Genomic DNA, 109,744 nt, shown 5'->3' with positions numbered 1-109,744 from the left:
TTTACCTCCTTTGTTTACATGCTTTTGACAGAGTCACTATATTTCAAAGGCATGCCATGATGATAATTTCAGGATAAGTTACACTCCTCCTCCTCTTTATTTGAATGAGGTAGGCAGTCAGTGTTACAGCAATTCAAGAGGTGTATTGATAGGACATGCTGAGCCTCAGGTGTGTACAAATAAAAGTGTAAATCCAAAAAAGAAAAGCTAATATTAAATTTGCACTTTATCAATCTCCTTCGGGCAATTTGTCTTCTGTAATTGAGTTATTATATCTATTTAGTAGCAGTGGGTAGCCACAGCTTCCAGGAACCAACTCAATTACTGAGGACTGAGTGTGATTATGTTTTTAAAATGTTTATCTTCCTGGTTTCAATCAGAAATTCCCACCAGCGCTTGAACGCACCATCTCGAGTAGGCATCAAAGCAATATATGGGTTTCAGTTGTATCACCATTGGCTCAATAATTCATAAATAATGTCTGAAAAATAGATTTGCTATCTGAGACGAGTTTCAAATATTTGCAAAGGAATTTCAAATTGAGTTGGTGTTAAAAAAACAGTGTCTCCCTTGAAAGCAATGTACAAACCTATTCATCTAAAAAAGACTTTGAATGTTTGTACACATTTATTTACATTTATAGTAAATGGGCCAATATGCAAAAACACAGATACGTAGAAAGATCTACTGACTCTGCGGTCTCAGATGTTTGATTTTCGCCTCGGGTACAGAGGGAGACAGTTGAATCTCCCAGGGACAGGTGTACCTCAGGGAGCATGGATCAAATGCTTCACCTGGACCTGCAGCGGTAGGGGGACCGACCCGCATCAATTAAAAGCATCGTAATGATTACGACTAAGATCAAACGGACGACCTGGCACTGCTTGTCAATTCCACAGAGCAGCTACGTCTGCGAGAGCAGCGCTCGACTCTCATTTTGATAATGTTTCATCAATCCGTTTGAAGTTTTTTGGCTGCACTATTGCATGGTTTGCAAAAGCTTTCAGTTTTAGTGATTCAGAGCAATATTTTGCTGTTCTAAGTGTCCTTGAACATTTGCATATCTATTCAAATAACCACAACTGCAGGTTAAGTAGCTTTTGTCCAAGTTTCCAGAGTTCCAAATTTAAAGTGAATGTATCTAAAATAAAGTCTTATCAGGTTAATCTCAAGATGTGTTTTTTACTTAACCTTACCTTTCTATTTAATCTCAGCCGCTGCTTGTTTTTATCTTTTGCATGGCCTTGTTGAATTCAACTATTACACTGTAAAACTTTTTCATGTAAAATTGCAGTAACTTACAGGAGAAACTGCTGCCAGTAAGTTACTGTAAAATGTACAGCATCTCTACTGTATCAATAGAATACAGCAGTTTGCTGTATTCTATTGATACAGCATCTCTACTGTAATAATTCCAAATTACAGTAATTTACTGGCAGCAGTTTCTCCTGTAAGTTACTGTAACATATACAGCATCTCTACTCTCTTACTGAAATACAGTAACTTGTTGTAATCCAAATGTAAAGTAAATTTCTAAATTATTCAAAAAATATATAACATCAGGAAAATTAACAAGCATGACAAATAACAACGTACAATAAACAAGACAAAAGGACATATTCATTATAATATTTTTATTTATTACAATAGCCTGAGTTTGACAAAAAATAGCATCCAAATACGAGATTAATTTACCTGAACAATAGTGTGCTTACCCAATAGCCAACTTAAATATTAAACAAAAAATAATGTCTGGTTGAACATTGTTAAGATAATTAAATACAAATACATACAAAAATAGCCCTTACAAATACAAATAGCAATGTGAAAGAGTGAGACACAGTCATAGATATGAAGTGTGTGTGTGCGTGCGTGTTTGTGTGCGTGTGTGTATGTGCGTGTGTGTGTGCTCCATGGACAGAGATAGGGTAGTGACAAACTCATACAAAGTCCCACTCGAAATCCATGAGCTTCCTCAAGAGGGAGCACACATGGGGCTTCAGGGATGTCACTTTCTTTTGGACCGTTCTCCCGCTCTTCTTGCTAATCACCTTTCTCTGACGTGCCTTTGTCCCTCTCTCAGCTTCTGGAAAGGATGGCAAGGTAGAACAAAAATAAATAAACGTGAGTCAAACCACTTCTAAACTATTGTTAATGGTCACCACATATTGTTAGCATAATCGTTTTTTTCCTACTTTATGTTTGTAATGTATATTAGAGTAGATATATGGAAAAGTGGTGCTATATTTATTGCTAATACTTACTTTTCTTAGGTTTTTTTAAGTGTCACATCTTTGGAATGTGCAAATAACATTATGGGTTTTTGATAACTTGACAATTCTTGTACATAAGTACACGTCTCTATTACAGTCACGGTGTTTCGCCATGTGGTTGTTTTTAGTACTGCAGTTACATTGTTGTTATTATTATTATTATTATTATTATTATTATTATTTGGGAGGGAGCAACATGTAATGTTCACAGCTCCGAGTTAAGGGCGCAGCGGTCAGAGCTACTTATGTCTCAGGGATAGAACTTGACTCATGGTTGTAAAAGAATTACACCGCCAAACTGCATGATGGGTAAATCCCGTCCACTCAGTCGCACAGGAGACTTTTCTGTCTCTTCCTGTGTGACTGAGTGAGTATCCCTGAGACGTAAGTAGCTCAGACTACAATGCCGTCAGCTGTGAACATTATATTTTGTTGCTTGCTGAAGAGCGGGATAAATAAATAACAATAAAATGTCTATTGTTAATGTCCTTGTGCCAGAACATTCTTCACTTAATCTCTACTCCCTCTGACCTAGGTGATCTCTATATACTTGACATGTTAAAGACAAAACTTTGCCAAATGAACGGTTACAACCATAAAAAGCATGTAGAAACATGTGCTAAAGGTAACCTACACGCTAGCAAAGGTGTTCAAAAATATATCTTAAGTTGCAACTGGACTTACCTTGAGGTAGTTAATAGACGTCCTTCTTGCGCTTTTCGTCTGGACTGAAGATCAAAACTTAAAAATAATACATCCACTTGACTTTCCCAAACTGGCGGTGGTGAAAATCAAAAAAATCTATAGATCGTAACATTGTGAGGTGTTGTGTCTCCTCCACCTGCACTAAGGGAATGGTCTCCTGCTGCTGCGAGGAGCACGAACCGAGCAGCGGTGAAAATACAAATAGCTGCGAGTTTTAAATGTTTTATCTTAATATGGTAAAAATTAAAGTGATTCACGTATTAAAACGGAAGACATTATAATTCAAATAGGAAATGACAAGATTGACTGAGGAATTGCAAAACTCCGCTCTGGCTGCTCATTGTTTATGAGAACTTCAAAACAATAGACGTTACTTTCCCATGATTCTCAGCGGTATGCAGTAAATTACTGTGAAAAGAAACACTTGACCGTAGGATCATGGAAGCAAGCGCTATACCTCCCAGAATGCATTGCTTTTACAGCATTATACTGTATTAGCACAATACAGTAGGTTACTGTTAGAATTTCACTCTAAATGTACATCAAAGTCTTACAGTGTAGTCTTATGCGTAGTCCTACGTTTGTGACTGTTCGGTTTATAACTTTTGTATTCTTCTGCTTTCCCACTCCATAGTTTTCTGAGACACTTTGGCATCAACACAGCCCACTGCGGTTGTTGTGTTTCAAGCAAATAAAACGACCGCTGCCTCTGCTCTAAATATTTAGCCATCGCAGCCCTGCAGTTTATGCCCTGTGTCTACTTTAATAAGATGTGACGGGGTCTGGATTTAAACTTCACTCACATTATTACAGTTTTCAAATAGCTCTAAATTTTGCCTTGGACACGAGAGACAGTTTTGGCTCTAAGTACCGCAGTGTTCAGCAGGGAATGTGGTTGTTAAATACCTTAAAATCTGAACAGAGGAGTCCGCACAGGCTTCTCACACACTGCTCAAGACATTTCCGATTCCAGGAGTGCTTTCTGATCTTTCAGTATTCAGTTGGACTCTGACTTTCCCGTCATACATATAGAATGTGGGAGTGGTATTCTCAGCTCGTCTCAGTTTTTTTTAACTCTCCTGATAGCTCTGCTTCCTATGTTCAACATCTCTTTGCAGCACAGGTCTGTCCGCTATATCGTTGTAATTAAAACCAAGAATTAGCAGACCGGAATCAGATGAAAGGCTCATAAAGCACAGCTGAATTCTGGATTCGTATGCCAGAGGCCAGCTCAGTTACGGGCTTAATTCATATTCCCTTTGTTCCTCTCCAATCTCTCAGAGGCCTTGAGGCAGCTGGAGGACTAGTGACAATATAACAGGTATTAAATAGACCATTTTGAGTGTCACCATGTGGGAACTGAAGGTTTCAAAGAGCCGAAAATCTGCTATGAAATTAAAGCAGGGTTCGGTCTGGCCCACATGATGTAGTATATATGTGAAATGTTATGACGCAGACATTTAAAATGCCAACAACAGAGGCCCTTAAATTACATTATATTTCTTGAAGATATTAGTCCACTGTGGCAGTCGTAAAAGAGTAATGTTAACGCCGAATACAGATCAAGACGTGTTGTCCTGAGAATGTGGCGTGAACTGGAGTGCACTACATCATCCGTTTTGCTTTTTGGGGTGGCTCAAATTCTCAAATAGGCTGTTTCAAGTCTGTTTCTGTAAACATGGCAGAAATTATGCCACCTAATCCTGGCAAGTGAAACGATTTTGTTTGTGAAGCCTGTTTGGTATTCCAGTCGTTCCCAACTGAACCATCTGGTGGCGGTCTTTGCTCTCTCCCGGTGGAACATTACTCTTAGTGATCTTGTTGTCCTATCAACTTGCTACCTCATTAAAATGAGTGATGATAATAAATCCCGCAGGTCACGCGCAATGAAATCATATTGATCTGCAAACATGCGCATGCATATCCCTACCATCATGCACACATATCAATCTACTAAAGAAAATGCCCCTGCAGAAGCAGTATGAACCACTCGACTATTAAAATATTTCACTTTGAATCCCTTTTTACTGCATAGCACCTTTGTAGGTGCTCCGTGCATCAACACGATAGACACATACTGAAAGATGGGTTTCCAGAATATAAACCACAGAGGAATGTTTAATCAGCCAAGGTCACTGGATGCTGCCATGCAATGTTGTTGAGGGGAGGCTGTGGGAGAATAGAGAGACCATCTCTCATCTGTATTCTCTTCAGATGGCTTGCGTTAGTCGGATCATGCAGATACAGGATTTTTCTCCAAGAATTAAAACCCAGATGTCAATCTAACAGACACACACATCCTCACCACAGTAAAATATTATTTATGGCTCTGCAGTCAGCATAACTAATGCCTCACACTCAGCAATCACTCACTGTGAACAAAGCAAAAAATAGTCTTCAATTTGAGCTCGTTGGCAATGATCCCATTTCGACCCATGCACCAAAAAGGATCTGCCCCTCTCTGTCTCTGCTCACACACACACACACACACACACACACACACACACACACACACACACACACACACACACACACACACACACACACACACACACACACACACACACACACACACACACTTTATTTCACAATTATTTCACTGAAAGTAAAAAAAGATTTAGCTGTTTCCTTGATTTTAATCTCACTGTGGCCTCTGCTATTTCTGGATGTTAGTGTGAATGTCAAAAACATCCAGTAAAGGGACTTTTACTGCACACTGCATGAATACAGTATAGGTTGAATAAATCCTACACTTTAAAGCTTGAACGTTGAATGCACAGAGCACACACTGAATGCTATTGAATGCTTCATGTAATGTTGGATGTGAAAGGTCTGACTAGTAACTGCAGTTAATTCATAATTTCACACCAAGGTGAAAAATCGACTTCCCACATTCACATCATATGTGCAATATCTAATTGCCCCTTCACTACACAGAAACACTTACAGGGGGATTCTGACAGGTCGCAAATCACACGCTTCTCTCACAATGACCTTTTTTAATGCATTCATCTTCATTTAAAGTAGTTATGATAAATTAATGTGTGCGAGGCATCGCTGAATCTGCACATATATTTGATCAAATTACATGTTCATACGTTTTGTTATGTGGCAGAAATCCCAGATCCATCTTGAAGTGGCAATTGACTGAACTACAGATACGAAGCTGCCGAGAGCCTTTTGCATAGAGAACGGAGGCTTTGATGTCCCCCCATGAATTGTGCCGCAATAACTGTGTCTCAACAGAGGAGATAACATCAACGCATTGCAGGTACAAGCAATGTAACATTATGACAACTGTGTTTCATGCATTATTTGATTATGCTAATGACCCAAACAAATAAGGCAAGACATGAATATAGACACCAAAGAGCAGTTTAATATGTCTGTTCTTCTGCTGTGAGACCAAAGAAGCTACAATAACTGTTCTTGCAATTTCTACCTTACAAAAGATAACTAATATCCAGATTTTTTTACCCGATAATATCCCGACTGCTTTTGAAACTCCTGATGGGAGAGCACGCGCTGCAGTATGAACTAGTCTGCCATTCAAAAGCAGAGAGCAGCGAAGTGTAGAAAAAAAAGGGTTTAATGTTTTTTTTGGGCTTCCTAGCTCATTAGTGACACAGAAAAGGTTGATGTGTTCATTTTAAGTCTTCGTAGGCTTCACTTAAAAAAATATTGCCATATCCTTCATAAGAATTAAATAAGGCAGATACCGCATTTGGTTCCAAACAAAAATGGGTTTCTTTAGTTTTTAACCAGCTTGTGAAAGAAAATAAACTTTTTTTTCATTATTTACTGTTAATGTATCACTGTTTTTTCAAATGTGAATATGTAATTTAACCAAATTAATTCAACTAAACTGTCACTGAGATCTGCTAAACTATTTACGCTTCAGCGAAGACTTTAGCTGGATTAGTTTTTCTTCATAATGATTGGAAATTGGATTCTGGTTTTCAGGCATCGGTCGTACAAATGCAGGCGAGTGACCATCGGCTGTCGAGGCAACATTCTCACTCAAGGTTTAACGATGCAAATGTCCTTCGCTACTGGAGGGAAATACTGACGCGTTTAATCATTTTAATGTACCCAATTAGTTATGTTGAGTAACTAACGACGTAACCAAGTTCATAGCAATAGATAATTATGTAGTAAGTCGACAGATATGAGCTTGCTGTGGATATCTCACCAGCTAGTTTTTGTCTAATTACAGAACTCTTAATTTAGCGTTAGCTCCCTTCATCCCTGTTTTGTTGCTGTTTTAACAGAAAATACAAGTTTTTTAAAAATATAGTAAAACCAGTGGCAGGCCGTCAGGGACTTCTAGCCTTCTCTGGTGGCCTAAACAGAATCACAAAGTTATAGCTACTTTATAATTAACATTTTCTTGTAATTATTTTGTAATTGTTTTGTAATTTTTTATAATTAAAAGTTATAGCTATTTTATAATGTAAATGTTTTTCACAAATACACTACATGTATTATAATTATTTTTCCTTATTAGCTTATTTTCTCCTTGCACAGCTCCTGTCTTCATCTGTTCCTCTGCTTCAGGCCTCTGGTATGCCTCTGTTTGGGAGCTGCTTAACAGCATCTTATCCAATCACATTTCACCTCTCTTTCTCTGTTGAAGAGTAGCCTGATTAACATACATTAGAAAGCTTCTAGAAGTTCTGAACGTCTGATTCGTCACAGCGTGACCATTAACATGCGCTGTGATTGGTCAGTGAAGCTAGAAACTTGAACCTACAACCTAGAATCTCAGGATTTACTGGATTTATTGATGACCGCTTTCCCACAGAGGGTTATGTGCGTCTGGTGAGTGAAATGCTGCTTGTGTTACTGTTTTTTTACATTTGCAGTCGTATTTAATCACAAACAAGAAGCCACAGTGGATGCGGGGTGCGGGTGCGCCGAACAGCTGATCCACTGAAGGCGCATGTACAAAACCCAAGGCCCGCCACTGAGTAAAACAAATGTCGAAATACCAGATATAGTTCTTAACTGAATTTTGACAAATGGATTGGATACTGCTGCATTCTCCCTTGATGTGACAGTATGTTGGATTAAGACTTTAATGCAAAAGAGACGCTCTTATAAATGCTCTTCCTGACATTCTTTGGCATAAACACACCGTTCTTTGGGGAACCCGTGAGTAAGACCTTTTTGAGCCTGTGCCCATATTATTGCCTTCTCCGTCCTGTCATTATAATTCCACACTACGGAAAAGCACTCGCAGCCCGTGCCAGCCACCTATACTTAGGGTGGAATACGTTAAACGCAGACATACCTGAAGTGACACAAACTTGGCGGGGCTGAAATAGTTTCCAGAGAGTTAATTAACCTAAGGGACTGGTACACCAGCCATGCGGGGCTGGTCGGTCACAGCCTGTCCAGAGGATAAATACAACCAGTCATGCTGACATGTCACAGTGCATACATGTCACGTGTGTCCCACCAGCCTCAACACTTTGTTTACAGCTGAGTTCATGGCGTATCTTCGTCAAGGCGCATAGTTACACAAACATACCAGAGGTCTCCCTGCCCATAATTAACTCAAGAGGTTTTGTTTACATAGACTGATGACACAAACTATGTTTTTTGATCATTTATGAGACTCATGACAAATGTATATCATCTTTAAAGGGTCAGTTCACCCAAATGAGAACAAAACAAAATCTTCTTTTATCTAGCCACGTCTTTACCAGGTTTTGAGATTTCTGCCTCTACATTAATATAATAGAACCAAATTTGTTTGTGACATCTTTAAAAAATAATGTTTGATTATTTAAAAGCAACATAGCTTTTTGCAGAAACAGTGTCCCAATTATCTGGATAATCCAAAGACTTTGCTGTGAAAAGTTTTAATTACCAAACATATCTGCATGTCTCGATACCACTGAAGGTCAGAAAATGTGTGATTTATTTTGGTTTGTTTTGGTGGAGTAAACATGTATTCACATCAGTTTAGAGAGTATCTTATGACCTTGTTATCTTGAAACACAGCTGTAACAGAAAATAAATCACCAACAATATATATCATTTAAGTAATTCCTCCAGCTCTTGAATGTGAATATTTACCATTATTTCTACGACAGTAAACTCATTATATTTGCCTGAGAAAACATCTAAAAGGAGCCGTGTGTGAGACGTAGTGGCATGTAGCAGTGAGGTTGTAACCAACTGAAAACCCTCCATCAATCAGACTGTATAGCATTTTTCAAAGAAACACATAGTGCTTCACAGAGTGAACCAACCCTACTCGCATACAAACAATAAATTACTTTCTAAATAATAAAACATTCAATAATAACAGCCCTAAAAAAAAACGCTGACATGAATATTATCAATTTACGGCGAGTAAAGACCAGAGGAAGGATTTTAAATAAATAAATCTCAATTAAAAGCCAGACTGAAAAGGTAGCATACAATAAATAACCACAATGACAAATAAAAAGCTCAGAAACGCAAAAGGCTCTCTAAAAGCCAGTATTTGGTTCTGGGAAATAGTTTTCCCCTCATTTTATAGACCAAATAGTTATCAATGAATTGATAATAGAACTGGCAAATTACTTGTGAATGAAAATATGTGTTGTGTCTCATTGAGATCACTTTATCTCTCGGATGGCAAGCCAGTGAATTATTGCATTACTCTGCAGAGCAGCTTTATTGCAGATAGGTAGTGAAAACCACCCTGACGTTTGAAGTGTTACAGTGGTTTACTGCATGAAGTCCAGATGTCACTCTGCTGTGATTTTATGGAGAGAAAATGTCAAGCTAGGAGGTGGCAGCCCAAAGTAACTATTAAGTCCACAGTGCGACACAGACATTTATGTGGATCACGCTTACGGTTTGGAACATTTCCATGTTTCTCACATCCATCGCACACACAGCTACAAGATTAAAGCTACGTCTCCAAACCCAAAACGTCTCCATGAGTGGCCTGAGAGTGAAACATCTGGCGGATAACACCTCACAGCTCCTGGGGAAAGAAGAGAAAAAAAGTCATCCCATTTGTTGAAAGAGGTCGCACATGTCAGAACAATGTATATGAAGATGGTGAGATGAACCTCGCACTGAAATGAAGGAACGATGACACTCGCATGGCTGTGATTACACAAATAAATAGAAAACAGGTGGAATCTGTGCGCACCCACGAGATGCTCAATTTCGCTCAAGCTAATTTTTTGCAGGCTGTTTCACAACGTTTTGTGAAAAGAATTCTTTGTTTCTTTTGATGAGGCGCAAATAACTCACATGTGCTTTTTTAGCTGCAGAGCCTTCGTGTAGTTTTCCCACTGTGCGCATGTCAGTTTCTCAAACCGGGCTCATCCTCTTAGTTCAAACGCTGAGGATTGAGACCTGAGACCAAAGGCCAGTGGGAAAGTTCAGCACATTGCTCTGATCAATCCATTAAATAGATGCCTGAAGACTTTTGTCCAGTCATTTTGGAGCAATTTGTAGAGCAAACCCAGTCAGTTTGAAAAGGTACATTAGCATGATATTGATGCCAAAAACTATCATGGCTGACACGTTGGATGTCCCAACTTCTTTCCTATATGTGAGCTCTATGAACGTCATACCCCCACGTGTCCCTGTCAAATTGCACCCTGATATTTTGCTTTAGCAGAGCTGAGGTGATTTAAGAAACCCTAACAGAAGAAGACATGCGGTTCGTATTCTCATGGCTGTCTCAGCTTAAATGTCTCCAGATTCTTTATGGAAAGGGATTGTAAGGGGTGATTTGCTGACGTTATTTACACGGAGAAGATTTTGCAGCCTCCCCGTTGGCCAGAACATTTTTTGGCAGTGACCTACATCTGGATTTCTGCGCTAGAGGGTGCCCCACCCCCCTGTCAGCCTCTCGCAGAGCCACAAGCCTGATTTTATTCTGTCTTTCTTCGAGTCACACTGCAAGCTGCACTGCTGTGAATGCAACCCTCCAATGTTCCCTGTGTCACACCTATCAGAGCAGAGTCCAGTCAAGCCCTAAAAAACAACACTTCCTCAGTGGATCTTTGTTACAAATGTGAAGTGAAAGTGAGAAAGAGACCCCCGTTCTGTCGGGCCTTTTTCTTCATGCTGAATGTGGAACAGCATGTGGAGCAACCCAATCTGGTTTTCATCCTCAGTGCCCCACCCTGGCTGAAATACAATGGATTGGGAGCAGGCCTGTGACTTTTAACTCACTCTGCAGATTCTACGCTGTGCCGCCAGTCTGGCCAATCTGCAGCCCAGAAAATTCCCTTGATGTGTCGGCCAAAGCAGCTTTGAATCCAATCATAAGGCCATAGGTTTCCCTTGTAATAGTACATCCATGTTCTTTCACTTAGACACAGGGGAATTGCGTTTATGGTCAGCAATGTGGAAAAAGACAGATTGATTTTAGCCATGAATCTCGACTCCCAAAGTGATGTATGCAAGACACAGATAGTTTAGTAAACCGTCTCAATGGTTAATCAGTGAATTCCCCCACGTCCTTTGGCTGGAAAACGGTTAAAATCTCATTTTCTTTGGGTCAGTTGTTGACTTTTTTTGTCATAATTCCAATATACAGTCAAATATACCGATACCGGCGAGGGTGTGTAATCAAATCTATAATTGTCTTTGTTACTTCCAGTCTGTTATTTGAGCACAGTTTTCCACAATAGAACAAGAATGGACACTTTAATTAAAGAAAGCTGGGATGAATGAGTGACTATGTCAGTCTTTGAAAGCCCAGTTGTTCATCCGTCAAACTTTGAACTGCTGTTTCGACAGACATTCGTGTCTCCACAGTGGGTTTTGAATGATTTTCTTGTTGTAGCCACCGTACAAACAAAGGCACCCCTGTAGATTTATGTCTCATCCCTCTCTCTCATATTGGACTCTGAGGGTTTTAAGGCTGTAATTAAATTCCAATCCCCACTCTCACTTCTCCACCGACTGTCCCCGTCTCTGTGGGAGGTTGAGAAGCTGGGTTTACCGCCTGTTGTGGTTTGTTTGAAAGATCCAGACTCCTCTGGAAACCCCAGCCATTACGATAGAATTCACACATGTGGTGTGGAGCGAGAGAAAGGAAAGGCTTGAGCTCATGCACAGACGCAGGACTGGTGTGACATCCGGTCTGCTCAAGCAGTTGAGACATGTGTGCGTGCTTCACACATGTCTCCGTCACATCCCTCCCTGTGAACTGCAGGATTTGAGCATTCTCACGTCAAAGTCAAGGAATTGCCATTCCAACATGCTGCTATTTCATGCACATGATTGTGCTTTTGGGGTGTTAAGATGCCCATATGAATGACTCCATCATTGTACCTATCAAAGCTATTCCTTCACCAGATGGCCACCCACTGCCAAAGCACAGATTGCTAGCATCGGCCCGTAGCAGGGGCCAACAAACTGGAATCAGCTGCAGCAGCAGGCTGTCAGTTGGGACTCCTGACAGCGATATGAGGGGTTAGACTGAGCAAGTCCAGTCCGGCGGGGACTAGCCAGCGGGAGAGGAAAGGATGAGTTCTGCACCACTGATCCAGAGTGACAGTGATGGACAGGTTCAGAGAGGAGAGCTGATGGCCAAGGTTTTTCTCCTGTCTGGACAGTGTTTGAAAAGATGGACATGACGGTCGCAAGGCTTCGAATTCCAACAGGGCACGTGTGCCTGAGTGTGTGTGCGTGTGTGTGAGTGCACAAGTGTGTGTGAGTGTGTGCGTATAAGTGCCTGTTCCAGAGTGTTGATGCACGTCAAACAGTCAAGCGGAGCAATACATGTGAAAGGTGACACTGAAATCTGTCATCAAAAACTTGTTTATGTTGAATTTTTGGTCAATTTTAGTCGTGTATTGAGCATTGATTTAAAAAATACAGCGGGGCTGCAACTTATTTACATGATCTTTGCACTGATTATTGTTTTAATTTATCAATTCATTCTTTAAGCCTATAACATATCAGAAAAATGCCAATTAAAAATGACTGAAATCCCAGCTGTCTTGTTTAAACAAGTCTAAAACCGTCTAAAACTATAAGATGTTCAATTTACATAAAATAAAGAAATCCTGACGGAAGCAATGTTATCTAACGTTCAGCGTTAAAATACAGAACTCTATGAAGCGATATTCCCATTAATTTATATCTTGTATCTTGTATGCTACTGGGGCCACAATTACTGTAGAAGCACCAGCAACAGAGGGACATATTTGCTCTTTATAGTGTTGGGAATCAGCTCTGTCTTGTTAAAAACCTGAAATATTTGTCACAAAACGCGCTTCTCCACAGCTCGTGCTTCATCGAGAGTCAGGCTCTGACAAGTCATTACGTCAAGAACAAACGCTCCCAAAGGCTGCAATTAATGTTGAACTCATAACGCACAACGATGCCCAAGGGCCCGGATCTAATATCAACGCTGGCATCCCTTGTTGTGTAGTTTACCCCGTTGTCTTCTTTCATGACTCACATACTTGCAGAGTTTTTCTTATTAAGTTGCGTGCATGTGTGTGCATGTTTCACTCACTTGCTCAGTCCTTAATTTGAAGGAAGAGACAGATTAAACGTGCTCACATACTCAAGGACGAGTAATAGGACTACTTTTTTTTAGACACATAAGGACTACTTTATCGAATTGTACAACTCCAGGACGTAGTGGCCATATATCCTCTTTATGATGAAATTAATCTTTTTTGGACTCTGACTTCAAGATTTGCTGCTCCTCCAGGAAATATATGTCCAGTACATCCAGGACAGACCCCTCCTCCTCCTCCTAGAAACATCTTAAGTCCTGTGCTCCCCATTTCTCCTGAATGCCTTCAAGGTCTCCACTATATTTCACAAACCTCGGTCCAAATTTGAATTTTTTTTATTACAATTCAACCGTCAGGAGATTCTTTTAAAAATCAATACTTGACAGGCTCGGTCAAAGGAGTGACACTGCATCTGCCCGACGTGGATGACTGACATTCAGCATTTGGAGTCTGCTGTTTGAGGGACTGCTTCCTCTTTTTGCGTGAGGTGGTCACAGACAGCTCCAGGTTTGGGCTTTAGGGGCTTTGTGGGGTTGTTAAAAAATGTTCCTGTTCACTTTTCCAGCTGCAGCTTTTTAACGGTGCATTAAACTACAGTTACCCCCCAAAAAAGTCACAAGGGAAAACAAGAAATACCGTTTGAAAATCAAGGGAGGGTCAAGAACAATCCAGTTGGACCATTCAATTTTGGAGTTGTTTGCATGTGCAAAGAGAAAAAGCCCGAAGATCTACTTTTAAGGCCATCTTATAAAATTAACATGATTATTTTAACCCCTCTGAAAGAAAAAAAAACGCATCAGCAACACTTTCACTAGAAGATTTTTTTTAAGGATTATTAATATGCCTACAGTGTTTATCAGCAATTTAAAAACATCTCCCATGAAAACACATTTTACATTATTATAACTGTGTCATATTACATGTGTTATATACATTAATAATGACCTGCGTCTGCTTACAAAGTCACAGTGGGTTGTAAACCATTCATTTAATGTTGATATACTGCTCATGAATGCTAAATAGTTGGAGACGTTTTTCATCTCTACAAATCTGGCATCATCATTTTTCTTTTCTTTTTGAATAAAATCTTAACACATTTGGAATATTTACTGTCTAATACTCATTCAATAATTGTGTATGCTGACTGACTGAAGAGAAAAACACACTTTCTAACAACAAGAGTCTGCCATCATGCAAGCTGCTCTGTGGATCTGTGCTTACAGACAGTTGGGCTCTGAGATCAACCGTCTCGTTTGGATTAATTCTCGGGTAAATCCCACACCTGTGTTCACACATCTCTTCTTACGTGACGTCGTTCCAGCCGATCACGCTCGGTGTGGGCTGCGATGTTGATGAAAGTAACTCGCGAGAGCCCGGCTGCTCCGCGCTCATTTAAAAAAGATTGTGCACAAGAGAGAGCTTTGAATGCACCAGGTAGCCATTTATTTATTTCATTAGCTTAGCTCATGGCCTTGACTATTTTCATGCAGAACATGAACAGGCTTCCAGTCGCGCTGTCTCAATTTCATTTTGTAATCGTGGGACATACAACGTGTTTTTGTACAATTACACATTCATGCCTATTTGTTCTCGTGCTTTTGACTTTTTTGGCCTCTGCCACAACAGTTTCCACAGAGCCACGCCAGCAGCAAATACTGTACAAAAATTGTAGTTTTGTACATTATATGTTTTTTCTGTATTTTCCATCTTTTGATTTAGAAGTGTTCGAAGAGGTTAATTCAACTCACACTCATGGGCACATACTGTTCAGGCTTTTCATTCAGAAGAAGACTGACTCAGATTCTCAGCACTATTCTCAACAGTCTGAAGTCAAGACCTTTCTTGATGTATAACAAGTAACGTGATAAAGAAAGGAGCAGAGATTACACAACACGTTGAAGTGGAGGAATTTACTTCATGCATTTACTGAAAATACCTGTTTTGCGCTGCCAACACTTCTTAATCTAAGTACTTAATGTTTGAATATGGGTGAAAAAGTGATCAAGAGCTAAATCACTGCGTTGCCAATATATTAAAATGTTTTAATTTGTCTGTGTAGCCATCTAATGAAATGTTCCTCCTGGGCTACTGTTGGGCAGAGTAGGCTTTAGCCCCTCCTACTTCCTGGTTCCCAATTAGTTTGGGCCACCATATATAAGCCACACCATGAGCTGCCTCTTTCTCGGTAGGTGTGAACTTTAGCTTCTTAAGTTGAGGCATATTTGCCTTGGGTTTCATCCTTTTGTCTTTTACTCTAGGTCCAGCTCCAGAGATTCCCACTTCCCCGTCAAGCTTTCTGGATGGGGGTTGAGCAGTGAGCAGGCTAGAGACGCTGACTAATTTACTTATATTTATGGTTTTGGTTTGCATTGTTTTGTGTTGCTCAGTTTTGTTTTGCATGGTTTCACGTTATTAATTACCCTGTTTAATTGTGAATCTGTATATCTAAGTATATTAGATGTACACTTGTTATTGGTTTTAACCTTTTAGATGTGATGGACGTCCTGTATTTTAATACCCTGCCAAAGTGTTTCTTGTAATAAATGTTATAGTCTTGGGGTAATCCTTGGTCTCATTAAGCCATCCACTGCCACATGGATCCTTTTAAACTGCGAGCTCTTTAGTGGTTTTGACAAGTGTTAAAGGTGCAGTACGAAGTATAATTTGAACCCAATGCGGGGCCGGTGGTCACATCTGCCTCAATGTTTGTAATGATGAAAAATCCTCCAGTATTTTATTTTTTTTCCTCCCCTCGATATTTAGTGTTTAATGATCCCCCAAACTGGTCACTGAACTCCTCCTGCTTCGTGTTCATTTTCATGTCGACGAACAGCAGTCAACACAACAGCCGTGCACAGTTGTTCACTCACCGTCTACTACACACTTTGTTTAAATCCCAGCATCACATGATGCACAAGTTGCATATAAACCAGCAATGCTAAACACATCTGGCTGGGTGTTTGTCGGAGTAACATGGCTTCAAACGGGGTCACTAAACTGGTTGGCCCTCTCCAATGTCTCACCAGAGGTCTTGGATGTGACAGAAGCGAGAACAAGTGTTGCACTGTGCTCACAATAAACTCTAATGTGAAAGCTGTATGGGATTGTGGGGTGAAAACTTAGAGATTGCTTGTGCTGCCTTGAGCTTTTATAGTCTGATCTCTCACGCAAGAGAGAACAGAGCTCCAGCTCAGAGTGACTTTCCACAAAATCTTATTTTTCTGCTGACTACTTCTGAATGCTTTTTCTTTCCACATTGCACACATGGAAAAGGAAGACCTCTGTCTGAACAACACAGAAGCAGATATTTGCACTTGCATTTATTATTTATTTTCTATCATTACAATTCTTACATTTTAAAATCTCTTCTATCCAGGAAATCTACTGAGACTGGGTGAGCATGCTGTTTTTTTTTTTACCATCCCTCTGATTTGTATTCATGCAGTCATTCACAACCAGCAGAAGCTGTGGAGTTGTTGGAGGAAAGATCAAGAGGGTCCAACTGTGAACCTCACGTCTGTGGACCACAAGTCTACGAGCCACTGAGTTGAGAGAAGGGTCCCCACATAATGAGGTGCGGTACTTCCATTAGCAGTTTTTGTCAGGAAAAAAGTAGGAAGCTTACACCTTGCTCACCTTAAAAATACAACCTGGTGGCAACTTAGCATGCAAGTGGCAATAGCCGGTTGGGGAAGTTCATATTTAGGCTACTTGTGCAGTGCCTGTTCTATTCAGATCAGACTTTTTGCACCATGCAACACACAACTTTAAACTGAGCTTCTTTGGGACCTCAGCAATACATGATATGGTTGCGTCATAGACCGGCCGTAAAAAACAGAGGTCCGATTTTACCGTTTGGCAGTTCAATGGAAACCTGATGTTGTTTAGGTATGAAAAGTTTAAAACTATATTACACATTGTACCCCGAAATAACTTACAATTGACTTTTTTATTTTGTATTAACTCCTTCCTGCTTGAGATAAAAAGGCACTGTTTAACTTCATTAACAAACACAAAATCCTTATAGACAACAAGCTAATCTTTCACAGAACAATCACTGATTAGAAGCATTTGATATATTTTAACACACCGTGCTAATGTTAAAATGCTAATATTAGTTGCAAATGTTTGTCATATAAAAGCATGACACCCTTTATGTGGCTTTCTTCAAGGTTTATTCCACTTATATTTTTTAACACAGACAACACCCTCTTGTCCTGAGAGATTTAGATTAACCGTAAAAGTAGCCATTTTGGTTTCATACTTCTGTGGCAGAAAGAGAAGCAACACATCTCACTTCTATGCTCCCTATACTCTGTTCCCATTGGCTCACAGATTCGGGTTCCCCAGAGTTCGATCCCCAGCTGGACCCCACTAGGAAAGATGCCTTCAGGGTTCGCTCATAGTAGGAGGTTGAAACAGCTGAGAAGCTTCTTTCTAAAATGTTGCTCTCCAACTCTATAAAAGTGCCAGGATTCTTTCTGGAGCATATTCAGTGAAGTGATAAGTCAGAAAAATACTGTTTATTCCTTTTTCACATTGTTTAAATAGCTAAAAACTTCCCAAAACAAATGTCACAATGAAACATTTAAGTTATTTTTCTCTAGTTCTTTTCCCCCTTTTGTATATTTGTGGGTGGTTTGGAGCATGTGTGTCCGTCTTAACTCCTAAACCAAATATTTTGATGAAATATGAAACTCTGTATATGTAATCGTAGTAAAGGTCATCTAGCGACTACAAGGAAGCAATAATAAATGTCGCCAGTAGCTCAGATCATCATAGTTTCATATCTCAAGATAAACCTTTCTTCGACTCTCTTTTTTCTTCTTCTTACACTCGACACTTAGATTTTTATAACCACTGGCCCAAGAAAACATTGCTTTGGGCACCTTTTAAATGAAATCTTGAGCATGACATTGATTATCTCAGCTTTATAATTATCTCCTCATGCTGCTGTAACTGTACCACTGTTTTTCACTTCCAGATGAGGCTTGGTACATCCTGGGTGATTATATAAACTGTAAGTAAATTAGCTGCGAATAAAAGCCTTTTAAATAAAGCATTAGCCAAAGACACCCTGCAGTTTATGCTATACATTCTCTCAATCCAACAGTGAAGTTGGTGCCAACACAATAAGTAAGGAGAGCCGCACAGAAAACCACTTCTACAACTCAACAATTAAAACATTGTGCATTTTAAATTTAAAGCAGTATTTTACAAAAAAGAAATCCATCAGCAGTCAGTCCCTCATTTCGATGTTTTCTCTCTTTTCTGTCCCTTGTTTTTTTTGGTGATAAATTGGAAATGCAAAATAGGTACAGATGTGTTTGTATAATGGTGTTTTTTTTCCGTGTAAATAATGGCTATATACAGTTTCAGAGATATATGAAAAACATCTGCGAGAACGAGCTATAATTATCACTCTGAAGCGCCACTGAATAAAACATTTATACTCTTCTATACGATGCAACTTTCAGCCTGGAAAAGATTAATCTCTTTCTTTTCTTTTTTTATCAAAGATTTTTTTTTGTTCTAGCTGTTACTCTTTCTCTGAATTGACATATCAAAAGAGTCTTTGAAGTGGGACATACAGTGAAAATGACCATACTTGATGTTTTGAAGGTATATTGGATATGCTTGAATGCGATGTATTCTCTCATATTCGCCCCCACACTTCCCAGTCCCGTATCTGTAAAATTACAATCATTAGGTTTTGTCTCAAATGGACCAAAAATTGTGGGTGCAATTGCTTAAATAAGGGAAAATTCCTCTTTTTGACTATAGCAGTTGTATGTTTTGTTAGTGTCTCAAGGGAGCGCATTGCTAATATTTTTACAGGGCAACCCAACAAAAATACGGGCCTCTGTTGAGTGTTTACTATATAATGGGTGTGACAGGCTACCTTAGACCAATTCTGAGGTCACCGCTGGTGTTTCCTACGAGGTATGACAGTTTTACAACTGCAGGGGCTCAGACTTGGATCGCTTCTGACGTCTCAGACTGCTGCTGCTCTCCGTCTGTCTCACAATCTCTCCCCCTTCTCTTTCTCTCACTTTCTCCTCTTCGGACTCTCTATCGCCTTTTCTGTCCTTCATTTCCACGCACACGCACACACACACACACACACACACACACACACACACACACACACACACACACACACACACACACACACACACAACAAACAGGCAAAGCATTATATCAAGCCTTATTTAGCCGGACTCAAAGAGGACTCTTGAGCATATTTTAAGCCTAAAGTCTTAATCTCTTATAATAGGCTTCTTTGTGGAAGTCGAGGAGGCAGCCCGTATTTCTTTCTAAACAGCCCTCTGTTGGTGTTGGAGGGGGGGCTAGTTGTGGTGATATCCTAACAAGCATTAAAAACAACAAACTATAATGCCAAAAGGCAAAAAAAATAGCAGTAATGGCACCAGGAGTTTATGCAACAAAAAAAACAACAAAAGAGCGAAATTCTAACAGGGTGGCAGCATTTTTTAGGGCAACATAGCGTGGTTACTATATTGGTATGTGCCGCTTTTCCTCAACACACATGCACACACACTTACATCCACCCTATAACACAGTCTAAGTGCTGTATCTGTTATGCACCAACGCTGTAAAAGTGTGAGGGAGCCTGATTTTGACTTGTTTTGCCGTTTCTGCAGCCGGGAATTCTCTGTCTGCGTAGGAGCGTGAATGCACACGGAGAAGCCGAGTCAGCCGAGGCGGTGCAGTGTTGTTTGGTGGGACGGTGGCTGCAGAGCAGGAGCGATTCATATGTTCTTTATCTTCTCGCTGCAGAGTGAAATGTAGAGGAATGTAAGCTGTACATTTACAGAGGCCCTGAGGAAATAAAATACTCCTTCTGCATTGTGGCTGTGCTAATGTAATTATGCACGGTTCCCGCAATAGCGAAAGAAAAGATTGCTATCCAGGAACACAAATATTTTCTGCAAGAAGGCCTTTTCTTTCTTAGAATAGCTAGCGCAGCGCTCATTCAAAAGGTACCTGTTCAGAACGGGCCTGATGGTTGAGTCTGTGGTGTTGCTGCTGGCAGCCTTCTCGATGACGGCTCACACACACATCACACTCAACACGACGCTTCTTTGGGACCTCAGCAATATGCCTGCCATGACACAGTTGTGTCCGACACCAAGGTCGCAGCTATTCGCTGTCAGAAACACCCGTGAAATACACTCATGGTTCAGGGGAAAACACACCAGGGTCCTACTTTATCGTGAGGTGAGTACGCAGGAAACCTGGGCCTCCAACAGCTATAGATTTATTATGATGTTTAGATATGAAAAGTATTACATTTTGATGCCCACTTTACTGCAAAATAACTTACAAAAGGCCCGCAAAGCACGTACAAATATGCAACTTATCTGTATACTTACTGTGTACTTCTATTTCAGAGGAAAACATTGTAGTACTACATTAACAAAATGTTACTGCTTCAATTGCAGATTCCTATTTGACACTCAAAATACAGTGATTAAATTATGATGCATTATTATTCATCCAACTACGCAGCATTATGTTAGAACTGAAAGCTTTGAACAGCGTGAAGTCATTTTAAGTATTTTGCTGATAATGGCGCTCTTTCATGCTTTACTTGAAGTAAAAATATAAACGCAGGATTATACTGTGGAGATTAATAGTTTGACTTTTTATGGTTAATAGTTTTCATTGAAAAACTAAATTTGAAAGTGAGTAGCCGCTGCCTTCTTCTTCTCCCACTGCCAATACCAACATTCCCAGTAAGTAAAAGGGTGAAAAGTAAAGCAAGATGGCGTTTGCCTGGGGCCCTCAAATCACTGATTTCCAACGGGGAAATATAAGTCGCTTGCTTTGACATAACTGCCGTAAGAAAGCAGGGCATGGAGTTAATTAGCCGAGGTATTCTGCTGGCGGTAACGTTATTTGTGTAATAAGTTAGTTCGGTGAAACACACTCTGGTCTGATTCGGCTTCCAGTTGGCCGTCAGCTCGTGTTGAATGCCACGAAGTGAAGAAGAGTGAAGGGCGCCAGTGAAGGGCGCCAGTGAAGGGCGGTCTGCCGCTCGGTCTGCCGCTAAGAGAGAGCGCTGTTCACTCGTTTATTAAAAATATAATAATATTGAATGTGTTGCATTTCCAAATTGCACAAAAGTTGACAAAGCGTGCCCTTGGGTCCACAGTAATACACCCACAGACAGAGATTCCCTGCTTTATGTTTAAATATGAATATTATGACTATGATTATGTTTTCAGCAAGACAGGTGTTGGAGGTCAAAAAGCTGATTCTTTAAAGATAATATATCCACTGCAGCTTTGGGCAAAGTTTAGGATAACTCTCTACCTCAAGTGCAAACACAAGTTTGAGTATATAGGCTACATTTAGTCAACACACACACACACACACACACACACACTCACACACACACACCCGCACACACACACACACACACACACACGCAGAGAGTACGTTTTGGCCGGGGCTCTCTGATCTGATTTTGAATGCAGCATCTTGTTTGATGTCTTTTTGATGATGGACATGAAATAATGTCCAAATCACCAGAGGCTGGAACATCAAACAGATTCAAATGAAAACACGGTAATGTCTTCTCGGACTGAACCTTATTGCGCCTTTATTTGCCACCGCCTCGTGGAAGCTGGGCTTTGACTGCGCGCAGATAAAAGATGAGTTGATAAATGAGGCACTTTCATCTCCAACAAACTTTGACAACTTTTTCATTCACTGCGCAAACACTGCATGGCTAATATGCTGCATGATAATGTAATCAGATAATCACAGATGGTAACGTCAGCGACTCAATGAAGAGTCAAAGGTGGAGGAAGTATCTTTTGAAGAGGATGAATAGCCGAAAAATCATCACAGCAGGATGAGGAGAGCCCAGCTGTACTGGTTTTTGTATCAAACGGGCGGCAACCTCCGGGTCTGAAAAGTGAAGCCAATTCTGATGTGGCATAAAGGTGCATTCTTTCTAATGGCCATCAGGGGGCGACTCCTCTGGTTGTATATTTATTACCTCAGTAAACATTGAGAACACAAGTTTATGGTCTTAATTTAATACAGATGTATATATATATATATCAGTAACATAACTTGTCTATTTCTAGAAAGTTATTCTTAATTCTGGTCATCAGTGCTACCGGGTTGGATTCTATGCAAAATCTGAAAAAATCGTAAAAGTTAACCAGAAACCTCTGCAGCCCAGATACCAGAGGAGCTTCTAGCAGAGACCAGCCCACCGTGGACAGACCCAGACTCCAGCGGGAGGAGGAGAGGTCAATGCTCAGCAGAAAGCATTTCCTCCCCCCTGCCACGAGCAGAGCTTCTCCTAGTTGCCCCGCTGGGATCCAACATCGACTCACCGCTGCTGGAGGCCCGGGCCGTATTGCTGGGCCCGCTGCAGGGAAGGGAGGCAAAGGAAAACCAGAACCAGGACTGCACGTTGCAGACTGTCAGACGCCTGCAGCAGTAAAATTAAAAGGTTTTCTGAAGGGAATCTGGTGCTTTAAAACACGACCACTTCCATTCCCATGGGCTGCCAAAATCAACACAAAGTGAAAGTTTCTTGTAGTACCTTTAAAGTAAATGATGGTCCCATTGAGAGCAAAATAATTGATAAAGCAGGGCATGCTTCGGGGCGTGGCTAATAGTGTCCGGTCTGACAGTTGTCCGTGTTTGCGTCTAAGAACTATTTTTTCAGTGTGTTTTCAGTCCATTGGCTCGCATTGACATTGTTTGGTTCAACGTCCGGTCGTTCTCAGCTCCCACTCTCTTGTGTCACTTTTGGTTGTCCAAAAAACAAGATGGAGCCGGGACAACATGCTGAACTCCAGGCTTCAAAACCCGCAGTCCACAAACCGAAGGGTGACGCCATGCCCAGTAAAGCGGCGACCACGAAGGGACGAGCCCTCACTGCAGCAGCCCGGGAAGGCTCCACGCCGTCCCACCTCTCACTCCCTTTCCTGACGAAAAAAACCTTAAAGATTAGCCCATTATTGGAGAAAGGACATGATCATCTATATATTGTTCAATTTCAGAATCCAATGTTCTTCAGATAATAGGGCGAGGGAGCGAGTACAGCGCACAGGTGACTTAGTGGTAATGAACCAATATATATGCATCATGCAAAACCGATCCTTATGCTTCACAAAGGGAGCTCAGCACATTCACTCATCACAATTTTGACTGTTATGATAACGTAGATGGGGGAAATTTCAGTGACATCACACCCCCGAAGGGGATATTCTCACGTGAGCCGCCATGTCGATTCTCCAGTGTTTATAATAAAGAAGCTTTCGCAGACAATGCCTGGCCCGTTCTCGGTGGAGCGTGAGCGGGTCATCGACTTTGCATTCAATTTGATTTATATCTGAACAGAAGCCAAGTTTCCGTATAATTTACAGACCAGTGTTCTGTCTGTCCAGCCTTTTTTTTTGGATGGCTCTGTGTAAACCGAGAGGCCGGTGTTCAAACAACAAGGCAGGGAGCCACAGTGGATTCAGAGCTTTTCCTTGGCCTCCTCGTCAAGCCTCCTGACAGCAAACTGGCACCCGGCTCCAGCTAATAAAGTGCACCACCCAGATGGTCCAGCGGCTGCATTACTATACGTGTGTGTGTGTGTGTGTGTGTGTGTGTGTGTGTGTGTGTGTGTGTGTGGTCAGTTGGAGCGGGACACAACTGGAAAAGTCACGGATGAAAGACGTATCGAGCGCTAAATCTGCTAAATCCACGATGCGAGTCTCATCCACTCCGTCTCCTCTTCGGATGATGTGCTCAGGGTTCAGCACATGGAACGATTTAGACACCGATCAAAAACGATTATGGCACATCTTGCTAAACGTGCATAATCACTGTCAAAGTGTATTCTTACCGTGGCAGTTAAAGGATGTGGCTCTTTAGTTATTGTCGAGGGGGAAGAAAAAAAATATCCACACATGCAAAATATTTGAGCCAACTGTCACGACTTTTCAAAACAAAAATGTTTCGGATGTTTAATTAATTTAGTGTTGTCATAATTGATAACAGATGAATCTTTAAATTTATTTCCTGATATTTTTTTCTGTGATTCATCACATGCTGTCAAACTTGGTTTGCAGGCGTAACTCAGCTATTATATCTCAAAACACATATACACCACAGGAGGGGGAACTGACTTCCTTATTTATACCAATATATTATATTTTGACATTTGTCTTTTACTGCTTTTTGTATCATGTCACCTGCTAACAGTCTGTGAAAACTTTTTGATGTCATGAGTTCATTTCTCAGCTGAAGAGACGATTTGACTTTCTTATAAGGTTAAAATCTCATCAAGAAATGACAGAAAGAAACTCTATTTTTAGCATCTTCTGTCATATTGACAGTTCCTTTGACATTTGAAAGCCTTGTTTTAAACAATGATAAAGGGACATTTTATTTTGGCAGCAATGATGACGCTATTGATGAAGCTGTATTTTTTTTTTGACACGCAAGTTAAATGTTTTGAGTGAGTGACCGATTTAGACAGGAGAAATTAAATGTGCTTCTCAGTTTATGTTGAGGCGATTGTCCTGAGAACTACAAAAGCAGCCACGTTTCCATCGACATATGTTTAGGTATCGCATGAGAAAAGTTTTACGGAAAGGGCAAACTTTCAACAAAACTTCCTTAATTGTTCAAATATATATATATATATATATATGTATATATACATATATATATATATACATATATATAAAAAAAGAGTTGATGCTCGAACATTTAACTCACAGGATCAGCTGTTTCCGCTTCGTCTTCTCGAAATATTCCGGGATATTCCCATAACGTATAATATTTTCCAGACAGGAAACATGGTCAATGCTAGCTGAACATGACACTTACAACTTCTTCAATTAAAACAAATTATTCTTCCTCTTCTTCTTTTTCTTCCTCCTCCTCCTCCTCCTCCTCCTCCTCCTGGCATGTTAGTTTAAATGTTTTTTGTCCAAATGTATGACATTGTACAAATTAAACAAAGAATTTGAAAAAAAGAAATACATCTTCTCTTTTTAATGGTGGATTTACAGCCCGCTGAGTCTTTTTAGCGGCAACTGGTCAAACTACACTGTAGTCGAGTTCATTCGCTTCAAACCAGTTAATAGTAAATTCAAATTTGCTTGATAATTTAATTAAAATGCATTGGGGGTGTGCCTTCAATGAAATCCACATGGCCATTGTGTCCAATAATCCCCAATAAAAGAACCAATTATTCCCGTTTGAATGATGTTTGCATTAAAGTATTGGCCTGCTGTATGTTGGTTTTTAAAGACGAGCATCTTCATCAGGAACTGGTGGGTTTGCGCAACATAGTGTTTGTTGGCCAACCCCGGAAAAAACTAGCATCACTCTGGTTCCCTCAACAAAAAGCCAAAGAGACAATTTTCACCTTTGTATTTTGGATTATTTTAGAAAATAAACTGTCAATGAAGGCAGACTACTCAGAGAAATTATGTTTCGTAGTCTGATTTAACCGCTTGTTAGCAACCGACTTTTCTAAGACTTCAAAATTCCAGAGATGGGTATTTACTGATGTATTTTATATCGTAGAACAAAACGTTAAAATCTCTTAAGCTTGTGTTAATCACAGACCTATTTCCAGGCACCTAACCAAAACTCCATAAAAAAAAGGCGAGATGACTGGAAGTATAAAATCGCTGAGTCATTTCTGTGTTTCAGGACTCCTTCCTGCAGCACTGTGTGTCCCAGATAGCGCCACTTTTGGTCTTTTACTTGAGAGTAACATAAATATGGAAAACCCCCTCCATGAAATGGATTTGTTTGAATGCAACAAATGAATAAGCAGACAGACCTCCGAGAACAAGAAAAAAATTTCACATTTATTTGATATCAAACAGGAGTTGAATTAAATATCAGCGGATGATGGACTCTTACAAAAGAAATAAAATGAACCTAATCAGTGCTGCAACAACTTATCACACTTTCCAACCATGTTCCTTTTTTTTTTTCTCTCTCTGAATAGTTCAGTTAATAAATTAATTAGTGTCAAAAGGATGAAATATGTCCGCAAAAACTGCAATATCGCATTGGTGTGAACATAAGTCTTTAAACATGACAATTTCTTTCAAGTAAAATAAATTACACACGTTTTCAAATTTACTCCAAATCTGTGCATGGCCCGATGTTAACAAATATACTACTGGCAAAAAAACTCATCATTCATGAAAGCAAAAGCACTTCACAAGCAGAGACGTGAGCATGATTTCATATGGATCTCTTGAAACTTTTTTTTTGTTTTTTCATATTCAAACATAATACAACGAGTCAAGTGTGAGAGGAAAAAGCACATTTCCACCATTTTGATTAACCTTGTCTGAAGAATCGTATTAACATTGACAGGGCGTAACTACTGAATGGTTGCCGTTTCTGTTTTTTTCTTCTTTTTTTTCTTCTTTTCTTTTCTTTTTTACACTAGTGGTACAGCAAAATATATTTTCTTTAGCTGTTACTTTGACAACAGTTAAATGTGCAATAGAGAAAATATAAGGCCTGAGTCTGAATTAGTGGTTTCTTAACTTTACAGTCCTGACTGTGCAGTGGAGCCACACTAGTTCTAGTTCTGGACTTGATGACTAAAAAGACCCTGGTTTCTGCAAAGTCCCCCAAGAATATGTCCGGAGTTTCAAAGTTCCTTTGCTTGAAGTATTTTTTTTTAATCCCTTATTCTTCGACAGTACAGTACAACAAGAAAAGCCAGACTTGTCTCTGACGCAACGGCCTGTGTGTTATTCTCTGCACCTCTTTCGTCCAACAGCAGAGCTTTCACAGTCCACATTTGTCCGGCCGCAGATGGACGTGTTTTGTGTGTTAATGGGTTTCTGTGTGCAAAAAAGTCATGTCTTCATTCCTTTTCCCACCCAACAACATTTCACTTCCTGTCCTAACAGGAAAGAGGGCATGTGGAGTGCGGAGCCCAGACTCGCCGGCTCTCTTGACATCAACCGAAAGCAGCCAAACAAAAAAAGGGGGCCGGCTCAGAGGCTGGTAATGAGCTGCATTTGTCCGTCGCTGGGCGCCTCTCCTTCCTGTGCGCAGTCCTCATTGTTGGGTGGGATGATGCAGCCGTCGCTGGTGCCTCGGTTTATGTGGTAGTAGGACAGGGGCTGCGGCGCGTCGCCGAGCTCCGGCATGCTTTTATGATACGCGTCCTCGCTCTCGCTTCGGGGCGAGGAGGAGAGCTCCTCCTCCGGGGGGTACGGCGAAGCCGAAGCCGAGGGCGAGGGCGAGTCCCTCAAGTTCGGCATGCTCGTGTAAAGGGAGTCTCTATTGTCGTTGGGCGACTGGGAGCCCATGTCCTCCACTGCGGTAACAGTCTCAGAGCAATGGCCGCCCTGCCCCCCCAGGCGCCTGGGGGCCTTCTGGGCGCTGTAGAGCAGGGAGTGAGTCCTCTGGGGCAGGAGGGGGGCCTCCAGCACCTCCTTGTGGTGCGGGTGCAGGAGCAGCTCCAAGGTGGCGTGGCCCCCTCTTACGCTCCCTCTCTGGGGGGACGCGGCCTCGGCGTGATCCGCCACGATGGCGTCGTCCTCGCTGCCGCTCCCGCCACCACCAGCACCCCCGCATCGGTCCACGGTCAGTCTGGTCTGCGGAGGCAAGGCTCGGTCCGGCTCCCTCGGGTGGTCGCGGCCTTTGGGGGCCCCGCGGGGCCGCAAGTTGTTGTGGACGATCTCAGATATGATCATCTTCTCAAAGGCCACGTCGTCCAGGTGGAGGCCCCCCAGGTCACCCGGGGCTCTAACGCTAACGCTCTCATAGTCGTCGTCTCGCAGGGAGTAGCTGTTGTTGAAATTGCCATTGAGGGGGAGGGTGTCCATGGCGCTGATGTCCCTGCTGTTGCTCAGAGAGTGCTGTCCTGCAACAAAAGCCGAGAAGGGCGCGTGAGATATGATTATTTATTTATATACCCTTTTGTGCAGAACAAAAACAGTGTCCACTACACCATCCACATACAACTTGATACTGCTCAGGACACTGTGCTCTTTGATCTCTGGGTTAATTTCAATTTTATGCAAATATAAAAAAGTTTTAAAATTCAAAAAGGAGAACCCAATCTGCTCTCCATCTTGTCCGTCCTCATTATGGCTGAATATCATTAAAGCAATTCTAAGAGATTATCCTGAACAATATTGGAGAAAAATGAGAACAAAGGATGACTTCAAAAAACTTTAAACAAATATAGCACGGCAACACGCTTACAACGTAGCTGATGAACAAAATCAACAACAACACGGCAGCACACACACAAAAAAAGCAACGGGGAGAAGGTGGGAGTAAAATAAATAAATGAATTCAAGCTGATGAGGAAGTGCTGTGACACAAACAATGAATAAAACATTCCACCTGTTTAAAAAAAAAAAGAAGGCAAGACAAAAGAGTAATGTCGAACACAGATGGCCGCTCTGCACCGGGGCCCACAAGCACAGCAACAACCTCCACACAGCACGACAGACAGGCACGGTGCAATGACTCACTTTGCCAACACTCACATCAAGTGTGTCTGCTCAGGCTATCTGGCCTAAGAACAGCTGATGTGCAAAAAAAAAAAGAAAGTAAAACAGATGCCTTTTTTCTATTGCAGCAGAAACAACGAAATCACTGAAATAAGACCAAAGTGGGAAAAAAGCTTCAACATCCAGCCCCGGATTCAGTCAATCCAACTCAGTTGTGTCCTTGCTGTTGGCTGTAATTTAGCCCACGTGACGCATGGTTCAAATTGTAGGTGGATTTAGGAACGACAGGGAAATTATGTGTTTAGCATTTTGTGAGAGCTTAAAAGGACAAATCAAGGACAACTGAATCCTGGACTCAGCAGGTGAAAGGGTTCAGCAGCAAGCACAGTCTTTTTCTTTCAAAGTCTACAGTAAAAGAAGGAACATTTCCTGATCTTACTTTCTGAAAATTGGAAACAATACACTCACACGCACACACACACACACACACACACACACACACACACACACACACACACACACACACACACACACCTCTAATTCTGTTTTAGTCGCAGGATGACAGCGAAGTTGGGGCTGGATTTTTGATATGAGGATTTTATTTATTGGGTACACCGTGAGCCTGTAAGAGAAAGGCTGACATTCTGCAGAGTGAGGGGGAGGTCGTCAGTGGCAGAAAGAAAAATAAATAAGAAAATAAAAAAAACACAGGGAGTCTGTAGTCTTAGGTTTTAAATGAACGTGTTCAAAAAAAGAAGAAGCATGATAGCAATTGAGGAAGAAAAGCTCTAAAACAACATCAAAGACATTCCCAAAGAAGAGTGAAAAGAGCAAAAAGGCAGAAAAAAAAGGGTGCGGGGGTTGGAAGATTATTAGCCACCTCTCTAAATAGACCCTACTTCCAAATTTGCATTTGTTTGCATGCAGGCGGTGATTATATTGCAGCCAGGTACTCTCTACCGGGAGAAGGGGGGAAATGATGTGAACAGAATTCAAGTGGACGCGGCGACAGCTGCACTCTGGGAAACGTTCCAGCGGAGATTCATCCAAGATGTTCTCCTTACCCATTTTTACTGCATCGGTTGAACATCTGCAGAGTGTTACTTAGTATTAATACACTCATAATAGAGGACACGCTCATCCTTTTCCAGGAGCTAAATGTAATGACTATAGCAGGCAAGATTTTCAAAAAGCTTATGTTAAACTTGACAGTCTCTCAGCGCGTATTTCATACTCGGTCGGTGATCTTCACACCAGGTTTTGACATTTTGTGTGTCATGCTGCTGCCTGGTCTCCTCAAACTACTTTCCATATGTTCAATCATATTTTTTTTTCTGCCCCGTTTGTCACTGCTTCCTGTTGCTCCCGTGTATGTGAACACAGCTAATGCAGAGTTTTGCCTCAGGGGACAGATTGTTTATTTACGCCGACATTCAAAATAACGTGCCACTTTTTTTTATTTTTTTTTATCCGTCTCTGCTGCTCCAATGTCAACATGTAATTACTGCAATGATTAAGCAGGTAAACATTTTAGGGCAATAAAGCTCAAGCTGTCAGAGCGCACACATCCGAGCTGCTCTCGCCTGCTGCCGAGCTCACAGATAGAAGAAGAAGAAGAAGAAGAAGAAGAAGAAGAAGAAGAAGAAGAAGAAGAAGAAGAAGAAGAAGAAGAAGAAGAAGAAAAACGTCTTTGATTTTCTTTGCAGACATTGTTTAGTCCCAACCTTGCTTCATTATCGGCGGGTGTGAAGTACTGTCGTTGTGCTGTGAGCGAACTCGCAGCACAAAATGACTGCAGCAGGTTAAAGCTATACATTCCTGCACATGCTCTCCTTACACACTTTTGCCATACTGCTGCTTTTGTATATTCTCTTTTATCATCAAATGCTTAGGAATATCTGAGGGCTATGATTCTGCCCGCATTGCGTCATGAGCTTCTGTTTTTTCTTCTTCTTTTTCTTCTTCTTCTTTGATTGGGTTTCTTTTGCTTTGCCAGGGAGAAACTAGGTCACCATAAACACTGACATGATTTAAATCGATCTAATTGGAAGTAAACTATAGCACAATCTGAACATGTTGTTGAGATTTCACGCGTGCATAAAGTGTATAACCATAAATGACTCATATTCAACGGGGAGGAATTCCCATATGACTGCTCAGTAGAAGAGATAAGATAGCAGTGACGTGAGTTTATCTCCTTCTGTGCTCACAAAGGACACACTCGCTTAGATAAGAACTACCGGAGATACACAGGCGGTGGAATGAAGAAGAACAAACGGTAAATCTGGGGTAATTATTCTCAACATTTTTGAGGCGTGTTATGTCAGAGCCCCGACCTCAAGAGTTTTCAAGTTTTAGATAAATCTAACACACTTAAAAGGAGAGAGTTAAATGAGACGATTAATACTGCTTTCATTTCTGTTTGTTTACTCTGATGCGACAGCTAGCCGCCAGTTAGCTTAGCGCAAAGACTGGAAACGGGTAGAAACACCTAGCCTGGCCTCTATGATTCTCATTAAATCTTGTTTGTTCAATTCCCGACAAAATAAAAGCGGGGGGAAAAAGGCGGGAAAAATATAATTAGCTATCTTACATGGCTTCATGTGCTTGGCCTGCTTTACTTGCCGAGTGACCGTTGGTTGCCAAGCAACTACTTGGTTGCCGAGCAAACTGGCGAATTTCTGTTTGCATTAAGCAAAACCAGACGTAATGTGTAATTTTTTTTTTTAGATGCAAGTGGGCAGATTTCGTTACCTTTGCATACCGCCAGGCTAGCTGTATCCCCTTGTTTCCTGTCTTTATGCTAAGCTACGCTAACTGGTTGCTGGCTGAAGCCTTGAATTCACCAGACAGACACGAGAGTGGCATCGATCGTCTCATCTTACTCAACCCCAAACCCCCCCGTCCCCCAAACCCCCCCCCCACACACACACACACACACACACACACACACACACACACACACACACACACACACAAATCAATGCAAGAATAAAAGCGGAGGGTGGACGTGCACCTGGGGAGTGAAAGGCGGGTGGAGAGGGGGTGTTGCACACCACCGTTTCGGCCAGGAGGTTGTTATAAGGGTTAGTGTCGTGGGTTCGGAGGAGAGGGTTAGTTAGGAGGTAGTTGCCAGTCATCCCTGAAATAACAGGAATAGAGAGAGAGAGAGAGAGAGAGAGAGAGAGAGCGAGAGCGAGAGAGAGAGAGAGAGAGAGAGAGAGAGGGGTGGGGGGGGGAAACAGTTGAGGAAAACAGAGCTTGAGGTACTGTACTTTATGGTCTGTGGTGCTGCGCTGGATAGCCGTCCACATAAGCAAACACTGACATTCGCTGTCCAAAGTCTGACACCGCAAAAAGATTTACGACCTCCGATCCGTCTGCCTTCTATTATGGACACAAAGCGGCCATAGAAACGTTGGTCAAGGCAAGACGTTATCCAAACAGTCAGCCGATGTGGCTGACAAACAGCATTATCGCGACAAGCGTTGACCAAAGCGTAGCAGCACAATCAGCTGCAGTGTTTATGTGAAACAAATCCATCTAAACAAACTCATCCAGTCGGGGACACTAGACATAACACGTCTAAGTGGCCTGCCATGAATAATACAGCATCCCTATCATCCTGAGCATGCTTGTGTAAATCCTCAAGAATGTAATAACAATAACAATCCTCGGTCATTCGGATGGATCGCTGAGAAACTTTGTCCTGGCATGTGTGTTGAAAAAAAAGAAGGAAAAAAATACAGAGAAGTCTGCGCTGGTACAGTCTGCAGCCTCTTAAAAACCTGCTCTGACCTCCGCCTGACTTTGCTCGTCTCCTCCACCTTTACCTTCATCCTGACAATCACGCAGATGAGTTCGGGAAGGCTGCGATCTGAAGTCAAGACCTCATCCGTAACATGCTGTGCCACGACTAAATATCACACCTCTATCTGTCTGCTGCTCGGCGCCTTTTAAGACGATCCACCCGAGCAGCGAAGTGCAGGGAAAAATAAATGCTGTGAACTTTGGTACACAGGCTGCATTTAAGACTTGTTTAAATGTATTTTTAGCTTAACATAAAGAGAGATGCAACATTAAAATCGGGTGTTATCTTGCTCTGTTTCCCCAGCCATGTACGCTGCATCCATTGAAGTGTTTTTTATTATGAATTCGGAGCGGCATTACAAAGAAAATGCCACATGTCTCTCTTCTGGTGGCGGCACAAGAAACGGTTGCTTACCCTGGTTGAGTGTGGAGGTGCTGTTTATGTCTCCCGAGATGAAGGAGGACTCCGACTGCTTCCTCACAGTGTCGTTCCACATCCGCCTTATGCGGCTCTGGGTGGAGAGAAAAGCAGCCATTGATCAGAACTCGACGTGGTGCCGCAGTTATTCAAAGGCTTCTGGCCCTGCGCATCGAGGAGCTATACGTGGGTTTCGGGACGCTGCTCTTGTGTACAAGACTTAACTCGCACCCCGCTGATGACATGGTCCTGCTCCGGTGAAACAAAAGGCTTTCGCACGCGCTATCGATCCAACCGATACCCAAAAAAAAGGAAACTGTAATCGGCCCACAGCAGCTGCTTTTTCTCAGGAGAGTTGGAGCAGAAGCCGCTAACAAATTTCCAAAATGTAGATAGTTCTCATAGTGGGTAAGTATCAATAGAAGAGATCAGAGACCGGTGTGTGCAATTCAACATAATCTTTTTTCCAGATTTCTCTCGGTTTCTCTCTTTTCAAACAGGGTCATGGAAACAGGTATAGAAAGAGAACGTTAAATAGATTATTGCTGTCTGTCTGCTCGCTACACTGCACTGTATTGTAAAGAAAATCCTTCACATCTCTTCACATATAATCGTGGCAGGTTAACAAAGCCAAACGTCACAATGTGAAGCCTTAAGTGTGACACAAAGTACTGTAGTGATATTTCCATTGAAAGGTTTAAACCCTGTTTCTGTATGAAAGCATCGAGAATCTCGGCTTTAGAGTCTTTACTAAAGGATGACATCCTATACGTTTCTTATTGTCCACAAATCATGTGCAAATACCAGAATCATCAATACTGTCCAACTTCCCCCAGCCTCTCTGTGGCTCTCAGCCAAAAGGCCATTTGTGTCTGAGGACATAAATCTTTGAAGACGGGTTACCAATAAAAACCTTCATCATTAAAAAAAGGCTGAGTGATTTCCTTAAACATCTGGGCACTGTAGTTTTTACCATACACTGCATAAACAGTAGTAAATGGTGCCTTATTGGGGACTATTTTCAGCTGGTGCTCTAGTGAGTATTTACACCACTCAAAATAAACTGAAGTGCCAATGTTCGTTATAGTGAAGGGACAATAAGGGAGTTGTTCCGCTCAGAGAAAGAAGCCACAGTTTATCAGGTTTTGGCTATGAAGACAAATACTTGTTTGTCGGATGGGTTCATTTTGGGGATTTATTTTAATGGGATTTGTTTACAATTAAAAACTAAACATCATCACCAGACTTACTCGTACACATTTGGCTAATGGATTTCCATGACTTTTCCATGACTTTAAACCAAATTATGACCAAACATTTTGTGAAATCTCGGTGTAAACATGAAAAAGTGAGAAACTAACAATGAGAATTCCAAAGCATACAGTAAACCTTAAATGACACAAATGAATGACAATAGTTTGATTAAAAGAATAAACATTTATATACATGCCTGTATGTATGCCTGCTTATATTTTGAGCGTCTTTCTTTTAAAAGCACATTCATTATCTCAAACTCAGCGTAAATGAACGTCATGAACACATGAATATAACACATTTACATGACTTTTCCAAAACCTTTAGGATTTAATTTTTTTCAAGAACTTTTCCAGGCCTGGAAATAACCATTTTAGAATTCCATGACTTTTCCAGGTTTTCCATGACCGTAAGAACCCTGCTTACTGTTTAAAGAAGTAAAAGGGATTCCTCTGACATAAATGCACTTGAATCAGTTTTAATACAACCTTTTGGCACGCTCCTAAACCCCGACCTATCTGATTCCCCCGTGGTGGACACGCACCTGGGTTGCAGATGAGTAGCGGGCCGTGGAGCGGGACGTGGCCGTCTTGGCTGCGCTGTGCGGTCCCTCCGACGGTCGCGCGCCACAGCACTGGGACTGACGGAAACATTTGCTGTACTCTTTGCGGACCTGGAAGAGGAACAAAAAGATTAGGACGGACTGAGCAACTCGACAGCCACACAAACCGCCACGGGACATGCAAATCCCTAATCTTTATCAAATGCCATCCGGCTGACAGCTGTTTAAATGCCGGATCTGTAAGGACGGGGATAATAAACTCTGATAACATATTCATGTGCACTGCGATGCAAGTGGAAAGCAAGAATGTATCCAGAGTTGCAGTGCAGTGATTAGATAGATTTGGAAAGAAATAGGAAGTGCCATGATTGAGTTTTTACGACAGTATGGCTTCAACTGATGATGATTTTCATGAACAGTTAACGACGTTAGTTAATCGATCAATTCATTTTCTAAAGGTTTCCTGAGCCAAAAGGTGATGTGAAATGTCTGAAACCCCCAAAACCTCAATTTACTTTAAGACAAATAAAAGCAAAAAAGTGTTTTTTATGTTTAATACATTTCTGTCAATTGAATATTTTATTAATTGACTCCATTATACTGTAGTTTAATCAGGCAATCATTTTTTGTTAACTCATTATTTGATTGGTCTATGAAATTAGATCATTTCTAAAGTGATGTATTTTTCATCCAAAAACTTTTTAATTAAAGAAAAACACTTTAGAAGCTGGAAGAACCTGTTTGCATTTTTGCTTCAAAAACAACTTTGAAATCAGTTGTTCGACTAATCAATTAAACGACTAACAACATCAGAACTCATACCTTCTTCTGGAGGAGGCAGTGGAAGATGAAGATGAACATCCCTTGCAGAGTGTTGAAGATGGTGAAGAGGTAAGCCATCACAATGGACGATTCATTGAGGAAGAACAAGCCAAAAGTCCACGTGAGCCCCAACAGACAAAGTAGGGCGAAGGCTCCCAACACCCACGACCTGAGCAAGAACCAAAGGGGGGAAATTAATGAGGGAACCTGCAAAGTTGCAGTCGGTTTGATGTTTCTCTGCTCCTGGACAGCAGCTGGTTTAAAAAAAAAAAAAAAGCTTTTTTGCATCATGAATGAATGTGCATTTGGTATTTGACACCAAAGTCAAAAAATATATTCCCTGGTCCTCTTTGGAGTTGTTGGCTTAAAAGCATGCAAACGCAGCAGGTTTTTCCCCTCGGCCGCTTCCAGGAAAGCCGAGAGGAAATAAGATAACGTCACAGTCGATGACGACGGCTATTCCTTATTGATGCGCGAGAGGGAAGTGAGCCGCGCTGACCGAGACACAGCAAGGAGGGAAGAGATGGGACAACGTGTTACTGAGAAACGGGTCACAGGGACATAAGAGTGATGGCCGATTAGACTTGCTGTCCAGCTTTTTGTTGTTTTAAAACAAACAGGAATACATTTGTTGGGGTCTGAATAATCACACAAAAGTGCAACCAATTATTTCGCTTCTTTTTTTTTTATTAGTACGAGTTATCACATTTGACACAGAAACTAATTACATAGCTGATTTGAGGTAGACCCTAATTAGTGACAGTTAATGAGTTCTGACTTCTGGAGATGATGGTGTGAAATCCAGCATCCACAAATGCTTTCTGTGTGCCAAAAACAAACCTTAGTCAATGTTTTTTTTTTTTGGGGGGGTTGTTCTGGACCAAAATCAGCAGCTGCCTAAACAGCAGCGCCCACATAGCATATGCTGGCCTGCTCTCAAACGCATTGTTGAACAAGAACCCAGGCACAGAAATGGACGGGGACCTTTTTATCGAGCAAATGCAGCCCACTTGAAACGGAAAGATGGGGGAGGAGGCTTTTTCCCCATTTTTTTTAGTTTTTTTTAGCATCTTTAAATCTATAAGGCATGTGGTGGAATACGTCTTCCGAAGGAAGCCTGTAAACTATGCCAGCATATAGGAATCTAATAGATACCGAGGAGGTCAATGCAGTTATGAAGAAATAAAAAAAGGCAATATAACCCTGCGTAGTGCAAATAGTGAAATCATAAAAAGGAACTAAAAAAGGCAGCGTCTATACGGGACGAAATAAAAAATCTGGAAGGGGAAAAATATTGGTTCAGTCGGGTATAAGAGAAAAGGAAATCAAATAAATGTGTTGGTCAAATGTGGCTTTTAAAATACCGGAGGGGAAGCAAAAGCAGTAATGGTGCATATTACACACACACACACACACACACACACACACACACACACACACACACACACACACACACACACACACACACACACACACACACACACGCACACACACACACAGCATGCAAACCACAGAGCGGCCACCTAATCTGCCAGAGTTACACCCCTCACCTGATACCCCCCAGCCGGGACGAGTCGGGTTTCATGGAGGTGGAGTGCTTCACCATCTTGAACATCGTCACCACCAGGAAGATGACATTGACCTGTCAAAACAGACGCGGATCAGGGTTAACAGACTGCACTTAGAAAGGCATCCGGTTCCTGTCGCTGACAGCGGGCGGACGGCATACTCAGACCCTTCACTTCAGTTAAAGTACAAGTATCACACTGAATAAATACGTCTGCATTTGAACGTATGCAATCAGAAAAATGTACTTTAGGTATATATATAAAAAAAAAGAATATTATATATGTATAGTATGTGTAGAAAAATGTGTGACTTTATAGCATTCGATTATTAATTAAGTTTACTGTTTGAGTTTGTTGAGGTGAAACTAATTTAAATCATTTTATTTAATGCTGCAAAAAATATTGTCATTATGGATTTTTTTCTCAAATAATTGATTAATTGTTTGTTTTGTAACAATTAAAAAACTATTGCACAATGTTTCTTTTGTCCAACAAACAGTACAAGCCCAATATATATATATATATATAAATATATATATATATATATCACAAGATTAAATAACATTTTCCTAATTGATTATTAACAGAATTGAACGGAGAAGCAGCAAATATTCAAATGGAACCATGAAAGACGATTATTATCATAACAGTTGTCAATTGATTTTGTGTCGAGCATTGATTAATCAACTCATCCTTTCGGCTCCACCATGATTTTTCAATCAGTAACAAATGATCATCTATGAGCTCTTCATCTGTTCCTAATTTGTCAGCTTTTAAATAACAAAATATACAATATTTCCCGCTGACATGTAGTGGAGTAGAAGTATGAAGTGTTATAAAAAGAAATGTATAAAAAAGTACAGCTCATGTGTAAATGTATTTGTTATATTTCTCCGCTGGCTGCAACCCCCCGCCCCCGTAGTTACATTTCCCGCTGGCTTAATCTATGCTGGTTAATCTACAGCATAGTGGTTTTGGCTCCATAGTTAGCATCAACACAAGCATACCTTTACTGGGAGGAATATCAAAATTGAACGGCTCAGTGCAGATCATAACGTACGCGGTGAGAGGTTAACTCCTCCGGTCTACTTCACACGGCTCTGGCCTTCAACACAAGCTGCGGAGAAAGTTCCTCGTCTGGTTTGACGTTAAAGTCAATATCGAAGAGCAAACGCCTCATCAAGTACAAGAATGTATATCTGATGGAGTCCAAACAGACCTGATGCACCGCGGGGAGAAAAAAAAAAGCTCCAGAAAAACAGAGAAAAGAAAGAACGGAGCTCGGTGCCATATTTTAGATTTTTTTTTTTTACTGAAGCCAGGAAAAACATTCGCTCAAGCAACACATCCAGAGAGGTTTTCATGCTTTCTGGACGACTCTCTGAGCACCGGAGGGCCCGGTGCCATCGCGGGGGAGGAGGAGGAGGAGGTGCGCTTCAGTTTTTGACTCCATATTAAACCTTTTGAAATCCACGTCTGTAAACGTTGTAAATATAAATGAGAAGCAACTTTACGTCCGTGTTTTTTAAATTATTAAAAACGTGTGCGCACGAAGCGAAACAAACAACAAGAAAAAGTACGAGTCGACAAGAAAACAAAGCGCAATGATCTCAATGTAGTCTCCGTTCATCAAAAGGCTTTACATTTTTTTTACTCATGAATTTGCATTGTTACGACATATGGACGCGTTTGGAAGCGGGGGAACAGAAAAGGGGTCTTTAAATAGAAACAAAGCATGTGAGTGGAAAGCAGATGGAAAGCAACAACATCAGGGGAAAAGATGGCGAGAAGAAGAAAAAAAACAAGGAGTGGCTAAGAAGACAGAAAGAGGCTTTTAGATCACAGCTTAGAGAGTAATGCCGAGTTTTGTCTCCCAGCCACTGGGGCCGACTTACGTCTGCATGAGTCGAGTGGCTGGAGATGCATTTAACACATGCAAGTGATGACACAGATCCGATGAGACAGACGGACACACAGACGGGCAGACAGGCACTCTGCAGAAAGCTGAGGCAAACTACCATGCCCGGTCTCCAAGGGGCCGTCCTCTACAATATTCAGGTCTCTCGCTTCTCTGCCAAAAAAACTGTGCCGACGCAGCACTTCTCCCAGTTTCCGCGTGTATTTACAGCCTATGGACAGATTTACATGTGTGTCACCATAGGCGCCTGTATGGATACGCTATACGTGCGTTTGTTTCGGGGAGGGTGCGTGCATGCATTCCCGCCTGCTTGCATGTATGTGCGTGTGTTGTGTGTTGTGTGTGCACCGAGAACACCCGGTGCACCACATCAAATATTAAAAAGGTGAAGATGGAGATGTCCGTGCGCTGGGATTGGCTGGGGACGTGTCATGATCCTCAGCAGGGCTATGAGCTGTGATAATGGTTGTCTGGCCCACCCACTCATTACTTCCATGTTCAACCCACCCTACCATGCCCACTACCACCACCCTTGTTTTCTCACTGAGCGAATGACCTTCATGCCTGAGACGATTCCTCCTCTTGATTGCGCGAGGGGAGTATCCTCTAGATGTACAGCAAGGACCAAACGGCTTTGAGTTGTTGCTGCGCACCGATTCTGATTTCAGAGGATTTCATAGCTGAATGGACACTGATGTCCTTGTGTCAGCTATAATGGGACCACTTTACTTTCATGCAAATTGATCGGAGAAAGCAGAGCTAAGAGGCTGCCGGTACGAAGAGAGAGGGAAAATCTATAGACTCTTCCCAAAGATTTCCTTTGAAATAAAAGAAGAAGAATAAAAAAAACGCGTGCACAACATTATGACTTACCACGATTATGAAGGTTACAGGTCCGATGAAGCTCCAGATGAAATGGTTATCAACCCTCAGCCAGCATCTACAGTGGGCAAAAGGTGATATTCAGTTCATTAAATCATCTCATTGCCAAAATAAAGTTGTGTCTCATCGATCAGGGTCCGGATGATACGGCACAACAACAGAAGAGAGACTCCACCGACCACAGAGAAGAAAACCCCGACCGTGAGGGAGCATTGGCCCCGTGCCACGAGAAGCTGCAGTCGAAAAAAGGCAGCGGCTATTGAAGTCATGACTTCACGGTCTACAAATGTGAGACGTCTGACTGTGTATAGTCAGGCAGGACTCTGAACAGTAAACATCATATTGCAGACAGTCCCGAGAATGAATTGCAGCTCGATCCATGTTTATCGCCAGGAAGCAGAAATTAAGTGAAGACTACAGCAATAAAATGTGAAAAAAAGAAGAAAAGAAAAAGCATTTGCTTGAATTCCATAAATTAGAGGATTTCGGTCTTACAAATCATGAAGCTTTCTGCTTGGATGAAGACCAGCGGAGAAGAGCATAAACTTTTAACTGACAAGAGTGGCAATTATCTACATGTAAAGAATAAAAACCCAGCAGGCCGGTGCAGCTCGCCAGCGCATTCATTAAAGCTGCAGCTTTGCTCACAGCCTCCTGAAATTTACACCCAGTCACAGCTGTGTCAGAGTGTAAATTTACCACAGGGGCAGAGGTGGACTAGTCTTTGCGATATAGATATCATTAGCACATACATGCATGCTGATTGGGAGGAGGGAGGACTAATGCTCCTCATCGTTATTCCGCGAAAGAAAAAAAAAATCTCTACAAAGATGTGCCACTTACGCCCGCTGTGTGCCGTAGCTTCTGTAGTCGATGGCGGCCGAGATGCCCACCACCACCGCCGGGATGAGGTACCCGGAGACGTAGTAGTACTTCCTGCGAGAGAACTCGCTCTCGAACACCTCGACCAGCATGAGGTACAGCTGCACGCCCTCCAGACACATCCAGGCGAACGCGGCCAGGAAGCAGAAGTGGAGAACGCCGGCAATGATGGAGCACACCAGCTGACGGGGAGACACATGCAGACATTGCACACAAAAGGTAAGGGAGCTTCAAAGGGACATTTTGGGGTTAGTTAAATCAGACTTTCCGAACTACTTATGTGTTATGCTTTTGTTTAGAGTTTAAAAGTGTAGGTGACCAGTTTAGTTCGATCACAATTGTCTATGGGATCAAAGAATGCTTTAAGCGGCTCAAATCAATATTTTTTATCAATATATGTATGGAGAAAGGGGTTGCTTGAGCTTTCTTTTATGCCAGCTCAATATTTTTGCAGCACCAGCAGCAGCAGCAGGCAGCTGCTCCTTTGATAAACCTACTGTGCACTACCTGCCTGGAACACAGGGAAACTTAGTTACTAGACGGGGAACACAGCGGAGCATTTAGCTGCCAAGGAGCCAAATCTCTCCCTCAGGAGTCCTTAGAGACAAAATCAGAGCTAAAACGAGAGCGAACATTAGCCCTACATTTATCAGGTGGACAGAAATACTGCTCCAATGAATGCTGATGTTGCTAGATGGGTTCAGAAGGCAAACACCTTTATGAGGTGATAAAATAGCAATATTTCAAAATCAAAATAATAGTATATTTGAGAATTTAAGAATGTTTATCTATCCTTAATGGCACCGATTCAATAAATGAGCTTAGCTAATATCACGAGCCAAAAAAGCGGCACACAATATTACACATACAAAGATGTCCATACGTTTTTCTCATTCTGGGTAAGTAGAAGAGTACAAAATGTACAATTTCCCTAGAAACAGCTGGTGGGTCCATCGTTAAAATGCACATTGTGTAACTAAGCTTTGTTCATAGCCGGAGAGTTTTATTTTCACTTTTACTGAAGAGCCCAAAGTTTCCAAAGATAGAACTGATGTAAGAGAACGACATATGAAATCATGCATAGAATATTTCTATCTGATAAAACAGTACAAGCCTAGAAAGAAAATAAAAACCCTTCCTCTTGAGTCACTCACAGTCAGCATCAAAGATCTTCAAGTGTTGGAACAAGCATATACAGAATATATACATGTGGTATTTTAATCTTTTTTTGGCTAACATTACAGCCACTTTAGAGCCAATGGAAAGATAAATATATGCGTTTAAAGGTGAACCACAGCAGTTGAGCTTAATAATCAGCAGTGGGATGGTAAAACCCTCTGAAGTACAATTCCCACGGTACCTTTGGTTCCGTCATGTTGATGCCCACGAGGTAGACGAGCTCGCCGATGAAGAGGTTGAGGCAGAGGTTTTTGTGGATGGTGTTGCGGTCGCTTTGCAGACCTCTGAAGAAGCAGAAGGTGAAGAGACTGATGGCGAGGCAGACGAGGGACACGGCGATGCCCATCCGCGTGATGACGGTGAGGAGGAGCTCGTGGACGCTGCCCTCCCCCTGCAGAGAAACACACAAAAATGTCCCTTAATAATGCTCTTTCAGTGGAAGAAACAGAGTTTATGTGAGTTAGACAGATCAAATAGATATCTGCCAAAAGTTCCGTCTTTTCCCTGATGAGAGAAATGGTCATATAAATATATTTTTTTTCTCGCAAAAAAGTCAATAAATCACATTATGGCGCCCATGTGGCAGAAAGCGACGTCAGTTTAAAAACATTACCACAGAAAATAGTGACCACGTGACGCGTCATCGTCCACATGTGGGTTCTCCTCTTTGAGGTCAAATCACGGCGTGTTTCAAAAAGAAAAAGAAAAAAATCTAAAACTGAGCGAGTTTCAAGATGGGAACCTGGCAAATGTGAATATAGCAAACTCGACCATGTAAAATATTACTCAAGGACATGGTGGCCCGAAAGTGAGGCAATTCCTCCTGTGATATTTGTAATTTTCTTGGAGGGCAGGAGTTGCAGTCGAGGTGATGTGCAGGGAATTGGTGTGAGGCTAAATCCTGGCCCCGGGGCTCTGGTTTTCGAGCTGTGGTTAAGGTTGAGGTTAAGACAGATGACAGGGACAGAGTTCATGAAATGGGACGTATGATTAAACAAACCACAAACTTATCCTCCACATTTATTACTGCTATAGGTCCTCGCTACACATGCTATTTATCATGTAATTGGATTGTAATTGCATTTCGTGACCAAATGGATTCCTGCGTCGCTTCAAGAGGGGTGGGAACATAAGTTAAGACTGAGGATACACCGTTTCCCATGATTCTCAGGGACATACGCATGGAGGAATATTAGACACAGACCACAGGTAAAATATAATTACCTCTGATAATGGTAACGCACTTTCTACCCTGATCCACAATCTCGCTCTTTTAAAGTGACAGCTCGCTTTCTTATCTCCTCGTCTCCCCCCCCCCTTACCTTCTCCTCCAGCAATAATCTAATTATCTCCACTGAAATGCCATTCTTGTTCTTGCCGTGTGTGCACAGATCCGTCAGCGAGACGGTTTGGACACCTAACCGAGACAGAAAAACAGCGCGTGCAAACCGCAAGGAGCGGGCCACTTACCACATTTCCCCGGTGAGCCATGAGGATGGCGAAGTTGGTCAGGTGACTGCAGGAGCATGTGGTGTGGCTCTTGTTGGTTTCCAGCAGTTTGCAGCCCTGAGTGGACCAGTATCCCATCATGCTCCGCTCCGAGTAATTCCAGAAGGAACAGTTTGGATTGTAGTAGTGCTCCTTCTAAAAATGACGAACGCGGGGAGAGAAAGATGATGAAACATACATGAATATACTCTGCAATATGCATGACTGTACACACACACACATCTTCTATATTTCATATCTCTAGCTGTATGAAACAGGATGTCAGTGCACCTGGTGTGTAGACTGTGCTTATGCGTGTTTTACCAATTAGTATCTGCACAATTCAATTTTTAAATTACAATTGGCTGTTGAAAGAAAAGGGATGAAAGAATAATGAAATAAAAAGATTACAATGGCAGTTTCCGAGCACGTCTCGCTTCTCTAACTCAACTAGTCCCACCACTCATAACACACTGGCAGAAAAATGGATGCCTTCCCTTTACTCAAACCATTTTTCTACATTTGCCCCTGCACTGAAAATGCCTGTGCAGCTGTTTCAGTATTTTTGGCAGCCCGGCTCTGGCGTGTGGTCTGGGCGAGTCTCAGGAGGAAGCTTACATCCAGGTGCTCCAGTGTGAAGATGACGGGGTCGGCCACGAACACGCGGCTGGACTCCTTGGTGATGGAGGCTGACAGGATGTGGGAGTTGACGGTGAGGGAGAGGTTGCGTTTGTTCAGGTCCCCCATTCCCCTCAGAGTGGCGTTCTCGGTGCTGAGGAACTGCCCCAGGTGTTTGTAGAGCACGAAAACCAGCTTGGCAACACCTGCGACCGGCAATAACGGCATCATGAGACATGCAAAGGGAGCACAAACAAGTGAATTACAAATGATCTCTTCCGTAAAAAGCGATGGATTAATTCATTGTATGAATGCGCCCGATTCATAAAGGGATAGTTCCACATTTCAGGAACAAGGATGATTCACTTTCTTGAGACGCAAAGGTCGATAACACTCTCCTCAAACTATTCCTTTAAGGGGCTCATTGCTGCCCCCTGTGTCCATAAAATGATAGACAAGTTGGGGCATTGGGGGCAGCATTGAGGCCATTTTGAATTAGCACCATGAGAGCTGGTTGTAATTCCTGAGAGGGGTATTTATTTACTGACATATATTTATATCGTAGCACTTTAAAATCTCTTCACCTTGTGTTAACCACAGACCTTTTTTAAGGCATCAGGTAACCAGAAACCCTCTCAGAAAAACCTATTGACTTAAGACACGAGGGAACCGGAAGTGCCAAAATGCTGATTCATTCCTTCACCACTCTTTATATATTACAGTCTTTCCACTGTTCCAACAATCACCAACTCTGGTTTGAGAGTTTGAAAGAGAGACTTTTTTTTTAAGTAGTAGCCACCATAACACTTTCACTCAACAACGCTGGATGTGACACCAGAAAAAAAAACACGGAAAGGCAGTGGGAATACATTATACCAGTGTTTTAAAAAAGCTGCATAAACTGGGTGGGGAAAAAGTATTGCGAAACATTTTCACCGGTTAACGCCTGAAACCCCTCCACCCCAAAAAAAAGCAGAAAATGAACCATGATTAAATGTTTCTGCAGCAATTGCATGTTTCTCACCATTTTTGCTGTTGACTTTGACCGTGTTGGCGGAAAGCTGAAGAGACGCTCCGCCCTTGCTTGTCTGAGGAAACCTAAAGTCTTGCACCTGCCCGTCGGTGCTTAACACGTACACATCCAACACTGAGAGGTGCGGGGTGGGAATGAGAGAGAGAGAGAGATGTATTAAACCCTGCCAACATCTCACAAGCAGTACACATGTTTAATAGAGCTCTAAGGCCCGGCAGGGAATGTGTAAAGACTCGAGGTTCATTGTACCAGTAACAGAATATAATCTTATTGGCAAGACCCTGTTGAGTGTCATTTACTTAAAAAAAAAAAACATGTCACTAAGCTGCTGGTTGGCATTGTGAAAGCCTCCGAGGCAAGAGCGGAAAAAATTAAATAACAACAAGGGCGGCGATAGAGGATGAGCAAATGCGAGCATGCAGCCTACTGCAGCATGAATGTCAAATATTCATAGGATCAAAAATATCATTGAGCTTTTACTTTTACTTTTCCCATCCCCCTGTGGGTTCAGATAACTCTGGGCTCGACGAGCAAATCTCTGAAAATCCTCCAAATTCCGGCAGCCCCTCTCTCTCTCTCTCTCTCCGGTATGCCAGCTGCCGGGTGGTGCTCCCTTTGATGTGTGAAATTACTCAAGGGTCAGGAGGACACACGTATCAGCACACTGCCTCCCATCAGAAACGGCCTCACTTCCTCAGATAGATGGCTTCTGACAGTCGGAGATGAGGAATTGTTCTTTGGTTGCACCACCCACCCTCCTCCTCCTCCTCCTCCTCCTCCTCCTCCTCCTCCTCCTCCTCCTCCTCCTCCCTAGATCTCTTTGCTCTCCTTTTCTTTTTCCCCCCTCTTCTTGCTCTTGTTGCGTACCTGGAGGTGCCGTTTTGCCGTTGACAAACTGCTAATTAGGAGCAACAATCATTTTCACATTTTCTCCAACTCTTCAAGGCAGGTGAGGAAAGCTGTTACTCGAAGGTTGTGTGTTTTTTCACATGGCTGTTTTTTAAAAATGTTTCTCTGCTGGAATATTATCTCCGCTGGCAGATAAAGAGTTTTTATGAGCCCGACGAGCTCATAAAAATTGCCTGAATGCTGTGATTAGGTGGCCAAATATGCAGCGTATTACACAATGTATTAATCAGTGCTTTTGGTAGATACACAGCAACTAGTCCTTATCAGCTTAGCTAACTACCACTTAATGGGAAAGGCTCAGAGAGAACCGATAGAGTGCTGTGTGAATGGAACAATGCCATTCAACCGGGCTCTTTGTTTTCCCCCCAGAGGTCTGCACAGTTCATCTTGTAGCACACACTCAATGAGGTGACTTCAGTGTGCAAGAAAAAGATTAAAAACCAATGAGGTATAAGACAAAACAGGGTGAGTGGGAGTTCATAACCATAGCAACAAAGAGCTATGAGAAAAAATACGACAGTTTATTGCATACATTTTTTTAAAATTTGACTTAAATGAATGAGACCATGTCTGGCGGACACATTTGCTTCTTTTTTTCTTCTTCTTCTTCTTCTTATATTTTGTAGGACAAATCATTCATTGCGACATGGGCAAGTTGGGGCCATTTTAAAGCTAAAAAAAGATAGTAATTTGACCACACAGTTTTGAAACAATTTTGGACGGCCAAAGAAAAAAAAGAATAAACCACCGGCATCATAAATTGTGACGGACAGATGTGTAATTGCAGTGCTGCCTGTTCTGTAGGTTTTTTTGGAGAGTAACTTACTGATGTTCTCCGCGGGCACTTTCACGATCGCGGGCTCGATCAGGTTCTCCGCGAGGACAAAGGCCCCTTCCTCCAGGGTGTCCAGCAGCATTGTGGCGGCGTGCGTTTGTTCCGTTGAATTCATGTCTTTCCAGGACTTCAGAGCTTCCGGTCTCAGGAGGTTGTCGACAGTGTCCACGATCGCCTGTATCCATGGAGACAAGTAAAATGTCAGCTTGCTGTTTCCTCCCATCGTAACTTCAGTGTAATAACAAAGAGCGGGGACCGGGCAGCAAATGATTAAAAGAAAGAAATAATAATTTTAAAAAAAGGGCATGCATGGCCAACAGTGACAACGACTGACACTTAAATATCAAGATCACTCCGACTGGAGACACGAGGGTTCAAGAAAGTCAAGGGTAGCTAAAATAATCACGATCATAAAAAATGGAGAATGCATTATTTATTATTCTGTTTACAAAAAACTAAATCTAAGCAGCCTCCATTGTACCAATTTTTTTTTTTAATAATGTAAAAGTGCTTTAGGGGAAGAGGAAAAGCAAACCAAATGTGTTTTCCCCTTCCCTTCACTGATGTCTACAATGATGCTTTCTCAATTCCTGGTTTCAAGCTGCTATTTTCCAAAAGAACAATTACCATCACGAACAAAACTATTATTTCCCCGACGGGATCCGCCCATTATGGCCTCGAACGCTACTCTCCTGCAGGAAAGTGGGCATTATGCCGGAAATCCACGTCCAGAGTGGCAGTTTGAGTCAAGACGGGGGAACATTTCAGCTTGTTTTCAATGGAAATCCTTTCATTTCCTGCTTTCTGATAAGCAGTAAGTAAGCAAAACATTCCACAAAACTCACACAAGTATCATATGTTGATAAAACAAGTTTCCTTTTGACCCTCGGGAGAGTTCATGACTCCTGCCCGACCGCAGCGTTGACAGTTCAGAGACTCGGAAATCCAGCTCAAGCCTTGGTGTGGTAAATCAGAGTGACAATTTAACCATAGGTGCCATTAACCACGGCGAGGCCCGCCACGAGAACGGTAATTAGCGACAACAAGCCCTCGCTCACTGTACCAATTAGTCACAGCTGTGATTATCCAAAACACTAATTGACCACAGACAGGATTATCTGTTTGCCTGGAATAAGAAGAAAGGGGATCATCGAAGTCTCCACCAATATATGATTAACCGCAACATTTAACCACTGAGCTCATATTAACTGCAGCGGTGATGACTGTATCCAGACGCCGCGCTCTCAGCGTGTCTTTTATAGCTCGGCCTGAGCACAGAAATCAATCTCTGTGGCCCTGACCTTGCAGGCAACTGGAGGCTTGTGAGCTGTGACTATGATGGGAGTTAAGTCGCTTTGTGCGCGCGCGCGTGTGTGTGTCTGAGCAGCAGAGAGAGCAGTGGCCATTACAGAGTCGGAGACATTACAACCAGACAGATACTAAATGATCCCCGCCCTTCACCCTCCTCCTCCTCCCCTCCACCCCCTCGGTGAGCCATCCTCAAAGGACCCATGAAATCCAAAAGGAGGATAAAAAGTCGCCTGTCTCTAATTTGTGTCGCACAGAAAGATATTAGTGTTCGGACTGGATCCTGTTTAATTCTCGCCTGGTTGGAGGTCACTTTACAAAATCACTGGGGTGCTACGAGAGGAGCGTGCAGCTTCGAGAAATGAAATGAGCTCAGCGAACAGGCCGGCGAACAACAGGGGCTGATTTCAAGGGCAACAGAGGTCGACCAGCGGTCGGGGTGGCCATATGTTCCGAGCCCCAAACCCGAGACCTTCAGGTGAAGCTGTGCACGCACCATAAGCATTTTCACACGGACGGGGGACAGGTATTTCTGCACCAGCACACAAAACTTACAGAGCGAAGCTTTTAACGCCACGGTCTGCAGGAATCAACCCAAAGATCTGAAAACTATCCGATACTGTATTAAACACAGCACGCAATGATTGCATAGGTGTGCCATGAATAATGATTGATTCATTTATATCTTTTAAAACAACACACAAGGTAATTGGAGACAAATTGTGATTAAGTCCCGCCCACAATGGTCTTGGGAGTGGAGCAAGGTTTAATGAATTACCTCGACAAGACCCCTAAATCTCCGTCTGAACTGTCGCAGTTGAGTTGCATTTTGGGTAATGTAGTCGCCGGGTTTTGACAAGGAAGAAGATCACCATGAATGTCTGATACAGACTGCAATATCTCACATCACATCACATTCTCTATGTTGTAAGTGTTGTACTGACTGTTCATAGAGAAACAAAAGACATAAAAACATCCTTGGATGTTTTAGTCAACCCAGAGGTCAGCACATGAAAGCGTAATTAACCACTTATTTTGAACCATCATAATGCCATGGTGCTAGCACGGCTAGAAAGGCATCTCCAAGTCAGCTGAGGGAACTGTATAGCCCTTTATCTCTCAGTAAAATGAGACCTCAAGTAAAAACAACTCAAACTCGTAGAGAGGCCCCATGAGCCACTGAAAAATACAGAATCTGTTCATTTGTATTATGCCATGCAATGCATGTCCTCCCCAGTGTTTACACCATGCCCTCGTCTTTCAGCAGAACCTACCCGAGGAAATATACTCAACACAGCAAAGGGAAAAATGTCTGGGGGTGGGGAGAAGACTGGAAAATCAGAATGGAACACAAACATATTAATGGGCTCAGAAATTAATCTCACAGATAAAACACAACTGCAATGAGAGAGGAGACTCTCTTTTTTTGCTAAGGGGACAAGGGAGACGAGAAATTGTACAATGTAAGCAAGTGAAAATTGAGCACACTGCCACTTTGATCACACTTCTGGCTGACAGGGAGGTGCAATTACGACCGTGGGAAGGCAATTATTCACACAATGTATGAAAAGCCGACAAGAGAGAGAAAGAGTGGGGGAGGAAGAACAGGAGGAGAGAGAAAAAACAAAAAAGAAAGATGTACAAGTGATAGCACACAGAGGAGAAACGGGACAAAGACAGAGTGATATTGACAGTGGCATCTTCAGATGGACAGAATGACGGGGAGAACAGACAGCCGAGTCAGAGGAGGAAGCAGCCACATCTTGTACAAGCAGCAGGTCACCAGGCACACACTGTAAAGGACAGTCAAGGACACAGAGACACACAGTGTTGCAGTGTTGCATGCTGCTGGTCAGGCGTTAGGAAACGGGGTACAAAAAGCAACACAGAAAGCCTACAGTAGGAGTTATACCTTCATGTACGCCCTGCATGTCTTCTCTCTTTTTTGAAGCTTTTCCACACAATAAGAGGATCAAGCACAAAAGAGAGATTGTAGAAAGAGGTGGTAAGAACACAGGACGCATTCAATCATGCCACTTACCATTACAGAATTAATGAAAAGAAGAAAAAAGGCACCGGCCTATAAACCACAACCTTGAAATGCTCCGTCAGCTCTAAAATGCTATTTTCAGGGTAATTCTAAATCTGAATATGGATCGCTTAAAAGTGAGGGGAGGACACAGTAGTGTTGAGGGAAAAGATGCTGAGACTAGATTCTGATGCTGCCCATTAGTGATGCTTTAAAATACATCGAGGGGGATAAACAATGTGGGATGAGGTCATTTGTTTTTCGTGGCATGAAGAGAAAAATCTAGTTAACGAAAAAAAACCTTTGTTGGCGTCTTGGCATTAACTACGTGGCCTTCTCTATACCTAATTAAGTCAAACGGGAGAAAAACACATGCCGCAGCTTTCACACAGAAGAAGAAAACAAAGAGTTAAAATGTTCTTTGTATCCAGATTGCAAAACCTCCACGACATGAAACACATGAATCACACCAGCGTTTTAGCTCCTTGAATACAAATCACGTGGGTGTGATTTCTAGTAAAGACAATAAAACCACCGGTTTGGTTCTTCAGCTTCCGCCATTGTTGCTTTGCTTATCATCAGCCAATCACACGCTGAATCCTGTGAGCTCTTATAGTCAATTGCGTCATGGCGAAGTAGCTGTCTTGAGCATAAAAGGTACAAACAAGGGGCGTCATTTCGGTGCAAATAACCTTTTACCTTTGTTTACACAGCAACTGCCGTCGAGGAAATCTGAATAACAATGTTATTCAAACTGTCACTCATCTCTACATGGGACCGCCTCCAGCCGAGAGACGTAGGTACATCTCACGGGCCTACTCTTTTCTTGATTTCTTGAGTGCCTGCAGAAGCAGTTCCACACTTGTCAGCAATTAAGTTTTTCTTTGTGCTGTTTGGGGGCTCGCGGCCATTAGCTCCTTTAAGAACTGCCAGGTGAGCCTGTGTTTCCAAAGCCGGTAATTACCAGGGCGCTGTGGAGGAACGAGCTGCTGGACCCGCCTCCCTAACCCCCTCACCTGAGACCATGCATGCCCATTAATGTGGCTGAGAGCGAAGGCCTCTGCGTGTCTTGGTGGGCATCCACGCTAATGAATGTCCTGAGTCGTGCTGACACAGAGTCGGAGGCGAAAAAAGGGGACAAAGTTAGACGGGAATTTCACAGTACCTTGTTAAAGCTGCGTCCAGCTGAGTCCTTCTCGCTGGGCCTGAGCTCCTGCAGCTGAGCGTCCAGGATATCCACGAGCTGCTCCATCAGGCGCACCGAGGAGCTCACGTCACCGGCGAACACCGGGCCCTGTGTGTGGCGTGCCAGCTCATTGGCTAAATTAGCGGCGTTTTCGCCACTTCGGATCTAAAAACAGCGCCAAGGATAACGGGGGAGGGGGCGGGGGAGAGAGTCAGTGAAGAAGGCCTGAGACGGTTCTGCGAGCTGAAGCTGAAATAACGTTTTCCCACGTACACCGAGGAGTCATCGTCCCTCACAACGCTGCTCGTTCAGAAAGAAAGAAAGTGATTGTGTGCAGGATGAATACAAACAAAGAGGAGTGCATGTTTAGCAGGGAACATAATAGCATAACTGTAACTAACAAGCTGAAGAAAATAAATAAAGAAAACACACCGGTACCCTCAACAATAATAAGCTGTCAGTATTTGTCTTCTCATCTGTGATCAGTGAATTCCAAAAGTTATTTTGTGATTAAAGTGTTTCACTTTTCACACCCAGCCTCCCTCAACTGAGCTGCGACCCAATTTCATCCTGTTATAATATATATATATATATATATATATATATATATATATATATATATATATATATATATATATACATACATACATACATATACACACCATATGCTAATCTTCACGGTATGACTCTTTTGGGGTTATACACAAAACCAATTTACTTTTCCATTTTGCACAAAGACGAAATGAAGCAACAAATGCACACACATCAATCACAAATGTGAATTGCACTGCCAATTAAACTTCACAGAAAGAGAAAGCCAATGCAGCGTTCATGTCATATCACACGGGCCATAATTACGAGTGACTGAGTGGGAACAACATGCATACCATTCAGATTCCAAGGTGTAATTCTGAGTCAGATAGATCATACATTTCTGACAGCTGTGTTATCTACGATTTGGCAGAAAGAGCTACAGAAGTGTCAACAAATAGCGGCTGCAAAAACCCCCCGTCGCTGGCAAAATACAAATTAAATCTCAATGCAATCAACTCAACTGTACACTTTTGGTATCTGGTCTCACGAGATAATGAGAAAATATGTAGAAATCTCACTGAGACTCATATTGTACTCGCATTACGTGAAGTTAGATATGGGTGTCACCATCTTGGAATAATAACCGAACATTCCTGAATTCTTCTTCCCGCTGCGCCAACATACCGCGAACACAGCGTCAATGTTTTCCCAAAGAATAAACCCCGTTCTGAAGCTTTATCATCACTGTTGTTTTTTGTGAGTAGCTTCTATATAACAATACTGTCAACCCCACACTCAAACATCTTTTCTTGAGTAAACTTTAAAAAATATCTGCTACGTCTACACTTCCCAAAATGCACCCTGTCAGCCCCCAGAAGCCCTCTCTGGACCTGCTGCATGTTGTTTTTTCAGGTCAGGAGGAATCTCCTCCTCAGAATGCAATATGCTGCGTGTTTGTGCTGCACTACGGGTCCACTCAGGCTACTGAAACTCTTATCTGCGCGTCTCCATTAGATTCCTACCTGCATGACTGCAGAACATCAAAGCAGAAGAGGCAGTGAAGAAAGAAGCTCTGGCTCTTTGATTCTCAGCAACCGATTGCAGAATTTAGCTTTTAATCCTCATGGCTCATTTCTTTCTGCTCCCACACTGTATTTTAGCTACACATTTTTATGATATTTACCCTTGACAACGTCTCTGCTGGTATGAGACAAAAAGGATTACATAATGTTTGTTTGCCGCTATATTTTGTAATTGACACATTCCTGTCTTACCTTTTGCGCCACCTGAGTCACCCAGTGGGAGGTGCAGTTGCTGAGGTCCGGACCTTTGGTGCACCAGGTCCCCGCCACGGTGCAGAGGAAGGAGGCGATGCCTGCAGTAGCACAGAATAAACACAAACAGTTGGAGGGAATCCAGAACCTTGCTCACATACAGTCGCTCCCCGCTGATCCCCCATTCACACAGACTTTCCGTGGCAGGAACCTGCTCGACAGGAACAAAACCGCTTCCAAACAATTTGAAAAGGCTGCGAGCTTTGTACAGTCGACAAAAACGGAACAAAAGAAATGTAGAAGGCACACTAAAAACATCAGGGTCCTACATAGCTTGGACAAAATGACAGAGAATAACAATGGACTCTGTTTTTTTTATTGCCTGGAAGCTGTTTCAGAATCGTAAACATTGTAGACGCCATGCATTTCGAGATGGTTATTCCTAATGAACACCGCTACGCTGACAACAGCGACAACTTACTGTATGTACATCCAGGACCCCGCTCCCTTTCCACCCACCACAGTCAAAACATTGTTTATTTTTCACTTTCATCCTCCGATAGCCATGCTTTGTGTTGTGACAGTTCTGTCGGCGGTCTGTGATGAGGTGTTAAGGTACCCGGTGAGAGACTTCCTGTGCGAGTATCATTGTCAACTGAACTGGTGTAACAGCATCATGTACCCCTCACTGCCACTTCCAAATAGAGATTGATTCTAAACGCGAGAAGTAAACGGTCTGGATGTAATTAAGACAATAATTCGAGATTGACCGTTGACAGCGCTTTCTCTTTCATTAGCTTCCCCGGATATTGTCCATCATCTTCATTGCTGTCGATGCTCTGCAAGCAGGGAAACAGCATTTTTCTCTCCCCATGCACTCTCAAGAAGAAATGAGTTTCCAAATTACACACAAACAGGAGCAATGTTACCAATTTTCGGGCATGTGACAGGCTCTAATCATGTTAAATTATAGTTTTAAATTTGACATGCCCCCCGAGCTGAAATGTCACAGACTTAGTACACGGAGGCAACGATGGAAACAGCACAGAAACTAACTAAATGAGCACGAATAAAGTGACAGGGCCATTTTTTTTTTACAGATATTTGTCAGGATCTTTGAAGCTTTGTTCCTGATCATTTGTATGCTGAGCGTGTGATTCTGTGACTGAAACGCTTGAATGTTAATGGGAAAAAAGCGAGAAAAAAGAAAAGAAAACCCCATTAACCCGGTTTACCCTCTGCAGAGTTTTAGTAGTAGAGAATAATAAAGATGATAAAAAAAAATAGCTGCAAAAACAGCCAAAACAAAATGTGCATACTCGTACAATCTAATACGATTGATCTTACGCGTTTTCTTACGCGTGCATGCACCTGGATTAATTTCTATGACACAGCAAGGTCATACGTAAGTAGTAGGGTGAGCAGTTATGTATAGTGCTAGCATCCTGCAGGCAGAATGATAAGTGGATCATAAAGGTTTGGAAAATCAAAGATTATTAACAGAATATCCTCTACATAAAAAGAAAAAAAAGATGCTATCAGTATGTGCCAGACAAACAGACAGCGGGCCTACCTCTGGTCCCTTTGGGGCAGGGCCTCTCCACGCTGTTCCCAGTGTGGGTCTGGGGCCAGTCGATGGCTCTCCTCTTGGTCTCCTCGCAGAAGCGCCTGGGTGTCGGCGGCAGCTCGGCGACGGTGGGCTCCGCCGTGCCCGAGCCGCGGTTCTCCTCAAACGGGTCCCTCCCGTCGCGTGGATCGGCGCCCGCCGCGGTGGTGTCCCCCTGCCCTTTCACGGTGGACGCCGGCGTGGTGGCAAAGGTCGTGGTCTTTGGCACAGACGGCAAGGCAGAGAAGTCCTCGCCGGTTGGCACTGAGAGGTGGAGAGAAGAGCGGGAGCTGTTAGAGCGCAAGTCATAAATGTCCTTGCCTTGAACTCCCATCGTTTCTAGCAGTGGGGGAACTGCAACTGTTTGGAGTCCTGTGGCTTGTTGGTATTGCCAGAGTTACTGCTGCCCATAATTCTTGGAAATAAAAAAAGCTTTATGCAGCTTTCAACCGTAACTCCGCCTCTTTGCTGCACCTTCACGAAAAAAATTAAAAAAATCAAGGCAGCAACTGTCAACGTGACACATCTTTCTCTTGCTATTTTTAGTGTACTTAAAGCCCATAAATAAGACAAGCAGTGGTGGCGGGGCATCCTTTGACAAAGCAGTGATTTCCTCCCAACAGAGTCAGTACCTTGGGCTGATTAAATGTCAACAATGAAGACAAAGCCTGTCTGCATTTCACTTTTGTTCTGCCGGGTTCATCTCTCTCACTTTGATAAAGCTGGGTGTGCGGAAGGAGAACTGCGGCGCTCCGGGCGAAAAACATACATCAGCAATAATGCGATTCCAATGTATTCAATCCACGCCTCCCCTGCGAAGCAAATCGGTGTGTGAACATGCACACACGCACACACACGTGTGTGTGCCGGTGCGCTCGTGTTTGCTCCATTGCTCAGGTGTGCCGCTGCTTAAAAATGACTGCGTGTGCACAGACGGATCGCTGCTGCAGAGAGCCGGGAGATAACTGGGAAATGAGAGCAGAAATAGGAAATCTATATATCGTATACAGTATGAATAGCCAATATGTATAGGAGGAAAACACAGTGAATGTTAATGTGCAGCTACACGGGTATACTCCTCTCCTGCATGAATGATCATCCATCTTTTACCCACAACCACCGGATCATATTTAGAGATAAAAAGCAGCCTCCCACAATGAGGTCTGGCGTTGTGAAAGGCACTATAGTGTTGTCTTCACGTTCCCCGGGTGCTTTTGGGAAAATGCAATATCATGCTATCTGACACTCCATCATCAGACACATATCTCCATTTCCTGAGAGAGAAGAGTGACAAAGCCCACATTTCACGTTTCACACTAATCAGCCTGTCAGGGGAATCTTCGCTTCTTCTTCTTTTCTTTTTTTTCATTCCAGTGAAATATCTGAGTTTATTACAAAGCTGATATCCGCCGACGTGGTCAGAAGGCCACAGGAGGTTGAAGACAGTCTTCCTGCGGTGCTAACTAGAAGAAAAATAAACCCCCCAAACCACCCGGCGGTGTTGGCCGAGTGCTGACATTTTACTCCGTGACCTTTTCCCCTGGCAGAAGCCCTCGCTAATTACCTTTTTACACTTTCACTCATAGTGTGTCTGTCAGCTGCACATTCACAGGTCGGCAGGCCAGCATGGCGGCAAAAGCAACAGCTGACATGTTCCTATAAAATGATGAAGTCTCCATTTAGCACCCGCGGCTATAAAAGCAACAAAAACGTGTGGAAATGTGAAAAAACTGGATCAGCCAAAGTATATATATATATATATTATATATATAAAGTTTATAACTCAGTTTGTTTAAGGAGGTTGAACAAAAAGTGTTTCAAATATATGTACTGCCAGTGAAGTTTTTTTATTGTCTCAGGAAAAGTGAGATGATTCATCGGCTGACGCTGTTGATTCAATATCCGCGTATAATGCAATACAAGGGCAAGTCTAATTGGGTTTGAAAATATTAAACCTCCCCATACCTGAGAAAACTTCTGCTCTTCTACAACCCTAATATGCATTTCCTGTAACAGCTTGCTGTCATCACCTGATTAACCGGCTCCCGAGACCAAATCGCTCCAAGTCATGGGTCCAAAGCCCTCCACCACCCACACTACATCAAACATTATTATACAGGACTGAGTCATATTATGTAACTTTGTCATCTCTGCAAATGCTTTTAACATATATTATCATTAGGGATTCAATCAATTCAGAGGAGATGCATAAAACGGGGGATATTGAGTGCAACGTAAAGAAAAAAATACTTTTGCCAACATCTACATGTCAGGGCTGCAAATAATTTCTCTTTTTAGTATTCATTATTCATCAATCTTATGCTCTTCAGTCATTTAGTCTACAAAAAGTGGTGGAAAACATCAACAATAGTTTCCATTGACATTGTTGAACAAACAGTCTGAAACCCAAAATAATAATTCAATTTAACATTATTGGAGGCAAAACTCCCCCAGTTAATATTCACAATTTGAACCAGACTGGAAGCCTGTGCCAGGGATTTGTGTTTTAAAAGTGAGCTAATGTGGTTCTGCTAACTTTGGCTTCAAATCTTAGGCATTGCTCTGTAACACTGAATATCATTTATTAAAAATATGATTTGTTCACAAATTAACAGTCAGAAATGCTGATCTGCTTCATGAGGACTAATGAGTCATCTTTCAAGCATAAATACCCATTGTTCTGTAGTTATCACTCGAGCAAGAGGGTGAGCGTCTCCGCTTTTTATCTGTTCATATAATAGTCAAAGTAATCTTTGGGTTTTCAGGCCATTTGAAGATATCTCCTTTTTGGGATATTGTGAAATTGTTTTTGTTTTTTTTACTATTTTCTGATTTTTTTAGGGATCAAACGATTAACCCATTGATATAAGAAAATAATTTGGCAGATTAAACCAAAATGAAAATAACAGTAAGTGGTCCTTCTAATCCCCTTAATCACTCATACAATCCAGTGGAGATAAATCCTAATGAATTATACATTATATGTTACCATATCATATCACTCTTTTTCATGCTGCCAGACACTTGGTCATTGACTCTCTCATGTTCAGTCTCTCAGGCGGAATCATAAAAACATATCGCATTCATTAATCCGATTGAGTGAGTCTTTTTAATCAAAGACAAAGATAGGATCTTTGTGGCTATTTACAGTCAGCATGTCTTCGGGTTATCGGAGTGTGATGTTTGAAGGACATCGACAACAGTGAATAAACAACATTATTAATTTAACACGACCATCAAGTAACACGCTCGTCAGAAGTCTCGGGATTCGTGGGCGGATTTTGATGTCTCTGTACCGAGCGCGCGGCAATTTTCTTTTGATTGCGAGGAGCGCATTCACCTCCAGCAAGAGCCGCGTGTCCTCTGGTAGCACTCAGCCAAGAGAGGGCTGCACCAATTAGTTGCCATTCCTCTCAAGAGGCGGTGAAGTCACTCTTTACGGGCAATCTGACACCAAAGGCATACTGTTGCCATATGCTGAATAATACCTCTTGTAAATAATGGAAGAGTTTGAGATTGAACACTTGGAAAAAAATGGCTGTCAGAGGAGTCGAAACCGGAGTGTGTAAATTAAAACGGAGCAAAAAGAAAAAGGGGAAACCATTATGCATGAGCATCAATCAAGACATCAGGGATGAAGCAGAATTAGTTTTTATCACTTTATAGCCCCCGAGAGTCATTTAGGAATCTGTGGGGAAGATGACAAAAAACCTGAGATTCGAGATGTATATTGCGCTTGCACCGCTGCACTAAAAAAGCATTTTTCCTCTTACACACATACAGTCGGAGCAGTAAAAATGATCTACACGCCAGGATGAATGGATCATAAGTCGCCTAATACCTGCCATTAGGGAAGAGCAATGGCAACTCACGGCCAAATCAAGCTGTTTTCACTTGGTTTGAATCTTGAAGAATCACTCACAAGGCTAATCCTCCGAGTACAATGACAAACAGACAAAAGAAAATATCGAACCGGCAGAGCTCAGTTTAGAAATCATCTCTACTTTAGAGGGCTCTGTTGAAGGCTGAAAACCAATCAATGTGTGCTACGGCCTCCTTTCTCTCCCTTGGAAGTTAGCTGTCCTCGAACGGAAAAAGCACCTGTTGCACCAGCACATATTTCTAAACACGGTGAGCAAACTGTGGCGGGTTTTTGTTCTTTTTATCATACTGTGTGAACAGAGCGGCGGACCGGAAGAACAGGAGGAAAAGCAATGCATTGAGAGCCTTTCTGTTGAGTTAACGAGCAGTTTCACTGATTTCTCAACGTCAGGTGAACAACTAAATATGTTTTTTTATAAAATGTATATTATTGAGCCACCATTCACATTTGGATTGTTGTTGTTGTTGTTGTTGTTGTTGTTACATTATGTCCTTTGGGACGGATTAGACATACAAGATGTAAAATGTTAATTTGCAGCATTGGGTATTACTTACTACTAATAAATGAGTCATTACACACTACTCACTGAAAAAGAAATGATACTAATTACTCAACAGCAAAACAACTGAGTTACTCGTTACTGCATTCTGTATTCAACGTGTAGAAACAGAGAACAGTTTCTTCACTGGCGAACAAGTCAAGCGCATATTGTCAAAAGAGGGTTCACAAAGTGCAACTGTACTGGAATAAATATTCACACATTATTGTAACACATTACTAAATTACGCAACACTGTTTTGTGAGCGTTAGGTTCTAGTAGGTGGATTTTGTTACATTTCGAGAGCGACAGGCAAGCTGTCTTTCCAGGCGCTAAGCTAAACTAAGCTAAGCTAAGCTAACCAGCTGCTATCTTCATAATAACTGAACAGACTGGAGTGTGGTATTGATCTCCGAGAAAGCGAATAAATGTATTTCCCGAATTGCCCCAAACGCTTGCTTAAACCCAACTAATCGCCGTGTCGAGGCCACAATAAGTAAGAGGTGGCGCGACTCTGCATGTGTGCGGGTCTCCATACATCTTTATTCGTTGTGCATTCAAGCTTGACTCAATAACAAGACAGTCTCAGAGGACAAGAACTGTGCGAGAGCTACAGTTGGTCTTTTTGCCTCTTTACCTAGAGCCAGTGCTGGTAATTAATGACAGAGAAACAAGTCCCAGAAGACATGAATTTTACATTAGGCTGTTTATATGCGCTCATGCTGTTCGGCTTCATCCGACCCTTCTAGACGGGAGCACACAGCTTGGCATGGAAGGTACACGGCCACGAGACAATTAATCTGCAGTTTTCGCTGTGAAATATGTGTTTATCTTGTTTTACTTCGGCAACATGAAAAAAGTCGTTGAGAAACTGTTGAGTGGCCTCATTGTTTTATTGACTCTTGTTCTTTAAAGGGCAGGTCCATGATTGTTTTTTTTTTCTTCCTTTCTGTAATTAAGTGGCGTCCTCATGTATTCAAATCTGAACGTTTAAATTTTGTATGTTTTAGCATCATAAACCTATTTCTCCAAGCCCTTTTAGAAAAAAAATCTCTCTCTCTCTATAGTTGCTGCTTTTTGATCCAAACTAATATATATATACATGTATATATATATATATATATATATATATATATATATATATATATATATATATATATATATACACACACACACACACACACACACAAAAGCCACCCAATAACACCAACAAAGTAACCGATCAATGCAGCGATATTACTCTTTGTTGTCGATGGAGTCTTGTGGCTTTAAAGAGAGCTTCAACTACCCATCAGAAAGGCCGTCTAATGACAAGGTAAAGAGGTGAAAATATTCTAAATATGGCGTACGCTAAAAGGGATTAACCTTTAATTAATATATTAACGTTCTCTTCAACATCACCAGACTCCTTTGTCAAAAACAGTACACGGGAATATGTAAACACCCCCCCTTTAAAAATCCCACCGAACCCTTTCGGTCATTTCCAAAAGTAGCACAGCGACCGTTAACATAACCCACCACTTTATTGATCAGCGTAACTCATGTGGGCGTTTCCCTTTGAAACAAAAAATGGAAAAGAACGCTGATGGCGTCGACCTTTAAAGAGCAGCAGACAGAAAAAGCTCTGCCGGACATATACTGTGTCTGTGAGGAGTAATTTATGAGGCCTGAAACTGAGCTGTGTGGAGCGGCAGACATGGCACGTCACAACTAGACGGTCCGAGTCAGACGAAGGTGTCTCACAATAAAAGACACAAGCATGCAGACAGGAAAATGTATGCACAGACAGAAATACACTCCAAAAAGTCTCCGTCGTCTACGGCTATTACGTACACTTAAACAATTCCCCGCCATAATCTGAAAAGTGTTGATCCACGCTCGGCGAGAAGCGGAACAATTAGAGCTCCTGCAAATCTCCAGACTCCTTTCGCTTCAGCCTCTATTCCTGTTGCCGAACATCGTGCTTCAGAGGGTGGAACACAGGCTTAGTGCATGATACATCTATAAATGTCCTCTGTCTCGACGGCTCACCTGGAGGCGTCGTTCAGGGATATAAAAGCAGCGCAAAGTGCAGCGAGGTGCACAGTTTGGGTTTAGCCACAAAATAGCTGAGCTAAAAAAAAAAGCTAAGAAGAAACGCCAGCTTTGTGAATATAGATATCTATCATGAGGCATGTAGGATATGAAATTGTGGTTTTACGTGACATTTCAACTCGGCACAGAGCCCACTTGTGCTCGCTGCTTCCAGATTACACCGAGTGGCTAAGCCTTTTGGACAAAGCCATTCATTTCATGGCCCTCGTCTCGTCTTTAAGGCCTCAGATCAATACTGCCTCAAATACAAATTAATTTTCTCCTTTCTCTCCTTGTTAGTTGGAAATGCTCTCAGTAATTGCTTGCTCCTCTTGACTGTTCATTCTTTGGACTGAAATCAGTTAATTTCTTTGCACATCACAGAGAATGCATTACCGGTGTCCCTCTAAATGTTGTAACGGCGGACGCTTTGTTGTGCTTTTTATTGGCGTGCACCTCTTTTAAAAGAGACCTCTGAGGAGGAGGACTCTCCCGGTATTGATCATTGCTGGTTTGTGTTCACAACGCATTAGCGGAGGGAAGGCATTTTCTTTAAATGTGTGCGAATTGTTTGGAACAATAAGCTAAAAAGATCAATATGGGGATAGATTTCGGCTAATCACTTCAACCAGGGCCCGAATTAAGAAACCTGCAGTGTTACAAACACTCCGCACAAGGTAAAGGAACGTGCAGACAAGTTGCTGAGGTCAATTATTTTCTGCTTTGATCACTTTGCTCAAACTCCCTTATTATAAAACCCCTAATCCTGCAGACACTCCAGCACCGCTCTAGGATGAGCATTACAGTCAAGGTTGAAGCCTTTGACAGAAAAGGACACGGACGCTCGTTGTGTTACACGAGTTCTACAACGAAGAGAAATACACTGGGTTTGGGTGTAACTTCACTCCGTGGTCGATGAATCTTAATGGGCACAATTAATTTCCTTTACGCCTCGAGTGCCCCTCAAGTTTCAGAGAAAGAGAGAGAGACATTATTTCAGCACCATTAGATTACCCTGCAGAATAGGTTGTTTAATTCAACGCCATATCATGGGCAGCAATAAATCCTAATAGCTTCACAGTAAAGAAGTTAAAGGTGTAGATGTGGAAAAAAAAACTAATAAACAAGAACCAATTATTTTCAAGTGCCATTCACACTGCTGCTGGACGTGGCATCTTGAGATGCCTCCTCTCTCCTTCTTGAGCTCGCAACATTTCAAAAATGTTCCCATAAAACACACTTAATGACACACAGTGACAAGTTCTGCAGCAGGCACGCACTTTTGATTGGATCCCAATAACGGAAAACCGCGGACGGACGCCGGTATTTAGAATAATGAGTGAAATCAACAACTGTGTTCTGTTGGGTTCCTTGATGATTAAACGCACTGGTCCCGATGCAAGCGGCAACGCTAAGCCTATGTGGCATTTATGTTTACCGAGGCATTACAGTAGCTGAGAGAACACATTAAACCCTTCATTGAAAATGCTCTGCGACGGCCACTTTCCTCCTCTCCGAGCCTCTTTCGAGACAAGGAGGGTAATTATGATAATTCAGTTGTTAATTACATTTACATACATCAGGACGGGAACAGTTGAGCAGGCAGTTTGCATGCGTGGAGAACTCATTAAAGTTTGGAGTATTTTTCACATGTCCTCCAACATACTCTTAATTGAGGCCCGGGTTGTTTGGCAGAACGGACGCACCCCCTCGGAGTGTCGAGTTATCATCCCGGTGGGATTCCAGGGAATGGCAGGAAAACAAACATACTTGTTGACAAGAGGTCAGAGTTCAGGAGCACACAGCCGCCATTGAGACATCAGCGCTACCCTCCACCCACCCTCTCCCTCTCCCTCCTCCTTCTCCTCCTCCTCCTCCTCCTCCCTGCATTCGGCAGCTCGGGTCAAGAATCAGATTTCCCCCAGGAAACCCCCTCCCGAATATCCAGAAGTTAAAAAATCATAACTTAATCCAGACCCGTGCTCGGGGGCAACCTGAGCTTCTAACGTAACGAGAAGTCGGGTCAAGATCCCGTAACCCTCCCCCAAACACACACACACACACACACACACACACACACACACACACACACACTTTACACACCCACACTTCACGCAGGAGACTCAACCCGGCTCTGTAAGGATAAGGTGACTGCAGACAGGTAATTAAGCCCATAATCATCTTAATGTAAAGGTCCCTGTCTGATGACACGTATGTCACCTCTCAGCACTTCACAGATTAATTTAAACGCTCGAACCCGCCTGACAGGATTCTTCACTGTAATTGATCTCTTTCCAGCTCCTCTGCTGCGCTGATTCACCATGTGGTACACAACTCACACACACTTCAGCCTGGTGCTTTGTAAAATATCATGCTACAATAGGATGGCTATTATCTCCTGATCTATTGTGGAAGAGAGAAAAAAGGTAGCCATGGCAACACAACTTGAAATCCCACGGTAAGGGGAAAGAGGATAACCTCTGTCTTGTGCACAATACTTCTAAAATGTATTCCCAGTATTATATATATATAGATAGATTAAATAATTTGATAGGGTCCTAGCTCCTGCTGGAGTAAGTGCCTCAGCTTGCCTCATGGTAATAAAGAAACGGGTTTCTGAGGGCTATCCCTCATTCCGAGGTGACTCTGTAATGTCAGTCTGCAAATGAGCACTTTCCCCAAGACTAACACAACCCACTTCTCTTCATCACACCTGAGTTGCATCCAAAATTAAAATAGGCAGCCATCTGTGACATGCCACGCTGCATACAAACAACAAAGCGCTCACACAAAGCGCAGAGAATTCAACCCCCCCAAAAAAAGACACGAGAGAGAGGTGCTCACCTTCAGCGGGATCCGGCGGCCCGAAGTCCAGGTCGTAGCGCAGGGTGTAAAAGTTATTCCACACGTACAGCTGGTTGTCTCTGGGGTTGTAATCCACAGCGGTGATGTACTGGTACTGGTTGGGGAAGAGGATGTCGGTGTACTCGCCCTGGCTCAGCTTGGTGTTGTATGTGTAATCAATCTGGCTCCGGCTGGCCTCGCTCTCGTTCTCCTCGTAGGTCGAGCGCACCACGTGGAGCACGCCGCACACCATGAAGGCGTTGGAGGCCGAGCGCTTGTCGTACGCCGTCTCCCACGTGGCCTCGAAGCGCAGCGTGTAGGGGTTGAGCTGGCTCACCACGATGCGCCCATTGTTCTGCTCCGTGGCGTAGATCACCCACAAGCCCCTCTCGTCCACCGCCAGGTCGATGTCGGTCTTGCCGCCCCAGCGGTACGGCGAGGTGTCGTGATAGTTGGCGTTGTTGACGATGGCCTCGCCGCTCTTGATGCGGGTGCGCAGGTCAAACTTGACGATGTTGCGGGTGCGCTCCTTGTTGAAGAAGATGGCACCGTCGTAGGCCACGAAGCCCGTCCCGTCCACGCGGTGCGGCAGTTTGTAGGTGGTCGTCTGGCGGCCGTTTTTGAAGTCCTCCAGAGAGGCGTACTCGATGAGGGTGTCGGTGCGGTACGGCGTCCAGGGCATGAAGAAGACTTTGTCCCCGGCCTGCAGAGGGTCTTTGCACCACGACCCCGCTTGCTGCTCGGCCTCGAACAGGAAGGTGGCGTCGCCTACACCCTTCAGAGTCCCGGGACAAATGAAAACTAGTGACAGAGAAGAGAGTGGAACAAAATACGGTAAGGCGACTTATTTCAAACAGACGGCACCACATTTGAAACGCATCAGTCTTGCTGCTGTTACAACTGAAGTGCGGGATAAAAGAGAACAGGGATTGGGAGGAATGTTTTTTAACTAATGATTTTCGTTCTAGTGCTAATGGATAGGGGAAAAAAGAAAATAAATGATGGTGCCGTTGAATGAGAACGGTGACGGTAACGTGAGCCCGCGTCTCAAGGGTCTGCCGCTACATCCTAACAGGGACCAAACAAAATAAAAACAAGAACAAAAAGGGAACACAATCCTGCAAATGAAAGACATGGAAAATGAGGAGTAGAGTTGCTTTCTTTTTTTTTTTAAACACCAGCCTGTCTCTGTCGTCAAATGCCACACGAACAGCTGTATACACGGACACACCGCACATGCATACTGACATGACTGAGGTCGTCAACCGAAATGAAAAGGGAACAGACTTCACATCTTGGGATAAGAGTGAACAACAGGTTGTTGATGGGGGTGGCGGCAGCAAAGCAGAGGTAAGATGAGAGTGGAGGTCGGGGCTTATGATCGGACAACAGCGGTAAAGGATTTTCACTACTTCTGGGGCAGAAGACAGGAGTAATCACTGATGGTTGAGAGAGGCCATGGCAAGGTTCCCATTTGGACGCTTTTGAATTAATTGGTTCGGGATAAAGGGACACAGTGAAATCTTGTTTTCCTTTTTTTTTTTGTCCGTGCCAATCTCACTCAGCCATCACTGCTATTTCACATCACGTGCTATGGGTGCAGCAGAAGTTGGGCCAAGCAAACTTAGACTACGCCAAATAAGACTAAATACACACACACACAACTACTCATTCTTCAAGGGTTCACACAGAGCGAGAGGCAAGAGTCCCTGGAACAAATCAACACCCAACAGTTGGTGTTTTCTTTCACATTGCGAGAGAGAAAAAACTACATTTGATGACCAAGGATGTCATTTGAAATTGTGTTTAGAAATTCACTTTGGACTCCATGGGTGCAAACAATCCTCCTTATGGGTTTAGCATTTGACAGGAGAGGCAATCAGGAAGGAGGATGGGGGGAGACGTGAAGGGGAGCTGGACTCAACACCACAGAACAAGGAGCCAGAGAGGGGGAGGGGAGAAGGGGCTGTGGGACCAGACCACTCATTTACCTTTTTGCTCCACTTCTATTTCAGGCATTGGAAAAGAAAGCAAAAAAAAAAGAGTGCAAGAGGGAGAGAAAGGTTATCGTGAGTCAACTACCAGGTACAAAGAGAAGAATTAGCTGGAGGATATGACCATGAGATGAACTGCAAGGCTGCTTTGGGAAGAAGAGTTAGAGGGCGGTGGAGGGAGAAAAGTATTTGTCAGTGCAACGTCTTCTCATCCTAGGATATGAAAACAGACAAGTTATGGCTGGAGACAAGCTATGTGCCAACGCTTTTCCAGCACATTAAACTTTTCATTCCTACCGTCTTTAACTGCCAACAAAAAAATGCATTGGCCGATGTAAAAGCAGAATAAATCCCTCTAAAAAAAAAGTGACTTCTATGTGGCAGGAGAAGGGGAAAATTAAAAAAAAAAAAAATCTCCTGGTCATATTTAGATGGATAGCATTCTTAGAGAAACATCACAGAAGTTATTTTTGGCATGTATTGACTGAGGGTGGAATCTGTTCAGCCTTTATAAACACAAATTCAAAACTCGACTCCAAGCTCTTTCGCCCGCACACGTAAAACATGACACGGCCCCTAATGTTACACACCAAACTCCTCAATGAGCCAAAGAGAGCAACAGCACATGACATGACTGATGAGCAGTCGGCCTAATATGGAGTTTCTTTAGTGGACTGTTGAAGCTGCTTAAATTCTGGGAGGAGAGAGGGGGGGCAGAGGGGGAGGGGGACAATATGTGAAAGATTAGAAGTTTAAAAAAATGAGAGCACAGAGGTTAGTTGGGGAAGGGGAGGGAGAGAGAGAACGGGACAGGAGGTGAAAGGGAGGTCTGTTTGAAAGAAGAGAAAAAGAGGGTGAATATTTCTGAAGATGTTTACAATTCATCAATTTAAATACTAAGTACTTTCACAGGCAGCGATGAAGCCTCGAGCTGCTCTTATAAACTACTCTGAAACACCCTTTTAAAAAGGTAGATTAACTCAAATCAGATACGATAGACCGAGGTTAGAATAAGGCCAGATTCAACCAACTCTGTGGCACATTTAATTAAATCATGTTCACTCCGAAACACTAAAGCGGATCCATGACCGACTGCGGGAATTTTGTTAAACTTTTTTCCCAGTTAGACATTTTTTTCTCTAGAAGTCTGTTTCCACAGGACATCAGTGAATGTAATTTGCTAATGTAAGACCTCTAATGGACCCATTTCTGTGTAATCTCTCCATTATTATCGCAGCAAGAGACATCAGATCTTTACACTGTTATTGAAGCCATTTCAAGTGTCAGTTCACTCAGTTTTCTCAGTTTTCTTAGTTTTCTCAGTTTCCCCTACTGGTATCCAGTCATGCAGATAGATTTGGTTGTATTTTGCCAGGGTTTGGAAATATTTTCCATCACCATCCACAAAGCAGGTGAATGGAATCTTGTTTGTGTTGCTCACAGCAACAAAGGAACTATTTTGTTTTTATTTTAAGTAGAAAGGTGTTCCAATCAAAAGTTTTCTGTGTATTATCCAGAGCAACAGGAACACTGTTTGTGGGGAAAATATTTTGCTTTTGAAATTTTCTTAACGCCATGTTTCATTGTTGTGAGCGCAGCCAGCTACAAACCACAGAGTCCATTTAGTTGAGTTACACTGCAGCATAAATGTAACGTGAACAAAGATGGAGTTCAACAACATTGCATTTAATCCAAATCCAGTGTTCTCGATCCTTTTAAATCTCTTTTCAAATTTAATAAGGTTTAGTTTTCATAATTTTTATGTATCACTAGAACTAATTACATTTCTATCTGTATTCACTTGCACTAAAACACAGTTTTCATGTTCACAACCTGGAGCTTATTTTTCCAGAGCTACTTGCTCTTAACACTTGAGACGGGGCTTAAAATATTGATATGATATGTAAAGAAGTTGGTTTTGTTGCACTACAAACACAAAAGGTGATGATTCTTCTCCCTCACAAACATTCTTTGGCTGAGTTCAGACACTGGCTTGCAGCAAGCATATTAACCAGACAACAACCAGCAGTTTCATTGAAGCCATTACAGAATTAACATTCATTTACATAAATAACAATACGGTCCAATGAGGGGGTCTTTAGCCTTTGAGCCTGACAAATCTGGGTATTTTGCCAACCGGGAACCAGATCCAAAAAGGAAGCAAGCTATCTTAACCCAACCCTGAAGACGGATATTAAAAAAAAAAGCACAAATCAAGCCCAAACTATCTGCATGGCTGGATTCCACTGGAGGTAAATGAGAAAATACAAATTCATTTGAAAACGTATTTGTAATTTTGGTGAACTGACGTCAGTTTAAATTATCATGATCAAAGCTAGTCCTCCAGTTGAAGTATCATCTGTAAAGCAAACAGCACATCTAGTCTACAGACACTTTAAAAAAAAAGCACACAATAAAGTTCAGTGTGAGATTTGGATGGCGATACTTACTATAGGGAACACACTCATACTGGACCTCTAAGTACTTGTAGGTGCCAGGGCATGGATCAGGAAAGACATCAGAGCCAGTGACAACCACACACTGCGTACGGTTGTTGCACCTAGAAAAAACAAAGATTGACCAGAGATTTCATCATGACTACCCACACACAGCAAGAGCACTCTGCAAAGACACATTTAAATAACAGAGAGCAAGAGGGGGGGGGGGGGAGTTCATTGTTACGGCCACAAAAGAATTGAAGAAAATCCAGGCCAGGACTGTCACATATGCATTCTAGCTTACACCTTGGCAAACAGAGAGAGGAATGAAGGCATTAAGGAAGTGGAAATGAATGTAAATGAACATGTGATGATGAATAAGAGAGCGAGAGAGCAGCTCTAAAGGCATGTTAGGAATTTGCAATGGCATTTCCTTTAACAGCGTCTTCATACCGCTATTGAAAGGGGAAGACATTCATTAAAACACACAGGACAGGTGGCGATGACATGCGAGTGGACTGGAATGGTTGCTCCTCTGCATGTATGTAACATACAAGACGCAGACGTCTTTTTTCTTTTAAAGAGAGGTTATTTGCCCTCGAGAATGAAATAATGGAGAATGGTGCATTGAAAGGCTGATGAGTGGATTGCAAAGATAGTGTGTTTGTGCGTGTGTTTGCAGATGTTTCTGGGTGCTGAAGAAGTTCAAGTTATAGAGGGAGAAGGGGCAGCAGAGGATGGAGTTTGTGTAAATACTGTATAGAGTGAAATTGGCTCCACTTCAATCAAGTTCTTTTGAGGCCGAGGGATTGAGAATAACGTCAGCAGTAACAGATGCAAACAAGAAGAAACTGGCACCAAAATAGACATTCAACAATTTGCACGCCTGAGATTAATATTTCAGAGGGTCAGTAGCAGTCATGCAAGTCGGACGTACATTTCAACACTGGACATGACTTTCAAAGAATCATCAGTAATTCAAGAGGCTTTCTGTCGCTGTAAAATGGGATTGTGCAGCAACAACAACAACCACACAAACAACCGCGCAAAGCCCCGACTCTGCACTTTTAACGACAAAATAAATGTACATTAACCAGACAGAGACCTTGCTTTTCAAGTTGCACCCCCAAAATCCTGCATTTTGATAACAAAAAACCTTCCCTTGAAGCTAATGTATTATTAAATATTATATATATGAATAAAAAGGCGCAAAGTCCATTATGAAGTTAACAAATAGCATCAGCTCAAACATCACCGACTACGGTGCCAGCTGCACTTAGGATATTCAGTTTTCTGGCTTCACTGCAGTGAGAGCTGCTGAGAGGGAGAAGGGTCACCGCATCAAAACGTGAAGCGACTGACGTCGGATGAGAGCAACAGAGTCACTTCAAATACATCCGGAGATAATCGATTTAATTCTTGGGTTTATAAGTCTGACTGACACTCGCTCCGAAGGGTAGAAACTATTTTCAAGTGCTGTACTATTTGTAGTTTATTCAAGATTCAACATACAACAGATAGTATTAGCTCATTTAACATAATGCATTCGTATGTATTATTGTAATTAAATTAACATATAATGATATTTACTCCACACCCATTGGCTACAATATTACCTTGCTGCTTACATGCATTATTATTATATTATTGATGCATCAATAACATGATGAATATAATAATATATAATAATATAGACCTTGAAAGGAGCCATTCTGCACGAAAGCTTATTTGATTCTTCAGTACTTTTAATGTAGTACTTTTTTTCGGTTATTTTTTTGCGACAAACTGTGTACAAGACACAAATTATCACCTTTTAAGTCGATATCGCAAATGTGTTTGGAATAATGACCTTTTCTAAAAAATACACTGCATTAATAACCTTAATTTGGAGTCCAATTTCTGGCCTTCTGATCTCTTTTTCGCTCGATTTTAGTTTCCACCAACTCCTGGGGAAAAGCTACACTTTGTCCGACGTTGCTGTTGCTGAGCACCGTCAGTCAGTCTAACAGATCCTTTTCTCTGAAACACCTGCTTTGATTGAGTCCAATGAGAGCGGCGAGACTGAAGCAAAACATCAAAGTCGCGAGCCGGAAAAACCTAAACAATAAGCTGAAAGGTCACCGATGCTAATTTCCTTCACATAGTGAGAATTCAACTCCGGTATCTATTGTACTGCAATTTTGTAGATGCTTTGGAGCAAAGGGAGGCGTTGTTGCTTAGCATTTAGACACGCTTCCCCTGTTTTAAACTGCTGCTGAAATTGCTGCACGTAATCTGTATTGCACTGAGTACAGTGTCGTGGTGGCAAAGTGTTTGCTTTCTATCTAAGAGCTGCACCTCTGACCAGAGGAAACATTTATTCTGTTGTGGGAGGCTACAGAAATGAGAAAAGGCAAGTCAGCGAAACAGCTTTCTTTAGATTATCCTCTGGCATTTGAATAGTTGTTGAACCTACTACACTAGCGGGAACCAGAGAGGTGGCCGGAACAAGGTCGGCAGAGCGAGAGAGAGGTCGGACGCATCCTCCATCAACAGCACATCTCTGAAGGAACCATCACCCGAATATTAAACAGCAGCAGAGACTTCCTTTGTACATTTTTCATCCAGCCCACCCGATAAAACGCATCGACGTGGATGTTGAAAATCAAGCCTGTCGATTCCCATCGAGCTGCTTTTGTTCAGAAAAAAACTAGTCGCTGAGCGCTACGCTTTGTCGCAATTTCCAAAACTGCCACTCTGTTCAGCAGACGTCCTGCTGTTCCCATCACCTCAGTCTGGTTTAACGTGTTTGTTTATCTAGTCTGCGGCGCTATTGCCTTTTGTTAATCCTCCCCGACGTCGGCAGAGAATTGTTGAATTCGTGTTGTGTCGTTTAAACATCCCCCTGGTTCTGGTTTGCTCGGCAACTGAAAGAGGGCTGATTGAGGTCTCCCGAAGCTTTGCGACTGCTTCATCATCTCTGGTTATCGCATCGACCTTAATTACGGTCAGGAGCCCGTTTTCTCTGATCTGAATCATTAGAATAATTCTGGCTACGGGCGTTGTGGTGCAGAGTCTTCTCAAAAGCTTTTTCGCTCGCACACCGCCTCCAGGGAGTCTTCCGCGGAGATAAGTTTGAAGTTCGACTGCAGCAAGTCGAACGTCTCAAACAAATGGGGTGCAAACCAAAAGGGGCGAGGCCACTGTTACTGTATGAGAGCGCTGGGACTCGGCTGTAAATATATGAAGACAGAGCGAGACAGCAGGACTTGGTCTATTCCCGAGCTATGCTGTAGTTCATCATTATGAGGGTAAACACAGGAGTGATCCAGGGAAGAAACCCCAGAGGAGTGAGATGGTGGGCGATGAAGCTCAGAAGTTCGCCTAAGGGGGGGAGCAGGTTAGGGCAGAGCATCAGAAGACGAACTGCGCTGGTTACTATCTATGCATAGTTCATCCAGTGCCCTTTAAAAACACACACACACCTCTAGGGGTAAAGCAGCAGTCGAGCTGAAGTGTTGCTGTGCTGTCGTTTTGACAGCGAAGCAGCATCCTGTGAGAGGGGAGCCGGGATAAAAGGCACGATGACGGGCACTGCTCACTACCTGAGGCACAGCCACTTCAATGCGGTACAAGTGTTTGAACAAAGCAAGCCCAATGTTCCAGATAGGGATTTAAGAGGGTGTTCATGTGCCTCTCAGTCTTACCGAGCTACACTGATTATGACTCAAACAGCACCAGCAACGCGCAGCTGGTGTGAAGAGCTCTGCCGCACCGCGCGGATGTCAATTCCTGCCTGTCCAGAATTAATCTGCACCCCAGTTTTTTACTGATTTTCAAAAATGCCACCTACATACATCTTGTTGAATGAGGGAATAAAGACACAATTGAAAAAAAAAGGTGTGGGATGTTGATTAATTGCCCTGTACGAGAGCAGGGTGATAATTTAAACGTTTTCTTTTGTGTGAAATGTGAGGCGCAGAAGGAGAGAGAGAGAGAGAGAGAGAGAGAGAGAGAGAGAAAAAAAGAGGTCTGTACTTTGCCAGCTTTTGGTTGTGTTTGTGAAATAAGATCCCTCGTCTCCCCAGCGTTTTACCTTTGTGATATGATCTTGTAGGCGTCGGGGAGATAGCAGTTGACGTTCTCCATCTGGAACGGGTCAGCGTCACAGATCTTGTCGTCGGTTCGGCCGTAGTTGGCCGTCTCGATCATAATGACATCACTCCCCGGGCAGCGGAGATCAATAGCGTATCCTTCACACGAGAGCTCCCTCCTGACCAGCCCGAAAGGCAAGGCCGCACGGCTGAACCCTGAAGGGGAAACAAAGACAACGGGACCAAACTTTAGACAAATAATAAAACTAATGAGGAAGAGGATCCCGGGCTTCAGTCGAGACCACACATCGTGCGGTGAAAATCCACTGGCACAAAAATAAATAGGCAACAGCAGTCCAATGTTTACCGCGGGTTTTAAACAGTTGGGCCATTACACGCGATACAGGAATGGAGAAAGACAAAACAATTCATCTCCCCATCTCTCTGTGGTCTTGGCTGTTGGCTAAGACATCACATTTAAGTTATTGGAGACCAATGGTAACCTCATAAATTCCTGAGCAAACAAAGGCTGCAGAGCATCAGCAGGGCCTCCACCTAGAGAACATCCACTAGAGCCAATCCTATCTGGACCGAGAATAGTTTGCTTTACAGCATGCAAGCAACCCCCCCCCCCCCCCCCCTCATTTGTTTCTTTTGCTTTACTTGCTCTGCAAAGACAGATAGAGGAAAAAGGCAGAATCCCGGCAGAACGGAGCGTAATATAATCTATTTTACCGTGTCGGGGATCGAAGAGTCTGGAGTCCACACAGGAGGAAAAATCTATACATGGAACACAGCAGATGGAAGAGCAGCCAAATAGCTCTACTTTCGGGAAAATGTAACAGTTTCACTCAAATCTGACCCCCCCTCCCACTACTTTCAGCACGTTACAATGGAATAGGTTATTCCTCTTTATTTCCAAGTAATAAAATGTCATGTCACAAATAGGGTTAAACTAAAAGATATGGAGATTTGCAAAGAGGGAGAGAGAAAAGCAAGGGGTGGAAAAACAAAGAAAGAAATAAATCCATTATCTGAAGTTAAAATGATCCAAAGAAAAAAATCTAAAGTGTGCAATTGTGAGAAAACAATTAGGTAAAATCTAAGTAGAACATGCAAATGTGTTCCATTAAAGAAGTACATTTAAGAAGCGGAGCACTGCGTGAACTGTCAATAATCACCGTTGTTTGCAGAACTAGCAGGTCCCAGAGGGGGCAGCTACCATTTGTATTATCTGCACTGCTCTCTCTTGATTAGCCCTCCTTTCAGCCTGTTGCCTTTGCCATGCTCCCATTGGCTCCCGAGCATTGTCATGTACTAACACTTACCACCTCGGGTTCACTTTGCCCCCCCTCGCTATAATTATCCTCACACTTCTGACAGTCGGGGCCTGACGCAATTAGCATTGTTTGAACTGCTCAAAGTTGAAATGGTTCCGGCTTGAAATTCCTACCCTGAAACCCCCCGACCCACATTTCTGCTAGTCCTTCCTTCCAGCCAGCAGTTCCTGGCTCACTTATAATGATATCCTGCGTCAGTCTGCACATGTCACACTCGCAAACACACATCTGTGAAACATTGTTGAGAATATAATGTTGGAGTCGTCCCATATTAGGAGAGACTTCTGCCTGCACTAGTAGTGGTCGTAGTATAACAAAATATGAAACTAATGGTATGAATTCTCTGGCTTTCGGCCACTAGACATTTCATTATAGCGCCATGATCTGTCTAATGGCCAGTAGATTCTGCTTAGCTGGACTGTTTATCACCTCATTAGGAGACGTCAGTGTAGCCCAACCATAAGTGAAGGACTGTGGGGTCACTCGATCTATTCCAATAACCACTACAATTACCCAAACCTTTCAGAAAACCTGTCCAGGATGGTGGATGATAAAACACGAGAGTGAAGTCACCGGCTTTACTGGTGAAGACTAATGATCGCCCCCGCCTGCCATTCCTCATGGAAGGAGTGACGGGTTTATCGCGGCAGCTACAGACGGCGGGACAGAAAGAATGCATTTCATGGGGTTTTAAAATTCTGTAGCGGAGGGAGCGTCGTTCGGCCAAAACACCCTCGCGGACGCACGCGTGCACACGCCATCTGCCTGCGTAACTTCCTTTTCTCTGGCCGTCCGCTGACTCTGCCCATCGATCAGGCCGCGATGGCATAATGGCAGACTGCTGTCAACGGAGGCCGAGCGATTGATTGGGCTTGTGCCCTGCAGGCCTCCTCCTCCTCTTCCTCCTCCTCCTCCTCCTCCTCCTCCGTCGCCCGTACAGATCTCTGTGCTCATAGGCTAGCACTGCATCAAATTGGAGGAGTATCTGGACCAAACTGGCAAGCTGAAGAACAAATTGCCTCTTCTTCCAAACTGCGAATAGTCTCGGCCTCATTAATGACTGTCTGTGCGACTTGTAATTGAGCAAGTGATGACAAATCTGTGTAAAAAGTTAAAATGTATATAAAGAAGATTGCAGAACGAGAGCTGAATTCAAGCGAATATATATTTTTTGGTCGACTTTGCTGAATGTTGCTTAAGATCTTAGCATTGAAGCAGAGCTAAGAAAGAAAAAAAAACTGAGACAACAAAGGTTTCTGGATGAAGGTATTCTGTGTTGATTTTCTCGGCTTAAACAAGTTTTGTGAGATTTTTTTGGGAAAGAGAGGCGGATTTGTTTGTGTGCACAAATGTCAATGTCTTTGGGAGGTATGAAAAGCTTTTCATCTCTCATTCTCTGCTTTGTTTGACTGCTCAACTTTGCAGCAGTTGAAGACTGCGACAGAAGGGCACCAGCTGCAGGGAAAACGGTGTCAAGAAAACTGCAGGAAGAAATCCATAACACGATCCCCGCTTGTGTGTAAAAAAAGAAGAAGAAGAAGAAGGAGATAGGCCTGCTCTCTCCGTGTCTGTACCTTAGATCAACGTTGAGTTGCACAATCAGCGATGGAATTGAATAATGCTTTTATATGACCACTTAGTCAAATTGCCACAGTGGCCCCTTTGACTTCGCCATAATTGGCTGTGATCCCTATTCCTGGCCTTGTTGACACGAAGCCTTATCGAGCATTCTGGTCAGTGAGTGACTGTGAGGAAAGTAGCTTTTCAGATTCCTCCCCCTGACCTGCCTGCTAAGCCGTCTATTGAGCTCAGGAGAGCAAAGCAAGGGCCAAGGGCTGCTTCACAATATGTTGCATTCTAGGAGTTTCTCTTCTTCTCCAGTTGACAGCCGATAATTCCCTGGCGACAATCCCACCCCTCCTCCTCCTCCCCTCATAATACATATTTTGTTTTCTATCAACACCCTTGAAATTGGAAGTGGTACTGTGGCTCAGATGGGTGCATCTGAAACCATCCACAGAGTTACACTCGGTGGCTTTTAAAACCCTGGAGATGAAGCGGAAAGATAATAGCGGTTTTTGGTGTTGAGATATTGCCATTTGGTGACTGCAAGCACCGGACCGTAACACATGTTGAGGTTCATCTTTGCTGCTCTGTGTGTTAGCAGCCCCGACTAACCTTTAACCCCTCAAAGTCCACCGCCTCAGGACTTCAGACGGTTGGAGAGAGAGAAAGAGAGCTGGAGGAATGTTTGATCAGTTTAAAAGAAGAAGAAAAAAATGCGGGCCATTTTTTTGGAGGGTAGACTGAGTGGTGAGGGCTGGCACAGACAGAGAGCAAAGGCGTTGTAGGACGCTTGTCATCCTCCATTAAGGTTCCTTTGATTGGCCTTTGTGGTCCTGGAAACGGCAAACAGCTGCATGCAAATGGCCCTGTTTCCCCATGGCTGGGCCCCATTGTTCTGGGCTTGGGTTTTGACAGGGACGCTTTCTCTGCAGCATAAAGGAGGGTGTAGCCTTTAGTCAAATAAGAGTGCCCCCACCGTGGTCACAGCAGGAGTACTTCAAGATTGTTTGTCTTTTTATGTTGTTTTATACCCCATATTACTGGTAGCCAACATCTTTGGAAGAAAGCGCAGATCCTGGAGTCAAGCTTTTCCTCCAACAGCGGGGGATGCCTTGGTAATCCAATATCCGGAGTGACAGAGTGGTTTTACAGCATGTTTTGCTCTGGTGAAGATTTTCAATGGTAATTCATAAAGTAGAATAATACAAAAATACAAAATTGAATTCTTAATATTAGGGAACAAAGCATCATCACTGTTTTGCCTGTTCTTTCCAGCTCATTTGTTCTTTGCTGCAGTATTTCTAACCTGTTCAGTGGAACTTTTTGATTGCTGGCCAAGGAATAAAATTATCTTTAAAACAATTTATATATATATATATTCCAAGAGGCCATTGCGGTGAACCTTTTATGTATTAAATAAAAAGTAAGTGCACTTCACTGTCCATGCACATGCCTCTGAACTGACAAACTAAATACTGGGATTAATTCAGCTTGCACAATACAAAGACAACTCTCAACATTTTCCATTCCCACATCCCTTAACTTTGTCTGGCCTCCAGTGTTGCGGCGCGAAATGTGACACACGTTCACAGATGCAGTACATGGCCGCCCATCAGAAGTGAGAGGCTCACAGGGCCGAGGTGGGAGATGAGAAGGGAGTTTTGGGATTCACAAAATAACACCTGCCTTTCAAATACAGACAACAACCCGAGAACTCGGCTCGCATTTAATTTCAACTGTTGAAATGCGGTGAAACACTGACAATCTAGTTGGACATATGGCACCATTTCCCATGACACTTAAGTCCCCGCTCTAGTCCACCTTTCTGGGAATTGTCTCTAAAGACAGTGTCAGACAAGACCACAAACCCCGGGGCTACTCCCGTCTTTCCCAGACAACTGCTATCAGACACTCTGGATTCCGATATAAGTATTCTAAAATAGAAACTGGCAATACAGGAGTCCATTTGTGGTGAGATGAAGCACTCTGAGTCGTATCTCTTCCCTCTTTCTCGTGATAGCCTCCATGAATCCAGTGAAGCCATTTCCCATTCCAAAGCCGCCATTTCTATTCATCGCCATGGCCTTTTTTCTCTCTTCCTAATTCATCTCCTGAATGTTTCTCAATTTACGAGAAAAAAAAGAAGAAGCAAAAAAACAGCAGGTGGGGGGAGAGAATCACAAGCTCCATGTTGACACATGTCTCGTTGAAGGGATCTGAGTGTTTTTCATATTGCCGAGGCTGAGTGTGACAGACCCTGCTGCTTCCTCTTAACTCCTCAGGTGGGACATATTTAGAGGAAGCTTGATCACAAGAAAGCATTTAGAGGTAAAATCCAGTATTTTCAGCCTGGGTCTAATTGTCATAATTGTGGCTATTTTGCATGACTGGGTCATGCAAACTGTCAAATATTGTAGAAGCTGCATGAGCCTCCAAAGCTTTCCAAGTAAATGTACATTTTATGTAAATCAAATGAAATGAATAGATACAACATTTTATATGCATATTCACTTTCTTGCTGAGAGTTAGACAAGAAGAAGATTGATACAATTCTCAAGTCTGTATGCTAAAGCCAGCAGGTAGTGAGCTAGTTAGCGCACCAGAGACTGAACACTTAGTCTGTCCAGAGGGAACAAAATCTGCTTAGCTGCACTTTAAAGTTGACCAACTAAAACAGTATATCTTGTTTGTTTAATACGCACAAAAAAAGTTTTTCAAGCACACAACCCCCCTTTAAACCACAACATGTCATTTAACATCTTTACGCTAAGTTAAGCTCAGCAGCTGCTGGCTCCAGTTCTATTAAACTTCAAACTCTCCGCACAAACGCGAACCGGCATGTTTTCTAAAATATTAAATTATTCTTTTGTCTCTTTCTGAAAGTAAACAAAGTGCGTAACCTCCTGGATTAGCTTTGGTAGGTAACATATCGGATCAACAGCTGCTGATCTATCACCACATGCTGTGGTGAGCTGCTGGAGACTGTTACGCCGCCCCAAAATCAACTAGAAGAAGAGCCAGATGCTGAAGGAACCGACATCTGTTTTCCTCTGTTCAGGTAGAATCGAGATATACAAGGTACAAGAAGTAATAAATGCAGACAAAAGGGCAAGTTGCCACTAGGGCTGGGCGGTATGGCCAAAAATTCCTATCACGATATTTTGTAAGATTCTGGCGGTTTCACGGTATATCACTGTATTTTTTTCCGAATAAACATATTAATTTATTGACGCTAAAAAGGACCGCCGACGTCGTTATTCACCACTGCTCGCAACTGGCCAGCAGCTGTTTGTACGTTGGTACATAGGTTGTGTTAGGAAGCTAAGAAGTTGACTCATGGTTTTAAAGAAATTACATCGCCAAACTGCATGCTGGGTAGAGCCCGCCCACTCAGCCGCACAGGAAGAGACTTCTTCCTGCACAAGAAGAGTCTTCCTGTGTGGGCGGTATACCGCACAGCTCTAGTTGCCACTTGGCTAACCAAACAGTTAGCGGGCACTAGCTTAGCTAATCCAAAAGGCTACAGTCTGTGTTTTAGCTGGACTGAAAGATAAGCGTCTAAAATGATTCATGTGGTAACTATTATATTTCAGGAGGCCCGTGCTGCTTGTTCCCCAGCATACATTGTTTTGCCGGACTCACATTTCCTGAATTCCGACAGCGGCGGTGGGGAGTGTAAAGTTACGCACAACCCGTTCGTCAAAATAGCCACAATCATAAGAATAAGGCCTAGGTTGATACCAGAACTCCCCTTTAAACATGCAGACCCCTTGATGAAGCGTCTAACAACCTCACAGTGTACACAGAATATTTAAAATGCACACACTGTTCTATTTTGATGTCTGGAATTAGACAACTCGCGGAAAAAGTTGAAGTTTTGCCACAACTGATGCACAGTCGACACGGTGGATTACTTTGGTTCAGCCGGCTGAGCTGCAGAGAAGGCTACAGATGAAGAAATCCTCCCAAGGGAGTGGGAACTAAAGAACATTAAAAAAGCCCGGCTATAATGACTGTCTTAATTTGGTTGCAAGAATCAAGATTTTCTCCTCTGTCGATTGGTTACATGATCCCTGACCCTGTGGGCGCACATACAAAAAAAACAGAGGAGGAAGCCGGGCAGCCTCAATACATGACCAATACAAACTGTATAATCCTCTAAATGTAAAGAGGGTCAGTGCTCGATATAAGTCAGAATGACAAGAATTATTTGGAGACATTACCGGATAAATAGGTAAAGTCTCGGATTAAAGCAAAGTATAATTCAACACCTTGTATAGTCTACTGAGAAAACAATCCTGTCATAAATAACCGTCACAGAGGCTAAACACTTGAGAGAAAAAGAAATGGTTCGACTTGGAAGATGAAAACATCTATATGCTCCTGGGGGAGATCCACTTTGACAGAATTAGTCCATTGCTTGTTCAATATCTAACATATTGTTGCATCCCCTTTTGGCAAGGAAGTTGATGAAACACGCCGAAAGAGGTGAGTTAAAGAAACCCTCCGAAGTGCGGCAGGGGTGTAGCTTCACAGGTTTGATCCGCCCTGAGTGATGCTTAACTCCCCTTAAAGCCCACATTTTACCCCTGCACTTGAACGGCCCCCACTGGATTTTCCGCTCAAGAAATTGTCTCAGAATAAATCAGGTGCTTCCATCAGGGTGCGGATGGAGTGGGGAAAGAGGAGGAGGAGGATGTGGGTTTGTCTCCATCACATGCTTTGCGTCTCTGTTCTTGTTTGCTGGGGCAGAGTCCCCCCATTTCCACCTCCTAATCAACCCTCCTCCACACAGCCCTGTGCGAACAGAGCCGAGCCCAGGAGGCTTTACTCGGTACGTCACACAGACAGAGTGTCAGGAGAAGCTGCAGCTGGAACAGGGATTACATGAATAATGAACCACAGACTACAAGGATGACTAGAAACGGAGATGAAGGACTCGAACGAGACAGTTCTGATGAGGGACACGGTCTCTATCTTCACGCAGAGAGGAAGTAGCCTTTAACGCAGCGATGCTATCACTTCCACGGGGCAGGAGTCCATTTTGGTGCTTTCGCCACTTGCACCAAAGTGGATGGAGTGGCGTCGTTGAGGTTGTGTTTATGCAGAGCGAGTGGGGCAGTGCAATTCGGGTATTCACCTTGGAACAAAATGGTGTTTGCGTTTCATCCCGACACAAGAGGTGTTGGTGGCTTTAGCCGCTGCACACACAAAGTTAAATAGAATGTCTTTTTATCTTTTATCTCAAATTAAACTTTTGAATGAAATGAGGGCAGCGTCTGTGCTGGCTGAAATAAATGGACGCTTCTTATCAGGAATGTCTACAGGACACATCCTGAGCACCTGCTAACAACGTTTATCTTGACTTGGAAACTTTTTCAGATTGCATACGCTGCACCAGGACCTGGAATACTTGGCAAACAAAATGTGAAAAATGTGCAGGTCAAACCACTTGCGCTTGCTCTCCAGTTTCAGGAAAATGAAGTAAATATGTATCGGAGAGACCCACAGAATCGGACAGATCCAACCTGCAAAGTGAGGGTCACGCGAGAATGCTAGCCGAGCTAGCATCACCGCTAGCAGGATGTGTGGATTTAGATTTATGAGTTTTATTATATAGAAATTGAAGTAAAAATTAAATAAATTAAAAATCATGTAAAATCTCATTTGAAGCTAAGATGTAAGGTCATATGTTTTTATGATTGATTTTGGAAGGTTAAAAAAAACTATTTCTATACTGCAATCATCATACATTTGAATGCATCATCACAATTTGTCAAAATTAAACGGAGGTGAAAGAATCAAGACATTTTTCAAGCATGCTTAGAATGCACTTCACTGTTTCTCTTCTTATACAGAGAAAGAGGAGAAACAGCGACGTAGTAGCTAGCATTACATATTTTCCTAAATATTTGCCTATGTTTTGGCTGTCTCCAGCGAGCATGTGACTCTTGCTTTGCCGGATGCAGCGGCCCTTCGAGAGTCTCCCATGCATACAAAGACGTTGCTAGCACACTGTGTATGCATAGACACATTGCCCATGTGACTGTACATACGGTGCAACAGAGAACATCTTTGTGGGCTTTTACACCGCTCTGTTTGGAGTATCTCGCAGATTTACCAGGAGAAGAAAGAAAAAACATCCAGGCACATTCCTTGGCAATAACCCGCTGCTATCTCTGGAACACTGACCACTTTGATTGGTTTGAGCGTGATGACCTTGCCCCATTCCCTTTCCACCAGCATTCCGGTCAATGCGAGCAGAAAACGGGGGCGCTGATAAGAGATGCACAGATGGGGAGATCTTGATGACAGACAGCTTCCTGCCCCTCATTTTCTGCGAGGGCCACTGTGCCTCACGCACTCAATGGGGCTCTGCGCTACAAGAGGGGGTCAATACCGATAGCGCAAGGCAAACAAAAACGCTCTTTGTGCTGTGCCGTTTCTCCGACTTTTTTTCCCTTGCTCCGTACTTATTCAATTTCCTGCACGGCAGGAGAGGGCTTCCTTATCTTTGACTGTTTATACCTGCAAATCGGCTAGGTGGCCTTTTGTTTGCGGGTGACCCACCCTTAGGTGACATTTAATTCCTGGACAAAAACGGTGCGGTCATGCTCTATGGCACAGCCTCTCAGCCTGACGAGATTACTAATACAGCGAAGGCAACAGAGGTGCATTCATGGCCTGTAGTGAGATCTAGCCGGCAGACACACAGAGAGAGAGAGAGAGAGAGAGAGAGAGAGAGAGAGAGAGAGAGAACCAACATTATTACACCGGTTTCAGTCATACACGACCATAAGCCACTGAAAAGTGATCATCTTATCTTGTTTTAAGAACGCACACGGGAAAAGATCTTTGCTAAAACACACACCTGCGACACAGAAAGCACACTGAATCAAATCATAATTTCTTTGATTGATTGCCATCCTTTCCCCTGTGTCGACCGTAGTTCTACCACAGGCCGTTAAGATGTGAATCATCAGCAAAAAAAACAAAAAAGCGGCACCTGAGCTGCTGTGACATTTCTGATATGCAACAAGAAGGCATGGTAGAGACAAATGCATCTTTTTTTAAATTTTTTTTACGATTTTCACAGCGAGTAAAGATAATTGAGGTCCCCACTCTCTTTTCCCTTTTTGTAACAGCGAGGGGCTTTTTGTTCAAATTGCCTTCATGTTCTTTTGCACACAATCTGTCTCTAAAATCAAGCTCTCTTTAACAAATTAATGCTTAAAATGTATGTCACGATTAGGGGGGAAAAAACAGCTGGAGTGCTGTGCTGAAAAAGAGAATTAGCTGCCGCAGGTATTTAGCGAGAGCAACAATCTGCTTTGATTGCCTGAGCACAATGTCCCTTTGGTGTTAAATGTTATATGCCTCCTTTTGTTTTTGCATGTTTGTTTAGCTCTCGTGCTTTTTGTTCAAATTAAATTAGTTCTGACATGCCTGCGAGCTATTCACGAGTATTGGGTGAACGTTGAACCGTACTGAGATCCTTCTTGTTGCCTCCATAAATACTTTTGTCTCTGCTCCAAACCTGATTTATATTGTTGGCAAACACCTCCCCACACACAAAGAAAGGGGAGGGAAAAAAAATCTACAGGTTTCTATAGTGTAGACTTGATTTTATTTGAAATCCTTCTGCTTCCACTCAAGATTAAATGCATTGCTTTGTTATGACAGCTGAAGCCTCCTGTGAAGCAGACTTACACCGAGCAAATCCAAAAGTTTAGAACTACTTTGCGGTTGTAAGCGGGACTCATCTATTATTTGAATTAGGCTGCCTGGAGAAAAAAAAAAAAAGTGCGGACAGCATTTAAGAAAGGAAAGAGTGAGGTAGGCATCTGCTCCAATGTTTATACAACTTGTTACCATAAGGGGTGTGAATTGAGCGGCTCTGAGACGCTGCGAGCAGGAGAGATTTAAGGCATGCTTAACAAATGAAATCAAACTGTCAGAAGACTGTTGCCCCTAGCCCATTTAATTAAGTGTTTGTTCATCAGCTGGCTATAAAACAACAACTTTTACAAGCACGTCTAAAACACACAATAAAACACAAGCTCCTGAAGGAAAAAGGAGCTTTGCTCTCACGTTCGCAGATTGGATGGAACATTTTTTTTGCTCCTGTTGCTTTAACACAAAAAAACCAACAAGAAAAACGCAGTCAGGAAATCGCTGCTCCAATAAATCTGGGATGACCCTATCGAGGGCGATATTGCATTTCAGTTCCTCCGAGTGAAATACTGATCCTGCAGATTCATGTGACTCCGGCTCATTTCAATTTCATGTTCTCGCGTGATCCAAAACTTCCCAGGTGCGTTTGGTATTAAAAAGCGGCGTATTGTTGCACAATGCTGTCCGGAAAAACATATGTGGAGCTCTGTGCAGAAACTGAGGCGCTGCGTGGTGGGATTGTGGCAAACGCTGACAAAACTGTCTTAGAAATAATGAAAAATAAAGAAATGTGATGATCTATCTGTCTCCATGTGGTAGGAAAGTCCATTCAATCCAGATGAACCCCCTGCCTCATTTCTTGAAACAGTTCCAGTTGGGCAGAATTTTCATCCACGACTAATATATCTCTTTTTTTTCTTTTTTTTTTCTTCTTCTTCCTGCTTGTTCTCACCCCCACAGATTGACCAGTCATCTGTGAATCTCCCATGGTTTAGCTGATAATTCATGATCGCCCTGCCATGGAACCAGCAGCATTCAATATGAATTATAAAATGAGAAGCCAAGCATATCAATGGATGACAGACTGAAATGTGTATGGCCCAGGGCCAGAGAGGAGTTAGAGCACAATAGCTTCCCCATTCAGTCAACCCCGGGGCTGGAAATGCCAGTGTGGCACGAGGGAGGGTCCTCCATCAGCACAATGTACGGCACTGCTTGAGACAAATGTTGCGCTGAGACGTATTGTTAACCTTTACAACCTTTTGGGGAGAAACACAAACTTGCTGGTATGTTTAACCAAGGAATATTTCACAACCCTCCTTAGAGAGAAATGTGCAGGATGGGGGCTCAAAGTAGCGCAGAAAGGCTTTGTCTGGAAATCTATTGCTCCCTTTTTGCATTTTTATTACACATTATTCTTCTTCTGACTTGATAATAAAAAAAAAAACTGCATATAAAGTCTGTCGTTCGCTTGCGCTGCCCGGGCTGGAACACTTGCTCGGACCTAAACAAACACTGCTTCACTCTGATCCCCGTCAAACCAAATATTTTTTACATTTCCCTTTTTGTGCAATATTTAGATGTGAATGCCAGCTCTCCTTTTAGCGTTTAAACACAACAGCGAACCCAAAGCGTTGACACTAGACTTTACAACATAATCCCCCCCTCCATCTGTCTTTCTTTACTTTTAAAGACACAGATAACAGCTCCCATTCAGTCACAGCAGATATGCGGCTGTGCACTCGCCCCACCTTTGTGGCTGCTCCCTTTGAAAAGGGTCGTCTTCTTTCAGATCTGCAGACTGGGCGGTCTGAAACATCTGAAACAGATCTGATCCCCGCGTGACCTAGTTTGCTTTAGCGGCAGCGTCATCTTATAGATATGTTACTGGAAATGGCACGTAGATAAAGAAGAAATGGAGCCAAACATTGAGAAGAAGACATGGCATATATGGAGAATTTAAAAGTGTCTAAGTGTATATATTACATGTTACGTATGAAAAGACAATGGTTTGACATTATTTAAAAATGAATTTAAAGTTTTTTTTTTTATCAATAGTAATTCAATAAACTTACATGCTGTAAGTATTTATCTATATATTAGTTTGAATTGTTAGTGGTGGGGTCAAATTGCATTCACATGCAGAAGATATTCACAGAAAAACGAAGCATGATTACTGTTTTTACTTTCATGTCATTGATGACATCACTGTTCACTTTGTTTACACCGTACCTAAGCTCTTTCTGTCTTTCAATCATTTTATTTTAAGTTTTTACAAGTTACCTACGCTACGTACCTAAGCTCTTAATGGAAACCAAACCTACCTTACTACTTCCCATTAAAAGCACCTAACTGGCAAAACACAGTCCGCCTTTCACAACAACAGTGTCATCACTTTTTAAGTTGAAATGACAAACTTGTCAGCACACAGTTGCTTATTTAAACTTCCAGCCGTTACAGAGCAGCATTAGCATTCCTTTGGAGTCGCATGTCTGGCAGCCAGGTGTATTTAAGGCCAATAATGACTCTTTGTTTTTTGGCACTCTTTTTGGTCTCCACCAACTCCTGAGGGAAATATATCTGTCTCTTTGGCTCTTAAATGTTCACCACGTAGTCGCTGCTGTTTGGTGCTGAGCAGGTAATAGGAGTTTTTCAGCTGAAAACTGCTGCAGTGGAACGCAACACTATGACTGCTGTAAGTGTGAACAAAAATAATAATGTTGGTACAGCTAAACAATGAGCTGAAACTTGCTATAAAGCTCCATAAAACCGGGGGGAACCGAGTTTGACTCTTTTAAGTTGTTATTTGATACATTATTTAAAGTTACTCCAAGAAACTTTTAACTGTTTATAAAACAGTCTCATTTTAATACAGATGTATTAGAAGTAAACTTTCTATTGAGTTCTTCTGAACGCTTGTCATCGGCACCACCATGTTGAATACCGGTGAAATTAGATAAAATCATGCAGGTTTAGCAGAAACTCCTTCAGCAGCTAGAGTTCATTTTCATGGAACTGAAAACACACTGAGAAAGGGTTAAAGTTGTAAGACCAAAACTGGGAGCAACCTGTCAATCACAAGGTAGCCACGCCCTAAATCATACACTGCTTTATGGTCTGTTTGACTCTAAAAGGACCATCATTTACAAAATGAACATCATGCTGTCTTGAAGAAGGCTTGAAACTAGAGACTGAGATCATAAACTCATGTTTACAATGTTTACTGAGGTAATAAATCAAGAGAGAAGTAGAGTCATTTTCTCATAGACTTCTATACAATCTGACTGATTTTTGCAACCAGAGGAGTCGCCCCCTGATGGCCATTGGAGAGAATGCATGTTTAAAGGCATGAAAGATATTCTGCTGCACAGAAAATGAATGTTCCACATCGTAACTTCAATATAAAAACTTTGATTATAGCCGCTTTAAGGATTAAAACATGAACTGAAAGCCTGAAGGCCGTTGATTACATTTGATCTCGCACGAATTGTTAAAGTTGGTCAAAACAGAGGGCCGACTGGTGTTCATTCAGAAGAGAAGTCAATACCAGGGAGGGAGAAAAACACATCTTTCTATTCAGCCATGTCGATAAGCATTTCAAAGCGCGAGGAATGTTTCGGATGAAAGCGATAACCTGATTATACTCTCTCCTGGTGAGGGACAGGAGGTAATTATCAAGTGGAGTTTTTGTGGCTGGCACTACGATGGAAGCGTAGATCATAAGCGGCGGGGATGCAGGCCCTCAGGGCTGGACAGGCTGAAGGTGAGTGGCATGTGGATAGAATCAGATATTGTTTTCAGAGGGACCCACACACACACACACACACACACACACACACACACACACACACACACACACACACACACACACACACACACACACATTCCTTTATTGATGGATATGGCAAATATGCATTCTAGGGCCTGAGAGCCCTCACGTCAACTGAAACCCAAAACCTGGGCTTTCTGCATACCAAAGCAGTATTCCTCTCTTAGAAATCCAACAGGACTATTCAACTCAGTTTCTAAGTCAGGCCAAATCAGGGGGCAATTCTTCAAACGCCTGAGTAAGACTCTTTTATATTATCTAAAATTGCTAATCCACAAAAAAAAAAAAAAATGCATCTTTGCTTGAAAGGCTGCTGGGATAGCCTGCTCCATAGTAATATGTCTTTGTTAGCAAATTGTACACCAACGCCAGACCTAAAATTAAACTGGAAGAGAAATCTATCTCAGAACACAAGAGGGAGAAAGAAAGAAGGAAAAAGGAAAAATCCAAATTGAAAAGGAAGACCCCAAAATAATGTGCTTCAACTATCTATCTGTAATCAATGCTCGGCAGACGAGCATGTGATTTTGCGTCACTTTGTTTCCCAGGACAATGGGAATGAAAAGGGTGGTGTAATGATCATCATTAAGCAGACATACCAACATCAGTGGTTTTGGTGAGCGCGTAACAGACGGGAGTGTTTTGTGACAATACTTGTAATTACAGCCAAATGTACTAATCCAAAAAGTGAGGGAAGGAACCCCAAAAAAGAGCCTCGGGATGTCATCGCAGACAATTAAAAACATTGACACGCACTTTCCCCCCATTCCCGAGTCTGACGCTAAATCAAGCTTTTGATGCTTTCAGTTACAGAATGATCTGGTTGAGGCAAAAATGAAATGTAAAAATGCATCTATTCTCTGCGGCTCCAGTACTTTGAGTACACGCAGGCAATCTGTTGCGCGGTTAAGAACCTTTAGGGGAAGGTCTCCGACACACGGGGTTTTGGAGCGTTGCTCTAAACGTGAATGAAATATGTCGGTGTGAGTGTCAAGGTTTATGCAGGAATATTCAATGAGTTCAATACAAACTGTGTTTTTCACGCTCAAAGTGTAAAACCACTGAAGAAGAACTATAATCACACGCTGAAGAATGTGTGCTAATAAATTCCCCACATTCATAAGCTGAATAATAAGTGGCTTCTGGAAAAAAGGTTGACCAGAATCACATTAGCGCTTTCTGCCACGTGGCTCCATGGTAACTCACCTTGTGAACAGTGGAAGCACAAGAGGAGCAGCGAGAGGCAGCGGAACATCGGACACCTCCACAGTGCAGAAGCCATATTGTGCGGCGTGTGCAGACAATCCAGGGAGCCTTTTGGGTAATAACAGTGGTTCAGCGTGTTGCCGCGGTAGAGCGGAGAGACGGAGCGGTGTCGGCGATCGGGAGTTCACGGAGAAGCATCGCCAGTCATCATCTCATCTGGAAAGAAAACGAGAACAAAGAGCATATAAGAAATCGTCATCGCAGCTTTGGGTGTTATTTCGTCGTTTTTTTTTTTTGTCGTGCGCTTGACTGAAATGTAGTCAGGAATCTGAACACCGTGAAAGGGAGAGTTCCTGCTGTTCGATTGAATAAACAAACTCATCTTTTTTCCCCATGAACTTTCGCAGCGACATTCAAACTTTATTCTCAGTTGTTTATGACGGAACCGACATGAAAACAACAGACGGGGTGCCTGGTTCTCTCTGCGATGTGTTACTACGCAGTGTTTACACTCATTCTCCCCTGTTCCACCTTCCCCATTTACTCCCAGGATCCCCCACGGGAGGAGGCCCGTCGCTCCGGCAACACGCTCACACAGGGACGCCGTTAGAGACACAGCCGCTCCGAGAGCTACTTTTGTGTCTCCGTCCTTATCGAGGGGTGGCGAAAAACAGCCCTTTGTCTGCAAAAATAGCATCGAAAGGTTAGAGCCTGAGACGGACTAACACACCAGAAAGATAAGCTGCTTACCAAAGTCAAACACCGAGGAGGGATGTGCTGTGTCACATGTGAAATGCCACACACGCGCACACGCCTGCACAAACATATAACCAATGACATGCAGACGGCTGACACACATGCAGAGAAGGGATCCACACACCCACGCACGCCAAAATATTGTATCTTGTTTATTCCCATGTGGTTGCCATCCAGCATCTCTCCAATGTGCGCGCACACACACACATGCACACACACACACACACACACACATGCACGCACCGGCCACTTGATAGCCGGAGAGCGAACGTTTCCCCGTCTCTGAATAGCGCTCCTCCAGAGCCACTCGTCTACTACCCTGATTATTTTATAATGAACCTACATTTGAGCAGCGCAGCAGTCGGCTCTGATCGCTCCCCGGGTCTCACAAATGCGCTTGGATATTTTTGGCAACATGAGAACCCGCACAACACGGGAAGCTTTCACATTAGCATACCGAGTAATGATTGGAGTCACTATGAGATCCGCGTTGTACATGACTGACACCCGGTCCGAAGGATAATAGCCGAGTAAAGAAAAAAAAAAGCCCACTGTACCCTCAGTGTTTATTTTCATTTGAGGTCAGCCTGGCCGAGCAGTTGTGCAGCACTGTGTGCCAGGAAAACTGACATACAGCTAACCTATGATTTATCAGTTAGACTTGGGTGTTTTTTTTTTCCGGGATTGTTTGTTTTATTTGTCTTCCAGTTGTTTATCTGCCGGTGGCGCCGAACCAGATCAGATAAGACCGAAATTGGAGGGTGCAAGCTCCCCCCCCCCCCCGATGCGGGAAAAGTCACGCTCCACGTCTACCGAGGCTGCTCACACTCACAAGACCTCCACCGGTTCAGCAGTGCAAATATTCTGCAAATATGAGGCCTGTGGGGCCACGGGGGTAACCGTAATGGTGGTTGACAGGTGGGGATTGGAAACTGTTGGGGGGACGCCCCCCCTGCCCTTCTGGCCTACTGGGCCCGCTGAGCCACTCGGGCCCCTGCAGACACCAGAGGGTAAAAGCCCGCCGGGCCTCGCGGATGCAGAGACTTACTCCCACAACACCCTGGGGTTCTTTCTCCCGATCAGGCGTCACCCCGCTGGGGCGACACGTCTTCTTTCTCCCTTAAGCTGCTGGAGGACACAGCCATGCTCATCTTCCTTCTAACCCCCACCCCCAGACCCAAAAAACACTGTTTTGTTTGGTGGGATTTCTGCGCTGAATCGGTCCAGGCTTGAGATAAAAGGATTAGGCGATTAACATTAAGATGCTTTACACAAGCACTGACAGACTTATCGTAATTTCACATCAGGGGACAGGGAGATGATGATTGTGGGGGGCTAAGATGTTCTCAAGCAGAAAATGATTTAAAGAGGTAAGCGAGGCATCGTTAACTCCAGAGATTGTGCTGAGGAATTATCTACACCAACCAACCCTGCAACGGAAATCTGGGAATTGGGGTTACTTGTTTCTTGACCAACTTTTGATTTTCACATAATGATCCTCATGTTCCACTGAGGCAGATAGATGTGTTAAAACACTTGTTTTTTTAAGATACACAGTTATGACTAACCGCCTACACTAAAAATCGAATTAATATTAACCACAAGATCTAGTTGCAGCAGGTTGGAGAGAGGGCAGACTTCTCACGGCGATGTCTAAAGGTCTCTAGATTGATGAGTCTTCAGGGAGGAGGGAAAATATGTACTCTTGACTTTAGGGTGAACTGTCCCTTTAATTGCTTTTAATGCCAAATTCACAAGAAGCCACGAAAAAACACACTCATTCTAAGTTGATTGTTTCTAAACCAATATCATCATGATCCTTTCAAATGTGCCATACTAGTTTTGATTTTTACTAATTTACTAATTTCTAATGTATGTGTGTGCTCCTGCCTTAGACACTGATTGAAGTGGAGCGGAGAATAAATAATACATACATGTATGTATAAAGTGCATGTATAAAAGTTGTTCATTTTCATCGCCGACCTTCAGCTCCTCGTCCTAAAATAAATGAAGTATATATATTCCCTCAGGTTTTCGCTCTATTAACAATAGTATGTCTTTCTGGAAAGGAGGCTCCCCCCAAAAAAAGAAAACTCCACCAATGAAATGAAAAATGATACACAAACATTGGCGACATCTGTTTTTCTTTCGGCGTCCATACATACACAGTGGAAACCCAAGGAGAGAAATCTATCATCAGTTAAGATAATGGAGAGAATCACAGTCCACAGCCAATTTTTCACATCAGCCTGATAGAAATAATAAGCAAGCATTTAAAAAGAGGACGGCGGGCAATTAAAACATAATTAAAATAAATGGATGGAGGGAGACAGCCCACATGTCTTCACATGAAATGCAAGACTGTGAGCAACAGCCGGCTGAATGAATGCGAGTCTCCTTTGACAAAGCTTGTGTCTGCCTCACTCAAGCTGGAGAGGCGTCCAGTGAAAGAGCGAGTGAGAGATGGGGGGGGGGGGGGGTTTGGGAGTTTCTAAGCCGGGAGGGACTAAATAGATGGGAGAGGGAGAGCAGAGAAGGAGAAGAATGGAAGGGGGAGAAAGAAAGGGGCGGTCGGGTCACCGAGGAGGATTGACAGCCTACGAGTATGGCCTGACCTCCCTAGTTCGCCTCAAAGTTTTCTCCACAGGCTTAGAGAAGACAAAAAATAAAAGCCCAGGAATGTTAATTTATTTTCAATTGTCTACGCCGAGAAGAGAGATAAAGAGCGAATACATACATATCAAGTAAAGACGGGAATAAAATGAATGCGCAAGTCCAAGTGTAAGCCTGAAAAACCTACAAATGAAATAGAGATGTTGAGCAGGATCTCGCCAACACAATGTTGTTATTCGTCTTCCACTCTTTTGAATAACTGCTAATTTGGAGAACTTTTTTGCCCCGCCCCCATGCCCTACATTTAGGGGAGAAGAAAAAAAAAGACACACACATGTGAGAGGGGATTTTCAAACACCAGAAAATAGTTAGTTGATGAGCTAGAAGTGGGAGACGGGAGCTACAGGAACTAAGAGAACACAGCCTCCAGACACTTTTTTTTTCTTCCTGTCCTCGGTGCACCATGATGTTCCCAAGGAACTCTTTTGTCATGACAGTCCTGTCAGGGCTGCGCTTTCAACCCCTACAGGGACATGATGTCATTTCCTTGGCTCCACCGGAGATGTAGAGAACTTGCCATCAACTGCCAGAAACAGAGATGGGCTGCCACCGAGCTCCGTCTGCAGAGCGTGTTTTCTCTTCTCGGATAAACAGATTGCAAACTTTTTGCTTTACAGCTGCACGCGCAGACACGATGACGATTTCTCAACGGAGGGTCGTGAAGTCATTTTGTGAAGCAAGATTACGTGTGACAGAACGACTCTTGGCCAAAATGATGCAGGTTTAGCTGCAGCGATCAGTTGATCATCGATTTACAACTCTTTTGATCATCATATGTACTGTAAATGAATATTTTTTAGCTATTTTTTTAAAGATGAGTTTCACTGGTTTTCTTCTCATTCATGAACATTTTCTCATTCCTCTATTGTGGTCAAATGAATACACAAAAAACATGTTTTTGAACTGTGTATTGCACAAAACAAGCACTTTGAAGATATACATTTGGACTTGTGATGGACATAGTATATTTGTGGACCAATGTATGAACTGATAAAAAGCAACAGAATATCCTAAACAAACTTGTATTGCTTTTTTTTGGATGATTTTTTTCCATTGCAAGACCAGATATGATTCAATTACATTAGATTAGTGATTAGAGAAGTCATAAGCAATAATGTTTCTTTGTTCTATTTTGATGTACAGTTTCTTGCATGGTTTACTTTGAGGATGCAACAAACTAATTATTGTCATTATGGGTTAATCTACCAATTATTTTCTCAATTAATTGTTTATTGTATGGACTATAAAATGTACAAAGAATTGTGAAAAATGCCCCCAAAATGCCTCCAAAGGACATCTTCAAAGGTTTAGTTCTGTCTAATTAACAGTCCAAAACCAAAATATATTCAGTGTATTATAAAAAAGAAAACTGAGAAATATTTTGAATTGGAACCAGAAAGAAGACTTTAGCATTAGCGACTATGTGTTTGGCATTTTTGATGAAAGAGATTGCTCTTTTTTTTGCGGAATATTTGCAGTGGAGCTGGGAAATATATTGATTTTATATCGATATCGTAATATAAGTGTCATCTTTTCGTGGTTTTAAAGGCTGCATTACAGTGGAGTGATGTCATTGTCTAAACTTACTGTTCTAGTTTATTTCATTATATCCACATTACTGATGATTATTTATCAAAAATGTCATTATGTAAATATGTTGTGAGCGCAGCAATGGTCAACCCTACAATAGCCTTATGATGTTGAGGTATTTGTTACTACTATACACAATACTGTGATATTTGATGCTCTCCATATCACCCAGCCCTAAGCTGCTGTTTTTGCTGTACATTAATCAGCTTATGGTTTTAGCTTCAGTTTTGCTTCGATTCATTTTCAGGAAAATGTATTTTTGGGATTACTTCTCATGAGCCAGTGTGTGTGCTATTTATTTCATCATAATTAAAGCCCGCTTCAGTGCCTATAAATAATTAATGTGTCAACAGATGTTTAGAAGACGGTTAAAAGATTGCGGACGTTCTTCCATCTTCTGTTGAGGTGAGGGTCACAGTGACATCGAAATATGCAAAAACTCTCACTTAAATGTCATGTCTTCTTTTTGTTTTCAAGATGAATGACTTAAAAAGCATTAAAAAGCACACCTCTGGAAAGCAAAACATGCTTTTAAGTGTAAATGTTCTCCAGTGCAGTTTAAAAAATGCCCAAACAGAAGCCTCCTGAAAGGTGAAAGGATATACCGTGTTATTGAGAGAGAGAGAGAGAAAGAGAGAGAGAGAGACAGAAAGAAAGAGAGAAAGAAAGAGAGAGCACAACAGTTGGTGTGTTCAGCAGCTCTCGGCCAAATGATGGAGGCAGGAGATAAGACGGAGTGCCAGCGGGCAGATGGACGTCGTGAAACAGAGAGGGGCGAGCAAAGAAGCTTAGTAAAGTGAGGAGAACAAAAGGAGAGCCGGACTGAACAACCAGGTTAGTGTCAAGCAAAATGAAGAGAGGGCGGCGATCGCCTTCAAAAGGAGCCGGCTCGCGAAAGAAAGAGTGAAAGGGGATGTTTCTGTCAAGAGTTGTGGTTGAAATCCCCCGTCAACCAAATGATGCCCCTCTGTTTTCTTCATCCAACAAGAAAAAATGAAAACTTACTGTTATTTACTGTAAAACGCCTTCAATTTGTATGTTTCCTCAAAGAGCTATGGGCTCTAAATTGGTAATAACAAGCACATACTAACTCAAACTTAAAAATATTCTATATTCTGTACTGCATTTGTCAAGTATTTAATTCACACACGGGTACATAAAACCACATGGTTATCAGAAAAACATGCGATGTCGTGATATAGATATGAAATCACCGTTTTAGTGACATATTGCCCTGCAGCCACAATTCATAAAATAATTTCTTCATCTATAAAATGTCATAAATTGAGACAAATGCTAATTTTCAGGGACTGAAAGTCATCCAACACACCAAAATATTCACTTTAGTTATATTACGATATTGTCACTTCAAAACTTTCGCAGTTTGATTTTCGTTTCATTCTTTTAATTTTCTTTGGATTATTCGATTTATTACGAGTGTAAATATGACATTGTTTCTGGTATTCTTAACGCACTTTAACCAGCTGCTTGCTCTGGAACAGTTTTATGGTAATACATTCAGTTTTACATTCTCCATCTCTGTCGCGATGGTTACTTGAGCTTATTAAGACCATATGTATTCTGCAGAAAAACTGAACTACGGATTTTAAAAATGTATGGGGGGAGAAAAATGACTAAAATGTCAGTTTCATTCTCTAATAATTGGCCACAGGTCACTCTGAGCTCAGTAGCCAATCCTGCTTGGCATCGAAATTAATAAACTGACCTCGGAGCAGTTGGTTAAGCAGTGGGATCACCGGAGAGGAGCAGAGATCAGCGCGACCCGACACGTAAAGACAGGTTTCTCTACTTCGATAAGTCTCCTCATAAATGCACTGAGAGACGCACTTCTCGCCTCCTCCACGCATAATTCTACACAAACACAGCCCACTGCTCACCTCCAGCTCTCTGCAGCATTAAAAACCAGCACCGCCCCAATAAACTGACATCACACTCACACAACAAATTCATTCATTCATTCAACGCGTTTGCAGCAGGTGATGTGTTGATGTTCACACCTTCTGAAAAAAAAAAAAAAGCACCAACACCATGTTAAATTTTGTCCACACTGGCCTCGTTCAGACTGGATTAGCTTTCAGCAAAGTGCACGTAAAGTAGCTGCTAATCCACAACATGTGTGATGTTAATGAACAACAGGCAGGCGAGAAAAAAAAGTGTGCAATCAGTCTCCAGCGCTTCTCATGTGCTGCCATCGCAGAACAAAACAAACAGAAAAATGTAGCCTTGTAATCAAAACACAATTTCCCGCAACTGACGGCCAACTTTGATTCGACGATGACAAAACAGGAAGAACAAAAAAAGAGGAGAAGAGATGTGGCCTCTGGCCCGGAGTGATGTCACTTTGGGGTAAAAGCCAGAGGAGTGTGCAGAGTCCACCCTCCTCCTTCGAAAGGAAATGACAAATGATTTGCAAACTATCTCAGTGCTGTCATACTGGATTGGACTGGCGGAGGTTTTATCGGAGGTTATTTGAGGTCCCCAGATTTGTCCGGCCGGTAAAATCCGCACAATTTACTGACATGGCAAGATTCAGATGGGACTAACATTATAAACATCCTCCCATTTTTTCGATTGCATCCCACCATACCGCCAAAGCCCGTAAAAAAATAATCCAATCCAAATGGAGTTTACAAAGTGTACCAAGTGACACGATCGCTGCCAAAAGCAAACAGCAGCTAGTTTTCTTTTGCTGAAAAAGAAAATGTGAATTTAACAAACACCATTACTCCTTGAGGGGAGCGAGTAGCTGGTGGTGTAACCAAAAAAAAAATAATGAATTTATTGCAAATAAGTAGCGTTGTTTTCAGAAGTGGCCGAGGGGCACGTGAAGTCAGAGGCGCTAAATCCTGTCTTGATATTCATATCAATCTAGCAAATAACACATCATTATGAAATTGGTGATTGAGCTTTCCAAAACATAATGTAAAAATGAAAAATGCTACGTAAATTTCTGCATTATTAATACAATAACGTCTCTGAAAATCACCTTTAGTTTTTGCTGAGCTGAAACGATAAGTCGATTAATTGAAAAATCCAAAATTAAATCTGCAACTATTTTGATAATTGATTAAATTAAGTCAGCCATTTTTAACACGGAAATTCCAAAACACTTGCTAAACCAGATTACATCTTGCAAAAAAATGAGGATTTACTCTTTTATTCCTCGTCTTACATTTCAGTAAATTGAATTTCTCTGGCTCTCTTAGGCTCAATGAAATTGGGGGTTTTCAATATTTTCTAAGGTTCAATGGGTGAAGTAATGAATAAATGAATCGAGGAAATAATCTGCAGACGAATCGTTAATGATAACAGTCGTTAGTTGCTGTCTCACTTCTAGATACAGATGTCTCATATAAGAGTTTAAGTTCATTCCTGGCATTTTTTCGAAGAATACTGACTGGAGGCTAAATGGAAATATACTGTATATATATATATATATATATATATATATATATATATATATATATATATATATATATATGTTTTACCCAACCTCACTAGAAAAAAACATATAAAGAAAATGTGCAGAGGAGCTTGCAGAATGATTTTTCAGCCTTGAGGTGCACTCCTCCTCTTAAGCTGCAGATACAACATCCACCAATTAAAGAGCTCCGCTGGCTTGTTTCACCCAATCGTTCCTGACAGTAAATAAAGTCAATATCTAAAAATGTAACACTCACCTTATGTTTGTGTAGAACTCATGGAGCTCCTCCTGCAGTCGACTCAGAGCGAGTTGTACCAGCGTCTCCCTCCTTCAGCCACACAGCTGTTATGCTAATGTCTCTGTTTTTAATCATCACCTGTTAATCAGACATTTTACATCTCCTCACATCCGGATTAACGCGTCACGCTCGGTGCATCTTATCGATTTAGGTGCTGTTCAAAGTTTTACGTTTGCATTCAGCTGGAAACAATTTAATGCAGCGACGATGACAACGTCACTGCTCGCTGGTTTTCGCCGCCTTCTACGGTGAATTCACTGTTTGAAGTTCAAGGTTTTGTCCAACTTAAAGCACATTTTTGTCCTAAAAAAAAAATCCAGTCTGCTTCGCATTACCTATGCATGGTCAGCACATGGGCTGCATTCTAACCGTGGTCGGTCTGTGTGGTCTCCATTCATTCAGTGTCTCCAGTGACTGACATGCATTAATTTGCTTTAATTCAAGGCTATAATGTGCACTCAGGAGCCCAGCGACAGCGTTGAATTACTGCCTGAGAGTTACACTTGTACAAAAAAAGGACATTGTAAGTGTGTTGTGTGGAGTTATTAAACACACACACACACACACAGTGCTGAAGTCTCTGTCGCTATATTGATCGATTCATTTTCTGATGTCAAAATACTTTGACGATGCAACAATCTCACAACCGCCTCTAAAATGGCCATACAGTTTAATGAACTTATTTAAAAAATAAAATAAAAATGAACCGTATAAAAGTTAGAATATAAAGCATATACATGTATATTAAAACGTATTAACTAGCTTAGTGTACCAAATGAACTGGCAACTCAAAGCATTTATGACAATAAAACTATAAAATAGATCAGAATTCATTAGAATGGATTAGTCAATCAAAAGAGCATTAATCATCAACTATTGTTGCTATTTCCCATCATCAGAACGTGGGGATTTTGGACCGTTAAAACAAGCTAATTGAAGACGTCACATTGGATTCTGGGAAATTATGATGGCCATTTTTTTTTTTTTACCATTTTAGAACATTTAACAGACCAAACAATGAAACTGTTAAATCGAGAAAAAAAACACTTTGCACTCACACAATACATACCGACTACATTAACATAGTCAATAAAAAGGGTTAATTCGGCGTGGGAAGGAGCAGAAGCCTAAAAGATCAATGTGGAGGAGCCAGTCAGTGAATCAAATATCAAGATCCTAACCAGAGGTAGCTGTGACTACAGTACCCACAAGCCCTGAAGTGGATACTTTCCTTGGAGAAGTAAAGTCTGCTTTGAGCCGAAAGGTGGAAATTAACTTCACACTCTGCTTTGCAGGATTTCCCTTGATGTTAAAACTCTGCTCAGATCTGGTGGCAGGGTAAACCATACCAGGAATTTTATTTTCATTCATGAAACTGCTGCAAAACACAGCGCCGCTCCAGCAGCCCTGTGAAATAGTCTCATACACCTTGGCCATTACACAACTGTGTGGAGTAATCGTCAGGCCTAATGAGTCCCACGAGACGGCTGCCAATGCTATTATGGACCCGCCGCTGTGTTTAGCAGTCGACAGCGGACATCTTTTCTGTTTCTCATTTTCTTTGCTCACGAGCCAGGGAACCCAGTGCATGTGTGCGTCTCAGCCTCGGACGTGTGTGTTTTCTCTAAAGGGCACCTTCCTTATCAATACGTGCTCCGTAACGGCGATGAGTCAGCTCTTTAGCTGCTAAATACTGCACTCGGTTCTGCACTTAGTCGCTAACTTTAAGCTTAAAGTCATGATTTTGCCATTTTTTTAGTTTGGCTGCTTTTGCTTTGACAACATTCGTTTGGCATTTTTGGGACGTTTTCAAATGAAAGGCAAATTAAAAAACAACATTTCTACTAAAGAAAATGCTGATTAGACTTTTTTGAAGCAGGCACATATCTGATATTTCAACTTGATAATATTCAACACAGAAGCAACTGAAATGTTACATTTCAATAAAGAACCACGTTAAGGAGGCAGCTAATGTCAGCGTGTGAGCTCATATTTGGGAATCGGGAACATTCAAATATCTAATGAATATTTGAGAAAACAACATTAGGCTCATAGTTGTGCTCCGTGTTCTTGTTTGTGTCTTTTGGGCTGTAATAAACAAAGACTCCGTAATCCTGGAGGGACTAGCCTCGACGTGGAACTTGTTTCAAGCTTCTATTTTTAATATTATTTGTCGGAACATTATTAAAAACGCTTCATAATCTTGAATATAAAAACATGTTTATTGGCCTAATGGCTTTCTTTTATTTGAGGCAGATTATTCTGAATCACTCCTCTAATTAGAACAAATCCTTATGTAGAGAGAGATACAGTATTTTATCAAGGCTTACAATATCAAGTAAATATCTGTGAACCAGCTCTACAGCTTGGCTGTATGGAGTTGGAAATGAGCCAAGGACTTAATATGCGCCGTAGACCTGGACAGGTTTCATGCCTGTTTCCAATTTAAAGTTGTTTTTCTCAGTATTGGTTTCTATTAATTTGTCCACCCACTCTGCCTGTTTCTTTGGAAACCAAGACACAGGCATCAATCTGTAGCCTTTCCAGTGGGAAATGGGAACTGGATGGACTTGTTTTTCTTGTTTCTTTGTCCATAATTACTCTCTTGTTTTCTTCCTTTCTTTACCCTGACAGTCGCGTGGATATTATTTAAGACTCACTACTCCTGATTCAGCTGTAAAGCACTTCATTTTCATTTTTGAAAGATGGACCAGTGCTTGTTTTCCCTGTGGGCTTCAACCGTCTTCCCTTTGTTCTTCATAGCAGTGAGACTCATCCTACTGTTAAAGAAAAAGAGCTCTGATGCAACCCGAGCTTTAAGAAGTCGGAATAGACCAAAATACGACATAATTACACAACATGGCCTCCAAACAACTAGATAAGTGTCCAGAAATTTGGGTCCAATCTTCGGAATGCAACTTTGGCCAGACTTCGTGTCTTTTAATGCACAAAATCTGTGCGATTTTGACAGAAGACGGAACTGTTTACGAGGCCAAATGTAGCGCTTTGAGACGGCAAAGCGTCCTCGCATCGAGGCGAACGTCAAAATGGAGCCAAGCGCCTATCTTAAAAAAGGACAATACCGCCGAATTAGAGCATGCCAAATTATACGCTTTACCAGCATTTCCACAAAGTTTTCTTCTGCTCGCTCCATTGTGATGCAAACTGGAGGGCCAGGCGAGTGCAGAGACTGAATTGGAACAATGATGAAAGTGCGCGCTATAGGAATCAGTACAGCTGTCAGGGTGTACGGGCGTACATTTAGTTGTGAAGGACAGATTTGACTGAAACGAAGCTGTGTGCGTTTGTGTGTTTGTGTGTGTGTGTTACAAAGACGCTCTACAGCATGTTTCACCGTTAGTCACCCAGGGTCAAACCTCTATTTCACTGTTTAAGATAAGGCTCTTGGCTTCGTGGGTTTCTTCCTCCCGAGAAATGTTCATAAATACTGTTTATGCTGCATTGGACCGCCGATACAACAATACAAGGACAACATATCTGTTTGGAAATTTTGCAAGAGATTACTTTGGGTTAAGCGGTTCAAGATAACCCCTTGAACTGTGATTGCACAGCAACACTCGGCCAGCTACGTGTTGCTGCTATTGCAACGTACCATTATTTTCATTACCGAATAATCCGTTGATAGTCGTTTGGATTAATCAGTGAATCTTTAAAATGTGTCAAACTTCAGAAAACTGCTTGATTGGTCCAGCAAGTAGAATCTTTTTTTTCACGACAGAAAATCAACTAATCAACAAATGAGTTCATCTCTAGTGGCGACAAAGTTTAATTGTCCACTCAAACTCGCATCACAACACCGCCTGAGCCTTCTGTGTTAACAAAAGTACCAAACTTTAAACATTTGTCTGCACAAAAAGAAAGAAGTGTGTACACACATATAAGCAACAAACACACAGCCGCCGTACCACACTCAATGCTTCAAAAACAGAGGAAATGCTTCTGTAGATGCTTTTCTCTGCTGCCAAGTTCCCCTTGTGCTGTGAGGCTTAGCCCAACAGTAGTGTAAAGGACGCATGCTTCTTTTATTTTATTTTCAGCCCCCTCCTGCCTCTCCTCCTCCTCCTCCTCCTCCTCCTCCTCCTCCTCCACTACATCATTCCTTCGGGTGTTTGTGCGGTGTCCCTTAGTTACCGGATAAGAGACCCAGCAGCTCAGAGAGTTAAAAGCCTGCCCTGTCCCACTCATACGAACAAGCCCATCAATAATTCACCCTCATCGGGAAGCATTATCTAACAGCCTTATAAAAATTTAAAGATTCCCGGTGACAACACGGAACCGGGAAGAAAGTGCTCCGTAAGAGGACGCTGCAGGTGGCGACAGTGTTGGCAACAGATATGTGAAAGTGGAGGCGACGTGTCAGCCGGCCCTGTGAGGCGGATTTTAACCATCGCCCATAGAAGAGAGACGCCTCGCTGAATTAAAGGAAATTCAACAAGAAGACTGCATGTGTGTGTGTGCGTGTGTGTGTATGTGTGTGAGAGAGCAGCACAGAGGTGGAAGCATTTGCTAGGCTGTATTAACGCCCAGGCTCATTCTCATTGACAGTGAAATCCCTCTAAGCCTAGATCAATTACAGCCAGCTCTGCTGTAATTAAAATGTCCTAACAAAGGTCTTAGGAGCACAGGACAGAAACCTGCCCATTGACAATAAGCGCCGTCCAATCTATAGCACCATCTCACAGAGTAGTCCAAAGATTAGATTCAGACTTTCACTGGGAGGAAAAGAGGTGGCAGCTGTGCTCAAAATAAGTCTTTTTTTCTTTCCTTAACAGGGTCAAGATATGGTTTAAGATAGTGTAAGTACACAACTTCAAATGAAACAAGATGAGGCTGCAATATTCTATATATATTGATTCCATAAGTACATGGAATAAGACAAAATACTTACTGGGCTATAGCACACACACACACACACACACACACACACACACACACACACACACACACACACACACACACACACACACACAAAACAATCACCTGCCGTTGTTTTTGTAGCCCTCACTAGGAAGAAAACTAATTATTTGTTCTCTTAAGTACATCTGATGCTCGACTATGCTCGGCTGAGAAATGCCATAATGCTTATGAGTCCCCTAATTAAAACTCAGCAGTGGAGTGATTAGCAATCACAACTCCACTCTTCAAATATCAAGATCTGATTTGGTTGGCTGATCAACAACAAGCCTCCTTCTCTGACTGCAGCTCACAGAGCCGTCAGTCTTTCTCGCGCTTAAGAGGCTTTTTGAAAAGGAGGAAATCAGCAAAACTTCTTTTTCCTTTCTTTCTTTGCTCAGGATGCCATTTACGTGGAATGTTGAGCTTCTTTTTAATGTTGACTGCCAGCAATCATAAGCAGATTTCACACCGCTAATGATGAACACTTACATTTTTTGGGGTTGTTATTTTTTTACATGATAAATCATCATACTATGAAACCCAAGTATCATCACCAAAATTAAACTTGAAAGCTGTTCCCTCGCTGCTCCGAGGAGGGACTAGTCCACAGAGAGAGAGAGACAGAGAGAGAGACAGAGAGAGAGAGAGAGAGAGAGAGAGAGAGAGAGAGAGAGCAAGATGGCTGACTGCACTGACATGTTGTGAAAGCACGCCTTGCCATCCGAGGTAATAGATTCTCTTTGCTGTGCGACTCCCACCGCTTCTCATCTTCTGTGACTACGGCTGCCAATCAGAACCCGGGGGAGCTTTGACAATATATCCTCACCTTGAACACACATTGGCTTCTCGTCACGAGACACCAAGTGGGCATCGGGCCGCCATTAGGCATGGAGGACGAAGAACTGCAGCTGAACTCTGGGCCTCCGTTTCAACGTGGAAACAGCTCCGTGAAAATGGGCATTAAAAAGCCTTTTCCCCTCTTCCCGAAAGACAGCCAACACAAATGCAGAGCCGCAGTCGGATGTGACACTTAGGCAGGCGGGTGTAGATGCATTAGAGCGCTAAACGTGGAGGAGATTGGAGAATCCGCTTTAAAAACATAAACGTTATTCAATTTAGCCCGCGAAAAAAAAAGGGTCGCTCAGGGAAGCAGATGTGCCCGGGCTCTTCATTTGAAAGCATTTAAGGAAAGAATTCGAGGCGCCCGTCCACGTTCAGAGGCCCTGCTGATTACTCATTTGGAAAAATAAAACATGAGTTTGAGTGTATACCTGTTTACGATTTCTCTCTTTTCAATTCAAAAGGAGAAATAACAATGTTACACCACATCAGCGGAGTGATTTGCATTTTTATGTGATTCGTGAATACAGTGGAGGAGGACAGGGAGACTTTTTTTTTCTTCTCTGTAGTGAAGCATGGCCTGAACCTCAATTTCTGGGATAATTATATGATACTATTTAGGAATTTGAGGAAGAGAGGAGCATTTCCTCAGTTGACAGATGACCTGTCAGATACACCTAACGCCAACACAAAGGCCTCAGCCTTTAATCTGCACACTTCCTGTGACCCACACTATGGCAGAACCAAATAAAGCACACTATCTTTGAATCCCCCTGAGACAGAGCAGTGTCCTCGTATGCTAATGCCAGCCAGTGTTGGTGGGGAAGAAGCTCCGAGGGCGGCCCGGACAACTCGCAGGTCAGTGCTAATCTTCTGATGTATGGAGCCTAAAGACCCGGGACCCATCCATCACGCGCCGCCAACGGCTCCCCGACCGAGAGAGATCCGCACACACCAAAGGGTTAACGCGCATCCCAAGGAGACCTGCGCTGATCCATCACTCAGGAGTCGGCCTCTCTTTTGAGCGGGAGCGTCCTTTAGCAACACCGAGGGGCCAGCTTTCTTAGCGGTGGATCTGCGTTGAGGGCCAGCGTGACTGCTAGACCTAAGCTTCCAAGCCTCTGTTGATCATTAAACACCCATTTTGAACCAGTGGGGGAAAGTTAACTGTCATTTTAAAACACAGGAGGTGGTAGATTTTCACCCTCCCTCCCTCAGATGTATTTTCTCGGTTCAAAAGGAGCAAGACCATAAATCCGTCCATCGGGTTAACTACCCGAACGCATAATCATTCGTTCCAGTCATCTGTCTCTTTATTTTTGAGGTAAGCCGCAAAATGGCCACGATGGTATTTTTGCAGTTGGAATGAGAAATTCACCCCAAAGCACTTAGTTAAATAAACAAGATGCCCTTCAGCCCCCCTCGCTGCTCTGCTGTGTGTTTTTCTTCTTTCTCTGGCTAACAGGCCAAATGTGAACAGCTTCCATGTCGTTTAAAAATATATCTTTTTGGCGGCGGGTTGTGTTGGGGGTGTGCCTCTTATCAGCATCGCCAGTAAATGTCAGGTTTGTTGTCAGCCTCTCAGAATCAGTGACTACTTTCTCAACTCCAGACCATTTTGCAACACTCACCCAGGAAGAAATCCATCTGAGGAAGAGCCCTGAAGCCAATCTCTCCTCCGATAGCAGAACGCGTGCACCTCTTCCCCTTCAGCAGCTTTTTTTTTATTTATAATTTGAACAACCAGACTCAGCACAGCACACCACAGCATGATTTCCACTCCACTGTTTTTTTCTCCACTCAACAAAGAGAGTCCTATTCTCTGGGATTTGTCAAAAAGTCGTTGTCAGAGAAATCACTAACAGAGGGAAGACTGGTGTAAAGACTGGTGTAAAGACTGGTGTAAAGACTGGTGTAAAGTCAGGACGACGAGCACAATTCCATCAGAAAAAAACGCTGAACATCACATCGTTGGTGCGAAGATAATTCCTCCCCTAAGACAATCCGAACTGTCTCCTCCATCGTGACTCATCGCTCCCTCTCTCTCTGTCCATTTGTTTGTCCAACTTTTCACAGCGAGCGTGTCAGAGGAGCCGAACAAGACAGCTGTCAAACCGGCCTCGCCGTGAGTGAAGATGGCAGGTGAAGTCCTCTCTTTCACCCCCTCCCACCTTCCTGCTCCCTGGATTCAAACCTCCCACTGTCGACTCTTCTTTAGATTTTGTGGCGTTACTTGGTTCGAACAAAAAAAGAAGAAGGAGCAAGCTGTTCTTCTCTAGCAGGTTTGGGGCAGCGGTTATTACCCAGAAGTGGGGACGACCATGAAGGAGGAGGGAGGGCACCGACCCCTACTGCGCTCTCAATGGCATTTGCATTCCCGCTCGCCGTGTAATAACACCTCACACGGTGCACTTTCTTTCACGATTAACCTACGCTGAACCTACTTCCAAAGTAAAAGCATGCACAAAGGCGCTTCTTTGTGTCTCGTGGGGTCAAAATGCTGCCCTGCTAAAACCTGCCTGGAATTGCAGAGGACGGAGCATTAGGTATTGTAAGACGGAGACGAATTCCATCAAAAAACAAACAGAGTCTTGCCGCATTCTTTCACTGACAAACAACAGCTGCACAGAATGGGAAATAAATATTATCTCTGCGACAGAAAAACAATCAGACACTGCTAGGTACTCAGAGTCGCTCACAAAGCTTGAATGCTCTGCATCCTAAAATATACACTCTCTGAATGCGGAATTAAGCCATTGATTTCGCACCTGAAAACAAATTAATTTGGGGGGAAATACCAGTCAAAATAGGGCCACCAGTCATTCGTAATTATTTTTCGTTCACGCGCCTTGGATGCAGTTGGTTCTTCTTGGAAATAAAATACGGATCTTTCTTTGTTGGGTGTCTTGTGGAGGAATACTGGAGGAAATGTAACAGGAAACAAATCTTCTTAACATAACCACGTCGGAACGGCGTCCAACGTTTCTGCTAAATACATGGCTTCTGGTGTTAGATTATGGCCAACAAATTCACCCGATCCACACTAAATCTGCTTCCAACGCAAACACTTAAATCTCACACACACACACACACACAACCAACTGCAGTGTCCAAGCAAGCCTGTCAGAAGCCTCCACCACCAGCAGCAGCAGCAGCACTCTTTCAGAACAAAACTGCTCAGAGGAAGGGGGCTGGTAGCTCAAGTTCTCTCCATTGAAATGCAGACACTTTGATATGGAAATTGGCAGTTACAAAAACCCGCTAGAATTCACACTAGCATGCATTGAAACCATTTGCGCAATGTGAGATGAGATGGCACTTCCTCCCAAGACAACACAGACAAATGGACCAAACCAGCACGTCTGGGGCGGGTGTGAGAGATGGAGGGGTGGAGGAAGGGAGAACATTTGTCTTCTCCCCCTCCTCCTCCCCTCTTTTGGAATTCCTACTGTCCCAGCATTTGTTTCAAGAAATAGACTTAGTCTGAGCTGAAATGCAGAGGAGGATTCCTAAAAGTGGAACATCTCCATTCGCCAGTAAAGTGTCCTGCCTCTGGCCCGCTGGCAGGGCAGGGGGTTCAAATGACCTTTTATCCTCTTCAAGGAATCACTGATGGGAATGTCGAGCATCGAGCGGGGGCCACTTGCAACATTATCACAGCCGGGGAGACTCTTTCTTTCTCGAGGTCAACCCAAAATGGCTGGCATGAACAGGAAAACTTCTCCGCCGCGGTCGAAAAAAGAAATGAAATAAAAAATGCCCAGATTTGTCTGGTCGATTTCTCACGCCGTGCATACGCCTTATATAATGTTGCGGCTCTCGGAGATCAAAACTGAATCGCCGAACGTTTTTTGGTTTGCTTTCATGTAGGAAAACAACTGGATTTGGAAGGAGTCATCATATATATATATATATATATATATATATATATATATATATATATACCTCCCCTGCAGGACAGCTGTTATATAAGTGTATCCAGAGCAAAAAGGGACACTCTCAGTTTCCTAACTTGTCAGTTATATAAGGTTGCACCAATATCCTGATTTGGCATTGACAGTATGGATTATGGGTAAATGTTATTTAACCTTGGCATTTCAGTCCGCCACTGTCGCGCTTCTCTTCTTACTGAAGTCTATAGCGGCCCTATCTCTAAAAGCTTCTCGTGAGAATGAGATATGGCTCCCTTCGCCTGTAAAAACTCTACGTGTGTGTGTATAAATGTGTCTGTGTGTGTGTGTGTGTGTGTGAGGGTGTGTGTGTGTGTGTATCCCATCATCACACATGGCTGGCTCAGGTCTGTGAATTATACATGCGCTGTGAAATGATCTTATTTTATAGCCGCAAAATGGAGAAGTAAATGGAGACAGTAACTGACATCCAACTACTTAGCTCCCGGTGTCCTGGAACTGGGTGGAGATGTTTGTGTGAGCTCCTTCTTCCCCCCCCACACTTCACCATGTTATCACGCTGAATATCTAATAAATCAATTATATCTTACATGCAAAATAGTCCCATTTGTTACACCTGAAAATACCTTGAATATCAGCATTTTCACAAATTGTCATTAAATACTAAATATGCATCCTTCAGTGGGCTATCAATTTAAATTATAGAAACACATATACATTGAAATCCACATTGGGTTGACCCTAATAGCCAAGCAACTTTATACTAATGAAACGTCTGGAGGCTCCACACACACACACACACACACACACACACACACACACACACACACACACACACACACACACACACACAGTTTTTAAACTGCTGGAGGAGCCCGTGGGCCCGTTTTTTTTTTACATTTGCCTCGTGATATCCCGGGAGCGTAAATAAATGCTATCGATTCTTCAGAGGCATAACCCGGCATCACCCTGGAAAGACTCAAAACATCCGCTTTAAAAAAAAAAAAAAGGCTACTTACTGTCGTGCGGCCGTGCCAAAATACGGATCCCGGCATGGGGTGTGAATTTCGGATCAACACCAGGAGCCTTCACCCCCTCCTTCTCCTCCTCTTCCTCGTCTCCCTTTCTTTTTTTCTTCTTCTTTTTTTCTCTTCTTCACGAGAGGCCCCCCAAAAAAACTAGAAGCATCAGCTCTCACAAAGACGGCTGCGGCTCGGCTGCGTGCTCCACTTTCTTCACAGCGGACAGATGGTGGGGTTTTCCTGTGGCAGGTATCTGCTCCTCTTCGAGCCTAAACGTCCGGGACCGGACCAATAGCTCCATGACGAGGGGCTGTGTGTTCAAAAGTAAAGGCTCGTTACCTCACCAGCAGCACCCCCCTCCCCTCAGTTCCTTTCCTCTCGTGCGTGCACCCCTGTGCTCCTTCCGACGGGAGCGACTGCATAAAAAGGATCACTTCAAGGAGACGAGATGCGTCGCGGTCTCGCTACAACACAAAAAAAAACACCCCCCCACACACACACACACACAAAACGCACACTCCGATGTCGCCAAGTCTGTCTTTGGAGGTCTGGTTTTCACATAAGGAGGCGAGGATGTGACTTCTTCTTCTTCTTGTCTTGGCTTTCGGTCGGTGCGCTTCTCCGGTCGTTCCCCACTGCGCCTCATCCACACGCCGCGCGCAAGACGGTGTCTCGGAGCTTCAGCTCTGGACTGGAGGCAGACAAGGCGAGGAGAAAGAAACGGCGCACCGGTCCCCTGCTCTGCAGCAGCTGGCTGTGTGCAAGGGCGGAGCGCAAAACCCGGAGCGGACTCTTCTCTTCTCCGCGCGGCGGGGGCCCCCCGGACCTGGATCCCTCACCCGCTAATCGTGACAGCTCCACATTAATAAAGGGCGAATATTTAACCCTTATCTCGTGTGCTCAGGGTTTTTTTTTTTTACGCATGTGTTGAAGCGTTGTATTTCCCCACGAGCTTAAACAAAAGCCATGTTGTACAGTGTTTTAATCAGGATGCCCACGATGTTTAGTCAGGACATTTATTATCACCAACACCTTACTGATAATTAGTATTTTATGATTCAAAAACACAAAATAATAAGGGTGAAAGGCTTGTTTTTTATGGGGGATAAAAGGTAAAGCAGATAAGGAAATCACTTTTTATCTGCCGCTTTTGTTTAACGAGAAGAACTCCGTAACAGGGTCACGTTATCGCAGAGGTTAAATCCTCCTTTCTGCACTTGGAACTCCTCTTGTAGCGATTCTATATAAGAGCTTAGCATCAAATCAGATGTGGCACACAGCAGGCAGGTGTGTAAAGTTATATAAAGATGGAGCCCAAAGAGTGAGTCGGCTGACTGATGAGTCAAACGACGGAATATGAATCCGCGACTGTTCTGATTTTGATTAATCCTTTAAATCAAACATTCTGTTGTTCCAGCATCTCACTTGTGAGGATTTGCTGCTGTTGATCAGACATAGCAAGCTATTTGGAGATGTCAATGTGGGATTTATGGAGTTTTAATAGACCTTTTCATTATTTTCTATGATTCTATTGATCAAATGACAGCTCGGAAATATTGGCAGATTAAGTGAAAATGAAAACACTTGTTTGCTGCAGGACTATGATGCACAACGTAAACAATACAACGCGTAAGAAGGATTGTAACTTATTTATAGGTTACAATATGAACAATAACCAACATACAAAGTGTGTGTCAGTAATGTTCAGTGTGATGTTTACAGTATGGCAAGAATCAATAAACAGT

General features: G+C 42.7%; 1 protein-coding gene across 1 annotated transcript; it reads right to left on the bottom strand.

The window, feature by feature from the left end:
* Nucleotides 1–26,319: 26,319 nt before the first annotated feature.
* On the bottom strand, nucleotides 26,320–108,394 carry adgrl2b.1 (adhesion G protein-coupled receptor L2b, tandem duplicate 1). The gene is made up of 22 exons (XM_079220064.1): nucleotides 107,997–108,394; nucleotides 88,548–88,763; nucleotides 72,935–73,148; nucleotides 68,872–68,981; nucleotides 64,428–65,228; nucleotides 55,057–55,353; nucleotides 53,484–53,584; nucleotides 51,655–51,840; nucleotides 50,373–50,411; nucleotides 47,144–47,327; nucleotides 45,400–45,522; nucleotides 44,376–44,581; nucleotides 43,740–43,913; nucleotides 42,451–42,660; nucleotides 41,052–41,272; nucleotides 40,200–40,266; nucleotides 37,391–37,482; nucleotides 35,841–36,009; nucleotides 35,001–35,129; nucleotides 33,200–33,296; nucleotides 31,991–32,116; nucleotides 26,320–28,376 (listed from the first exon to the last, which is right to left on the bottom strand). The coding sequence occupies exons 2-22, from the start codon at nucleotides 88,621–88,623 to the stop codon at nucleotides 27,502–27,504; spliced, it is 4,497 nt and encodes a 1,498-aa protein (XP_079076190.1). The 5' UTR covers nucleotides 88,624–88,763; nucleotides 107,997–108,394; the 3' UTR covers nucleotides 26,320–27,501.
* Nucleotides 108,395–109,744: the final 1,350 nt, after the last annotated feature.

The sequence above is a fragment of the Taurulus bubalis genome (genome assembly GCF_910589615.1).
Source record: "Taurulus bubalis genome assembly, chromosome: 1".
Taxonomy (NCBI): Eukaryota; Metazoa; Chordata; class Actinopteri; order Perciformes; family Cottidae; genus Taurulus; species Taurulus bubalis.
Note: the sequence above shows the minus strand (reverse complement) of the source record. Positions and strands in the feature narration are given on the sequence as shown.

Excerpts from the sequence above, each read along its gene's own strand:
- adgrl2b.1 (XM_079220064.1), bottom strand. The coding sequence starts at position 88,623 with ATGGCTTCTGCACTGTGGAGGTGTCCGATGTTCCGCTGCCTCTCGCTG. Across the intron at positions 51,841-53,483 it reads TGACTCAGGTGGCGCAAAAG|ATCCGAAGTGGCGAAAACGC; the intron begins GTAAGACAGGAA and ends CGCTGTTTTTAG. Across the intron at positions 44,582-45,399 it reads CAAAGTCAACAGCAAAAATG|GTGTTGCCAAGCTGGTTTTC; the intron begins GTGAGAAACATG and ends TGCCGGTCGCAG.